Source organism: Loxodonta africana, chromosome 19, assembly GCF_030014295.1.
Source record: "Loxodonta africana isolate mLoxAfr1 chromosome 19, mLoxAfr1.hap2, whole genome shotgun sequence".
NCBI lineage: Eukaryota > Metazoa > Chordata > Mammalia > Proboscidea > Elephantidae > Loxodonta > Loxodonta africana.
This window is the reverse complement of record NC_087360.1, coordinates 49,937,586-50,081,764: the sequence shown is the minus strand read 5'-3', so window position 1 is coordinate 50,081,764 and position 144,179 is coordinate 49,937,586. Positions and strand designations below refer to the sequence as shown.

Genomic DNA, 144,179 nt, shown 5'->3' with positions numbered 1-144,179 from the left:
GCATCATATCAAAATAATAATACACCACGACCAAGTGGGATTCATACCAGGTATGCAATGATAGATCAACATTAGAAAATCAATCAACATAATCCACCATGTAAATAAAAGAATCACATGATCATCTCAGTCAACACAAAGTCCGACACCCATTCCTGACAAAAACTCTCAATAAAATAGGTGTAGAAGGGAAATTCCTTAACATAATAAAGGGCAACTATACAAAAGCAACAGCAAACAACATTCTTAACAGAGAGAGGCTGAAAATATTACCCTTGAGAACAGGAACAAAACAAGGATGCCCTATTTAACATTGTGGTGGAAGTCCTAGCTAGAGCAATAAGGCAAGAAAAAGAAAGAAGAGCATCCAAATCGGTAAGAAAGAAGTAAAATTGTCCCTATTCATGGATGATATACATAGAGAACCCAAAGGACTCCACAAGAAAACTACTGGAACTAATTCAGCAGAGCAGCAGGATACAAGATAAACATACGAAAATCCATTAGATTCCTATACACCAATAAAGTGAAATACAAAAAGGAAATCAGGAAAACAATACCATTTATAATAGCCCCCAACAAAAATAAAATACTTAGGAATAAATCTGACCAGGGATGTAAAAGACCTATACAAAGAAAACTACAAAGTACTACTGCTAGAAACCAAAAGAGACCTACATAAATGGAAAAACATACCATGCTCATGGATAGGTAGACTTAACATTGTGAAAATGTCAATTCTGCCCAAAGCAATCTATAAATACAGTGCATTTCCAATCCAAATACCAACAGCATTCTCTAAAGAGATGGAAAAACTAATCATTAACTTTATATGGAAAGGGAAGAGGCCCCAGATAAGGAAAGCAGTATTGAAGAAGAAAAATAAAGTAGGAGGGCTTGCACTACCTGACTATGGTAATCAGAACAGCCTGGTACTGGTATAATGACATTGACCAATGAAGCAGAATTGAGAACCCAGATGTAAATCTATCCACCTATGGTCGGTCACCTGATCTTCGACAAAGGCTCAAAACAAAGTTCATCAAATGTGAAAAGACAGTCTTTTTAACAGATGATGCTGGCAAAACTGGATGTCCATGTGCAAAAAAAATGAAACAGGACCCATATCTCACACCACACACAAAAACTAATTCAAAATAGATCAAAGACCTAAATATAAAACCAAAAACAATAAAGATCCTAGAAGAAAAAATATGGTCAACCCTAGAGGCCCTAATACAGGGCATAAACAGGATACTCCAGAAGATAAGCTAGATAACTGGGATAGTCTAAAAATTAAACAGCTGTGCTTATCAAAACTTCACCAAAAGAGGAAAGGGAGAACCTACAGACTGGGGAAAAAAAAACATGGCTATGACAAATCCAACAAATCTCTAATCTCTAAAATCTACAGGAAAATCCAATACCCCTATGACAAAAAGACAAACAATCCAATTAAAAATTGGGCAAAGGATATGAACAGACACTTCACCAAAGAAGACATTCAGGTGACTAACAGACACATGAGGAAATGCTGGCAATCACTAGCCATTAGAGAAATGTAGATCAATCTACAGTGAGATACCATCTCACCCGGACATCTTTGATTTTTTTTAAACTTTGAAGAGGCCTTTTGCAGTCTTGACTGATGCCTTCATGGATATTGGATGGATGTAGCACTTTGCATTTACTCACACTTGGTATAATTGGACAGGATTACAGGGTGTCATAAGTCACCTATGTGATATTTTTCTTCTTTTTCATCATATTTTGCTATAACATCTTAACATGACTCAAATGTGAAGTGCTGTTGTCATCGTTAGGTGCTGTAGAGTCCGTTCTGACTCATAGCAACCCTGTGTACAACAGAACGAAACAATGTCTGGTCCTGTGTCATCCTCACAATTTTTGCTATGTTCAGCCCATTGTTGCAGCCACTGTGTCAATCCATCTCGTTGAAAGTCATCTTCTTCTTAGCTGACCGTCCACTTTACCAAGCATGATGTCCTTCTCCAGGGACTGGTCCTTCCTGGTAACATGTCCAAAGTATGTGAAATGAAGTCTCATCATCCTTGCTTATAAGGAGCATTCTGGCTGTACTTCTTCCAAGACAGATTTGTTCATTTGTTCATTCTTCTGGCAGTCCATGGTATATTCAATATTCTTCACCAACACTGTAATTTAAATGCCTCAATTCTTCTTCAGACTTCCTTACTGTTGTCCAGCTAATAATGTAATATTCTAGGCTTTGTGCTTCTACTAAAAGTAGTTATAAACTAGTTTTGTAAAACTAATTTATAAAATACCTAAAACTGAGTTTCTCAAACCATGTGCTGAGAAACGTTACCTGAAATTATGTGGTAGTTTCAAAACATGTCTTCAGTATCTTTGACTCTCCTCCCATGACAAGATGGAATCTAATTCTTTTCCCTTGAATGTGGACTTGCCTTAGTGATTTGTATAGAATGTTATGGAAATAATGCTGCATGATTTTCGAGGCTAGGTTATAGAATAAAATACAGCTGCCATCTGGGTCTCTCTTGGGAAACCAGACACTGTGCTGTGAGGAAAAGCTTGTGAAGGTGGTCCAGCTGAGTCTTGGCTTGGGTCTCAACCAACAGCCCATGGTAACTGCCAGACATGTGAAAGCATGGGCCTTTAAATGATTCCAGCCTCAGTCAACGAACGTCTGACTGTAACTGCTTGAAAGACCCCAGGTGAGAACTGCCTAGCTAAACCCAGGCAAATACCAGGACTGTGAGGGATAATAATAATCATAATGATCATTGTTATTTTAAGCCATGTGTCTTTGTTTCCTAGTGCTGCTGTAACAGAAACACCACAAGTGGGCAGCTTTAAAGAACAGATATTTATTTTCTCACAGCTTAGAAGGCTAAGATTCTGAATTCAGGGCGCCAGATAAAGGTGGAGGCACTCTGTTGACTCTGGGGGCAGATCCTTTTCTCAGCTTCTGTGGCCTGGCATTCCTCGGTTTCTTGGTGATCATCACATGGCATGTGTCTTCCCCAGTACATGCTCTTTTGTGTGTAAGCTGTTCTTTCTACAACTCGGAGATGGTTAGGTTTAGGACATACCTCATTAACATAATAAAGAAAACTATTCCCAACCAAGGTTACATCTACGGGTACAGGGGTTTAGCAATTAGGATTACAGCACATATTTGGGAGGATACAATTCATAATACCATATATGTGTGGGGTATTTAAAAAAAATTTTTTTTTTTTCTTTTTGGCAGCAATGGGTAACAGGTACAGCTGGCAGTCAGTCCCCCCAAACAATTCCACGGTCAAATAGCTTCGGGAAATTTTGCATGCTGTTCAGCTCTTGGCATGTCATCAGGCATAATAAACATAACAAAGCTTCTGACAAGTCTTACAGTAAAGAAAGCCTGTGTGTCATTGTTTACCTATTACTTTCGGTGAGCCTCTGCACTCCTTTTTTTGTGAAAACAAAACTTAATATCTCAAAAAATCACAATGTCTCACAGAGCATATTGATGAACACTTGCAGAACCCGGGGGTGGCAGCCCAGAATATTAGACTAGCATAGAATAAAACTCAGTTTTACCTCGATGTTGCCCGAGAATCTACTTCTGAGCTAGAAGACTCTGTTTGCTCAAAGTGCCATATGAAGTTCACCTAAAGTAAACACTAACAGGCTGAAACAAAACTAGAGCAACGGTAAGGAGCACAGAATTGTAGGTGATAGTCACGTAGGGGCTGTGGAGAAGACACAACCGACTCTGAAATCAGGCTTTGATGAGAAGTGATACAGAGAAGTCTAACTGACTCAACTTATAATGTGGTACAAGCCATTTCCTCTTGTATGCAAACATAGTAAGCTCTGTCCCTTTTTCCCACTCAGAAATGGTGGGAAAAAAATGGCTCTGGAGAAATTTGTTTTATAAAATGAAGTTCTGAATGTGGTGGTGTGATTTTTTTTTTTTACCTGAGCCATACTAGCTGCAAACTCTCAGTCCTTGAGTCCTCTATTATTATACTGTTGGGAGATGCCATCTTCCCTCAGTCCGTGCTGATGCATCTCTTCTCCAGGCAGTGGTCCATTTCTGCCTAGTTTAAAAAGTGACAAATAACTGAGAGCACAGATTTGCAAGTGAAAAAAAAAAAAAAGCAATGAAAGTCAAGAGAAATGAGTTTATTCCTGCTTTAACATTAAGTGGTAGTAGGATATTTTTATGTGACCTCCCTGACCTCAGCTTTCTTTTTGGGAAAATAAGTGGGTTTAGCTAGAAGGACTGACAAGGATTCTTCCTACTTATTCTGCAGCTCAAATATCTGCTAAATTTAGCAGCATTTCTGAGAGTGTGTTGTGGGGACATGTGTGATTTTAATGGCATCAATCTTTCCCTCCCCTGGTTAGCTTCTCCCTCTCCCACACCTATTTCAAATTATCTTCTCACCCCACACACTATTAGTTAACTCTGCCTCCAATAATGTCCCTTCTACCTTTCACTAGTATTAAGTTCTAAATCCCTCTCCTCATTTCTTCATTAGCTCCAATCTCGTATCCACATAATTAGCCTCCAATCTTGTATCCACATCATTAACCATCACTAGAACTACTTTTACGTCTTTAGCATGTTACTCCTCTCTGAAAAACCAAATCAAACTCGTTGCCGTGGAGTCAATTCTGACTCCTAGCAACCCTATAGGACAGAGTACAACTGCCTCATATGGTTTCCAAGGAGTAGCTGGTGAATTTGAACTGCCAGCCTTTTGCTTAGCAGCCATAACTGTTAACCACTTTCTTACATGAAGCACCTGGACAGAAAGATTAAATGAAATCTTGCCATTGAAAATGCTGCCTTTCCCTGCCATCATCTCCCACATAAAGAGTGTCATTTAATCGGTTGTTCTATGATATTCAGGCTGCCTGTTCTTGATAGCAAGATTCTCAAGAGAACAATGTTCTACACTTGAGCAAAGAATACAGGAGAACTGAATTTTCATACTGATTGTTACTTGCTACGTGATCTTCCGTAAGGACTGTGGTACGATCTATGCTTATCCATGTGGCATCATGTAATAAATTAGCTGCTGACCTACTTTGCTCTATTTTTTACAAGACTTCACACATTAGGAGCTCAGGTGAATTTCTTTAAGGTAAAAAAAAAAAAAAACTAATGTCTGTTGTGTGTGTGTGTGTGTTTTGTGTTTTGTTTTTTATTGCCATCCCACTCTTGAGCAGTTAAAAATTATGCTGATATATAGAAGGTAATGAATAGTCACTTACAGAATGATGAATGAAACTGGGTAAGAGTCAGTGGGGTAGGGAGAGTGTCATTTTCTATTAATAAATAGATTTTATTAATAAATAGAATACTTGTTCACTTATTTAAGAAAAACCAGTTTAAAAAAATTCAACAAAATTTTCCTGTAGCTCCTGCTGTTCAGATTTGTCTTAGAATTTACCAGATCTCTTTTTCTTAGAAGATATATTTAAAGTTTTTAACTGTAAGTAAAATAAATCACGGTTTGTGGCAAATATCACCATGCTAAGTAGTATGAAATGAATTGTCTCCCCCCCAAAATATGCTGAAGTCCTAACCCTAGTACCTGTGAATGTGACCCTGTTTGGAAATAGGATCTTTGAAGATGTTACTGGTTAGGTTAACTTGAGGTCATACTGAAGTAGTGTGGGTCCTAATCTTATATGGCTGGTGCACTTTTGAAAGAGAAGAAAATACACAGAGACAGAGAGACAGGAAAGGACACTGTGTAATGCTGCAGCTGCAAGCCAAGGAATGTCTGGAGCTACCAGGAGCTAGGAGAGAGACATGGAAGTTTCTCCGCAACATTGTTATAATAAAAAGTTGCAACAAATTCCAAGAAAAGGACATTACAAAGGAGTATTAGGCAACAGTACAAATGCTACAGCCAGAATGCTCCTTAGAGCCTAGGATGGCGAGACTGGGTCTTACACACTTTGGACATGTTGTCAGGAGGGATTGGTCCCTGGAGAAGGACATCATGCTTGGCAGAGTACAGGGTCAGCGGAAAAGAGGAAGACCCTTGATAAGGTGGATTGACAGTGGCTGCAACAATGAGCTCAAGCGTAACAACGGTTGTAAGGATGGCTCAGGACTGGGTAGTGTTTCGTTCTGTTGTGCATAGGGTCACTATGAGTCAGAACCAACTTGACGGTACCTAACAACAACAACAAATGCTACAGAATTGTATCTATTAATGTAAAATGATTTTCACAATAAAATTTCAAATGAAAAGGGGTATTGTTAAACTTACCAATACCATGATCTCATTTTGGAAAAATAATATTGACATGTAGAAAATTTTTCTAATATACCCTGGGGTAATAACTTGTCTCTGTTTTGGGGAAATCAAGAGCTTTTAAATACATTTTTTTTCTTTTTTATTTGTTAGCACTTTCTGTTTTCCTACACTCAACATGAATTAACTTTATAATAATAATAAAGAAAACTTTCACAAGGAATATTTGGCCATATGTGCTAACGGTTAAGGATAGTGATGCCTTCTGAATAAGAAAAATTTTCACTGTGGAATAGAATTCAAGAGCATGATAAATGATGTACACACCATATGCAAAACATTGGCCCCTGGCAATATTAGGTATTCCAAAAATCAAAAAAAGAAAACAAAAACCCATTGCCATTGAGTCATTTACCATCTTTTATATCTTTGTAAATTTGATAGATAAAAAATATATGTTTATTTATATTCATATTTTACATTTGAATATTTCAACAATTTGGAATTAGTTTATTAGACACAAATTTGAAGTTTATGCTTTTCTTTTTCACATAGTCAATTAATAGACCTAATATCTGATATGAAATTATGACCTTATTATACACTGAATTCTTAGATATACTGTGGCCCATTTCCACACTTTATGTTCTGTTCCAATTATCTATTATTACTGTGCCAGTGCAAGACTTTTAGATATCATAATTTTATGAATTTTTACCAGATGTTAAAATCAATCATAAAATCATAAAAAAGACAATATTTAAAAATTTACACTTACTTATACTCACTTTAACACTGGTAGCATAGTGGTTAAGAGCAACGGCTACTAACCAAAATGGTGGCAGTTCAAATCCACCAGGCAGGCATTCCTTGGAAACCCTATGGGGTGGTCCTACTCTGTCCTTTACGATCGCTATGAGTTGGCATTGACCCAATGGCAATGGGTTTGTTCTTTTTTATTGGTATACTCACTTTGAGTCAGAATCGACTCGATGGCACTGGGTTTTTTTGGGTTATACTCGCTTTGGAAATACTGGTGCCATAGTGGTTAAGAGTTCGGCTGCTAATCAAAAGGTTAGCAGTTCGAATCCACCAAGTGCTCCTTGGAAACCCTATGGGGCAGTTCTACTCAGTCCTTTAGGGTTACTATGACTTGGAATCGACTAGATGGCAACAGGTCTGTTTTTTTTTTTTTTTTGGTATACTCATTTTGGAAATCCTGGTGACACAGTGTTTAAGAGTTCAGCTGCTAACAAAAGGTCGGCAGTTCGAATCCACCAGGCGCTCCCTGGAAACCCTATGGGGCAGTTCTACTCTGTCCTGTAGGGTTGCAATGAGTCAGAATCCAGCCAACAGCAACAGGTTTGTGTTTGTTTGTTTGTTTGTTTGTTTTATATACTCACTTTATTGAAGGGCTATTTACTGAAAGAAAAAAAAAGAGAAGAAACAGAACTGTGCTCTGGGACCCTTTACAAAGTTTCGACAGGTAAGCTGATGATATATTTCTCCGGATCTCTAGATCAGTAATTCGTCAGTAATTTATGAAGACCTGTTTACATCCACAGACTAGGTTTTGTCTGCAGACTAGTAGCCTTCCTAATCATGTCTTCTGATATAAATTTCCTTACTCCCTGCCATCCAGCTTTACTTCCTAGGAACAAGTATAAACAGTGTAGAACCCTCATGGAGCTCCTTGGTTTCTGTGGGTCATGTTTCATTATATTTATTCTGCTGCTCTGGCCTTGTTTACAAGGTATCACTGGGCGTCACTGTTTCTGATAAAGACCTTTCCTACAGTAATCATGTTCCAAGGTATGGGCACAACAGATATGGTATGCCAAGTGATACTGGGCAGTGATTCATTAGGAAGTGAGTATTTTACCCATTTGAGAGTGCTTATGCAAGTTTCTGTGGTCTTCATAGAGAAGATAGTTCAAAACAATGTTTGTCTGTGAACACTCCCATCTGCCACTTCTGTGTTATTTTTCCAAGTGTTTTTGTCCCAGAACTGTACCCTTTTCTCTCAAGAGCCCTGCCAACCTTGGTCATCTTTCTAAATGGAAGCTACTTTGTTCAGTTTTTTCCTAAACTCTCAGTTCAAAATGTCTCTGTGCTTCCTGTACCAGTGTGTAACCCCATCATTGCTCTCTTTTCCAGTCTTTCCATTTTTTCTTCCACAATGGCTGTCTTACTATTTACAAAACCTTCATCACCTTTAACATGACTTCACCTTGTTTTACCAATCATACGTAGGATAACAAGTACTTGAAACTTTTACTGAACAATGTTCATTATGCCACCTTCTAAGAATGATAGGCCTGGAATACTGTGTTGGGTTGTTCTAATTTTCCACAGCTATTTGCATACTTTACTCTTCTACATTTGTGCAAACACTTCTTTTCTTATGAAGTCAGGCAGCACTCTACATTTGCTTAACCCTTTCCTCTTAAATCACTCTCAGAAATGGATTCATTCTTGATCTGTTCATCACTCTGTAATTCTCCAGTTTTGAAACATAAAAAAGTAATAGCGTTTCTGATATTTTATTTATTTTATAAAATTAATAATGTTCATTCGAGAATTTTTTTAATTTTTATTGTGCTTTAAGTGAAAGTTTACAAATCAAATCAGTCTCTCACACAAAAACTTATATACACCTTGCTACATACTCCCAATTGCTTTCCACCTAATGAGACAGTCTGCTCCTTCCCTCCACTCTCTTTTCGTGTCCATTTTGCCAGCTTCTAACCCGCCTCTACCCTCATCCCATTGTCTAGTCCAGTCCCTGTCTGATGAGTTGTCTTCGAGAATGGTTCCTGTCCTGGGCCAACAGAAGGTTTGGGGACCATGACCACCGGGATTCCTCTAGTCTCAGTCAGACCATTAAGTCTGGTCTTTTTATGAGAATTTGGGGTTTGCGTCCCCCTGCCCTCCTGCTCCCTCAGGGATTCTCTGTTGTGTTCCCTGTCAGGGCAGTCATCGGTTGTGGCCAGGCACCCTCTAGTTCTTCTGGTCTCAGGCTGATGTAGTCTCTCGTTCATGTAGCCCTTTCTGCCTCTTGGGCTTGTAAATTACCTTGTGCCCTTGGTGTTCTTCATTCTCCTTTGCTCCAGGTGGCTTGAGACCAATTGATGCGTCTTAGATGGCTCCTTGCTAGCATTTAAGACCCCAGACGCCACTCTCCAAAATGGGATGCAGAATGTTTCCTTAATAACTTTTATTATGCCAGTTGACTTAGATGTCCCCTGAAACCATGGTCTCCAAACCCCTGCCCCAGCTATGCTGGCCTTTGAAGCATTCAGTTTATTTGGGAAACTGCTTTTGGTTTAGTCCAGTTGTGCTGACCTCCCCTGTATTGTGTGTTGTCTTTCCCGTCACCTAAAGTAGTTCTTATCTACTATCTAATTTGTGACTATTCCTCTCCCACCCTTCCTCCCTCCCCCATCTCGTAACCATCAAAGAATATTTTCTTCTCTGTTTAAACTATTTCTCGAGTTCTTATAATAGTGGCCTTGTACAATATTTGTCCTTTTGCAACTGACTAATTTCACTCAGCATAATGCCTTCCAGATTCCTCCATGTTATGAAATGTTTCACAGATTCATCACTGTTCTTTATCGATGTGTAGGATTCCATTGTGTGAATATACCATAATTTATTTATCCATTCATCTGTTGATGGGCACCTTGGTTGCTTCCATCTTTTGGTATTGTAAACAGTGCTGCAATGAACATGGGTGTGCATATATCTGTTCATGTAAAGGCTCTTATTTCTCTAGGATATATTCCAAGAGTGGGATTGCTGGATCGTATGGTAGTTCTATTTCTAGGTTTTTAAGGAAGTGCCAAATCGATTTTCAGAGCGGTTGTACCATTTTACATTCCCACCAGCAGTGTATAAGTGTTCCAGTCTCTGCACAACATCTCCAACATTTATTATTTTGTGTTTTTTGGATTAATGCCAGCCTTGTTGGAGTGAGATGGAATCTCATTGTAGTTTTGATGTGCATTTCTCTAAAGGCTAATGATCGTGAGCATTTCCTCATGTATCTTCTTTAGTGAAGTGTCTGTTCATACCTTTTGCCCATTTTTTTAATTGGGTTATATGTCCTTTTGTAGTTCAGTTTTTGCAGTATCATGTAGATTTTAGAGATCAGGCGCTGATCGAAAATGTCATAGCTAAAAACTTTTTCCCAGTCTGTAGGTAATCTTTTTATTCTTTTGATGAAGTCTTTGGATGAGCATAGGTGTTTGATTTTTAGGAGCTCCCAGTTATCTAGTTTTTCTTCTGCATTGTTAGTAATCTTTTGTATACTGTTTATGCATGTATTAGGGCTCCTAACGTTGTCCGTATTTTTTTTTCATGATCTTTAACGTTTTAGATTTTATATTTAGGTCTTTGATCCATTTTGAGCTCGTTTTTGTGCATGGTGTGAGGTATGGGTCTTGTTTCATTTTTTTTGCAGATGGATGTCCAGTTATGCCAGCACCATTTGTTAAAAAGACTGTCTTTTCCCCCATTTAACTGTTTTGGGGCCTTTGTCATCATTTGAGAAATTTTTAAGAATATTACCAGTAAGCTCATGATATTGGTAATGTCTATTTAGCCATAATTCTTTCTCTCCATAACCACACCCACAAGCATATACAAATGTACGTGTATACATATATATATACACACACACATTTTTTTTGTGTGTGTGTGTGTGTCTGAATGAAATGGTAACTAGAGTCTATTCTTACCCAACTTGCTTGGAATAAACTTGTGCTCTGGAAAAATGGCTATGTGGGTGAGTCTTAAAAGTTGTAATGCTGGGGTCCAAGCTGATTTGGACAATGAGAACTCAGTTTTAGCCATACTACCTCTAATAGTCTAAATGGAAGATCCCTTTAACTGCCTGTAGCTCTGGAGTAATTATCAGTGGTGAGGCTAGCAGCTGTATAGCAACTATACTACAGGATATCCAAGTTGTACTGCATTTGTGTATCTCCAAAGGATTTGGAGCATCTGGAAGTAGAAGGGCAAACTCCTTATGCTCACATTGCCATCTCATACAAGTGCTTTCTTGCATGGTTTTCTGTTTACAGGCAGCTCCTTTATATCTATAGCCGTTTAAGTGTGTTCTCTCTGTAAAGCTGTCTCCTCCTATTATATCCCCCAGTGCCGTTGAGTCGGATTTTCAAAACAATTTTGAGGAAAATGCATGCTTTCTAAATTGCTTTATATACCTCTCTGAAAATTATTTTAAGAAGTATATTGTTTATATTTTGAGACTTCAGAGAAATATTCCATTGCTTTACTTCTGCATACATTTTCACAGACTCCAAGTTTGTAATTGTATATATGTAAAAATGTATTTACTAAGCTTAAAAGCAAATAGCTTTCTTTCCTTGTGTCACACTATCTACTTACCACAGGTTGGAACTTGAAAGATATCTTTCTAGTTCTGGAGTTTTCTAATAGACATGTTGGCAGAACTGCCACTACAGATTTATGGATTCCACTCATCCAACATGTCCCTGGAATCTCTCACCTAACCGCTACCCATCATTATTAGCATATTACTTTGCTTTTAATTCACAGAGACAGTACTTACCATGATGTGTGTACTTCTTCACTTTCAATATATTTTTAAATATCCCTGTATCTGTAAACTTTCATAACCTGTCATCTAGTCTAACCCCTTTAACCCGCTTTCATAATCCCATCTCATTTAGTGCCCAATGAAAATTAGCTGTAACCCCCACTCTGGAATTTTCATCGCTTTTCCTGCTCTGTCCTGTAGAGTTGTTATGAGTTAGAATCAATTCGACAGCAATGGGTTTGTTTTTTAGGCAGACCATGGGTACAAGGATGTGGGTATAAATGTAAGAATCCTCTCTCCACTTCTGATTTATAACTGAGATTTCCCCGTGGGAGTTCAATTGTGAAATCAAAACATAATGAATCAAAACGGTTATATGAAAAGTAAACTTATAAACAGAATGCTTCCAAAGGCCAAGAACATGTGGCTGCTACTGGAGGTATGTGTGTGGAAAGGGCAGAAGGATGTAGGTCAGGAATGGAGCACAGAAAAAGTAGAATAATCACAGAGTTAAAAAGATGGGCCACCTCCGCCAAGCCACATCTGCTTGTTATGTGCGTCAGATTATGCCAGTATCCAATACAGTATATCTCTGCTCATTACCTGTTGTTGTTGTTGTTAGGTGCCATCGAGTCGGTTTCAACTCATAGTGACCCTATGTATCACAGAACAAAACACTGCCTAGTCCTGTGCCATCCTCACAATCGTTGTTATGCTTGAGCCCGTTGTTGCAGCCACTGTGTCAATCCAACTCGTTGAGGGTCTACCTTTCTTTCGCTGACCCTCTGCTTTACCGAGCATGATGAACCTCTCCAGGGACTGATCCTTCCTGACAACAAGTCCAAAGTCTCATTACCTGCTTTTAAATTTAGATATTATGTGATGAGATATAAGGCCACTTCCTGTTACTAATCTAAAGGACCTAATGCAATGTAGCATATCTAAAATATATACACAGCTAGTAATTCAGGGCCAGAGGGGTTACTGGCTGACTGTAAAATTAAAACCTAAGCAAGAAAGTAGAACCTTATATAAATATCATACCTGGAAGGTGATAACAAAATCTCTTGATTTTCTTTTGTAAAAATGTATTTACTAAGCTTAAAAGCAAAGAGCTTTCTTTCACTGTGTCACACTATCTACTTACCACAGGTGGGAGCTTAATAAGTTAGAATAGGAAACCCTAAGACTAAATTGATTTTGGTGTTTATAAGATTAACAGCTCCTTTTTCTCCTTTTCTTCTATGTCTCCCTGCTCATGACTTGTGGTTCATTTTCTCAGTGCCTTATCCACAATCATTGGCAGCAGTCAGAAGCTCTGTTTTTTAAGAGTGATCTCCCCCGTACTATTCATTAAATACACAAACACTTATTCAGTAACTACTACTTTCTAAGCAATAAACTGGGGTCTGATAGGTTTAATGGTGACTATTTTTTTTTTTTTTTTAATACATACCCTAAAGGAGATCTCAGTCTAGGGAAAGGAAGGTTTATCCTAATAATTTTGGAAAATATCTTGATCTTTAGTATTTATTTTTATATAAATTCTAAATTATGAAATCAAAACAATTATACAACATTTGCAAAAGTAACACATATCCATTACTTAAAAAATAAGAAATAAAAGGTGGAAAACACTAATCTTTCTACAACACACACACACACATAAACCTCTTTCTCTCTCTCTCTATATATATTTGGTGATAGTTGTTACTTTTTCTTCAAATAGGTTTTTGAAGGCTTTATTTAGAGTTGACCGTCTTGTGTATAGCTTTATTTTCTTGTTTTTACCTTAATACTATAAATATTTTCCATAATAGTAAAACCTAATATAAGGTAATATGAAATTATGGCTTAATATTTCATTGAGTAGATACACAGTAGTTTATATACCAATCTGTCTACTTCTGGATATTTAGTTTTAGTTTTATCATTTTATAAATATTGTAATTAACATCTTGATGCATAAATCTGATTTTATGTTTCAGATGATTTCCTTAGACTATATTCTCAGTGGTTGAATTATTTGTTTAAAATATAAGAAAATATTGATGCATATTGAAATCTTGAAGTTGACAATGACTAGACTGTCTTCTCTGGAAAGTTAGTTTCAAACTGTAAATTTCTACTTTTGTTGGTTATGTTACACTAAATAGAGCTAGGGCTTGATCACATACATTTTTCATCAAGTATAATGAATACAAGTATACAGTCTGTGTGTAGAGCAGAGAGAAGGAATGTGGTCAAACTTGTGAAAAAGCCTGAGTTCCTTAAACCCCACAACACATCCCTTAACGGTGTCACCGAGAAGCATTTACTCAGTGCTACACATCTATAGGTCATTTCTAGGTACTGGACAAACGAAGAAGATACTGCCTCAAGTCCTCAATGACCTTATAGGTTTTCTTTGAGTTGAAGGAATGGCACCTCTTCTGTCCATTCCAGAACCAAGTTTAAGAGCATAGCTGCTTAGAAAACAATGTTTTAATTAAATAAAAGTGTATATAAAGGTTCACATACTCAATGATCTCAGAATTTGTCACACATACTCAGAAAAGACCTACTGTCAGATATGTCAATGGTGTTTCTTCCCCAGGGTTGTGGTGAATATTGATACGTGCCAACATAAAACATCTGGCACATTCCAATCACTCAGTAAACATTTACTTTCTCTTTTTCCCTTGCAAAGTCCTTGCATTCCCCTGGCCTCAGTCTAGGGCCTGATAGGTGGTAACCAAATCATCATTTTTCTCCCAGTTCCAGGCTTTAGTGCTAACAACATTTGCTCTTCTTTCTGTATAGCATTATTTGAAATAATCAAACTGGAAAGAAGAAAGAATAATGAGAATTCCAGGCTGAAAAGAGATTTTTGTGAAGTTCTTTTGAGGAAAGTATAACCCTTCACATGTAAAATTCCTCTTTTCCCTTAGTGAGTGTCATACCTGGGAGTGAGCTGTTATGGTCCTGGGGATGAAACAGGATTATGAGGTCCTTTTGGTACTTCAGCAGTAACCCACCTTGGGCAGAGTTCAAGAGATGATCACTCATTCGTATAAATTGATGGTTCTAAGTAATTCTTTTTGAAAGTATTTCGAAGTCTTTGAAATCAATATTCAGAACACAAAGAAGGAAGATTATATTTATTTAATGAGAACCAGTCTGAGCCATAGGAAACTATTCACATCCTATGGTATAATTGAGTCCTTCTTTTCCTTCTCTCTCCCACTCCCAGTCTTTTGACCCATTCACTACCAAGAAGGAGAGACCAATTATCATAAATATAAGGTTTTTTGAGGCCCTGAACACCATCACCCCACATGGGTCTGTGTCTGTTTTTCCAAAAGTTTCCTTTTTGAGGTATGCACTTAAGGAGGCAAATAAGAAGAGTTGGGGTATCGTATAGTGCTACAGAAACTCTGCTCCAAGAAACTCTTTCCAAAGCACCAATATAAAGGCAGCATTCAAGACCAGATCCTCCCTGAAACAACTAGTCCACATTTTCATTCTCTGTCTCCAGCTTGACACTGTAGAGTGATTTCACTATCTCCTTGCCAGCATCCCTAAAGGATTTGCTCTTTCTGGCAATCATCTCCCTGTAAATTATAACCCCTCTGGAATGGAGCTAGGCTCCAGGCAACCCATGCGGGTTAATGCTACTACAAAGGATTCTTTCACAAGGTATACATGGCTGGCATCCAGGAAGTAACTCCCTGAACTTCAGGCCTCAGTTTTCCTCATTTGTAACTTGGTGTTAACCAGTTGCCATCCAGTTGACTCTGACTATGGCAACATCATATGTGTCACAGCAGAACTGTGCTCCATAGAGTTTTCATTGGCTGATTTTTCAGAAGTAGATTACCAGGACTTTCTTGTGCAGTGCCGCTGGATGGACTTAAACCACCAAACATTTGCTTACCAGTTGAGCACATTAACCATTTGCTCCACCAGGGACTCCAGCTCAGAGTTAATGATATCTAAATTACAATGTTTTTATAAGAACTAGTGACACTGTATGTAGGGTACTCAAAATGATATCAGGTATATATTTAGGGGAAGGGGATTTTCCCAATATCTCATAAATTACAATATATTGAAACACTGATTCAAAGCAGTTAGGTGCCATCAAGCAAGTTCTGACTCATAGCGACCCTATGAACAACAAAATGAAACACTGCCCAGTCCTCCGTCATTCTCACAATTATTGTTATGCTTGAGGCCACTGTTGCAGCCCCTGTATCAGTGCATCTCCCTGAGGGTCTTTCTCTTTTGCATTGACTCTCAACTTTACCAAGCATGATGTCCTGCTCCAGGGACAGGCACCTCCTGATAATATGTCCAAGTGTGTAGACAAAGTCTTGCTGTCCTGGCTTCTAAGGAGAATTCTGGCTGTACTTCTTCCAATACAGATTTGTTTGTTCTTCCAGCAGTAGATGGTATATTCAGCTCTTCACCAACACCATAATTCAAAGGCATCAATTCTTCTTTGGTCTTCTTTACTCATTGTCCAGCTTTCACATGCATAAAGGCAATTGAAAACACCATGGCTTAGATCAAGCACACTTTAGTCCTTAAAATGACTTCGCGCTTTTTAACACTTTAAAGAGGTCTTTTATAGAAGATTAGCCCAATGCAACATGTCCTTTGATTTCTTGACTACTGCTTCCATGGGCGTTGATTGTGAGTCCAAGTAAAATGAAATTCTTCACAACTTCAGTCTTTTCTCCATTTATCATGATGTGCTTATTGGTCCGGTTATGATGTGTGTGTGTGTGTGTGTTGAGGTATAATCCATACTGAAGGCTGTGGTCTTTGATCTTCATCAGTAAGTGCTTCAAGTCCCCTTCACTTTCAGCAAGCAAGTTTGTGTTGTCTGCATATCACAGGTTGTTAATGAGTCTTCCCCCAATCCTGATTCTGAGTTCTTCTTCACATAGTTCAGCTTCTCAAATTATTTGTTCAGCATACAGATTGAATAATTATCGTGAGAGGCTACAACCCTGACACACATTTTCCTGATTTTAAACCAGGCACTATCCCCTTGTTCTGTTCAAAAGACTGCCTATTGGTCTATGTACAAGTTCTGCATGAGCACAACTAAGTTATTTTGAATTCCCATTCTTCACAATGTTATTATAATTTGTTATGGTCCACACAGTCGAATGCCTTTGCATAGTCAGTAAAACACAGGTAAACATCATTCTGGTATTCTCTGCTTTCAGCCAGGATCCGTCTGACATCAGCAATGATATCCCTCATCCCATGTCCTCTTCTGAATCCAGCTTGAATTTCTGGCAATTCTCTGTCAATTTCACTGCTGCAGCCGCTGTTGAATGATCTTCAGCAAAATTTTACTTGTGTGTGATATTAATGGTATTATTTGGTAATTCCTGCATTCTGTTAGATCACCTTTCTTTGATATGCCCAAATGGGTTGCTTGAGGGATCTAGCTTGATTATTTTCACCTTTGGAGCTCTGACGTCCTGTCCCCAGATGGCTAGAGCTGTTATCAGGTATATCAGTTTAGGAGTCTATTCACTTTTCTTGTATGAATTCAGCTCAGGTGTCCAAGTAGCTGATCATCAAGTGTGTGGTACAAGCTCTGTCCTACAGTCTTAGAGGGGCAGGGCTGATTGGTGTAGGTACCAGTATCTGGTTGCAGCAGGGGGTCACACTCTGAATAAGGCAGGGAGCTGAGAATCATCCCCCACATGTCTCTGGGGAAAGTGGGTCCCTGTTGCCTAGAGCATACAGGTGGGTGGGTTCTGCAGATGGATCATGGGCACCCAATGTTTTTGGTTGTAAGGACTGGGAGGTACCAGTTATCCTTGGACCCCTGTCGTGGGTGGCTGGGTGACCTGAGTGGAGCTACCAGTCCTTAGGCTGGGTAGGCAAGGACCCTGTTTAATAGGCAAAGCAATGTCAAACATCAAACACCCAACTCTCCGCCACACAGCTAAGACAGTTGGAGTCTGCCAACAAGGGCCTATTCTCCCGAAATAGGCCCACACAGGTCCATGCAGAGGAGAAAGGTACTCAAAGTCCACGGACTGTTTATGCCTGGACAGGAGCCACTTCTGTCCTGAGCTCCCCTGGTTAGTGGAGGTGGCAAATTTTCTTTTCCCCCAGTTGCAAATTTATTCCTTCTCCAAGGCCGGGAGGATGGCTCTAGGCACTCAACAGGGCCTGTCTCAGGCCCTGGGGAATTCAGCCACTGAAGCTGGCTTGGTCGGGCGGGGGGGGGGGGCACAGTAAAATATACGCAAGTACTTAGCTTTTGCCGAGAGTGCCATTCTTCTCTGGTTGCGGAGGTGTGAGTAGGCTCTGTGGCTGGCTCTCTCTCCCTGAGGAAACTGCACCCGAACGCTAGTACCACCCCACCACTGCTGCTCTTGGAAATGAAATGGTACCTGAGGGCTCCCAGCAATTCAGGTCCGGCAACTCCTTTTCTCTTCTAAACTGTCTCTTCCTCCCCTTGCCCCTCAGTTCATTTTCTAAGCTTACCTTTGATGCTCAGGGCTTTTAGCTTGTCATAAATATGCTCATTTCACCTGTTTTTTTTTTTTGGTCTTTGTTATAAAAAGGGCTCTCCAGAAGCGTCTGTCTATTCCGCCATCTTGGCTCCACCTCCTGGATCACCTTTCTTTGAAATAGGCACAAATATGGATCTTTTCCAGTAGGTTGGCCAGGTAGCTGTCATATCTGCATCCAATTAGATTTTATCCTGTTCTATTTTTTTTTTTAGTAACTTATTTTATTTTATTTTATTGTTGACAATATACACAGCAAAATCATACACTAATTCAAGTTTCTACATGTACAATTCAATGACATTGATTACATTCTTCAAGTTATGCAATCATTCTTGCCCTCTGCTTCTTTGCTCCTCCCCCATTACATAAACTCACTGTTCCCTAAGGTTCGGAGTTGCTGTTGTCAAGTTGATCCCATATAGATAGATACTAAAAAAGCATAATGCTCGAATCAGACATTCTTTACTAATTAAGCTAAACTATTCTTTGTTTGGTTTTAAGAAGACATTAGGGGATATCTTTGGTTTAAGGTTTAAATATTATCTTAGGGAAATAGTTTTTTCAGGAATTCATCCAGCCTCCACGGCTCCAGAAAATCTAGAGTCCATTAATAATTTGAAATCCTGTTCTGCATTTTCCTCCACTTGATCAGTATTCTTCCATAGAATCTTTGATCAAAATGTTCAGTAATGGTAGCCAGTCGCTGTCTAGTTCTTCTGGTCTCAAGGCAAAGGAGGAAGTTGTTCATAAAGGCAATTAGCCACACATTCCATTTTATCCCCCTATTCCTGATTCTCCTGCCTCTGTTGTTCCAGGAGAATTGTTGTTAGGTACCATTAGGTCAGTTCTGACTCATAGCGACCCTATAAGACACGGTAGAACTGCCCCATACGGTTTCCAAAGATCAGCTGGTGGATTGAAACTGCTGAACTTTTGGTTAGCAGCCAAGCTCTTAATCACAGAATAGAGGCCAATTATTGTGCCCTTGATGGCTGCTTGCAAGCTTTTAAGGCCCCAAACTCTATGCAACAAACTATGAGTTAGAACGGTAGCACTAAATAGGCCAATTAACTGGGAAGTCCCATGAAACTGATGCCATGACCCTAAATCTACAAACCAAGGAACGAAATCCCAAGAGGCGCTTTGTTGTGCATAACCAGCCTCAGCAGCTGCTCTTTTTCACTGTTGTTGTTGTAAATATAATCTATCACACAACACTTGCCAATTCAACTTTAACCAGTATACGACTTATTAAGAGGAGCCCTGGTGGCACAGTGGTTAAGTGCTTGGCTGCTAACCTAAAGGTTGGCAGTTTGAACCGAACAGATGCTCCTTGGGAGAAAGATGTGGCAGTCTGCTTCCATAAAGATTATAGCCTTGAAGTCCCTGTGGGACTGTTCTTTTCTGTCCTGTATGACATCGGCTCGTGGTCAATGGGTTTGGTACAACTTATTGACATCAGTTACAATTAATCAGCTGTCCAACCTTTACCCTGAATCAATGAGATTTTTCCATCACTGTAAACTGAAACTCAGGGCTCTATAAGCAATAACATCCCCTTTCCCCCTCCCTCCTGTCCTTGGTAATCACTAATAAATTTTGATACCTGTACATTTGCCTGCTTTTGTCTTTTCATATAAATAAGGTCATAAAATGTTTGTCATTTTGTGATTGACTTATTTCTTTCAGCATAATGTCTTCAAGCTCCATATTGTAGCATGTTTATCAAGACTTCATTTCTCTTACTGGCTCAGCAGTATTCCATTGTATGTATGTACCACATTTTGTTTATCCGCTCATCCGTTAATCGTCATTTAGGTTGTTCCCACGTTGGGCAATTGTGAGTAGTGCTACAACCAACACTGGGGTATGGATATTGGTTTGACTCTTTGCATTCAATTCTTTTGGGTATACAGGTTTCCTCTACTATCTGAAAGTACAGAGTTCCTCTGAAACCTTTCTTAAGCTCCGTAAAGGGGCAATTACCATTAATTTATATGGGAAAAATTTTTGAGCATTCCCAGACTCAAAATAAATGGAGATGAAGCACAAATGCTCACAGATACAGTTCAAAAATATAGCAGCTTGATGCTGAGATGCTTAGTGTAGTTCCTGGGGAAGGCACTGACATCACTTGCGATGCTCAGGGTACACACTGCCTCTTTAACCGCTCACTGTAAAACAACCTTTGAATGCTATTTCTGCTTTTCACCTTTTTTCATAAAAGCAAAAATCTTTAGATTTCTTTTGATTAGTACTAAAGTAGGTCTTTCCTAAAAGCAGAGTGACAGAACGAACTTTTGAAAAGCTGGGATACCTGCATACCTAGGAGTAGAATTTTTGTATCTTCCTCTGTTTTTAATATGAGGCTTGAAAATGGATTATGTTCTTAGGATCTGCTCTTCAGGTAACCTTTAATTAAGAAAGGTTTGTGTAGAATACAGAATAAAATAAACCTTTTACAACTATGTTGCAGCAGTCGACAGGGAACTGCCAGAAATTCAAGCTAGATACCGAAGAGGACGTGGAATAAGGGACATCATTGCTAACCTCAGATGGATCTTAGCTGAAAGTAGAGAATACTAGCACGATGCTTACCTGTATTTTATTGACTATGCAAAGGCGCTCAACTGTATGGATCATAAGAAATTATGTATAACATTGCTAAGAACAGGAATTCTAGAACACTTAATTGTGCTCTTGGGGAAGCTGTACACAGACCAAGAGGCAGTTGTTCAGATGGAACAAGGGACACCGCCTGGTTTAAAATCAGGCAAGTTGTGTGTCAGGGTTGTATCCTTTCACCATACTTATTCAATCTGTGTGCTGAACAAACAATCCGAAAAGCTGAACTACATGAAGAAGAACACAGCATCAGGTTTGGAGGAAGACTCAACATCCTGCGATGTGCAGATGACACAACCTTGCTTGCTGAAAATGAAGAGAATTTGAAGCACGTACTGATGAAGACCAAAGACTACAGACTTCAGTGTGTATTACACCTTAACATAAAGAAAACAAAAATCCTCACAACTGGATCAATAAGCAAAATCATGATAAACAGAAAAAAGTTTGAAGTTGTCAAAGATTTTGTTTTACTCGGACCCATAATCAACACCCATGGAAGCAGCAGTCAAGAAATCAAGTGACATATTTTGTTGGGCAAATCTACTGCAAAAAACCTCTTTAAGTGTTAAAAAGCAAAGATGCCATCTTGAGGACTAAGCCATGGTATTTTCCATCGCCTCATATGTATGTGAAAGCTGGACAATGAATAAAGAAGACGGAGGAAGAATTAATGCATTTGAATTATGGTGTTGGCAAAGAATACTGAATACACCACGGACTGCCAGAAGAGTGAACAAATCTGTCTTGGAAGAAGTACAGCCTGAATGCTCCTTGGAAGCGAGGATAATGAGACATTGTCTCATGTACTTTGGACATGTTATCGGGAAAAACCAGTCCCTGGAGAAGGACATAAAGCTTGGTAAAGTAGAGGTTCAGCAAAAAAAAAGGAAGACCCTCAATGGGATGGATTTACAGTGGCTGCCAACAATGGACTCAAACATATTAATGATTTCAAAGACGGCACAGGACCAGGCACTGTTTCCTTCTGTTGTAGATAAGGTTACTATGAGCCAGAATTGACTAAAGGGCACCTAAAAACAACATCATTTGACCCGTACAAACTCCACTTGAGAGGTGTGCTCAAAGATAGTGTTATGTGGTTTGGGAACTTAATTTTATCTGTAACTAAAACTTAAGGGAAAGTTATTTTCCCAGTGTAATATGGTAATTAAGTGGCATAGTGAGGATTTTAACTCACATTTTCTAACTCAAGATTCCATAAACTTTTTCAAGATTCCACAGACTCCTAAACTACTGCAATCATCAAAACTTTGTGAGAATTAAAGATCATGTTTTTAAAGCATTAACCAAGATTCTGGCACTTAGTAATTATTCAAAAATTAGCTAGAATGATGACTATTATTATATTAGAAGAAAGATTTTTTTTTTAGTCTGCTGCTGAATTAATTGCTCCAAAATTCAAATCTGATTTTACACTGTTCCACAGTTGCCCTTACAGCGCTGGCACCCTGTAATACTATTCATTAATCTGAAATACTACTCTCTCTCTATATGTGTGTGTGTGCATACATATATATGAATATATACATACATATGAATGCATATATATGTATATAAACAAACCCATTGCCAACAAGTCCATTTCACCTCATGGCAACCCAATGTGTTACAGAGCAGAACTGCTCCATAGGATTTTCTTGACTGTAATCTTTATGGGAACAGATTGCCATGTATTTCTTCCATGCCATTGCTGGGTGTGTATGAACTGCCAAGCTTTAGATTAGTAGTGGAGCAAAACCATTTGCCCCATCCAGGGACTATATAAAACTCCATTGCCACTTAGTTGATTCTGACTCATAGCGACCCTATAGGACAGAGTGGAACTACCCCATAGGGTTTCCAAGGAGTGGCTTGTGGATTCAAACTGCCAGTCTTTTGGTTAGCAGCCAAACACTTAACCACTGTACCACCAGGTCCCCAGGGACTATATATATACATGTATGTATGTATATATGTATACACATATACGTATACGTGTATGTATATGTATATACGTATATACATATATATATTAATATATATATTCCTAAGTGTGTATTTAATATATATGTGTGTGTGTGTATTTACATATCCAAAATATACACCTGTAAAACCAAAAAACCAAGCCCACTGCCATCAAGTCTATGCTGACTCATAGCGACCGCATAGGGTTTCCAACGCTGTAAATCTCTGTGGAAGCAGACTACTGCATCTTTCTCCTGAGGAACTGCTGCTGGTTTAGAACCACCGACCTTTCAGTTAGCAGTCAATCGATTTAACCACCGCACCACCAGGGCTCCTCAAGTATATACCTATAGGATACTGTTAATAAATATATTAATATGTTTTATGACATGTGTTGAGTGCTAGTTTATGCTTATTCACATTCTACTGCAGTATTCTAATTTGACTCTTATGTATGTTATTCACTCATGTATCTTCTTTCCACTTATTTTGTGTTTTGGCAAAGTTTTGGCTAATAGTGAATGATAAAAGATGAAAATGACAATGCTGTATCTATCACAAAGAAACAGAGGGGGAAAATTAGCTGATTCAGCTTTTATGCTTAACTTAATGCGTCTTCAAGAAGGAAGAAGAAAATAAAACTTGTTTAGAGATTGATATAAATCCTTTGATATTATAAAGGATATTATAACCACAGGCTATGCAGTCTGACCAAATATAAGAATGCTAACTGGATAAAACTGGTCAAGGGCATACAGTGACTACAGGAGACTGAAGAGAACTAAAGAGCCCAGTTTAAAATGCCACATGCATCTCCATGTAGATTATCATTCCCCACTCCCAGTGCACTCCCCAGCTGAACAGGCACGTGTGTAATTTACTATACTCTTTAGAACCCATCAGTGGCACCTGTTCCCTCCAGGGTCAATGCCAAATGTACAACTTTGTTATACTTGGTAGCATCTATTCCCTTTCCTGCAGGTACTTTTGGCTCTAGCAATACCAAGATTTCACCAGCCATAAGTTAATGTGTTATAAGATATCCTCCTCTCATTCTCATAGCTAATTCCACATTGACCTCTTTGTTCCTGCCTCTTAGAAGCCTTCTCTGTCTTGTCAGGGGTAGGCCTCTGACCTCGCTGCATAAATCTATCATAGCACTAAATACAACGTATTGTGGTGATTACAGACAGTACCCACTTTGCACGATTCCATGGTAACTGTTCTTGCCTCTCTCCGTCACCAGACTGTAAGCATTTCAGAGGAAGTGCTTTTATTTTTTAATGATGATCCCAGTATCTAACAAATGTTGTTGTTGTTGTTGTTGTTAGGTGCCATCCTCATAATGACCCTATCTATTTACAACAGAACAAAGCACTGCAGGGTCCTGGGCTATCCTCACAATCGTTGCTATGTTTGAGCCCATTCTTGCAGCCACTGTGTCAATCCATTTCATTGAGGGTCTTCCTCTTTTTCGCTGGCCCTCTACTTTGGCCCTCTACTTTACCAAGCATAATGTCCTTCTCCAGGGACTGATCACTTCTGATAACATGCTCAAAGTATGTAAGGTGAAGTCTCACCATCTTTGCTTCTGAGGAGCATTCTCGTTGTAATTCTTCCAAGACAGATTTATTAATTCTTCTGGCAGTCCATGGTATAGGCAATATTCTTTGCCAACACCATAATTCAAAAGCTTCAATTCCCCTCTTCAGTTTTCCTTATTCATTGCCCAGCTTTCCCATGCCTATGAGCTGATTGAAAATATCATGGCTTGGGTCCGGCGCACCTTTGTACTCAAAGTGACATCTTTGCTTTTTAACACTTTAAAGAGGCCTTTTGCAGCAGTTTTGCCCAATGCTATTCGTCATTTGATTTCTTGACTGCTGCTTCCATGGGCGTTGATTGCAGATCCAAGTAAAACGAAATCACTGACAATTTCAATCTTTTCTCCATTTACCATGATGTTGCTTTTTCATCCAGTTGTGAGGATTTTTGTTTTCTTTAGGTTGAGGTGTAATCCATACTGAAGCCTGTAGTCTTTGATCTTCATCAGTAAGTGCTTCAAGTGTTCTTTGCTTTAAGCAAGCAAGGTTGTGCCATCTGCATATCACAGGTTGCTAATGAGTCTTCCTCCAATCCTGATTTCATTTTCTTCTCCATATTGTCCAGTTTCTCAGATTATTTGCTCAGCACACAGATTGAGTAAGTATGGTGAAAAGATACAACCCTGATGCACACCATTCCTGGTTTTAATTCATGCAGTATTCCCTTGTTTTGGTCAAATGACAGCCTCTTGGTCAATGTACAGGTTCTGCATGAGTACAATTAAGTGTTCTGGGATTCCCATTTTTCATAATGTTGTCCATGATTTGTTATGATCCACACAGTCAAATGCCTTTGTATAGTCAATAAAACACAAGTAATCATCTTTCTGGTATTCTCTGCTTTCGGCCAAGGTCTATCTGACATCAGTAGTGCTATCCCCTGTTCCATGTTCTCTTCTGAATCTGGCTTGAATTTCTGGCAGTTCCCAGAAGTTTGTATTGAAAGCATATTTAACTAATAAAAAACAAATATAATTAATAATAAGTGGATTATTTTTCTTGTTCCTTTTCCCTGGAAAAGACAAAGTAGCAGGCCATGGGTTCAAGAGAGAAGAGAATTGTAGATTTCCAATCCCGATGGTTAAAAATGCTCAAAACCTAGATTTAAAAATTCCTTGTGGCTGTTAGTTTATACCTTTATGGTCACTTAGAGAAATCCTTTTTCACTATAATCACTGTATCATGAGAATATGCTCCAGGACAGTAAATTGATGCATAATTTTTAAGCACCAGGAATGATTTTGTGGTGATAACTTGCCAGTGCTCACTCAGGGTTATTTCTATCCCACAGGAATTATATAGATACATATATATGTGTGTGTGTGCGTGTATATATATGTATATAAATACACTATATGTCTGTGTGTGTAAGGTGTTGTGTGTATACATATACACATACAACAGAAGTAAGACTAGGTGGATAAGTTAGCTATGTAGGTGGGAAGCACTAGATTATGTGATTAGGAGCTCAGAAGGCAATCCAAAACCACCCATTGCTGTCGAGTTGAATTCTGACTAATAGTGACCCTAAAGAACAAACTAAAACTGCCCCATAGGGTTTCCAAGGCTGCAAATGTGGAGCAGCTGGTGGATTCGAAGCACAGACCTTTGAGTAGCAGTAGAGTGGTTAACCAGAAGACAATGCCCAGTTCAAATTCCAGCTCTGCCAGTTACAATTAAAGTAACATTGGGCAAGCTACTTAATCTTCTTAATCTATAAAATGAGGACAAATGAGTCTTAGTATTTATAATCTTTTTCTTTTTAAACCCCAATTTTTCTATCTTCAAAACAGGAATAAAATGGCATTTATCACAGAAGTGTAATAAGGATTAATAAGATAATAAGCATAAAAGAGTAAAAAAAAAAAAAAAAGAGTAGCATACCTGGAACTTAGTAGACAGTTCAATTAATATCAACTGTTTTATTAGTCAGGGTGATTTGTTGGACGTGGCCAACTTTGTCTCACTACTGCCAGTGACAGCGCCTCAACTTCCACTGGAAATTTCATCCTTTAGTTGTTAAAGGCTTTTTCCCCTCCTGGTTGTCATTTATGATACAAATACCCCTGGGGATGTTAACAACCTGGCACTTGTATTGTGATACAGTCTTACTTCAGGATAGTTCAGCCTCTCTGAGAGCACAGCTGGGTGAGAATAGAACACAAGATAATTAGAACAGAGAAGTTTACATAATAATTGGATTAGATTAGAAATTGCTCCACTGAACCACATGTATATGTGAGGGAAGACTAGTACTCTCAATCATTTTCTGCCAATATAGCAACAACAACAAAAAATACACACACGTATAAATATGTATATATGTGTGTATGTATATATATATATATATATATATATTTTTTTAAGTGTAAGTATTTAAATATACATATATTACTTGGTTAATCTATACTGTGTGACTGGCACATTTATCAAGATACATCAAAGTAGTTACCTCATTGAGGCTCATCAGACTATATTAAAATATTGGAAATGTACTATTTTTGTGTGGGGAGTATGGAGGAAAGGGAGAGGGAGACAATGTTTTATGGTGAAGAAATCTTAGAGCCACAAGGTAGCCAGAACTTCCGCCTGCTGTGCCATTCCTGCAGGACCACAGCTTCTAGGTTGTGCAACACCTTTAATAAACACTTCCTTAAAGCAGATACAAGAATGAACCCAGGAATTTCACACTGCCTTGCTTGAGAAGAGGCAAGGACAGACCAAGCAGCACAAGTTTGAGCAGGTAGGACAGGTACTACACTCCTGGGATCACCCAGCATGCTGCAAGGGCTTCTTCTGATGACCACTTTCCTCCTTTCTCCAGTTCCAGGTGGGTGTTCAGCTCCTTTTCAGATTCCCTTAAGCACGTTAGTGAGCTGCTTGCTTTTCATCTCTTCCCAGTAGTTTTATTTTGTAGATGATTTTAATGTGCAGGGCTGCGCTGATTGGGCTTTTTTTAACCGATTTTACTGACCAGGTGGGGCTGATTTAAATCTGTTGCCTTGGGGATTGTGACTGATAAAACGGCTCAATGTAGAGGAGAGGCAAAGAAAGGCCTTCAACCCATATTTACATGTGTGTTCGGATAATATATAGGAATAAGAGGGGAAGTTTTCATATAGCATAATTCAAACAACTAAGGTCACTTCGAGTTAAAAAGTGGAATTAGTCAAAATCCACTTTGTCATTTATAGAGCAGTAAAGATGTAGCTGATTTGACTGGTTCTTGGTGTGTGAAAGGGTCTCAAGAAATACTTGCTATCATTATTTGGTCCAGTTTGGCTGGTTCTGTTGCCTTTTGAGTGAACATTTTTACATTTAATGCTTTCATTACTGATGATAATTGACGTGACTAATCACAAATACACAGTTGACTAATTGTTTTGATACTCCTTAACCAAAAATAATTCTGCTATTAAGATAAATTTGCTAATGGACTTCCTCTTTGCTTTTATACCAAATAAGATTTCAAGAGCACAGGAATACTACTTCCTAAAAATAAACCATGCCTAGCGTGTCTCTCCATTTCTGGGAAACTCTCAAACTAGCTTTAGATTAAGTTAATGTATTTCCTCTGCTTATTTCTGTTTCTACAGTTTATTTATGTCAGCACATTGGCTACACTGATTGGGAATCCTTCCAGGGGCCCGGATTTTTCCCTGCCTCTGGTTTCTGATTTGTTTTCCAAACTTATGAACATTTTATTTGATATCTTTTTGAAACAAATTTAATAGAAACATTTTTCTATATCCTCCGGAAATGCTGTCAGCAAGGATTCTGAGGGACTTCTCTTTTAGTTTAAACGTAAGAATTGCTTGAGCACTTTGTCCAAAAGCTTAAATATTAAGCTGGATCCATTAACAGAATCACATGGTTAACACTGGTGTCCACCCATGTTACAACTTCTTCTGTGAAATTAAGCACACACTCCAACTGATTCTGCTCCTTATGACTGTGCAGTCAAAATATGGAACTAAAAAAAAAAACAAAACAACGCTGCCTTTGAGTCGATTGTGACTCAAAGCGACCTTGTAGGACAGAGTAGAACTGCCCCATAGGGTTTTCAAGGAGTGACTGGTGGATTCAAAATGCAGACCTATTTGTTAGCAGCTGAGTTCTTAACAACTGCACCACCAGGGCTCCAGAATGGTACTAAGAGCCCCTGAAAGAATGACATCCCCCTGAGTACTTGATGAGGAATGGAGGTTCTGAAGTTGCTCTTGTGAGAAGGGTGGGACAGACTGAAAGCTGCCCTCTCCCTTACTCTACATCTTATATTTTCAAGGATGACTCCTTGGACCCCGAAGCACCCCTGTTATTATTCCCATTTGGATTTATTTCCCTGCCAGAATGTAAAACGTAGTTTTCCTTTTTCCCCTTTTTTATTTTTTGCATCATCAAAACAAGAAATGTGTATCCCTCTGATCATGACTTTAACCCAGCTGCCATATACTTGAAATGAAAAACCGATATAGAATAAGGCCAGCTGTTTGTAATGAGCTTCACAATCCCCTGAGAAAAGTGACCCATGAGATTTCATTATAGGAAAATAAAAACAAAAGCAAATTTTTATAAAGCATGTAAGAGGTGCTGGGGGTGAGGAGGTAAGTGCCCTGACAAAAAGAGAAAGGTCTTCATTATATTCCAGAAGAATAATATTCAGAGAGTACAGTGCTTTCACACATTATTTCCTTTCAAGTTAACAGCTCTTTCTCACCTTCATAAGGTGACTAGAATACTCAAAACAATAAATGCAATTTCACATTAATAGCCATAAGAATAGGCTTAATTAGGATGTGTTTTCATCTTCAATGTTTGTGCTCACTTTTAATTCATGAAGTCTAAAATTACAAGAGAGTTTGAGGGGGCTTGTAGAGAATCTAAGCACATAAGTCAATGTCATTGCATAAACGCTGATTCAAGGCTTAAGGTCATGTCTTCTTAGGAAAGAAATTGCTTTAAACAATTTTAAACTGATATAAACAAAAAATAAACCGTCAATATTATGTGCCAATGTTCTAAACTCCAAAATGGACCCAGACTGTTTTAAAAAAACAAATTAGCAATCCATATTTATGTCTTGTTAATGAGCTTTGGCTTCTCTAAAACTAATGAACAGTAAAAATAATTATCTAACCCAAATGAAAATAATAGTGTTCTTTTTCTTGATCCTGTTTTGCTGGTCAAAACTAATCCAACATGTGAGTTCTGTGGGAGATCTTGTGAGGGAGAGAGAGCAAGTATTAAAATGAATTAGAGGAAACATATTGTGTTACAACTTGGATTTGTGTAATCCCTGGATGGCAGTTAGTTGTGTTTGTTCCATAGGCTTCTAAATAATTAACCTAATGTTATTCAGCTGTGAGGAGGCTAAACTGCCATAAGACTTAAGGATGAATGAACTAAACAATATTTAGGTCTGTAATTTGTTATATCTCAGATCACGTTGTTTCAGGGGCCTTCTCGATTTCAGAAAAAATTTTAAAAAATAGAAAAAATAAGGGCTGGGGAAATTCTATCTGTTTTCTTTACAAAATGTAATGTGTTGCAAGAGTTTGGGAAGAGCTAGAAGTCTGTTCACATCAAACTGAAGAGAGTGGAAATCAGCATGTATGTCAGAGAAAACTTGTGTTGGCTGGGTTGGTCTATTCCCTTCCCATCATTTCTGAATAGAGAGTGTGTGTGTTATCAGTTTCAGCTTTTATAAAAAGAATCAGTTGGGCAGTTATTGTTTTATGACTTGAAGGCATCTTGGACTAATATTTTCTGTCAACACGTGCATTATGAAAATGTGATTTTGAAAAAGCATTTTTAAAAGAGTTGCTCTGGCTGTAACACTGTTAGATGTATGAGTTCATGAACTCCATACTTAATGGGACTAATTGTGTTGATTGGACACAAAACACCAGGAAGCGTGTTGGTGCCCTATGGTATGTTTGTTTTGTGTCATGGGACTATGGGAGGCAATAGGGAATTAAGTCCGTGTATCAGTTAATTTTTGGCAAGAGTAATTCTTACCTCTTGTCTTATTTTTTTGAAATAATTATGATGATTATCATAGTTTTAACTCAATGAAAAAATAATTTAATGTATCATTAAGTTTTTAAGCTTCCGAGTTTTTTATAACTAAAGTTATTAATCTTCTTTACCAAAAACAAGTTAAATAGAAGTAAAAGATGCCTAGTGATTACCTCAGTGACGAGAGATGTGAGTAACTGAGCAACCTTTTAGTTTAGTTCTTGAGATGTAACTATAGAATTGTTGTTGTCATTGCTGTTGAGTTGGCTCCGCCTCATGGTGACAGTATGTCTAGTGGAACGAAATATCACTCCAGACCGTACAGTAATGAGCCTCATTTAACACAACTGACTAGACCTGAACTATTCAAATGACTGTTACCCCTTCAGAGAGCTTACAGGGGATTTTGCATTTGTTTTCCTAATTGTAGTCTAATTGAATTCGCCTTACCAAAACCAGTTTTCACCAAATTGATTCCAACTCATAGCCACCCAATGTATGTCAGAATAAAACTGCTCCACAGGGTTTTCAGTGGCAGATTTTTCAGAAGTAGATTGAAAGGCCTTTCTTCCAAGGTGCCTCTGGGTGGACTCGAACCTCCAATCTTCCAGTTAGCGGTCAGGTGTGTTAACCGTTTGTACCACCCAGGCACTCCTGAATTGGCTCTCGAGACTATTTAATCTTCCCCTTCTTTTTCACAATTAGCCCAAATCAAACCAAAAATAGTTTTAGTATTGATACTATGGCTTTAAGTGTTTTTGAAATGCTTCTTTAACAGTAAATCTCAAGCGACTGAAAGAAAAGCTGTTTCATGACTTTACCACTTCATTTTTGATCCAGAGAGTTATTAGCCAATTTAATCACTTTTCTATTATTCAAAGTTATATGTAAATGGCTTTTGACTGGTGAGATGAATTAAAGCCATCCTAAAACAATAAAAATTTGACATGACTAGGCAGTTTTGCAAGTTTCTGCTTTAGTTCCTGAAGAAAATTAAAAAAATATTTTGTTCTCTGGAACATCACCGGGATAAGTGTACTGTCTTCCAAGATCACTGACTAATAATACTCAATTGAGTGCCTTAGTTAAGTTTGTTAAAAAGTCAACCACAGTAACATAAATTTATATTACCGTGTAATTTAGGTTTGAGTGTTTTCATGAGCTAGGACTGCATTTAGAGACCCTCCAGACTTTCCAAAGTCACCATGTTAGTGAGTTGTTGGGCTGGGCCACACTTGGCTCTCTGGTTTCTACTCTAGTCTACCACCTTCAGCAGCCAAAAACAGATCAGTTGACTTTCCCCTGGCACTACTCTGCAGAGCAGGGACTAGGTCACTTGGACAAATAAGCAAGGAAATTTTAAAAAACCCAGTGTTAGCTTTGAGAGAATTTTGAATATTTCTCTAAAATAATTACTAGAAACCATGCTGAGATGAGAATTCACAATTCAGATAAAAGGTCAGATTAAATAACCTTCTGTTTCCCTTTCAATATGACTATAGGCTCAGAAAAGTTCCTTCCAGGCCAGAGATGCTGTCCTATTTGTCTACTACCATAACGTTCATTTTTTAATGTACTTCATATGCAAACATAAAGATTTATCCTTATTGATAATGCCAGCTCATTCTATGGGCCTGTTTTTGGACCTTTTATTCCTGTGTCCTAGTTGCTGTCACTAGTGTAGAACATTACTATTGCCAAGTCAAAGAACACTTCATTAGACTCAGAGAGGGCACACATTAGTTATTTCACTTTTATAACACTGTTGTGTTTCAGCTCGATTATTCTGAGACTGACTAGCTTCTCAGATGAGTAGTTTGGCTTTTGCTTTCTTTCTCTCTTTCCTTATACTACTTGCTACTTCCTTCGTTAAGCACCCATGGCAAGGAATCCAAGACAACAGAGAAAAATGGAAAAAAATTAAAGAAATATTTTCACCAAATAGAGAAACACTTGTTTAGTGGGTAAGTATTCGAAGATACAGGTTAAAGTGAACATTTGGGAGAAATTGTGGGTTTTCTGGTTTTGTTGATCTCTTCTAGTGTCTGTGTTTTAATAACTCTCTGACATAACTCACTTATGGTCTGGTGTGTGGCATCATTCATACCTAATATCATAAGGATAGCCATTACTGACTGACCTACTTCAGCACTACCTACCTAAGTTTCCTTTTTTTGTTTTTTTCCTTCAGTAAGTGCTTTAAAAGATCTCCCAGGGGTAAAGATGTATGAAGTGGTTTATCCCCGAAGACTTCACCCACTACATAAAAGAGAGGCAGAAAATATTGAAGAGCCAGAACAACAGGTACAACTTTTATCAAACAATCATGATTTGAAATATATATTTATCTTTAATGCATCAAAAGGACTTTGTGAAGTTTTAAGCTATTAAGGTGTTATTAAATAATAATAATGACTATATTTGTGTTTCTTTTTTAATCTTCACTATAACCCAAAGTTTTATTATCCTTATTTTGTAAATTAAGGATACCAGAGGTGAAATAAAGTGTCCAAGTTCACACAGATAGGAAAATTTAATATTTTGTGACAATTTATCACTTATTCTGTGTACTTCCAAAAAATTGGATAAAACCGGAACCAAACCCATTACCATCAAGTTGACTCTGACACATAGCAACAACCTACTTTATCCACACATATACACACGCACAAAACTATGACATTAAAACAGAAGTAACACATTGTGGGAGCACCATATTGTGGATGGATGTATGCATATATGCATATTAAATTAGGGTGAACAACTGTAACTGAACATGAGGTTCATCTTTGTCTTTTCTAAATAGGCAGCTATTAAAGTTCGTATAATTCTTACCAGTTAGTGAAGCAGCACATCCTCCTCGGACAACATTTACTCAACAAACAAGAAAGATAAAACAAGATGATTCGTTCGACAGCAATTTTCTAATTACATGCACTCTGGAGTCTTCTGCAGGAAAATACACTTAAATGGGACATAAACAATGACTTACAGAAACATTCGAAATTGCGTTTTCTCTAGAGCACATATTCCTCCTCTGGACAAGGCTCATCACAGATTGTTCTTCTGAAGCAGAAAAATTTATGCCAGCAGAACCTGTAGTAAACCCTGTTGTCCAAAATAATTACCTTTCAACAAAAATGTTTCCCCTGAATTCAAATGGGACCCATATGCACTGAATTCCCCTTCAGTAGAATTTCTTCAAATGCTTTCTCAAGGTCTCTTAGAAATGCCAGATACCTTTTTTTCCACTTAAAATTTTGAAGAAAATTCAAATCCAGGTGAAACGTGAAAAAATTCAGTTGTGGAAAAAAATCACAGGTATAAAGAGATTTTTTTCACAACTGTAAAAATAAATGTAAGCTTTTGAACAATTTGGATGAAGGACTATAGTTACTGGCACATGCTAGGTGCTCAATATTAAGTTTTGAAATGATTGAATAGATGGATGTGGCTGACATAATGTGCTTGATATTTATTGTAAATACTTTATCTAGCTGATTACTAGGTTAAATGGCTCTTCGAAGTAAACATATAGATCTGAATTCAGAGGACTTGTTTGTGTTCTTGTCTTACTTTTGTCGATTCTCCTTGTGTAAATGTAGGCACACATCAACTTTACATTCTTTTTCTTAAAGTGAAAGTAATAATAGTAACTCTTACTTTATATGGCTATTTTGAGATAATGTATTTAAAGCATGAGGCAGGAAGCAAACTTGAACCCCCTGTTCAATATTTATGTTATGATGCTGTCTTAAATAACTGATCATACTCAGTTCTTACGGCCAGCTTTCAAGGCTCTCTGTGGCTTCTTGCTTCAGTTTATTGAGGCTTTTTTTTGTTTGTTTTTTCTGTTTCTCGACAAAATCCCTTTCTGAGCCAGCCTTGATATTTTCAAGGCCTTTCTGAATAAAATATTTGTACCTCCATGCCCTTGCTCAAGGATTTCTTGCTACTTAAAATGTTCTTTCTATGTTTAAGTCCAGTGCATCTTATGTTCTCTGGGAAGCCAGCACTGAATACTTGTGTGTATACTAATAGATTCCTTCCCTGAAGTTGTGATTTAGTGATGGCCGGTGTTACACCATTTAACTCTTTATTTTTTACATATTAAATTCATATCTATAGTGCTAGTGTGTGTGTTTGTGTGTGTGTATGAGAGTGTATCTGGTTTGAAACTTCTCAGGTCAATTAAAAAAAAAAAGTTTTCTATGTTTGTGACATGTCCCTGACTCTTCATTCACCCTTATCTCCAAACTTCTGCCCTGGAAGATAGAAAGTATTCAATAAATACTTGTTGATCCAGGGGAATCCTTGCAAAGAACATCAATTTTATCTTTGAAAGAAAATAAAAATATTACATAAAATTGCCAAGAAATTCGAAGGAAATTTGGCCTAAATGATTTGAATGCTTTAGTGAGAATTTCATCTGGCAAATTGTATTTATTTTTATTTTTGTAATTTTAACTAGTGCATTTCCAAGTTCTTTCCTCTACACTTTAGCAATTTTAGGGCATAGTGAATACAACGGGATGAGCATGGAATGCTTCCACACTGTCTGGCAAACACACATAACTCTACTATGTTTACCTCCTAGTATACAGGTGACAATGTTCTCAGGTGTTGGGTGATATCTTTGAAGTACTTCACAGCAAGTATGTGGTTGATCCGTTAACAATAAGTTCTGACTAAAGAAACATTCCAAAAGAATTAATCTGATTTTCCCAGCTAGTGTTCTCCATGCCCTGATATCTCAGAATCTCATCTCCTTTCTCTAGTCACTGATCTCTAATTTCCATTCCTGTAGGGTGGCCAAGTTTAAAAAATAAAAATACAAGATGCCAAGTTAAATTTGAATTTCAAATAAATCACAAATAGGTTTTCATCATGTCTCAAATATTGGATGGGGCATATTATGCCACCAGGGTTTCCTATACTAAAAAAGTATTCATGCTTTAGCTGAAAGTCAAATGTAACTGAATGTCCTGTATTTTATATGGCAGCCATATCCATGTGGCTTTTTTATGTGCTGATAAACACCAGAAACAAACTCTAGTAGTTTCTTCATGATTCCAGCTCTTGTACTACCTGCAAATATGAGTCTTAAGTAACTGTATGGCTGATATTTTGATCCTGCCCCATCAGAGGTACTGGGTTCTGCCATATCACTCTTGTCTTACAAGCATAGACTGTAGAAGCTGTGACATCCTGTCTGCCCTGCAGCAGGCACATTGCTTCCACTGATGTAGAATCTTTCCTTTTTGCTAGGCACAGCTTATGACTAATAAAAACACTTCTACAGGTACAAGCCATGTCCTTGGGTGTTACCTTTGTGTCGAGACTATTGATCTGCCTTGTGCAAAGACTTAATTAGCAATTACTTGAAAAATTCAGAGTTCATAATACAGCTGACCACCTGCATGACAAGAGGACTTCTATATCCCGTAGATGCTAGCTACCTGGGTCTCACTTAGGTTAATCACTCCTCCAAGCAGTTATTATACAGTTGTGCCCTCTAGCTCTTACTGTTCAACTGTGCCCTCTAGTGGACCAGAGAAATGTGCCGCTGACATTGCCTGTCAGCTCTGCTGAGGATATGGACTTGTCTTTTCTCACTTCATCACACATGGTCACCTAGGTTAAGATTTGAATTGGAATGAAATAACCCTTCCTAACAATATTTTGGAGGAGGACTAAATACCAGGGTAGAACCTTGAATTTTTATTCATGATTGTAATTTATTGGGGCGTAGTGAATACAATGCGATGAGCACAGAATGCTTCCACACTGTCTGGCAAACACACATAACTCTACCATGTTTACCTCTTAGTATCCAGGTGACGATGTTCTCAGGTGTTGTGTGATACCTTTGAAGTACTTATAATGGTAACTGAATAAGCATTTATGGAATAAATTAATATTTATTATTAATGAATGAATAGATTAATGAATAAATAAACTAATATGACTCTAGTACATTTCTAAGGCTGTACCTGTAAGAATATATATTCAATTAACAGTTAATCAAGATCCCTGGTGTTTAAAACTTACATTCCAAAGGTAGTCACTATTCTTCACAGAATTTATCCTCTAGATTGTATACTTTCTTAGAGGCCAAAATCATCTTGGCATTGGCTTCTGTTATAAGATAGAATATCAGGCACCACAATACCTCCCCTACGTTGGCAACAATTCCAAACCATTAGCTAGGTTTACCAGGGTTTCTAAAGGCCTCAGGTTTACTGTATGTTATGGCATCTGTTATATTGCTAGAATTAAGAACTTCCCTGGGAATTCTAGGGCTTCCCTTGTTGTTTACTACCTGCCATGGACATCATCTTAAAGTTACAAATTTGCTCCCATCCCAGGACCGTCATGGCTGTGGCCTTCCCATTCCACCCACTAAACCCGATTCACAGCATTTTTCCTGGGGAAAATTTTTATTTATATGCCCCTGACTGTGGGTGGTACAAATGGTTTGCTCTTAATTACTAATGGAAAGGTTGGCAGTTCAAACCCACTCAACAGTGCCATGAAAGTGTAGGGCCTTGTGATCTGCTTCCATAAAGACTGCAACCATGAAAACCTTATGGAGCTCAGTTCTGTAACAGATGGGGTCACCATGAGTCAGAATCAACTCAAAGTCAATGGGTTTTGTTTTCGTATTTTTTTTTTGTGACCAACTAATCTTACTCAATGGTCCCAAATTCATTTGCTTCTAGTGAAAGCCATCGTGGGTGCTCTCCAAACTAAGGTGCACCTTTCCTCTCTCCTGACTCAGAGTTCAGGACTCTGACAGCACACAAATAGGACATACAGGTATCCCCTGCTTTTTGAAAGTTCACTTTATGCCACTTGACCTGTTTTTGCTAACTAAGAGAAATCTGGAGAGGATTTTCACTTTTATGAAAAAGGTGGAAAGCAGGAATAGTACTCAGTGTTTGTTTTGCAGCAGCTGTTAAAGGGGCGGTGCGCACCCTGAGCCCCAAGAGTGGCGTCTCCTTCACCTTGGGCCTCAAGGCCTTCTGTAGCTCCCTGAGGGTGGGGAAAGGTAGCAAAGAGGGTCTCCAGCCAGCCCTTCCCATCCAGGTAACCCCTTCCTTTTTCTACGGCGCACTCCTTTCCTGTTTCGCTTCTTTTGTCTACCGCCTCTCTCCAGGCTCCCAGCAGGCGTGATCTGCAGTCCCCAGCCTTCCAGACAGCCTGGGCAAGCAAGCCAGGGCTGGTCTCTGCCCCCTAACCCTAGGAGAGGGAGCCTGTGGCAGGGACACCCTGGAGGCAAGGCCAATCGCTTCCCACACCCCAGCATCTGCCATCTGCCACCTGTCAGCCTCTCTCTGAGGGCCTCTATCCCAGGCCTCAGTAAGGGTGGGTGGGGGAAAGGCAGGAGAAGCTAACTCAACCCCTCCTTCCTGGTGGCGTAGTGGTTAAGAGCTATGGCTGCTAACCAAAAGGTTGGCAGTTCAAATCCACCAGGCACTCCTAGGAAACCCTATGGGGCACTTCTGCTCTATCCTGTAGGGTTGCTATGAGTCAGAATAGACTTGACAGCGATGGGTTTTTGTTTTTTTTTCCCCTTGGCTTCTTACAGTTGCCTCATGGCCTCTGTCCTCACTTTGCCCCTTCTCTGCCTATATCCAGGGCCATACCTTGGCCATGGGGAGTGTCTCCCAGTCCCTCTGGGAAGGTTGAGATATTGAACTCTTGGACACAGGAGCTGGGGAGGGCGGTGCAGAGATTGGGGGTTGGTAGCCCTAACTCTGAAAGGGGGTGGTACTCGGGGCCTGTGTCCCGGTTAGGGAAAGTCTCTGTCCTGGGCAAGTTCCTTTCCCAGGAATTACACTCAGCATTTCATTATCAAGCCTCCATGTGAGCATCTGTGCTTTATCTTGATTTGTTTATCATATCATTCCTGCTTTTACGTTAATGTTATTTTAGATTTTATGTGTTATTTGGTATGATTTCATAGGCTATTTTTTCGGTCTGGGAATGTTCAAATTTTTTTCCCATGAATCGATGGTAGTTGCTTCTCCAGTTTATGCCATTTTGGCTTAGGAGAGGTTTCATAAGAACACTGTACTTTCAGATAGTAGGGGAAACCTATACTTATCAGCAGACATTGTTTTCTATCCTGGACATCTACATCCCATCACCCAGTACACCCTCTCATAGAGGCTCTGTTTTTCTTCCTTGTTGTTTCCTTTTATCCATAATCTCTGTACCAGTGTCTTCTAAAACTCCAAAATTCAAAAACATTTATCCTTGTCTAAAGCAACCTCCAAATAATGCTTTAGGTGAAGATTCACTACAAAACCATTGCTGACAGGAAACAGATATCTGGAAAGCTCCTCTGGATAGAAGACCAGATCTAGTATCTTCTTAATACCTTCAATTTGGCCTTTCTTAAATTTGAACAATAAGTGATTGTGATCATTCCCCATGACTTTTATTTTTAACTCCTTTTTTTTTTTTTCTTTCAGCTCCTGTTATCTATGTGAATGATCTTAATACCATTAGACTTTCCTCATCTGGGCCCACATTATGGGATATTTATAGTCTGATATTTTTGACACCAGTGTACACCTCCAATAACTAATGATTAAAAGGAAATAAATGGGCCATGATAATTGACCTTGGGTGTGGCCAAATCCCTGTGCAATACCTCTGATCTGATGGCCAAATAGGGAAAAGAGAAAGAAAAATTGGCCTTAAATGCAACACAGCAGAGGAAACAGAATTCAGTTCATAGCAAGTGGCTCTTGACTACTTTTGGTCTACCGTATTTAATTCTCTTTAATAACAATTTCTGTCACTTCTCAGTGAATTTTTGGCTATTAAATGTTAATTACTCCTAATAGCCCTATCTTTTAGATCGAAGTCAGAACTCACTATACAAAGACATCTTTAAAATAATTCTGTATAACCTCTTCTGTCTCCTCTCGTACATAATAATCTAGAATTAAGACTACAGTTTTGCTTTTCTACATGGTTCACTTGAGGGAATATTTTCTCTTCCTGAACACCTAAAACTATGTTTTTTTCCTCACCACATTTGCGTATACATTCCTGTTCTTTTGCTCATATTCTGAGCTCCACTTTGCCTTAAGAAGACCTCAAGATCAAAATCATCTGTGGTGGCAATGGACATCTCTGGACCTCTATGTATGTTATTCCTTCTTCTCAGATAACTTCTCCTCTCTGTTTGACCTGGCTAATTCATATCTCAGCTTAAATGTCACTTCCTCAAGGAAGCCTTCCCTGACTTTAAGAGGTTTGACATCCTACATTGCTTTCGTACATATATCTCCTATCATACAAAATAAAACTCACTGTATTGTAAGTCTTTCCACAAGATTATCGACACCTTTAAATTATGGTATTGGTGAAGAATATTGAATATACCATGGACTGCCAAAAGAATGAACAAATTTCTCTTGGAAGAAATATAGCCAGAATGCTCCTTAAAAGCAAGGATGGCCAGGCTATGTCTCACATACTTTGGACATGTTATCAGGAAGGATCAGTCCCCAGAGAAGGATATCCTGCTTTGTAAAGTAGAGGGTCAGCGAAAAAAAGGAAGATCCTCAACGAGATGGACTGACACAGTGGCTTCAACAATGGGCTCAAGCATAACAATGATTGTGAGGATGGTGCAGGACTGGGCAATGTTTTGTTCTTTGTATAGTGTAGCTATCTATGAGTTGGAACCGACTCTACAGCACCTAACAATAACAACAACAGCAATTAGCTACCCGAAAGCAGGACTCATTTTTTCTTGCTTGGAGTTGACTTTCCGGCCCTAAACACAGTGTTTTGCACATGACCAGGACCCAAAAAACATTTGTAGAATGCATGAATGAATGGATGGATGGATGATGGATGGGTTTCAGATAATTTGTCTATTTAATTGGCAAAGTTTTTTGATCTGTGAAAAGAGGCAGAGGTTGACATTTGGTTTTATATAGGCTACTGCTCAGGAAAAGCAGACATTGCTTGCTAATGATTACTTGTGTGCGTGTTTTTAGTTACCAATAAATGTTTGTACATTTTTACAGGAAAAATTTGAAACTGAATTGAAGTATAAAATGACAGTTAATGGAAAAATGGTGGTGCTTTATTTGAAAAAAAACAAGTAAGTGTCTTTATTTTTGATAGTATCCTCATCAACAGCAAGTTAACAAGTGGAAAATGGGCTAACTGGGTCTGTTACTGCTTATGGCTCTCACAGACCTTAGCTAATCAGCTTTTGCTCTCAACTAGCCCAAGGGGTTCAGTGAATATTGTTTCTACTGAACTAGTAGAAACACCCTGGTAATGTTCCCATGCTCCTAGTAATAAAACATGATAATTAGTTGCAAACAGACACAAAATTTATCCAACTTTATAAAACATCAGATAAAAACTTTTCAGAGAAATTCGCTATAATTTTTAATTCTTTCCCTATAATATTGTGTTTTATTCCTCGAACACTGAAAGATTAGATAGTAAAATCATTTGCTACTAGAAAAGAATAAGAAATATGTAAGTTAAATAAAACACGAGGACCAAAGTACAAATTAGTGGTAAAATCAGAATTGGACTCTACTGACTTCAATACCAGTACTCTTTCTATTCTACTATCTACTAGCCTCCCTCCCCATTTTTCTCATATATGACATTGTCCTCTCATTATTCATTGTCCTCATTTAGTGTATTACACGTAGTTTGTCTTAGTTATCTAGTGCTGCTATAACAGAAATACCAGAAGTGGGTGGCTTGGAGAAACAGAATTTTATTTTCTCACAGTTAAGGAGGCTAGAAGTCCGAATTCAGGGCACTGGTTCTAGTGGAAGGCTTTCTCTCTCTGTCACCTCTGGTGGAAGATCCTTATCTCTTTTGAGCTTCAGCTCCTGGGCTATTTTCATGTGGCTTGGCATCTGTCCTCCCCATCTTTGCTTGCTGCTCTGTGCCTACCCAGCTTGGTTTATATCTCAGTGGTGATTGGCTTAAGATACACCCTACATTGATAGGACCTCAGTAACATAAAAAAGAAAACCCTATTCCCAAATAGGATTATATCCACAAGTATAAGAATAAGGAATTACAACACATATTTATGGGTGACACAATTCAATCCATAACATTCCACCCTTTGGCCCCCCAAAATACATGTCCTTTCTATATAAAAAACACATTCACCCCATCACATCATCCCAAAATCTTAAATCAACTCAACATCTAAAATCTCATCTTCTGAATCATCCAAATCAAATATGGGTGAGACTTTAGGTGTATTCCATCCTGGGTCAAAATTCCTCTTCATCTGTGAACCTTTGAAATCTAGAATACAAGTTATCTACAATGGTTGAAAAGGCACAGGGTAGACATTTCCATTACAAATGGGAAGAATTGAAGGGAAGGAAGGGATGAAGGGCACCATGCAAGTCCAAAACCCAGCAGCATGATTTACATTAGCTCTCAAGGCTTGAAAGTAGTCCTCTGTTCTTTGGGACCCATCTGGGCAATGGCCCTGCCCTTCAGACTCCGGGTGTTGGCCACGCCTCCTGGATTCTGGCTGGAGGCCACTTGGCCCTGGGCTTCAGCTCCACCCTCCATGCCCACTAGGGTGACAATTCCGCTCCCTTGGCTTTGGGCAATCTCATTCTCCTAGTTCATCAGCGTGGCGACCTTATCCTCTCAGCTCTCGCAGGCCCAGGTTATCTGTCCCTTGGGCATGGCAGCCCTGCCCCCTTAGTTTTGGCAGCAGCCTCATTCCCCTGCACTTATGAACAGCAGCCTCACACTTCTGAACCACAAGTATACGGGTACAGAATTACAACATATTTTGGGGTGACACAATCCAATCTATAGCATAGTTCCTGCTGAATCCAACATTGCTTTTCAATTTTTAGTGCCACTGCTCTCACCTAGACCTTGATCAGCCTATATTTCAAAATCAGTTTTTCCTAATTCTGTGCTTTCAATCTCTTTTAATCTCTAGTTCGTTCCATAAAGGACAGCAAGATTTTTTCCCCAAATATACAACTACTTGTAGTAAAAAATCACAACTGACTGGAGTTTGGAAAAAGTGTGGAAGTATAGTGGCAAGAGTATAGGCTTTGGATCCAGGCAGACTTAAATTTGATTCTCTGCTTCTTGAATTACATAGCCTCATTTTAGAAACAGGGAGAATGATATTTCTCCTATGATGGTTGAAAAAATTCAATTAAATGACGCATGTAACGTATCTGAGTAACAGTGCCCGGTATGGAAATGGTATTAAATATAAATTATTTACTTCTCTTTTAAAAACACATTCAAACTCCTAATTTCTGGTGGGTAATTGAAATAATTTTCAGAAGTTCAGTGAAAATGCTAGAAGGACCCTAACTACCAAATTCAAGTCAAGTTCCAGTAAACTTTCTTCTGCCACAGTTGTTAATGGTCACTGGTAATTAAAAACGACTGGGTGCAAAATGCAGTTATTCTAAACTAATGAGGAACATTGCCTATTTCACTCACTTTTATTGACTTAGTTCTCTGCGCCACATCTTTCTCAAGCCTCTCCTCAACAAGTATGCATTATGCATAGTTCTATGAGGGAAGGAAATGCTGTTTCATACTACTCAGGAATGTCCCTGCCTCTCTCAATCTTTCCATTTTAAGCACACTTTTCATGCTTGCACCTGTCTTGAAAGGTAAGGAGGAAGAGCTCAGGTGTTAAAACTTTCATGCATATCCAGTGAAAGCTTATGCTTTGATTACTGGACTTTGTAATTAGCAGGAGTAACTATGACTTGTTTTTTTTTTTCCTCCAGGGATCTCCTCGCACCAGGCTACATGGAAACACATTACAATTCCACTGGAAAGGAGATTACCACCAGCCCACAGATAATGGTATAGGAGTCTCCTAGATTTATTGCTAATTGGGGTGCGACTCATAGAACCAAAGGCAGTATCATTGCCAGCCATCGAATTTATACCCCTGGTGCTCTTTTCAGCGATAGTAATTACTAATCAGTCCTCCAAGTTTTTTGCAGTTTCCACCAGAACAAAGGCATTCCTTAACAGATGTGGTAACCCTCTCCAGCTTTCAAGAGCTGCCTGTTGGAGGACGAGTAGAAGGAGCTTGTTGTTAGAGGAATGAAGAGTTAAACACATCAGGTGTTCTAGTCAATGCCCATCACCTGTCTGAATTATGTGGTTTCTCAAACTGAAGAATAGTACCTCAGTGATAGAATTGTAGAATTCCATTCTTTCTTTCAAAAAAATTCCACTTTTGACTCTATTTGTGTGTTTGTTTTGGAGCCTCTCTTTGCTCAGACTGAGCAGATACCAGGGTACAGCAGTGACAGGGGTAGTATATCATTACCTTCCTTCCTGAACTCCGTTCTCTACTAGAAGCCCTTCAAAAATTGCCTTCTATGACAGTGATACAAAGGTTTACATGAGCCAACTCCCCTTCCATCCCAAAGTAGAAAGGTGTCCTTGAATGAATACCTATATGAAAAAGTACTAGGATGGGCATTCAGCTCCCAGTGGAGGTAGGGAAAGTTTTGCTGACCTAGTGACTTTGGTAGAACTCTTTGGATAAAACAAGACATAAAAACACAGTCTAAATTATCAGAACACTGGAAAGAGCTTGTAGGATTTTTTAAAGATAAATTTCAATGAGCAGTTAGACAATAATAAGAATAAATGTCTGATGTTTGGGGGCTCAAGGTTTAAATTCATACATGTAAGTTTGTTTCTTCCAAACAGTATTTACCTCTGCTGTCCTACTTCAGCAACACCCACATTTTATTAGTATTTTCTGGCGTTTTGAGATCATTGACTAAAAGTTAAAGTTTTTACCATAAAAAAGCTTTTTAAACAAATTTCTCAGTTGACTGTTGTCTAGTAGAAAATGGTTTAAAAGTGTTAAAGAGCCTGTTTCAATATTTCAAATTCAAACTTAGTAGTTTTAACACACATGTACTTGCCTTTACTAATCTCTTTTCGCTTTTAATTAGGATGACTGTTATTATCAAGGGCACATCATTAATGAAAAAGTTTCCGATGCTAGCATCAGCACATGTAGGGGTCTAAGGTAAGACTTTCTGGATGTTTTATATTTACCTGTGATTGTGGTGTGCTTCTTTTCTAAACCCAAAGAATCAAAAATATAATTCATTTTTTCTATAGTTGAGTATGAATCTGAAATCCTTGAAATTTTTGAAATTTGAAAGATAAAGAATTTCTCTTGATAGTGTTTTTCATTTGCTTGTTTTTAAATATAGGTTTTCATTGTAATATTGGAGTCAGAATATTTAGAGATTTGGAGCTCCTTTTCTCCATCTTTCCTTACCATAAACTTTCTCTCTAGCTTGTCTTATCCAAGCTTATGACATCCATTTCTTTCTGTATGTAAATGACTCCCCATGCGTCTGTATGTTAGATGTCTCTTCTGACACCCAGACTTGATTATCTAATTTTCTTTTTCCTTACCTCCAGTTGGATATCTTAAATAAATCTTAGTCTCAATATGTCCCAAGTCAAACTAATTATTTTCTCCCAAATCTATTTTCCCAAAGTTGCTTACCTCAGTGATAAATGTGATCAAACAACCACTTGTCCAATCTGGAAATCTAGGTTCCTTGATGACTTCTTGCCTCTCAACTACCCATTTTCAATAATTATCAAGCCCAGTCGATAATATTGGAGTTCCTGGGTGGTGCAGATGGTTAAATGCTGAGCTACTATTTGAAAGGTTGGTGGTTTGAACCCACTCAGAGGTGCCTTGGAAGAAACGCCTGGTAATCAGCTTCTAGAACGTCACTGCCTTGAAAACCCTACACATATGGGTTTCCATGAGTTGGAATCAACTTGAAGGCAATTAGTTTAGTTTTTGTTTTTTATTGATAATATCGTCTAAATATTTCCTGAGATTTTTCACTACATTCTGTCTCTACTGCCACATTATGTTCCAAATCACCATGATCATTTATGTGGATGACTGCAATAAATGACCTAATTCATCTCCCTACATTCACTATTGTTGTCTTCTAATTTTATGTACATTTCATCCAGTGTCCTTAATATATGTTCCTGGTGGTCTTTGTACATTTTTTTTTGTAGCCAACTATCTATGAATGATGGTATATTTCTGTGATTATTTGATACACATCCATCTTCCTCGTTTGAACATAAGTTCCATGACAGAAGATACCATGACTCTCTTTAACTATTTGCCCTTAGTCCAAGGCTTAATAAATAATGGGTACACCGTAAATATTGTTTGAATGAATCTTTGCTCAGGGCCTCAGCAGAGACAATTGGGAATAAACTGATAATATTCATTGATCACATGCTTTACGGGTTATTTCCTTCAGTCCTTACAACCATCTTATTAGGTAGGTATTATCATTCCCATTTTACAGATGGAGAAACTGAGGCTATGTGAGTTTAAGAAATTTTCCCATGGTATCTAAGGTAATAAGTGATAGACCCAGGATCTGAATCCTCACCTATATGACTCCAAAGCCTCTGTCATTTCCAGTGCACGTTTAGAGCAGACATGGCGTGAAAATTGGAAGAACATTGGACTGAGAGTGAGGAAATGTCTAATGTCAGCACTGGCATGGGTTGCTCTATGGCATTGCAGAAGCCACTTCTCCCCAAAAGGTCCCATTTCTTCATAAAGAAAATAATTGCAGATATTCTCTAAGAGTAACTTCAGCTGTAATGTTTCACTGTAGTTTATTGCCTCTAGTTTATGAGCCTGAACTCTTTTGGGGATTGATTAGGATTTCATAAGGTCTCTTTCTGGAATAAGTCTATAAACGCTAAATCAGGAACATTTTGTTAAGAAGGCTGGATTCTTACGTTTTTCAGAGGCTACTTCAGTCAGGGAGATCAAAGGTACTTCATTGAACCTTTAAGCCCCACAAATCAGGATGGACAAGGGCATGCACTCTTCAAGCATGACCCTGAAGAAAAGAAGGCTAACAGCACCTGTGGGTTGGATGATGTGGTATGGGCACATGGATCTCGGAAGAATGCAGTCCCACCTGCCACCAGGCTAGTTGTATGTATGATTATTTTTTCTTTGCTATGTCTGTTATGTATTCTGCCCTGGTTGCCCTTAGCAGCTGCAGTTTTCTTAAACTTTATGGAAATTTTTTAAATTAATAGGACATAGAGATAACAATCATAAAACCTTTTGTTAAAATGATAATTTATTTAAAAATACTTAAGGCTCAAATATAATGATCAGCAATGTGCAGGGTTAAAAAGAAGTATAATACCTGCCCTCAAGACACAGGTGGCTTTCACAATACTTTCTGTAACCTACAACAAACCACAGAGATGTAAAGTACTATTATCATTTTGAGATAAAATATCCTACTGTTTTGAACTCATTCAACACATTCCTCTTAAAGTACTATCATAGGGGCTGAGGTATAGCAATGAACAAAACGGACATAGTATTTGCCCACAAGAACTTAGAATATCCTTTCATGTATGGAATGCTGCTTCCAGCTATAGAAGAAAAATACGATTTTGTTTTCAAAACTTTGAAGTGTATATCAAAATATTTTTGTCATAATTATTTTCACTTCCCTCACGATCCACTTCAAATCCAGTCATCTCCTGTAAATGTTCTTAGAATCCGTAAGCACTGGGTGGTATTGATTTAAATGAAAAGTCTGGTAGGTTCAATTTGCTGTGGGTTTAAATTCTACTGGTGATACTGAGAACCCAGAAGAGCCACTCCTAGTTGTAGTCTTTATATGTTCCCATGAATGTTCACCTCATGGTTCTCTTTATGTTAACTCCTGGGCCCTCTGTTGCAATTCTTCTGTAACTGTGTGGAAATAGCCTTGTTTTCGTGATGTCGTATTATTGTGGTTTGCCTCCTGTTTCACTAGGGCTACTCCTTCTCAGTTTGTTTTCCTTTTGCTGGTATTCCACCTCTGGCTGACAACAAAGCTCAGTCCTGGCCCCTTTCTTTGCTTTATGTACACATTCCTCCTAAGTAGTCTCATCTTGCTCTATACCTTTTTGAAATAGGTGTTGTTGTTGTTAGTTGTTGTCAGGTTGGATCTGACCATTGGCAACCCTATGTGCAACAGAACAAAATGTTGCCTGGTCCTATGCTATTAGTTCTGTATCAGGTAATATTGTGTTGTGACCCGTAGGGTTCCTACTCTGGGAGCTCTGCTGAAACCTGGGCACCGTGGATGATCGTGCTCGTGTTTAAAGTACTGGTGTCATAGCTTCTTCCAGCTTCATAGCGACACGCAAATCACCACAGTATGACAAATTGACAGACCGGAGGTACTATGTACTAATGTTGTTGTTAGCTACCATCATGTCAGCCCAACTCATGGGTTTTTACTGGCTGATTTTTTTGAAGTAGAGAGCCAGGCCTTTCTTCCTAGTTTGTCCAGTCTGGAGGTTCCACTGAAACCTGCTCAACATAATAGCAAAACACAAGCCTCCACCGACAAACAAATGGTGGCTGTGCTTGATGTGCATTGGACAGGAATTGAACCCAGGTCTCTAGCATGAAAGGTGAGAATTTAACTACTGAACCACCACTGCCCCCTTTGTACTAACAAACAAAAAAAACAAACCCTTTGCCTTCAAGTCCATTCTGACCTATAGGACAGAGTAGCACTCTGGATTTCCAAGGCTGTGAGAAGCAGACTGCCACATCTTTCTCCTGTGGAGTTGTGTTGTGATCCATAGTGGGTTCGAACCAGTGACCTTTCAGTTAGCAGCTGAGCACTTAACCACTGAACCACCAGGGGTCCTCTTGTACTTATACCTGTTGCCATCAAGTTGATTCCAACTCATAGTGACCCTATAGGACAGAGTAGAACTGCCCCATAGGGCTTCTAAGGAGCACCTGATGGATTTGAACTGCTTACTTTTTGGTTAGCAGCTGTAGCTCTTAACCACTACACCACCAGTGTTTCCCTTTTGTACTTATAACCTATTAAATATTATTATTAAATGTTGTTGTTGTTCTTAGTTACTGCTAAGTCAATTTGGACTCATATTATTATTCAAATAGATACTATGTATTACTTGGAGTCCCTGGGTGGTAAAAATGGTTAACAGCCTTGGCTGCCAACCAAAAGGTTGATGGTTCATGTTCACCCAGAGACACCTCAGAAAAAGTACCAAATGTATACCCCTAGCCTTGGTCTCTCCTTTGAAGCCCAGCTGTTATAATTGATTACCTACTTGATGTATCCAATTGAATGTCTAATACGACGAACTTGTGTGCCGTCTAGTAGATGCCAACTAATAGTCATCCTATATGATAGAGTAGAACTGCCCCATAGGGTTTTCCAGGCCGTAATCTTCTTTTTTTTTCCAAATAACAAGTATTGTATTTGGAGTGTTGTTATTCAAATAAGCAAAGATGTTATTCATGTTTAATCATATGAATAGTTTCAGGGTTATAGATACATATACACACAAAGGCAGGTGAAATACAAGTCAGCAAAAGACTGAAAATATTTTATACCCAGGTTTGGGCATCCCATATGGCGACTGAGGTACAATCATTATATGCTAAATTATAAACAGAGTCTACAAGGCCTTAAAATTCAATACCAGTTTCATTTCCCATATTACCTAGAATTTTCAGGTAGCAGTAAAGCATTAAATTAGGAATTAAAAAAAAAATAATAAACTGGCTAAAGTTTATGCAGCAACTGGATTCTAATGGCCATAGGTCTTGTCCTCAGTCTCTCATGAATATGGATGGAATTTCAAGCAACAGAAAGATGGAACTTTCTCCTCTTATTGGTAGACAGGCTCCTGAGAGCTCCAGCTTAAGTCTGTGGCCCACCACTTAAAAGATAGTTATTCTGATGACGTATTGATCTGTTGTCAGTCTCCAATTAAATATAGCAAAAATTTTCAGTCATGGGATATAAGAACCCCTCCTCTCCCTTCCCTTCCCCTATCCACCTCAACTAACCTTCATGTATTAGGTTGCAACCTTCAGTCTGAAGGCACTTCACAGACAGCTTGTAGCCTAGAAGTGAAGTGGATTTTGCCTTTAAGTAGATTGCACATACATAGAACTCCACTGGTTTGTATTTCTGTGCTATTTGGTAGCTCTAGCAGTTATTCCTTGTTACCCTTGGTGGTGGTGGTGGTTGTTAGCTGCTGTTGAAACGATAACCAACTCATGGTGGCCCCATGCACTACAGGTTGTGATCTGTAGGGTTTTTGTTGGCTGGCTAATTTTTCAGAAGTAGATTGTCAGGCCTTTCATCCCCAGGCTGTAGTCTTTAATGGAGCAGATTGCCTGGTCTTTTCTTCCACGGAGAGGCTGGTGGCTCGAACTGCTGATCTTTTGGTTAGCAGCCGAGTGCTTAACCATTGCACCACCAGGGTTCCTTATCACAAACTTAAAATAGTCAGAATAGAGCTACTGAATTTTTTTTTTTTTTGCTTTAAATTTTTTTTTTTTCTTCTTTATTGTACTTTAGATGAAGGTTTATAGCACAAACTATAGATGGGGGTTTACAGCACAAACTAACTTCTCATTAAACACTTACTACACGTATTGTTTTATAACATTGATTAACAACCCCATGACAGGTCAACACTCTCCCTTCTCCACCTTGGTTCCTTATGACCAGCTTTGCTGTCCCCTCCTGCCTTCTAGTCCTTGTTCCTGGGCTGTTGTGCCCCTTTAGTCTCGTTTTGTTTTATTGGCCTAATCTTTGGCTGAAGGGTGAACCTCAGGAGTGACTTCATTACTGAGCTAAAAGGATGTCCGGGGGCCATACTCTCAGGGTTTCTCTAGTCTCTGTCAGGCCAGTAAGTCTGGTTTCTGTGTGTGTGTGTGTGTGTGTGTGTGTGTGTGTGTGTGAGTCTACATTTTTCTCCAAGTCTGTCCTGGACCCTCTGTTGTGATCCCTGTCAGAACAGTCAGTGGTGGTAGTCGGGCACAATCTCATTGTACTGGACTCAGTCTGGTGGATGCCGTGGTAGTTGTGGTCTGTTAGTCCTTTGCACTAATCTTTGCCGTGTATCTTCAGATTTCTTCATTCTCTCTTGTTACCGAAGGGGTAAGGCCAGTGAAGAATCTTAGATGGCCACACACAGGTTTTTAAGACCCCAGACACAACTCATTAAATTAGAATGTAGAGCATTTTCTTTATAAACTAAGTTATGCCAGTTGAGCTAGATGTTCCCCAAGACCGTGATCCCCACAGCCCTCAGCCCAGCAATTAGGTGCCTCAGGGAGTTTGGTTATGTCTATGGGGCTTCCATGACCTTGCCTTGTACAAGTTTTGTGCCGGCTTCTGCAGTATTGTGTACTGTCTTACCCTTCACCAAAGTTACTACTTACCTATTGTCTTATTTAGTGTTTTCCCATCCCCACCCCTCCCCTCCCTGGTAACCATCAACAATTGTTTCTTTTTGTATGTAAACCTTTTCATGAGTTTTTACAGTAATGATCTCATACAATATTTGTCCTTTTGTGATTGACTTATTTCACTCAGCATAATGCCGTCCAGATTCATCCATGTTTTGAGATCCTTCGCAGATTCATCATTGTTCTTTATCGTTAAATGATATTCCATTATGTGTATATGTGTGTGTGTGTGTATGCTGCATTCATCTATTGATGGACATCTAGGTTGTTTCAATCTTTTTTCTATTGTGAACAATACTACAGTGAACATGGGTGTGCATATGTCTATTTGTGTGAGAGCTCTTATTTCTCTGGAATATATTCCTAAGAGTGGAATTGCTGGATCATATGTTTTTTTTATGGTATTCTAGCTTTCTAGGGAAGCGCCATATCATTTTCCAAAATGGTTGCATTATTTTGCATTCCCACCAGCAGCGCATAAGAGATTCAGTCTCCCTGCAGTCTCTCCAACATTTATTATTTTCTGTTTTTTTGATTTGTGCCAGTAATGCTGGGGTGAGATGGTATCTCATTGTTTTGATTTGCATTTCTCTAATTGCTAGTGATTACAAGCATTTCCTCATGAGTCTGTTAGATGCTTTCATGTCTTCTATGGTGAAGCATCTGTTCATTTCCTTTGCCCATTTTTTAAATGAATTATTTGTCTTTTTGTTGTAGAGGTACTGATTTTCCTGTAGATTTTAGAGATTAGACCTTTGTCTGATTTCTAGTAGCCAATTTTTTTTTTTTTTCCCCTCTCTGTAAGTTCTTTTTTTACTCTTTTGGTGAAGTCTTTTGATGAGCATAAGTGTTTAATTTTTAGAAGATCCCAGTTATCTCGTTTATCTTCTGGAGTTTGTGTGTCGTTGGTTATAGTTTGTATCCTATTATTGCCATTTATTAGGTGTCTAGTGTTGATACTATTTTTTCTTCTATGAACTTTATAGTTTTTGGCTTTATATTTTGGTCCTTGATCCATTTTGAAATCGTTTTTGTGTATGGTGTGAGGTATGGGTCCTGTTTCATTTTTTTGCAGGTGGACATCCAGTTTTGCCAGCACCATTTGTTAAAAAGACCATTTTTCCCCATTTGATGGGCTTTGGGCCCTTGTCAAAGATCAGGTGACCACAGGTGAATGGATTTACATCTGGATTCTCAATTTCTGTTCCATTGGTCAATGTATCTGTCATGGTACCAGTACCAGGCTGTTTTGACTACTGTAGCTATATAGTAGGTTCTGAGGTCAGGTAGCTCGAGTCCTCCTATTTTGTTCTTCCTCTTTAATAGTGCTTTACTTATTTGAGGCCTCTTCCCTTTCCATATACAGTTAATAATTAGTTTTTCCACCTTTTTAAAGAATGTTTTTGGTACTTGGATTGGGATTGCATTGGATTTGTAAATTGCTTTGGGTAGAATTGTCATTTTCACAATGTTGAGTCTCCCTATCCATGAGCATGGTATGTTTTTCCATTTATGTAGATCTCTTTTGGTTTCTTGCAGTAGTGTTTTGTAGCTTTCCTTGTATAGGTCTTTTATATCACTGGTTAGATTTATTCTTAAGTATTTTATTTTTGGGGGGCTGTTATAAATGCTGTTGCTTTCCTGATTTCCTTTTCATCATTGTCTTCATTACTGTATAGGAATCCAACTGATTTTTGTATGTCTGTCTTGTATTATGCTACTCTGCTGAATCTTTTTATTAATTCCAATAGTTTTCTTGTGGAGTCTTTGGGGTTTTTTACATAGAGTATCACATCATCGGCAAATACGGACAGTTTTACTTGTTCGTTACCAATTTGGATGCCTTTTATTTCTTTTTCTTAACCTATTGCTCTAGCTAGGACTTCCAGAACAATATTAAATAGGAATGGTGATAAAGGGCATCCTTGTCTTTTTCCTAGAACTACTGAATTCTAAACACCAAACGAAAACCATTTTCCCCTCATTCTCCCCCATCTCTGTTAACAATACCTTTATTTGCTCATGCCCAAATGTAGAAGTTGTACTTAATTTCTTTCCTTCATCTCTTCTTATATGGTGTTGTTGTTGTTAGGTGCCATTCGGTCAGTTTCAACTCATAGTGACCCTATGTACAACAGAAGGCAACACTGCCCTATCCTGTGCTATCATCACAGTCATTGCTATGTTTGAGCCCGTTGTGCAGCTATTGTCAATTCATCTCGTTGAGGGTCTTCCTCTTTTTCACTGACCCTCTACTTTACCAAGCATGATGTCCTTCTCCAGCTACTGGTCCCTTCTCACTTCTAAGGAGCACTCTGGCTGTGCTTCTTCCAAGACAAATTTATTCATTCTTTCGGCAGCCCATGGTATATTCAATATTCTTCGCTAACCCCAAAATGCAAAGACATCAATTCTTCCTCAGTCTTCCTTATTCATTGTCCAGCTTTTGCATAGAAAATACCATGGCTTCGGTCAGGTACACCTTAGTCCTCAAAGTGACATCTTTGCTGACTTAGTCATCTAGTGCTGCTATAACAGAAATACCACAAATGGATGACTTTAACAAAGAGAAATTTATTTCTTTACAGTAAAGTAGGCTAAAAGTCCAGATTCAGGGCATCACTCCAGGGGAACACATTCTCTCTCTGTTGGCCTTCTCATCAATCTTCCCCTGGACTAGGAAGTTTTCCATGCAGGGATCCTGGGTCCAAAGGACTTTTTCTGCTACTGGCATTGCTTTCTTAGTGGTATGAGGTTTCCACTCTCTGCTCACTTCCCTTTCCTTTTTGTCTCTTAAGAGATAAAAGGTGGTGCAGGCCATACCCCAGGGAAACTCCCTTTACATTGGATCAGGGATATGACCTGGGTGGGGGTGTTACAATCCCACCTTAATCCTCTTTCACATGAAATTACAATCACAAAATGGAGGACAACCAGACTATACTGGGAATCATGGCCTAACCAAGTTGACATATATTTTTGGAGGACACAATTTAATCCATGACATTTTCTTTTTAACACTTTACAGAGGTCTTTTGCAGCATATTTAACCAACACAATATGTCATTTAATTTCTTGACTGCTGCTTCCATGGGCATTGATTGTGGGTCCAAATGAAATAAAATCTTTGACAACTTCAACATTTTCTTTGTTTGTCATGATGTTGCTTATTGGTCTAATTGTGAGGGTTTTTGTTTTCCTTATGTTGAGGTGTAATCCATACTGAAGGCTGTGGTCTTTGATCTTCATCAGTAAGTGCTTCAAGTCCTCTTCACTTTCAACAAGCAAGGTTGTGTTATCTGCACATCACAGGTTGTTAAGGAATCTTCCACCAATCTTGATGCCACATTTTTTTTTATTGTGCTTTAAGTGAAAGTTTACAATTCAAGTCAGTTTCTTATACAAAAACATATACACACATTGTTATGTGACCTAGTTTCTCTCCCAATAATGTGACCGCACACTCGTTCTCTCCACAGTGTATTTCCTGTGTCCATTCAGCCATCTTCTGTACCCCTCTGCCTTCTCATCTCACCTCTGGACAGGAGCTGCCCACTTAGTCTCATGTGTCTACTTGAGCTAAGAAGCACACTCCTCACCGGTATCATTTTATGTCCAGTCTAATCTTTGACTGAAGAGTTGGCTTCGGGAATGGTTTTAGCTTTGGGCTAACAGAGAGTCCAGAAGCCATGTCCTCTGGGGTCCCCCCAGTTTCAGTCAGACCATTAAGTCTGGTATTTTAACTAGAATTTAATTTCTGCACCCCACTTTTCTCCTGCTCTGTCAGGGACTCTCTGATGTGTTTGTTCCCTGTCAGGGCAGTCATGGGTGGTAGCTGGGCACCATCTAGTTCTTCCAGTCTCAGGCTGACAAAGTCTCTGGTTTATGTGTCCCTTTCTGTCTCTTGGACTCGTATTTTCCTTGTGTCTTTGGTGTTCTTCATTCTTCTTTGCTCCAGTTGGCTTAGGAACAATTGATGCGTCTTAGATGGCCACTTGCTAGCTTTTAAGACCTCAGATGCCACTCACCAAAGTGGGTTGCAGAGTGTTTTCTTAATAAACTTTGTTATGGCAATTGACCAAGATGTCCCCTGAAACCATGGTTCCCAGACCCCTGCCCCTGCTTCTCTGTCCCATGACAATCTCTTCTTTTGTTATAGGTTAATTTAGTTGTTCTATCTCTGTTTGTGTTAGTTTAGGTAGGTAGTGTGTTTCTAGAAATTGGTTCATTTCCTGTAGGATTTCAAATTTTTTGTAGTGCAGTTTTTCTTAGTATTCTGTTATGATTCTTTTAATTTCAGTTGAGTCTGTTGTGATATCCCCCAACTCACTTCTTACTTGGTTTATTTGCTTCCTTTCCTGTTTTTCTTTTGTCGGTTTGGCCAATAGTTTATCAATTTTGTTGATCTTTTCAAAGAACCAGCTTTTGGTTTTGTTAACTGTTTCAATTGTTTTTCTATTCTCTAGTTCATTTAATTCTTCTCTAATTTTTATTTTCTGCTTTCTTCTGGTGCTGAGGGCTCTTTTTCTGTTTGTTCAAATTGTAGGGTGAATTCTTTGATTTTGTTGCTTTTCTTCTTTTTGGATGTGTGCATTTATTGCTATAAATTAACTTCTGAGTACTGCTTTTGCCTTGTCCCACAGGTTCTGATAGGATGTGTTTTCATTCTCATTCAATTCAATGAATTTCTTTATTCCGTCCTTAATTTATTCTAAAACCTAGTAGTTTTTGAGCAAGGTATTGTTCAGTTCCCATGTGTTTGATTTATTTCCTTACTTTTTCTGTTATTGATTTCTGCTTTTATGGCTTTATGGCCAGAAAAGTTGCTTTGTAATATTTCAATGTTTTTAATTCTGTTAAGGCTTGCTTTATGTCCTAATCTGTGGTCTGTTCTGGAGAATGTTCCATGTGCATTGAAAAGAAAGTATACTTGGCTGCTGTTGGGTGGGGTGTTCTGTATATGTCTGTGAGGTCAAGTTAGTTGATTGTGGCATTTAGATCTTTCGTGTCTTTATTGAGCCATTTCAAGATGTTCTGTCCTTCACCAAAAGTGATGTGTTGAAGTATCCTACTATTATTGTGGAGCTGCTTATCTCTCTTTTCAATGCTGTAAGAGTTTGTTTTATGTACTTTGGAGCTCTGTTGTTGGGTGCATAAATATTTATTATGGTTATGTCCTCCTGGTGTATTAACCCTTTAATTATTATACAGTTTCCTTCCTTATCCTTTGTGGTGGATTTTACTTCAAAGTCAGAAATTAATATTGCCACTCCTGCTCTTTTTTGATTTTTGTTTGCTTGATAAGTTTTCTTCCATCCTTTGAGTTTTAATTTGTTTGTGTCTTTAAGTCTAACGTGTGTCTCTTGTAGACGGATGGTGTTTTTTTATACATTCTGCCACTCTCTGTCATTTTATTGGTGCATTTAGTCCATTTACATTCAGCATTTTTATTGATAGGTATGAGTTTAGTGCTGTCATTTTAATGTCTTTTTATTGTGTGTTATTGTTCACAGTTTCTTTGTTCCACTTAATTTTCTATGCTGAGTTGTTTTTCCTTATATATTTTTTTCTCCTCTTTTTCACTGGTGTTGCTTTTGTATTTGCTGATTATGTTTTTCTTGTTTTTTATTTTGTTGAGTAGGATTTTTAGTTTCCTTTGGGATTACCTTGATATTTACCCCAATTTACTAAGTTTAAACTAATTTTTTTTCTGTTATATCACCTTGAGTTCCTCTCCGTATGAAAGATCTATGACTACATTTTTTAGTACCTCTTTTTTTTTTTTTTAATGTTGTCATCTTTTCATAATGATGCTTCTTTTTCCCTGTTTTGAGCATTTTAGCTTTGATTTATTTTTGTGATTTCCCTATCTGGGTTGATATATGGTGGTTCTGTCCTATGTTCTCATCTTGGGTTTTTATATGATGTTATTGATTTTCTGAAAACCCTGGTGGCTTAGTGGTTAAGTACTACAGCTGTTAACCAAGTGGGTTGCTCTGAGTTGGAAATGACTGGATGGCAGTGGGTTTTTTGGTTTATTGATCTTCTAACTGGAGGACTCCCTTTAGTATTTCTTGTAATTTTGGTTTGGTTTCTGCAAATTCCCTAAACTTCTGTTTATCTGGAAATGTCCTAATTTTGCCATCATATTTGAGAGACAGTTTTGCTGGATATATAACTCTTGGCTGGCAATTTTTTTTTCCTTCAAGGCTTTGTGTATGTCATCCCATTGCCTTCTTGCCTGCATGGTTTCTGCTGAGTAGTCTGAGCTTAGTCTTATTGAATCTTCTTTGTGCTGACTTTTCATTTATCCCTAGCCACTCTTAAAATTCTCCCTTTATCTTTGGTTAGTTTGATTATAACATGTCTTGGTGAATTTTTGGGGGGGATCTACCTTGCATGGGGTTCAATAAGCATGTTGAATAGATATCTTCTTATCTTTCACAGTATCAGTGAAGTTTTCTGCCAGCAAATCTTCAACAGTTCTCTCTGTATTTTCAGTTATGCCCCTCTGTTCTGGTACTCAGTTACATGTATTCCTCTTGATGGAGTCCCACATAATTCTTATAGTTTCTTCATTTTTAAAAAAATTATTTTATCTGATTTTTCCTCAAATATGTTGGTGTCAAGTGCTTTATCTGCAGTCTTACTACTTCTGACTTCTATTGCCTCAATTCTGCTCCTATGACTTTCTATTGAATTGTCGAATTCTGAAATTTTATTGTTAATCTTCTGGATTTGTGTTTGCTGTCTCTCTATGGATTCTTTCAGCCTATTAAATTTTTCATTATGCTCTTCTCTAAAAGGCCATCTGTTGCTTTGTCTGTGTGCTTATCGGCTTGTTCTGCATTGTGCCTGATCTCCTTCCTGATCTCTTGAAGAGTTCTGTATATTAATCTTTTGTATTCTACCTCTTGTAATTCCAGGAAGTTATCTTCATCAGGAAGATTTCTTGATTCTCTTTTTTGGGGAGCTTGCTGAAGCCATCATGGTCTCCCTCTTTATGTGATTGATATTGACGTTTATCTCCAAGCCATCTATAAATTATTGTATTTATTTATTTTATGTTTGCTTACTGTGTCCTAGCTTCTTGTTTTATTTAGTTTTGATATACCCAAATAGGCTGCTCGAGTAAGTTAGTTTGATTATTGGTGTCTTTGAAGCTCTAATGCCCTGTCACCAGGTGGTTAGAGCTGTTACTAGGTATGTGAACCCAGGAGTCCATTTACTTTTCTTGTATAGTTCAGCTCAAGTGTTCAGGTAATCGGTCACCAAGTGCGTGGTGCAGTCCTAGATGAGCAGGGGTGATTGGCGTAGGCGCAGGTTTCTGGCTGCAGTAGGGGGTCATGCGCCGAGCAAGGCAGGGGGCTGACAAATGCGCCTGAGTGTCTGTGAAGAAAACATGTCCATGTTCCCTAGAGTGCATAGGTGGTAGGTTTTGCAGCCAGACTGTGGGCACCCAGTACTATTCTGTTGGCTGTAAAGACTGGGAGGTACCATTTTCCTTGGACCCCTGCCACAGGTGGCTAGGTGACTTGGGTGGAGCCACCAGTCCTCAGGCCTCTGAAGTGGGATGGCAAGGACCCTGCTTAATAGGCAGAGTGGTGTCAAATGTCACGAACTTGCCTCTCCACTGTATAGCTGAAACAGTTGAAGTTAGAACCTCAGGTATATACCCTCTTGTACTTTGCTAATGAGGGCTTATGCTTTTGAAATGGGCCACACAAGTCTATGCAGGGGTGAAGAGTTTTTCAAAGCCTATGAACCCCTTATGTTTGTGCCTAGGCAAAGGAGCTGTTTCTGAACTGAGTTCCCAGTTAAGGGGAGCCGGCGGATTATTTTTTTCCTGTTTGTTAATTTTTTTCCTCTCCAAGCCTGGGAGGATCGCTCAGGGCACATGACAGGTCCTACTTCCAGCCAAGGGGATGTGGCACTCTCTGAAGCCAGCTCAGACCCTGTGCAGAGAGGGAAGGGGGCAGGTAAGTGAGAGAGAGGTTTTTCCCAAAGGAATGTTTTTTGTTCCATGCAGTAGGTTAGACACATGTACTTATCTTTTGCTGAGTGTCACTTTTCGCTGATTCTGGAGGTGTGAGTAGACTCTGCCACCTCACGTCAAAAATGCATCTTGAACGCCACTGCTTGTCACTGCTGGTCCCAGCTGATTCTAGCCTACAGGGTGCTAGCTCCTGTCAGGTCAGGTCTGGCAACTTCTTGCTGATTCTGAATCATCTCTCCCTCCCCCTACCACTCAGTCTGATTCCTGAACTTTGCCTTTGATGTTTAGGGCTCCTAGATTGTCATAGTTAATCAATTCACTTGTTTTTTCAGGTCTTTGTTGTAAGAGGGACCACAGGAAGCATCTGACTACTTCACCATCTTGGCCCCACCTCCCCACATTATTCTCCATGTAGTCCAGCTTCTCAGATTATAAGTACGATGAAAGGATACAACCCTGACAACAACTTTTCTGATTTTAAACCATTTGGTATCCCCTTGTTCTGTTCAAATGACTGCATCTTGGTCAATGTACAGGTTTTGCATGAGTACAATTAAGTGTTCAGGGATTACCATTCTTTGCTATGCGATTCATAATTTGTTATGATCCACACAGTTAAACGCCTTTGCATAGTCAGTAAAACATAAGTAAACATCTTTCTGCTGTTCTCTGCTTTCAGCCAAGATCTGTTTGACACCAGCAATGCTATTCTTCATTCCATGTCATCTTCTGAATCTGGCTTGAATTTCTGGCAGTTCCATGTCAATGTTCTGCTGCAATCATTTTTTGAATTATCTTCAGCAAAATTTTACTTTTTGTGATATTAATGATATTGTGTGATAATTTCCACATTCTATTGGATCATCTTTCTTTGGCATTAGAACCAATATGGATCTCTTCCAGTCAGTTGGCCAGGTAGCTGTCTTCCAAATTCTTGGCATAGACAAGTGAGCACTTTCAGCATTGCATCCATTTGTTGAAACATCTCGATGGGTATTCTGCCAGTTCCTGGAGCCTTGTTTTTCACCAATGCCTTCAGTGTAGCATGGACTTCTTCCTTAAAATATCCTTGGTCCTTGTTCATATGTTACCTCCTGAAATGTTTGAATGTTGATGAATTCTTTTTGGGGCAATGAGTCTGTGTTTTCCTTCCATCTTCTTTTGATGCTTCATGAGCCTTTCAATATTTTGCCTATAGAATCCTTCAGAATTCCTACTAGATGTTTGAATTTTTTTTCAGTTCTTTCAGCTTGAGAAATACCAAATGTGTTCTTCCCTTTTCATTTTTTAACTTCAGATCTTTGTACATTTCATTATAATACTTTACTTTTTCTTCTCCAGCTGCCGTTTGAAATCTTCTGTTCATCTCTTTTACATCATCATTTTTTCCATTTTCCTTAGCTATTCTATATTCAAGAGCAAATTTCAGAGTCTCTTGTGACATCCACTTTGATCTTTTCTTTCTTTCCTGTCTTTTTAATGACCTTTTGCTTTCTTCATGCATATGTCCTTGAAGTCATCACACCACTTGTCTTCAGTCATTAGTGTTCAATGTATCAAATATATTCTTTAGATGGTCTCTAAATTCAGGTGGGATATATCCAAACTTGGCTCTTGGATCCTTGTTTAAATTTTCTTCAGCTTGAACTTGTGTAAGAGCGATTGATGGTCTGTTTCATCGTTGGCCCCTGGCCTTGTTCTGGCTAATGATATTGAGCTTTCCATTGTCTCTTTCCCCAGATGTAGTCGATTTGATTTCTGTATATCACACCTGACAAGGGCAACGTGTATAGTTGCCATTTATGTTGTTGTAGAAGATATTTCAAGTGAATAAGTTGTTTTTCCTTTCAGAATTCTATCATGGGATCTCTGGGTGTCATTTTTATCACCAAGGTCAACTACTATATTTTCCAATGATTTATCTGTCTTCTTTGTTGCCAGCTTTCACATTCCAATCACCAGTAATTACCAGTGTATCTTGATTGCATGTTTGATCAATTTCAGACCGCAGAAGTTGGCAAAAGTTTTCAATTTCTTCATCTTTGACCTTAGTGATTGGTGCATAAATTTGAATAATGGTCTTTATTAACTGGTCTTCTTTGTATGCGTATGGATATTATACTCTATCACTGACAGCATTGTACTTCAGGATAGATCTTGCAATGTTCTTTTTGATGATAAATGTGATGCCATTTCTCTTCAATTTGTCATTTCCTGCATAGTAGACCATATGATTGTCCAATTCAGCTCACAAATGCTTAGGATATCAGTCTTTATGCATTCCATTTCATTTTTGACAACTTCCAATTTTCCTGGATTCGTACTTCGTACATTTCACATTCTGATTATTAATGGGTGTTTGCAGCTGTTTCTTCTCATTTTGAGTCATGCCACATAAGCAGATGAAGGTTGCGAATGCTAAACTTCATTCATGTCTCTAAGAATGACTCTGTTTTGAGGGCACTCTTCCCCAGTTGTATTCTGAGTGTTTTCCAACCCGAATGGCTCATCTTCCAGCCTTAGAGCAGACAGTGTTCTACTGCTACTCATAAGGTTTTCACTGGCCATTTTTTTTTAGAAGTAGATCACTGGGCCCTTCTTCCTAGTCTGTCTTAATCTCGTAGTTCCACTGAAACCTGTCCACCATGGGTTACCCTGATGATATTTGAAATACTGGTGGGATATCTTTCAGCATCACAACAACATGCAAGCCACCACAGTATGACAAACTACAGGCTAGTGGTGGCCTTATATGGTATCCATCATATATTCCACATACATTCTAGATCTTTTTCTTTGCTAATTCCTCTGGACTACCACAGGGCGCCATCCATCTCACAATAACCATGGCAACAGCCGCTGTCTGACCTTCTCACTCACATTCCTCCCTTGCCACAGAATAGAATCCACTCTCCACACAATTAGTAAAGTTATTTTTTATTGTAAATACCATGTCATTTTTCTGCTGAAAAGCCTCTAATGGCTTCCTGTTGCTTTTAGGACAAAGTTCAAATACCTGACCATGAGTTATAAATCTCTCTACGGTTAGGGTCCTGCCTAATCTCCTCTAATTTCTCCTCACCCACTGCTCACCACCCTTATTGTGTTCCAACAAACACTAACTTTTTCCCCTGTGCTTCAAACATGCCAATATCAGTTCACCTTAGAGTCTTTTTGATATATATGTATATATATATATATATATATATATATATTTTTTTTTTTTTGCTGAAATTATCTTCCAAATTGTCTTCCTACTTCTGGCTGTTCATTGTCATTAATATGTCTGCTTAAGGGCCAACTCTTTAGAGAAGTTGTTCTTAACCATCTATTCTGAAATGACAACATAGTCACTCAATATCACATCACCCCATTTGATCCTCTGCAGAGCACTTATTACTATCTGCTATTTCTATATTTCTGTGTCTGTTGTGAGCTCCATAAGCACACGGACATATTTATTTCATTGCTGTATCCTTAGTGCCCAGAAGAGTGTGGGTGCATAGTAAGTATAATCAATATTTTGTTTCTAAGGAGAGTGTGTATGTGTTGTGGAAAAGGGGGTAAGTATGCATTTCCAAAGGTAATACTTGAAATTGTATCTTCAGTAATTTGTTTTTGTTAATGGAAGAGTTTAACCTGATAAGAGATAAACACTTCCAGAAATGCAACATAATAAACTTTGATATTTTATTATTTAGTATGAATTATAAAATAAATAAGTAGCCATCTGCTACTTTTTCATAGGACAAGGCAATATAATTTTTTTTTTTTTTAAGAAAGAAAAACATTTAAAAACATTAGAGTGCATGAAAGAAATTCAGGGCTCTCCAGGGAGAAAAGAACAGACTAAGCACCTTGGGGCTCTGGCATTGCACTATTGTAAAGGAGGTTATGTTCACTAGGATGGGAATAAAAAAGCTACTAAAAGGACAATGGAAGAATGCTGAAGTCATAGGCTTTCTATTTCTTGGCAGGATGGCAAGGAAAGTACACTGTTCAGAAAATCTCAAGACTTTGGTGTTAGCTCCAACTCTCCTGTGAATTAGTTGTGAAACCATCTAAACTCTGGTCAAATAAAGCAGTCAGACTAGAATATTACTGATGTCCCTCCTAGATCTAACATCCTTAGTCTTGCCTGCACATAATCCTAGCTGTTGAGTTGGAGTTAAACTGGTATATTGCCATCCTTTACTCCAAGATATCAGTCAACCTCTTATAAAATTATACATTTCAAATGAACAGATGATTCTTGCAGAGAAAGATGTTGTCTTAGTAATTTTCCTTCTTATATTTCAGAAACTGAATGATCAGAAGATTGAGAAAAATAAGAAATATATAGAATATTATTTGGTCCTGGATAATAGTGAGGTAAATATATATTAGATAAATGGGTCTTTTAAAACCTCCTTCTATGTAAATTTACTTATTATGTGAGATACTAAATGTTCTGAATCAGCTTTGAAAAATCATGAATTTGAGCTACAGTTACAAATTGTTCTGAACCTATGAAATTTGACGTTTATTATTAAACCGATATTATTTCTCCTTTTCAGATATTTGCACCTGGTATGAAATGCATAAATTGAAATTTTTGGCACGAGGATGCTCTTTTCTTATTGTCTTAAGACTCCAAACTTAGTTTCTAATTAAATCCCTTTGTCACCTCCTATCAAATAGTTTAATCATTTGTAAATTAGAATTTATGCTCATCAGAGAGCAGTAAATATGAAAGACTGAATTAAATCTTCTGAAAAGTTCAAATCTCTGGTAATATTCACTGTTTTTCTCCTTTTACAAGAATATATGTTCATATATTGGATTTTCTAAAAGCAAGGTCCACATGTGTGATCCCAAAAAGAAAAAAAAAAACTTATGCTATAAAAATATGAACAAATTTATCACTTCAAGTCCTAAAACTTTGCCTTCTTTATTATACTGCATTCAGTTAGTGCTCATTTAAAAACAAACAAAAGAAAACTACTCCTTGCATAATTCTGCACAGCTTAAGTAACCATGGTGTGTAACAGGAAATATGTTTGGAATAACTCCTCAAAGCCTTACATTGAGCTAGTACTTTAAAAAATAAAACATTTCTGCCCAAAATGCTTGAATATAGTTAGAGAAATAAGGAAGCAATTGGTTTCTAACTTATTACTGTTAATTTTTGTATCTGAACCTTAAAAATAACCACTGATAAGTAATATATATCAAGGTTGGCTTTTACACTTTCCAGTTAATTTCTATTAATTCTTTTATTTTTATCTTGGTTGTCTTTTAGTTTAAAAAGTACAATAAAAATCCAGAGGAAATAAGAAAGAGAGTTTTTGAGATGGCGAATTATGTCAACATGGTATGATATGTTTTATTAAATATAATTTTTTTGTTTTTATAATTTTTAGTGTGCTTTAAGTGAAAGTTTACAAATCAAGTCAGTGTCTCACACAAAAACTTATATACACCTTGCTACATACTCCCAATTGCTCTCCACCTAATGAGACAGCCCACTCTCTCCCTCCCCTCTCTCTTTTCCTGTCCATTTCACCAGCTTCCAACCCCCTCTACCCTCTCCTCTCCCCTCCAGGCAGGAGATGCCAACATAGCCTCAAGTGTCCACCTGATCCAAGAAGCTCACTCCTCATCAGCATCCCTCTCCAACCTATTGTCTAGTCCAATCCCTGTCTGAAGGGTTCGCTTCGGGAATGTTTCCTGTCTTGGGCCAACAGAGGGTCTGGGGACCATGACCACTGGGGTCCTTCTAGTCTTAGTCAGACCATTAAGTCTGGTCTTTTTACAAGAATTTGGGGTCTGCATCCTGCTGCTGTCCTGCTCCCTCAGGGGTTCTCTGTTGTGTTCCCTGTCAGGGCAGTCATGGGTTGTAGCCGGGACCATCTAGCTCTTCTGGTCTCAGGCTGATGTAGTCTCTGGTTTATGTGGCCCTTTCTGTCTCTTGGGCTCATAATTACTTTGTATTCTTGGTGTTCATTCTCTTTTTGATCCAAGTGGGTTGAGACCAATTGATGCATCTTTGATGGCCACTCGCTAGCGTTTAAGACCCCAGACGCCTCTCTCCAAGGTGGGATGCAGAACGTTTTCTTAATAGATTTTATTATGCCACTGGACTCAGATGTCCCCTGAAACCATGGTCTCCAAACCCCCACCCCTGCTACGCTGGCCTTCAAAGCATTCAGTTTATTCAGGAAACTTCTTTGCTTTTGGTTTAGTCCACTTTTGCTGACCTAGCCTGTATTGTGTGTTATCTTTCCCGTCACCTAAAGTACTTCTTATCTACTATGTAATTAGTGAGTACCCCCTCCCACCCTCTCTCCCTCCCCCCCTCGTAACCATCAAAGAATATTTTCTTCTCTGTTTAAACTATTTCTTGAGTTCTTATAATAGTGATCTCATACAATATTTGTCCTTTTGCAACTGACTAATTTCACTCAGCATAATGCCTTCCAGATTCCTCCATGTTATGAAATGTTTCACAGATTCCTCACTGTTCTTTATGGATGAGTAATATTCCATTGTGTACGCTGGATCATATGGTAATTCTCTTTCTAGCTTTTTAAGGAAGCGCCAAATCAATTTCCAAAATGGTCGTACCATTTTACATCCCCACCAGCAGTGTATAAGTGTTAAATATAATTTTTTTAAATAATTTTTTCTATTGTTGAGAATATACACAGCAAAAATATACACCAATTCAAGTTCCTATATGTACAATTCAGTGACATTGATTACATGCTTTGAGTTATGCAACCATTCTCTCCCTCCTTTTCTGAGTTGTTCCTATTTAATCTTTCGAGTTGATACTGTCAGTTTAATCCCATATAGATAGATCTTCAAAGAGCATAATGCTCAAGGCAGACATTCTTACTAGTTAAGCTAAACTTTGGTTTTAAGAAGACTTTAGGGAATATTTTTGGTTTAAAGATTATCTTAGTCTGGATTCCATGAGAAATTCAAATTAAGTTCTGCATTTTCTCCTTTTTGATTAGGATTCTTCTGTAGAATATTTGGTCAAAATGTTCAGTAAGAGCAGCTGGAAACCCTCCAGTTCTGCTCTCGTGGCAAAGGAGGCAGTTGTTCTTAGAGGCAATTAGCTACACATTCCATTGTCTCCTCCTATTCCTAACTCTTCCTCCTCTGTTGCTCCAGGCTAATAGAGACCAATTGCTGTGCCTTGAATGGCTACTTGAAAGCTTTTAAAACTCCAGCCACTATGCAGTGAACTAGTAGACAGAACAGAAGCACTAAACACATTATTAGGCCAACCAATTAGCTGGGATGACCCATGAAACCACAACCCTCAATCTCCAAACCAAGGAACCAAATTCCCTGAGGTATCTGGTTGTTACCTAAGCAACCTTAGAAGGTACTCTTTTATTAAATATAATTTTAAGCAATTTTCCAGCAGATGTTATTGAGCTTCTCTATGAATGAAGCAGGGGAGCAAAGCTCAGACCCTGAGACTAGTTCATAAGTGGTGATCACTACTTCAGTGAATATTAATATTACATAATAGAGAATTTTCTCACCTACTTGCCACTTCACACACTATTCTCAGGTCCATAAAGTTATAAAAGCTGTTTTTTTAGTGCGATGTTTTGTTTTGTTTTATTCTATTTTCCTAAAGCTCAGTAAGATAATTCTGAAAAACAAATCCCAGTAGAAAGTTGATAGGAAGAAAAAAACAGAAAAAAGAAAAAAACAGACTACAATGACCTCTAGCATCTTTCATTTGCATTATCTCATTTAGTACCCAGGACAAACCTGAGAAAGATATTGTTAAACATAATTTGCAGCTAAAGAACTACATCCTGGGAAGCAAAGTAACTTGTCTAAGATCTGTCAGGTTTCAAAGCCCATTTGGATTGTAAAACTGTTGATGGTGTATTCCTTAAACATAATTTTATCATCTAATTTTCAAAATCTTTAGAAAAGATTATTAGATCCCTCCAATAAAATCTTAATTGTTAATTTCTTATTAGTTGAGTACATAGTTGGCATGCATTGTTTGAAATAGTTGAGTTATTCTGTGGTATCCTGCAAATTCTCTAAGAATGTAAAAAAAATGAGGGTAGATTGAATGACCAAAATCATATCTCTTCTTCTCACCACAAAGATTATATCAATTCTTTTTAAGAAACTCTAAGAATTGGTAATATTTGAATACCTACTTTGTGCCCGGTACTTTTCTAGGTTATGGGGGTAAAGTGAGAACAAAACTGGCAAATATATGATCCTTCAAGGAGTTTACATTCATGTTCAAGGATAAAAACATAAACAAATAGATAATAAAATAGCATGTCATAGAGTAATATGTACTATAAAGAAAAAAGTAAAGTAGGGTAAAAAAGAGAGATTCATCATGGGTGCCAAGTTATATAGGAAAGAGCTCTCTGATAAGGTGTCATTTGAGTAGAGACCTGAAGAAAAGAATCATCATATCTGGATGGAAAAGTATGTGAGGCAGAACGGAGTGTCACAGCAAAGGCACTGAGGGTGGGGCCTTGTTCATCATGTTTGAGGTACAGCAAAAAGGCCAATGTGGCTGAAATGAAGTGAGCCAGGGCGAGGGTAGGGAGAGATGACATCTGAGAAATAGTAGTAGCCAGACTATGAAGAACTTTGTGGTCCTGTGTAAGAACTTTGTTACTCTGCACGTGATGGGAAGACATTGGAGAGCCTGGGCTGGGTTTGATATAATCAGACGTATGTTCTTAAAGCATTACTTTGAGCCTTAAGCTGAAAGGAAACTGAAGGAAAGCAAGAGCAGAAGCAAGAAAACTAGCAGGAGAATCATGCCATAATTTAGGGCAAGAAATGATGATGGCTTGGTCAAAAACCATAATAATGAGTTCGTTGAGAATAGCTGAGCTCTAGACAGAGTCAGCAGTGTTTAGGGGGTAAGGATGGGAAGTTAAGAAAAAAAGGACTCAAAATTTGTATTAAGGACTCTGGCCTGAGGAATTTCAAGAATGAGAAGAATGGGATAGGAGCCTGACTGGGGAGAAAGTTTGGACCTTCTGTTTTGGATACATTAATTTTGAGATATCATTTAAACATCCTAGTGGAAATGCTGAGTAGTTACCTGCATATACAAAATTGGAGTTCTAGGGTGAGTCCTGGAAGGAGATATAAACGTGTAAGTCTTCAGCTTATTTAAATGATAGAAGACAGAGGTCAACAAACTATAGGCTGTGAACAAAATCCAGCCTGCTGCCTTTGTAAAGTGAATTTATTTAAACACAGCCATGCCTATTTGTTTACATACTGTCTCTGACTGCTTTCCTACTACAGTGACTGAGGTGAGTAGTTGTGACGGAGAATGTATGTCCTACAAAGTCTAAAATATTTACTATCTGGCCCTATACAGACAAAATTTGCCTATCCTTGGTTTATGATCGCCAAGGGTATGGAGCTAGATAAATGGAATAGAGACGTAAGCACTGAGCCCTGGAGTACTTCTTTGATTATAAGTTAGAGCAGAGGAGAAACTGCCAAAGAAGCCAAGAAGGGGTAGATGGTGAGGTAGGTGGAAATCAGGAGACAGTACTATTGTAGAAGCTGCTTGAAACAAAAATCTATCAAGTGGAACCCAAAAACCAAGTGGAGGGAATGGCAAATGACATTAAAGCTGCTGAGGACTGAGAGTTGATCACTCAGTAGAAGCTACTGACCACTTTGACAAACCCAGTTTCGTGGAATTTAAGAGTACAAGGATGATTAGAAGGAACTCAAGAGAGAATGAGATAAGAGCAATTAGATACAGAAGATACTTTCAAGATGTTTTGGTATTAAGGGGAGCAGAGAAATGACACACAAGTTAGAGGGGGAAGTGACATTAAAAGAAGTGGGTATTTTTTCCCTAAATTGGGACAAATGATAGTTCCTTTTTATGGAAATGGGAATGATTTGATGGAAGGCTACTGAAGGATAGTGCCGGAAAGAGAGGAGTTTCTGGAGTAACATCCTTAATTAGGGGAGAGACATGGGACCTAATTTGGCCTTAGGCTGACTGGCCATTCATGGATATAATAAAGAAGGGGAGGCACAGGTGTCTGGACAGGGATAGGTAAGGGGGAAGAGGTGGTTATGGGATGGGAGCTTGAAGAATTTCTCTTCGGATTGTTTGCATACTGTTAATGAATTTGGAGGCAAGGGCATCTGCTGAAAGTGAGGATATAAAAGAGTTAGAATTTCTAATAGAAAGGAGCAAGTGTGAAAAATTGTGCAGAAGCCTTTGAGACTGAGTGGATTTTGAAAATGCAGCAGGTTTGCTGGGAAGCGGTAAGGACCACTTGATGTTAGAAGCCATGGCTTTAAACTGAAGCAGTCAGCACAGTTGTGTTTTCCCCATCTGTCTTCAGAGGCATGGTAGAGGAGCAAAGTAAGGGAGAATTGGTTTTAAGTAAGGTTGGGTGTTTGTCAGATGAGTGAAATAAAGCCAGGAAGAAACAAGGAAGTTGGGGTAATAATCAAGGAAAGGATTATAATCTGGCAGGATTTTTTCTTCACTTTTGATAATAGTTGCTTTCTTCAATTCTTTTATTGTTTTGCAAACTACTCTTTCTTAAAAAATTTCTTCAGGTTTCTCAGCAGAAAAGTGCTTCATGAGAAGGCCTGTCACTGCAGTTTTATAAATCATACTAGCATTTATCTTAATCACAAGCTTTAACTCTTTATTTCTGAGGTTTGTCCCCTTTCTTTTGCAATTTATTTGTCTCAGTACTGGTTTAAGAATTAGAGCCTTACTTATCTTTTTGTTTGTTTAATAATTTTTTTTATTGTACTTCAAATGAAGGTTTACAGAACAAATTAGCTTCTCATTAAATAATTAGTACACATATTGTTTTGTGGCATTGATTACAAACACCACAACCTGTCAACACTCTTCCTTCTCAGCTTTGGGTTTCCTATTACCAGCTTTCCTGTCCCCTCCTGCTTTCTAGTCCTTGCTGCTGGGCTGGTGTGCCCCTTTAGTCTCGTTTTGTTTTATGGGCATATTTAATCTTTGGCTGAAGGGTGAACCTCGGGAGTGACTTCATTACTGAGCTAAAATGTTGTCATGGGGCCATACTCTTGGGGTTTCTCCAGCCTCTGTCAGGTCAGTAAGTCTGGTCTTTTTTATGAGTTAGAATTTTGTTCTACATTTTTCTCCAGTTCTGTCTGGGACCCTCTATTGTGATCCCTGTCAGAGCAGCGAGTGGTGGTAGCTGGCACCATCTAGTCGTGCTGGACTCAGTCTGGTGGAGGCTGTCATAGTTGTGGTCCATTAGTCCTTTGGATTAATTTTTCCCTTGTGTCTTTGGTTTTCTTCATTCTCCCTTGCTCTGGATGGGGTGTGACCATTGGAGTATCTTAGATGTCCACTCACAGGCTTTTAAGACCCCAGATGCTGTTCACCAAACTAGAATGTAGAACATTTTCTTTATGAACTGTGTTATGTGAATTGATCCAGATGTTCCTGGGGACCATGGTCCCCACAGCTCTCAGCCCAGTAATTCCGTCCCTCAGGGAGTTTGGATGTGTCTATGGAGCTTCTGTGACCTTGCCTTGTACAAGTTGTGCTGGCTTCCCCAGTATTGTGTACTGTCTTACCTTGTAGAGCCTTACTTACTGTGATTCACAGATGTAGGACTTTTCCACGTAGTGTGGAACTTCTTTAATGCCCAAACCAGCGCTGAGCCAAGTTTGCTAATTCTGAAATATTAGGACTTTGAGAACATTCATAAGCATATGAGTAAATGTACTTAAAAGAAGCCATAGTAATAATGAGCTATTAACACAAAATTATAATTTCTTGATGTTGCAAGAAAGAGAAGTTTGTTTCAATAGAGCCTTTTCTCCAAAAAAGGAGTTTAAAACATGAAACCTGTAAGGGTATCTGCACTGCCTTGGAATGGGGATGGTAGTGTTTGTAAACAGAGATGATAACTTCTGTTTCACAAGAATGTTTGGAAAGAAGGTATTCACAATGCTGTTATAAATAAGTTTGAAAACAAAAAGAACATTGTAAATATTAAAATATAATGTCATCATTGTAAAGTGTTTCTTTGTCATTTGTCTCTCTGGACAGCTTTATAAAAAACTCAATACTCATGTGGCCTTAGTTGGTATGGAAATCTGGACAGATGAAGATAAGATAAAGATAACCCCAAATGCAAGCTTCACCCTGGAAAATTTTTCTAAATGGAGGGGGAGTGTCCTCCTAAGAAGAAAGCGCCATGATATTGCTCAGCTAATCACGTATGTATAGATTTTCTCCTTTGCACACTACATGGTATTCATCATTGAAGCTTTTCAAAGACTCGGTAAAAAGAAGTATCTGAAAATACAGGGTAAGAGGAAAGGGTTTGCACAAAAATGATTAAAGGCTTAAAAAATACTCATTTGTATCTTATGTTGAATATGCTCTTACTTATGATCCAAATGTATTTTTAAGAACCAAAAAAACCCCAAACCCATTGCTATCGAGTCAATTCCAACCCATGATGATCCTATAGGATACAGTAGAACTGCCACATAGAGTTTCCAAGGGGCTCCTAGTGGATTCAAACTGTCAACCTATTGGTTAGCGCTTAACCACTACACCCATCAGGGTTTCCTTTTTTTTAACTTGTCTTTCCTTTCTGTATATCCAATAAAAACTGACAAGCTCTTTATATATCATTGGACAATTATTGGCTTCTCAGACTTTTAAGAGAAGCCGATAATTGTCCAATGGTATATAAAGAAAAATTTATATAAAGAGCTTGTCAGTTTTTATTGGATATGGAGAAAAGAAAGACAAGTTTAGATAATAGCAAAAGGGATTTACATTCAGCTTTTAAAAAGAACTCCTGGGCTTTGAGCTCCATTCTGGAGAAAATTCTAGGATAGAAAAAAAAAAAAAAAAAAAGAATATTCTAATCCCACATCTCCACTGTTATGGATTAAAGAATGTTACCCCTAATATGTATTGGAATCCTAACTCCTGTGGTTGTAATCCTGTTTAAAAATAAAATTTTCTTTATTATATTACTGAGACCCTATTAGTGTAGAGTATTTCCTAAACCTAATCCCTTCTGATTTATACAAAGAGGAGATTACACTCAGAGACTCACAGACATGGGGAAAGACAGATGTTATCTGACAACAGAGGCAGATAAATCTACAAGACCAGGAACTCCTAGAATTGCTGGCTACTAGAAGCTGGAATAAACAAAGAAGGACCTTCCCCTTAGAGCCAAACCCTGAATGCAGACTTCTAAACTCCTGAACTGTGGAATAATACATTTCTGTTCCTTAAATACAGCCATGCTATATTTCTGTTACAGCAGAAGTAGGAAACTAGGACATCTATCATCGTGCTGAAAGGACCAACTTAAAAAAAAAAAATCGAGGGAAATAAATCTAATGGCTATAATTACACAAGACTGCTGAGCATCAAAATTCTGTTGGATGCTTTGCAGTGGGAATCAGATAGAAGGAAGCAGAGAGTGACTTGAGGTTACCTGAAAGTTCCTCTTCCTAAGACAGCAGATGGTGTCATGGGATATAAGTGGACTATGTCCTTTCATAATTAATATTTCTGTACTTGTTATAATATTGCTGCATAACATCTCAGCACAAAACTTACTGGCTTAAAAGAATTCTTCTTTATGTATATGTCTGGTGTGTAGGCTGGTATGCTGGAATAGTTTAGGCTGGTTGGTCATCTTTCTCTTGCTATACGGGCTTTCATGTGGCTAACTTGGCCTTCCTTCAACATGGCAATCTTGAGGAAGTTGGTGGCTAGTTTCTCCCAGAATAAACATTCCAACAGGGTCAGAAGAAAGCTTCAGGGCTCCTTATGACCTAAGCTCTGAAGTCACAAAGTGTCACTTCTGGTATATTCTGTCGGTCAAGATTAAGTCAAATGGCCAACCCAGATTCAATGGGAAGGCATTACACAGAACATGAATACTGCAAGGCAGGCTCCTTGGAGGTCATCTTTGGAAAATAGCTGCCACATTGCTTAATTTGGAGAGTTGAGTTCTAGACTGAAGCACATACCATGTGAAAGAGCTCATTCTTTGTGTAAAGGTTTATGGATTTTCCAAGATCTCATAACCAGTAAGTAGTAAGAGACTTGAACTCTTACTAGACTGGCTGCAGGGACTATGCTGAAATCTTGTTTTACTCCCGTACTGTAGAGAAACAGGGTAGAAAGAAAAATTACAGAAAGGGCGATAGAAGTATAGGTAAATAATGGCAGTCCAATATCAGTAACAGATTTCTTGAATAGGGCAAAATAAAACAGGGTAAAAACACTATTTAAAGATATAATAGAAGGAAATATCTGTCTTTCCATTTGTAATTTGAAAGTCTTACCATTTACTAGACAAATTAACAAAAGATAACCTATAACTGTAGGAATGTTAAAGTCTAAATATGCTCTACCTACTAAGAGGAACCGAAGTAGAAAATGTCTGGAAGGGGGAAGATTTTATTTTTTACAAATGAGCAATATTTCTGTACTGGTTATCTATGGCTACGTAACATCTCGGCTACGTAACATCTCAGCACAAGAAGTACTGGCTTAAAATAAGTCTGGTAGTGAGAATTGAAACCACACAAATGTGTAATTAAGTATAAACAAGTTTACAATATAGTTTCAAAGGAGAATACAAGTATTGTAAATCTTTAACATATGTATAATCTAAAGTATAATTTCAAAAAAATCTGAAATGTCAGATTAAATAAAGGAATAAAACTGCAGAAAATGAAAGGTGGGAGGAAGTTCTCTAACTTCCTGTTTTGCATGACAGAGTCAGTACTCTCCATTCTTGATATTGGTAAGTGGGAAAATATAGGTTAAATTTTTTACACAAACGAATTTAATGGAGGAAGTAAAAAATCAATGCATGCTTTGCAAATTTCTAGAAACAAACAGGAACCAGGATCTTGTAAAGATAACAAAAGAACAAAAAGAAAGTGAAGAGCATAGAACCATTACAAATTACAGAGAAACAAAATGAAACAAAACCAAAAAAACATTAAAATTACTAGGGACCAGACATAACATCTATGTAAATAAAGGCAAATGGTTCAAATCCCTCTTCAGTGGGACAAATATTTCAATATCATAAGTCTTTAACAATACAGATACTTTCACAATGGGTCCAAATTCAAAATCTCACTGAAGCTGAAACAGCATTAAATAAAAATAAATGGATATAAAAATATATAAGGTAAATATATAAATGAGAACAAAGCATGTGTGGCAATACTAATATGAAAATAAGGGGAAAAAATTATTGGGAGAAACATTTTTTTCTTGATAAGGAATTAATTTCACATTTAAAAATATAATAATTAATAGTGAGAGGTAAAAACATTAAAATACACCCAGGTACTTGGATTTTGGGTGATTTGAGAACCATTTTATAGAAAAAAAAAATGCCTCATGCAAATTCAAAAATTGAAGGAAAAATTTAAGAGTGAGGGTTCACAATGTGAGTTTCTCTGCTAACCATTTAGACTCCTGGAAGAATTGTCCATAGAAAATATAGCTTAGAATCATAAGTTGTTATATCAACTTATTTCTTTATTGCAGGGCAAAAGAACTTTCTGGAACGACTGTGGGCCTTGCTTTCATGTCTACAATGTGCTCTCCTTATCATTCTGTTGGCATTGTTCAGGTTTGTTTGAAGATGAACTGTTGGTTTTACAGTTCATGATGTCTACTTTCTTTAAAATAAGAAATCCAAAATAAGAAATTTTCAACTTTGGTTCCTCTTATGATCATGAAAAGGAGCCCTGATGGTACAGTGGTTAAAGTGATCAGTTGCTAACCGGAAGGTCAGTGGTTTGAAACCACCAATAGCCCTGCTGGAGAAAGATGTGGCAGTCTGCTTCCATAGAGATTTACAGCCTTGGAAACTCTATGGGGTCGCTATGAGTTGGAATCAGGAGGATGGCAATGGGTTTTGTATGATCATGAATGTAATATAAATGATTATGGACAGACACCCAAGATTTAGAGACCAAATTAAACTCATACATACTTAGCAACTACTATAATATGCTATGATTGTACAAAGAGTTTGGAAAAGGAAAAAAGAATGAAGCGAGTCCGAGAAGTTGGTGAAGAGATGACAGGGACAGTTCTATCTTATCTGATCTTTGAAGGAAGAACATGGCTCATGCAGGCTGTAGGACATATTGTTGTTATTCTTAGGTGCTATCCAGTTGGTTCTGACTCATAGTGACCCTATAGGACAGAGTAGAACTGCCCCATAGGATTTCCAAGGAGCAGCTGGTGGATTCGAACTGCCAACCTTTTGGTGAGCAGCCGTAGCTCTTAACCACTACCACGAGGGCTCCTGCAGGAAATATTAGATGGTGAGAATGCCTGAGCAAAAGTGTGAAGATGATGAGTGCTGACGTGTAGGGAGCCTGACTTGACTTGGAGTAGAGGTGAAAATTTCCTTCCAATCATTTGGAATGATGAGTAGGGTGCCTTATATAACTGGATTCAGGTAGGCAGGTCAAAGAATATTTTTGAGTGGTGTTCTTGGTGTGCCAAGGGTATAAAAACAGAAGGAAAAAAAAATGGCTCCATTACCTAATCTCCAATACACTTGGAGAACTGACCATATGGTATCTATAGAAAAATTTTAAATCTTAGGGTAGAGTTCCTTGATAAAAGTAGCTGGAAGAAGAGTTTGTATGAGATATGAAAGGGAAAGGGTGAAATGTGTGTTGTTGTTGTTAGGTGCTGTCGAGTCAGTTCCGACTCATAGCGACCCTGTGCACAACAGAATGAAACACTGCCCGGTCCTACAACATTCTTACAATCGTTGTTATGCTTGAGCTCATTGTTGCAGCCACTGGGTCAATCCATCTCATTGAGGATCTTCCTCTTTTCCGCTGACCCTGTACTCTGCCAAGTTATATGTCCTTCTCCAGGGACTGATCCCTCCTGACAACATGTCCAAAGTATGTAAGACTCAGTCTCGCCATCCTGGCCTCTAAGGAGCATTCTGGCCACACTTCTTCCAAGACAGATTTGTTCGTTCTTTTGGCAGCCCATGGTATATTCAATATTCTTCGCTCACATGCATATGATGCGATTGAAAATATGAAAAAAAAATTTTTTTTTTTTTTTGGGTCAGGTGCACTTTAGCCTTCAGGGTGACATCTTTGATCTTCGACACTTTGAAGAGGTCCTTTGCAGCAGATTGACCCAGTGTGATGCGTCTTTTGATTTCTTGACTGCTGCTTCCATGGCTGTTGATTGTGGATCCAAGTAAAATGAAATCCTTGACAACTTCAATTTTTTCTTGGTTCATCATGATGTTGCTCATTGGTCCAGTTGTGATGATTTTTGTTTTCTTTATGTTGAGGTGCAATCCATACTGAAGGCTGTGGTCTTTGATCTTCATTATAAGTGCTTCAAGTCCTCTTCACTTTCAGCAAGAAAGGCTGTATCACCTGCATAACACAGGTTGTTAATGAGTCTTCCTCCAACCTGATGCTGTTTTTCTTCATATAGTCCAGCTTCTCGTATTATTTGTTCAGCATACAGATTAAATAGGTATGGTGAAAGGATACAACCCTGATGCACACCTTCCCTGACTTTAAACCAATCAGTATCCCCTTGTTCTGTCCAAAAAACTGCCTCTTGATCTATGTAAAGGTTCCTCATGAGCACAATTAAGTGTTCTGGAATTCCCATTCTTTGCAATGTTATCCATAGTTTGTTATGATCCACACAGTCGAATGCCTTTGCATAGTCAATAAGACACAGGTAAACATCCTTCTGGTATTCTCTGCTTTCAGCCAGGATCCATCTGACATCAGCAATGATATCCCTAGTTCCACGTCCTCTTCTGAAGCTGGCCTGAATTTCTGGCAGTTCCCTGTCGATATACTGCTGCAGCCGTTTTTGAATGATCTTCAGCAAAATTTTGCTTGTGTGTGATATTAATGATATTGTTCTATAATTTCCACATTCGGTTGGATCACCTTTCTTGGGAATAGGCATAAATATGGATCTCTTCCAGTCAGTTGGCCAGGAAGCTGTCTTCCATATTTCTTGGCATAGATGAGTGAGCACCTCCAGGGATGCATCTGTTTGTTGGTACATCTCAATTGATATTCCATCAATTCCTGGAGCCTTATTTTTCACCAGTGCCTTCAGAGCAGCTTGGACTTCTTCCTTCGGTACCATCGGTTCCTGATCAGATGCCACCTCTTGAAATGGTTGGATATTGACTAATTCTTTTTGGTATAATGACTCTGTGTAGTCCTTCCATCTTCTTTTGATGCTTCTTGCATCATTTAATATTTTCCCCAGGGAATCCTTCACTATTGCAACTTGAGGCTTGAATTTTTTCTTCAATTCTTTCAGCTTGAGAAATGCCAAGTGTGTTCTTCCCTTTTGGTTTTCCATCTCCAGCTCTTTGCACATGTCATTATAATACTTTACTTTGTCTTCTTGAGAGGCCCTTTGAAATCTTCTGTTCAGTTCTTTTACTTCATCAATTCTTCCTTTTGCTTTAGCTGCTCGATGCTCAAGAGCAAGTTTCAGAGTCTCCTCTGACATCCATCTCGGTTTTTCCTTTCTTTCCTGTCTTTTCAGTGATCTCTTGCTTTGTTTATGTATGATGTCCTTCCACAACTCGTCTGGTCTTCGGTCACTAGTGTTCAATGCGTCAAATCTATTATTCACATGGTCTCTAAATTCAGGTGGGATATACTCAAGGTCATATGTGTAATGTGTAGTGTGAAATGTGTAGGAATATTCAAAAAAGAAAGGAGGTGTCTCAAGCTTTTCCACAGATGGAGGAATCATGCTTGTCTGGAAGTAGGGATGAGAGGGATGAGACCAGTTTGCAAAAAAAGTTTAGTAAATTTAAAGCAATGTATTGTAAGCAGTTTTTAGTGAGAATGGAAGAGAACTTAATCAAGGTACCAAAAAAAAAAAAAAAAAAAAACCCAGTGCCATCAAGTCGATTCTGACTCATAGTGTAGTGGCTAAGACTCATAGTGTAGTGGCTAAGTGCTACAGCTGCTAACCAAAGGTTCGGCAGTTCGAATCCACCAGACGCTCCTTGGAAACTCTATGGGGCAGTTCTACTCTGTCCTATAGGGTCGCTATGAGTCGCCATGACTTAATCAAGGTAAACCCAGCCCAGTGCCCTCGGGTAATCAAGGTAGATGGTAGTATTTCACGTTTTTAGTGTATGGAGAATTGAGATTAGGGAAGAGGACTCAATAATTCTATCATGAAGTAAACACATGACAGATTATGATATATGGACAATGAGAAACCTGCTTGAATTATTTAATGCCTTTATACATGTGTATTTTTAAAGTCAGGATTATTGAGAGATAATTTATGTACAGTAAAATTTATCTTTTTAGTGTACAGTTCTTCTATCAGTCTTTAGAAGTATTTATAGTCATACAACCACCATCTCTATCAAGACATAGAATATTTTTATTGCCCTGAAAATTTCCCCTGTGCCATTGTATAGTCAACTCCTTCTTCCACCCCACCCCCTGGGAACCATGGGTCTGTTTTCTGTCCCTAAAGAATGCTGCATAAATGGGATCATACAGCAGATAGTTTTATGAATCTGGCTTTTTTACTTAGCGTAATGATTTAAGACTTATTCATGTTCCGTATGTTGGTATTATGATGTCTTGCTACTTTTTATCAGATTGAGGAGGAAAGTTCTGTTCCTAGCTTGCTGAGATTTTTTTATCATGAATGAACATTAAAGTTTTTCAGTATTTTTTTCTAAAAATCTAATGAGATCATATAGTTTCTTCTGTTTTAGTCTGTTGACATAGTGAATTTCAACTGTTAAATCAATCTTGCATTGCCGGAATAAACACAACATGGCCATAATGTATTATCTTGTCTACATATTGCTTGATTGAATTTGCTAATTTATCTTGAGGATTTTTTCACCTATACTCATGAATGATATTAATTGGTAGTTTTCTTTTCCTGTAGTGTATTTTTTTAGGGTTTGATAGGATAACGCTGGACACAAAAAATGAATTAGGATATGTTCCCAACTCTTAAATTTTCTGTAATATTCCTAAAATATTTTATACAATTCATCAGTAAAACCATCTGAGCCTGGGGTTTTCTTTGTGGGAAGAATTTTAACTACAAATTCAATGTTTACAATAGATACAGGGCTGTTCGGGTTATTAATCCCTACTTGAGTTAGCCTTGGTAGCTTGAGTCTTTTAGGAAATTTTTCTATTTCATTTAAATTGGCATGAATTTGTTGATATTCCTTTATTATCCTTTTAATATCTGTATAATTTGTAGTGGTGCTTCCTCTCCCATTCATGGTATCAGTAATATGTGTGTGTATGTGTGTGCACGCATGTGTTTATGCTCAGTCTGGCTAGGAGTTTATCAATTTTATTGATCTCTAAGAAAAAGATTTTGGTTTTATCGATACTGTTTATGGTTTTCCTGTTCTCAATTTAATTATTTCAAACCTATAAGTTATTGCTTTATGTATTTTGAAGCCGTGTTGTTAGGTATACACAGATAGGGCTCCTGTTTCTTCTTAGGAAATTGACCCCTTTATCATGATGTCCTGTCCTTTATCCCTTAAATATTGTTTATTCTGAAGTTTACTTTTTCTGATATTAATCTTGAATGTTTTGTAGTTAATATTTGCACGATACAAACTTTTCCTTACTTTTATTTTCAACGTGCGCAGGTCTTTACTTTTAAAGGTTTCTGGAAGACAGTATATACTTGGGTGTTTGTTTCTTTCTTTGTCTAACCCAATGACCTCTGTATTTTATACATTGTGTTTGGACCATTTATATCTGCAGAGTTGCTATGAGTCAGAATCAACTTGACAGCAACAGATTTTTTTTTTTTTAATCTAGTATAATTATTGATATTATTGGAGAAAATCTTCCATCTTGCTAGTTGTTTTGTAATAGCTCCATCTATTCTTCATTTTCTTTTTGTCTTCTTTTGGTTCAATTGAGTATTATCTAATAATATAATTTTATCTCCACTATTTGCTGTTGTCTTAGTCCTTTATTTATTTATTTTTTAGGGGTTACCCTAGGGTTATCATATCTATCTTTAATTGCCAGTTTGTCTTGAAGTAATGTTATACTGCTGAATATGTAGTATAAAGACTTTACAAGAACATACCTCCAATTATATTCTCTCATCCTCTGTGCTACTGGAAACCCTGGTTGCATAGTGGTTAAGCGCTGTGGCTGCCAACCAAAAGGTCGGCAGTTTGAATCCACCAGGTGCTCCTTGGAAACTCTATGGGGCAGTTCTACTCTGTCCTATAGGGTCGCTGTGAGTCGGAATAGACTTGATGGCAATGGGCTTGGTTTGGTTTTTTTGTATCTCTCCTTGTAAGAACCTGTCTTTCCTCAGATTTCAGGCTGTTTTGATGCTCTACGACCTTAGTTTACTGATGTATTCAAGGAAAGTTATGTTTTTTTGCTTGTTTTTATTTTATTTCATTATCTTTGTTGTTAGGCTAAGAATAATTATCTTTCCACCTTTCCACATTCAAGGTAGAAATGGAACCAATATATTTTTATCGGCTATTTTATGAATCTGGATTTGTGATAGGCTTCATGATATGAACAGAAGAGGTAAAAAAAAAGTGTATTTTCCATGCAGAGAGTTTACCATAAAATTTGAAGAGAAATTAGGATACATAAGGCAATAGTTACTAACATATGATGGCATATAGCTTAGTGCTACATTGTAGAATTGGAAACTGCAGTACTAGCCCAGGAGAGAGGCTTGTCAATGAAGATTAATGTCGGTAGTAAAAGTTTTATTAAGATGAACCTCAAAGGGTGGGTGGGACTTAGAAAGGGAGAGGAAAGAATGGAGTCACTTCAGAGAAGGAAACCATTTAAGTTATGAAAATCATTTTTTAAAGAAAGATAGCCTAAGCTTGAAGGAACTATAATCTGGAAAGTCTCTATTTAAACACATTTCCATTCACCTTTTGGGAACTCCATATTGGTATATAGCATGGTTTGTGAAGTTCATCTCAGCAGGATAAAACAATGCAATAATTTCCCACTCTGTTGTTGTTGTTAGGTGCCATCGAGTCAGTTCCAACTCCTAGTGACCCTATGTACAACAGATCGAAACACTGCCCAGTCCTGCACCACCCTCACAATCATTGCTGTATTTGAGCCCATTGCCGAGACCACCGTGTCAATCCATCTCATTGAGGGTCTTCCTCTTTTATGCTGACCATTTATTTTACCAATCATGATGCCATTCTCCAGGACTGGTTCCTCCTTATAACATGTCCGAAGCATATGAGACAAACTTCTGCCATCCTTGCTTCTAATGAGCATTCTGACTGTACTTCTTACAACTCAGATTTCTGTGTTCTGGCAGTCCGTGATATATTCAGTATTCTTTGCCCAAAACAATAACTTAAAAGCATCAATTCTTTGGTCTTCCTCATTCATAGTCCAGCTTTCATGTGCATATAAGGCACTAAAAACACCATGGCTTGTGTCAGGCACACCTTAGTTCTTAAAGTGACATCTTTGCTTTTTAACACTTCAAAAAGATCTTTTGCAGCAGATTTGCCCAATGCAATGCATCGTTTAATTTCTTGACTGCTACTTCCACGGGTGTTGATTATAGATCCAAGTAAAATGAAATCCTTGAGAACTTCGATCTTTTCTCTGATTATCATGATCTGGCTTATCGGTCCAATTGTGAGGATTTTTTTTCTTTTTGTTGAGGTGTAATCCATAGTGAAGGCTGTAGCCTTTGATTTTCATCAGTAAGTGCTTCAAGTCCTCTTTCAGCAAGCAACGTTGTGTCATCTACATATCGAAGGTTGTTGATGAATCTTCTTCCAATCCTGATGTCCAGTTCTTCTTCATACACTCTAACTTCTCAGATTATTTGCTCAGCACACAGATTGAATAAGTGTGGTGAAAGGATACAACCCTGACACACACCTTTCCTGACTTTAAACCACGAAGTATCCCCTTGTTCTATTCAAACAATTGCCGCTTGGTCTAAGTACAGGTTCCCCATGAGCACAATTACGTGTTCTGGAATTCCCATTATTCAAAGTGTTATCTATAATTTGTTATGATCTGTACAGTCTAATGCCTTTGCATAGTCAATAAGACACAGGTAAACATCTTTCTGGTATTCTCTGCTTTTAGCTATGATCCATCTGATATCAGCTATTGATATCCCTCATTCCATATCCTCTCTTGAATCTGGCTTGAATTTCTGGCAGTTCCCTGTTGATGTACTGCTGTAATTGCTTTTGAATGATCTTCAGCAAAAGTTTACTTGTGTGTAGACATTAATGATATCATTCAATAATTTCCACATTCTGTTAGATCTCCTTTCTTTGGAATGGGTACAAACATGGATCTCTTCCAGTCGGTGAGCCAGTTAGCTGCCTTCCAAATTTCTTGGCATAGATGAGTAAGAGCTTCCAGTGCTGTATCCTTTGTTGAAACATCTTAGTTGGTGTTATGTCAATTCTTGGAGCCTTGTTTTTTGCCAATGCCTTCAGTGCAGGTTCGACCTCTTCCTTGAGTACCATCGATTCTTGATCATATGCTACCTCCTGAAATGGTTGAACATTGATCAATTCTTTTTGGTACAGTGACTTTGTGTATTCCTTCCATCTTCTGATGCTTCCTAAGTCTTTTAATATTTTCCCCGTAGAATCCTGCAGTAGGCTTGAATTTTTTCTTCAGTTCTTTCAGCTTGAGAAATGCTGAGCATGTTCTTCCCTTTTGGCTTTATACCTACAGATCTTTGCATATTTTATTGTAATACTTTGTCTTTTTGAGGCAGTCTTTGAAATCTGTTCATCTCTTTTACTTCATCTTTTCTTCCTTTTGCTTTAGCTACTCAATGTTCAAGAGCAACTTTCAGAGTCCCTTCTGACATCCATTTTGGTCTTTTCATTCTTCTCTGACATTTTAATGACCTTTTGCTTTCTTCATGTATGATGTCCTTGATGTCATTCCACAAGTTGTCTGGTCTTAGGTCATTAGTGTTCAGTGCATCAAATCCATTCTTGAAATTGTCTCTAAATTCAGGTGGGATATACTCAAGTTTGAACTTTGGCTTCCATGGACTTGTTTTCATTTTCTTCAACTTCAGCTTGCATGTGAGCAATTGATGGTCCATTCCACAGTCTGCCCCTGGCCTTGTTCTGATGGACAACATGGAGCTTTTCCATTGTCTCTTTCCACTGATATGGTCAATTTGATTCCCTATGTATTTCATCTGGCAAGGTCCATGTGTATAGTTACCAGTATATTGTTGAAAAAAGGTGTTTGCAATGAAGAAGTCATTGGTCTTGCAAAATTCTATCATGCAATCTCAGGCATCTTTTCTATCACCAAGGCTGTATTTTCTAACTACCAAGCCTTCTTTGTTTCCAACTTTTGCATTCCAATCGTAGTAATTATCAGTGCATCTTGATTGCACATTTGATCGATTTCAGACCACAGAAGTTGGTAAAGATCTTCAATTTCTTCATCTTTGACGTTAGTGCTTGGTGCATAAATTTGAATAATAGTCTTATTAACTGGTCTTCTTTGTAGGTGTATGGATATTACGCTCTATCACTGACAGCACTGTACTTCAGGACAGATATTGAAATGTTCTTTTTGACAATGAACGCAACACCATTCCTCTTCAATTGATCATTTTTGGCGTAGTAGACCATGTGATTTTCTGATTCAAAATGGCCAATACCAATCTGTTTCAGTTCATTAAAGCCTAGGTTTCTATCTTTATTCATTCCATTTTATTTTTGATGACTCCCACATTTTCCTAGATTCATACTTCATACATTCCACTTTTCAATTATTCATGGATGTTAGCAGCTGTTTCTTGTCATTTTGAGTCATGCCACATCAGCAAATGAAGGTCCCGAAAGGTCGACTCCATCCACATCATTAAGGTTCACTCTACTTTGAGGAGGCAGCTCTTCCCTACTCGTATTTTGAGCGCCTTCCAACCTGAGGAGCTGTTCTTCTAGCACTATATCAGATAACATTCTGCTGCTATTCATAAGGTTTTCACTAGCCAATTTTTTCAGAAGTAGACTGCCAGGCCCTTCACCCTACTCTGTCTTAGTCTGGAAGTTCAGCTGAAGCCTGTCCACCAAGGTTGACCCTACTGGTGTTTGAAATACTGGCAGGAAAGCTTCCAGTATCAAAGCAACATGCAAGCCACCACAGTATAACAAACTGACAGACACGTGGTGGATTTTCCACCTTACACCGTTGTTTTTGTTTGCCTCTTTTACACTGTTCCTCATATTTGGTTCTTTGAAATGCAACAATATAAGGGAGTTGGGTGCCTGTGGGTAGGGATTACCAGCAGGCTCCTGTTTCCCTACTAGGATATTATATCCAGCAGCAATTCTCTGGTATTGTTTTGTTGCTCCTGAATAACTTGGAGCTGACAGCCATTCAGTTCTTAATCTAAGCACCTCTAATCAGAAAAGTCTGGTGATGGCATTGCCTATTGGCTGGGCTTCATTTTGTGGGACAAGTCTGGATTGTCTCGTATTGATGGTAATAGAATTCAGAAAGATAGCAATGGTGTTAAAGTGCTAGGTTAACAAATAATTTTAGGTCCTTATTAGCCAAACACATGAAAGACCCGCAATTAATTTAGAAGGTATTGAAAGCCAAGCCAAGGGAGCTAGATGAGTTAAAAATAAATTGTATTCCTTATTGTTGAAGGAAGTCTACAATTATCTCTCAAGGGAAGCATTCAGAACAACTCCCTTATTATAGAAACCACTCACCAGAGCAAAGGGCAGGCTATATATGCTGTCATGAGTATTTAATACCAAAGATATATTTGTATATGTGTGTGTGTGTGAGAGAAAGAAAAACACAGAGAGAGATGAATGGTGGGTGGGTAGAGTGAGAAGTCTAAAGTTAAAATCAGTCTCTCTACTTCAGTTAACAATAGAAAAAATATTTAATTATGAAAAATATTTCTACCCTGAGTGATAATTCAGTTTTCAAGACAGATCATCTCTTTCCCCATGCTCATCCTTAGGATCACAGTGATAACCTGCTTAGAGTTGCTGGGACAATGGCCCATGAAATGGGCCATAACTTTGGAATGTTTCATGACTCCTATGTTTGCAAGTGCCCTTCTCCAATATGTGTGATGGACAAAGCACTGAGGTGAGGCTTTCTGGGAACATACTGTTTATCTGTGGTTTTGCTCTGTTCTGGGCTATATTACTCTTGATGTTGCCTTTAGCAACATGGCCATATTTGTAAATTATTGGATATACAAGAACTGGTTTCAGAAAATCATTTTTCAAGTTTCCAATGAATTCAAAGTGGATGATTGAAGGCAGAGGGTTCCAGGAGAAAAATCTAATTAAAGGGGAAACCTCTCACAAGAAGAGAAAAAAAAAATTTTTTTAAGAAGAGAAGAGAGAGTCTAATAAAAAGAATTTACATATTCCTGCCTTGTCTTAGGCAAAATTACCAAGGAATTTTATCTTTAAAAATCGCACAATCCCTTTAATGTATTAATTTCCTGTTTTCTATCCAGCTTCCCCAGTCCCCTTCAAGCTAGGGTTATTTTCTCATTCACTTCTACAAAATGGAATATGGTGGCATACCAGTTATGTATCTTATATTATTTCTCCAAGATGTTACTGCATTTTCAAACCTCATCTTTACCTGTGGAATAAAGACATTCCATTAAAAGGTATTACTCTGAAGAAAAGTGAATTTTTAGACATGTAAATAAATATGATTTTACTACCTTTGGGACTTCTAGGACTTCACAACCAAAGTGACCTGAAATTGAATGAGATAATATGGAGAAGTCAGAAACAATTTTATTTTTTTTAAAACTAAACAGCAGCCTAGATGCTACAATTTGAGATAGGACCATATTTGTTCATTAAGTTGGAGGTGTTTGTGTCTACCCAGTTGGGTTAAATCACTTACACAAATGAGCTCATGATTGAACAGTTGGTCAATGGATTGGGTTTGGCCCTTTTGGAAGGTTGTGGGTGTAATCATATGCAATGTCTATGATATTGCTGCATACTTTCTGAGCATGACTGTATTCCTTTTTTCTTTTCTTATCTTCACAGCTTCTATATACCCACAGAGTTCAGTTCCTGCAGCCGGGTCAGCTATGACAAGTTCTTTGAAGATAGATTATCAAATTGCCTCTCTAATGCTCCATTGCCTACAGATATCATCTCAACCCCAATCTGTGGGAACCATTTGGTAGAAATGGGAGAGGACTGTGATTGTGGAACTCCTGAGGTACTACTAAGAACTTTACAAAATGACCTAGTATGTTTCAAGAAGATAAGAAAATTGCTAATAGATAAACTATGGAAGAGTGTCTGTCACAGTATGAAATTTCAGGCTTCTTATAATTTTGGACATGTTCATTTGCAAATTTTTGTGCAGTCAGTCCTTCTGATAACAAACTGTGCATTAATTAATAACTAACCAGCCAACCAACCAACAAACAGATCAACTAGCCAGTTATTCTCAAATTGGTTCCGACTGGTGGCGACCCCACGTGTGTCGGAGTAGAACACTGCTCCATAGTGTTTTCACACTGTTTAAACCAAAAAACCAAACCCACTGCCGTCGAGTCTATTCCAACTCATAGCGACCCTATAGGACAGAGTAGAACTGCCCCATAGAGTTCCCAAGGAGCACGTGGTGGATTCAAACTGCTGACATCTTGGTTAGCAGCCATAACACTTAACCACTACGCCACCAGGTTTTCCTCACACTGCTTAATAGACCTTAATTTCCTTCTCAAGTTTCCTTCCTCATACCATTTTTTAAATACCATTTACCAACTTGTGCTTTGTATCCTTATTCCTCCCTTTCTTGCCGAATATACTTCGAGTTTCTGATCTGACTAGCACTTACTGAGGAGCTAATTTAGGCACTGCACTGTGATAGCACTCAGAGAGTGTAAATAACTTGACCAAAGTCACGTAGCTGGTAAATAGAGGAGTCAAGATTTCATTTCAGGTACATCTGTTTCCAGAATCCCATATCACCTTGCACAGGGACCTGCTAAACTTCTTAATGCTTCTGAGCTCAGACGTTATTACCAGTAGAAGTGCCTGGCCAACCAGCCCCTATTCACACAGTAGCAAGGGTTTGACTCCATCATGTTAACGCCTAAAATGAATAATATGCCAAGCCCTCAGGGGCCCAGCTCTTCAATAACTGGAAAAATGCAACTTACAAATTTCTTCACTCTATGACAAAGAGTAATCTTTCTGAGACACCTTTTATATTTGAAGTAAGGGCAAGAGTTTTAAACCTAAAAAGTTGTAACTCTCAGTGTAGCACCCCTCTGTGGAAATTTGGACAGCGGCAGAGGAAAGTTTCTGAGGTAGGAGTTTCCCCAATACCTTGTGCAGGTAACTGATTTCTGAAAAGTGAAGCTAGGAGACCCAACTCTGCTTTAAGTAGAATTGAATTAAATGTCAAAGGCAGATAAAGAACTGTATCTCCAGATTTTCAGCATATGCTCTGGAGATGGAATTTGCTACTGATGAATTAACTATGTTCTGTAACTATTTAGATGAATTTCCTACAATTTTTTTTTTAATTTGACCAAAAACAATAGGTTATTTTCAATATTCCAGTGGAAGGCTGAGGGAACTAGAAAAGATATACATGTTTAAAAAAAGAAAAAAAGATGTAAGTAGAATTCAGATCAACAATAAGCCCCACACTGTTCCAATGTTGCTGAAAATCACCATTTGTGTGAAGAATACATTATGAATTGTGTTGACCAAAAAGCAATTCAGCTTTTGTATTTGTTTTTGGTATTTCTTAGGAATGCACCAACATTTGCTGTGATGCTAAAACATGTAAAATCAAAGCACGCTTTCAGTGTGCATCAGGAGAATGCTGCAAAAGATGCCAAGTAAGATTATTCCTTTATAGCATTTTTATAATTATGATTGCTTTTTGTTTTTCCTGTATTATTATCTCAGAGACTATGTCAAATGAAATCGCAAAGCCGTATTTTTCTTTCTCTAAAATAATTCCACCTACTATTTATCAAGCCCTCACTGAGTTCTTTACATACATGACTTAGTGAATCCTGTAATGGCTTTTGAGGTAAGTATGATCGTGTTTTGATTTTGAGGAAATGGAGGCTCAGAGCAGAAAATGTGCAACATAATATTCCCACTAAATGGCAGGCCCCAAATCTGACTGACTCCAAAGCCAATTTTAGTTGCTTCTACATGCTTGCTGCTTCCACTGATGCCCCGTGGCTGTCTTAGACCACATCTCATAATACAGATTACATATACCTTCCACAGTGCGTTGGGTAGCAGAGCTTTTATTTCAGATAGTGTGGGGGTACCACTCTCTTCAACCTTCAAATTCGCTTTAGAGTGAAATTCTTAGAAATAAGACATAAAATGAGGGTGCCATTGTCACTTTCTCTGTGGAGCTTTTTGGACTTTCCCCTCAAGATAGAGTTTAGCATTTCACTTTCTATTATTGCCTGTCATTCTCCTATATTGTTATCCTTTGTTTATGGGCTTGACTCCTGAGGGCAGGAGACTGTTTGATTCATCTTCATCTAGTACAGGATTTAATACATTTTAAATTCTCAATAACTGAAGAATGAAAGTGTAGATGAAATATGGGAGATGTTTGGGATAATATATGTATTTTTTTAATGTAAGAGGAAGAGGAAAGAAATAAAGGAGGCCAAAAGGAAGCAAAATTTGAGAACTTAAGTAGTACTCCACAAGTGTTTACTAAGTGCTACTTGCTAGGGATTATGGGAGATAGAAAAAAAAATCAGTCTTTGAACTGAAAGAACTTACTGTTTCCCTAAGACAATGATATACGCACATGAAAATATAATGTGAGATTAGATACCCAGATAAATACTGTAATGATGCATTCCATTTGTATAGTAATTTCCCCATATTCTCAATTCATTTTCACAATAGCCTGGTAAAGTAGATATTAGATGAGGAAGTGGATTTTCAGGGTGATTGAATCAATTTTCTAAGGTTACACACCTAGTTGATGTCAGAGCCAAGATTCAAATCCGTATCTTCTAAATCCAAATTCATAGTTCTTTCCTATGCCACATGTAGAAAATAGGAGCAGCAATTTACATTGAAGAATTTTCATGGAAAATGAACGTTTCAGCTGGCCTGGAATATATAAATAGACCTATAAGGAGACAGAATGGGAAAGGATTTCCAAATGAGTAGACAGAGGGAAGGAGAAAAAAAAAAAAAAAAGCAAACAGAAGCAAGGTTTGTGTGACAGCTAGTAAGACAGCTAGTCTGACTGGAGCAGTGAGGGTTGAACTTGGAGGTTCTCAGGCTCCAAATGAAATTTTGGTGTGAAGATATTGAGAGGTTTTTGATGCAACGAGAGCGTGCCTGCTCACCTAAGCTGGGTAAAAATGTGCTTCCAGTGTCCCCTCAGGCCTTCTTAAATTTGTGTATATGGTAGAATTTGTTTTACTAAAGTTTATCTGAGGAAATTAAGAGCAAGATCTGCAGTAAACAGTTAATACATCAAATGAATATTTGGTTATTTCTCCCTCATGATAAATCATTCAATAGGAAGATGTGGGTTGAAATGAAATACCTGAAAATACAAGAAAAGGAATTAAGGATTAAGAAAGTTGATGCCTGGGAAAGTCTCTGAGAATGCTGATCTGGGGCTTTGTAAGCTTATCTCACTTAATACCGAAGATTCACTTTGACAATAAACCTCTGAAGTTGCAGATTAAAGTCTCCTTGTAAATCCTGACAAAGAAGCGTTTAACTATGGGGAGAAATAACTTCCTTCTTTGGATCGAAGATGTTGCTTCATTTGTATTTTTCTACTTTATATTTCTATAGTGTTTGTACTACGAATTCAGAAATATTGATTGCTTGAAGGCTTAGGGCATTGGCCAAAGTCAATTAAAAAAAAAAAAAAGTTGACCCGGAGCCATTGCCAACTCATGGTGAACCCATGTACTGCAGAGCAGAAGTGAGCTCCCCAGAGATTTCTTGGCTGTAATCTTTACAGAAGCAGATCACCAGGCCTTTCTTCCACAGTGCTACTGGATGAGTTCAAACCTCCAACCTTTCCATTAGTAGCTGAGAGCAAATTGTTTGTGCCACCCAGGGACCTTGGCTAAAGGTAATAGAAGTATATAATGGGAGATGGCTTTAACTTATACAGTACAAATGTAAACTGGACTAGAATGAGGCCTCTAAGTACCTTATCAAAACAAGGCCAAATGGATATTATTATTTATGTTCAATTGAGGTATTAGAGTAAATCAGGTGGAAAACTGCCTTCTCTCCACTGTTGTTTTCCTACAGTTTAAAGCAGCTGGTACTGTCTGCAGACCAGCAAAAGATGAGTGTGACCTGCCCGAAATGTGTGATGGTAAATCTGGTAGTTGCCCTGATGACAGATTCCGAGTCAATGGATTCCCTTGCCAGAACGGGAAGGGCTACTGCTTGATGGGAATGTGTCCTACGCTACAGGAGCAGTGTACCGGGATGTGGGGACCAGGTAAGAACACAAACTCCAGCATTGCTGGCATTCCTGCCTCCTCCTATGAGCCTCAAAAAAGAAAAAAAAAATCATATCATTCCAGGTGACTGTTTAATCATGGCTGAAGGACCATTCTGTTCCATTCGTCCTAGAAATGTGCCACTGCTTAAACTCGTAAATAAGTGCATGCAATGACTTAAGGTTGGTTTTAGGTTGCTAGATTTAGTAAATAAAAATACAAGTTAAATTTTAATTTCAGATTAATAACAACTATTTTTTAGTTTAAGTATGTCCCATGCATTATTTGGTACATGTTGTTGTTGTGTGCTGTCAAGTCAGTTTTGCCTCATAAGAACCCTATAGGACAGAGTAGAACTACCCTGTAGGATTTCTGAGGCTGTAATCTTTACAGGAGCAGACCCCCAGGCCTTTTCTTCACAAACTGCTGTAACCATTGTGCCACCAAGCTTCTGTATGGGGTATACTTGCACTAAAAAAAAAAAAAAATTGTTTATCTGAAATTCAAATCTAATGTGGTGCCCAGTATTTTCTCAGGCAGCCCTAACAAGGTCCCTCTCTCAGAAATAAAACCTTGGAAGTTTGTGGTGTGGAAGGAGGGTGAAGACTGGGATGGGCAGGGATCAAGGAAAGGGGAATGGGGTAGAAAGGACAAAGAAGGACTCTGGTAATACAGAAGGAGGGAGGAATCATTTTATCCCTAGTACCAAAAAAAAAAAAAAAAATTTTTTTTTACCAAAATTCTGAGGTCATATTCTCTGATAACAACCTAAAATAAAATTAATAAAAAATTTAATAAAACATAATTTAAAAAAAATCTCCAGTTACCTTAAATAGGAATTTAATTGTGCCAAATAACTTGATTAAAAAGGTAATTTTAAAAATCAATTACTTGGGCTTCCTGGATATGATGAGTATTATGTACTTGTATTTAATTATACTCTTTCCTGCCATGCTTTCAGATTCTTACTGAAATGGTTGAGGGAAGATTTTTTTTTTTGAAATAGGGGAAAATCTGCATTATCTCAAAAATGTTTGAAGAGGATTTTCACATGCCAGAAAGTTTGTGTAATTCCCGTAAATTTACATAAGAAAAATTTTAGGAAAGCAACAGCCAATCACTGATTCACAATATGCACAGAAAAATAATAATTCACCTGGGAAATAAACGGACAAGACCCAAGAAAAATTCCTCAGTATAGCCCTCTGGGTCAGTCAAGAGTGGGCTGAGACATCATTTGTAGAGCAAAGCTTGATACATTAGTGCGTCAAGAAATGTACTGACATGCTGGAATCTGACCTCAGCAGCTTGTTTACACTTCATATAGAGGGACAAGCTAAATTAAAGGTGGAAACGGAGATGACTTTTTTGGTTAGAGATGCCATTCTTCCTTACAGAACTCCAGTCTGTGGCAAAACCTGGGGAAAGAAAATCTTTAGCACAGAGATGAAGCTCTATGCTATAATTGTGAGCATCTCCTTTATTATCTGTTTATAAATCACTGCAATAAATTTTAACAATTACCTTCTTCTTTTGTCTGGCCCTGTTTAATATCTGTCTCCTCTACAAGTCTGTAAAGATCCACGTACAGGGACATTTTCTGCCTTGCTTACAGTAGTATCACCAGTGTCTCCTGGTACAGAGGTTGGCATTTAGTAAATGTTCAAAATCTATTGAATTAATATTCAACATATTCATTGGAATGGGAAATACCTTTTAAATCATACGTTTAAAGGCAGTTCTTATAAAGACTTGAGAAATAGATTTGCCTAAATAAAATGCAATTTTTTTCAAAAAAAAATCACAAGTTTATCTTAAATTAACTTTCAAATTTTGAAAAGTCTGGTAACACAAGGAACGACAACAAAGTCACTGTCTTTAACATCACATCATTCCTACAAATCAATAAAAATTAGGGATCTCCAGTATTGAAAATGGGGCCCAGGGCATGAACAGACTATTCATCATTAAGAAATAATTAAAAATACCCAATGAACATCAAAGTCCTTTGAATGCACTAGCAATGTAGGAAATGCAAATTCAAACAAGTTACTCATTCACACTTGTTAAATTTGTGATTTGCTACAACTGATAATGTTGAATGTCAGGAAGGGTGTGACAAGTCACCTAGTTTTACATTAGCACAATCTTTTCAGAGGGAATTTGGGAAAATGCATGCACAACCTAAAAAAAAAAAAAAAATAAGAAAGAATTTTCTTTGATATGCAGGAGTATTTTAGTTATCAAGTTTTCTGCCAGCATTTTTTATATCCACGTAAGTTTATTTTAAATGTTGCTGATATAAGAAATGTGCAGCACTTAATTTACAAATAATTCTAACAACACGTACAACTCTTGTAGCTGTAACTTTCATATAGCCAGTTGCTTCTCAAAGAATGTCTTCGTTGGTTGTTCCAACATGAATGATAGTTGATGTTTTCATATATGCTAACAAGTAAGATGAAAGGAAAAAAACAAAAGATGTATGTCACAGCTCCATTCATCAATGACATGAGCAACTTCTTTACTCAACTGGAAAATAATTTTTAATAATTTGTTTTATTTTGTTGTTATCAAAAATATACACAGCAGAACATATGTGATTATGGAGTATTGAAAACCATCTCAAAGCCCAAGAGTAGGGATTAGTCAAACAGATTATAGTGTATCCATCCAGTGGAATTCGTGCAACTGTGATGTAGAATGTTTAATGCTTTGGGGAATGGAAAAGACGTATTGTAAACTGAGAGAAAGTTAGCACTGCAGTATCAGGTGTGCCAATGATACTTTCTTCGATATTAGAAGCAGTAACTGAATTTTGGGCTTAGAAATATGCATTTTTTCCAGTGTTGATATTTTATTACTATAATGAGGAAGCAATAAATGTTACTAATACACAAAATAATCAAAAAGATATGTTAATAAAAATCATATCATCTTGAGCATTCAAATGTGAAATTCATTTAAAATAGTTTAAGTGAGTTAACTATAATAGCTTAAGTGAATTAATAATATAATAATTATGTAACTATTGATAATATGAATTATAGTAGATTAAGTGAATGATAATAGTTGAATTTGTTTTTTTTTTTAACCAATGCAATATGTTCGTAGGGTTTTGCTTATTTTTTACCAAAGCTGGTTTTTGTTTGTTTTTTAAGACTGAATTTTAATTCTTAAAAGGAGTTTTCTGCTTATCTTTAGGGGGACAGCCTAGCACAGAAGAAGGGGCATAGGTCTTAGACTCAGAACTATGAAGTATGATTTTTCATTTCTCTGTGTCTTACTCAATATGATCCTCAGTTCCTTGATAAAATGGGAATAATAATAAGAATGGCTAAGGTTTACTGACCTTACTAGTGACCAGATATTGTTCTCCATGCTTCACATATATTAAGGCATTTAATCTTCACAACAACTGTATGAGGTAGGTGCCATTATATATTCTCATTTTACAGAGGACAAACCAGGCACAAAGAAGTCACTTGCCCAAGGTCACACAGCTACTCAGTCTTACTTGAAGGCTGAACTCTTCACTGCTATAATCTATTGCCCATCTGATGGGGCTCTGAGAAGAATTACCATACATGTGAAATTAAATAAAACACATATGTGGTGCTTATGTATGCCTGGCACATAGTAGGAGCTTGATTAATCATAGCTGGTAGTTGTCACAATAGCACATACCAGCAAGATAACATTTGAATTTTTGCATGTGGGCTGTTAACATGACTGAAGTTTTCTTGGCTAAGTCTTAGTTTTTAGATGAATGTTTAGCCTTCAGTAAATCATCTAAATATTTGTATAGCCAGCATCCAATAGCAGAATATTTAAAAGACTGTTTTTAATCCCAAGTATCTCTTTGATAAAATTATTATCAGCCTATATTTCTGTTAACGGTCGATGAAATTATGCTAAAGTAGTGCTTTTCATGCCGGTGTTATATTTTATTAGTCCTTTGCAGCATCGAATTTCATCTTTTTTTTTTTTTTTTTTCCGAATATACCCCTGTTAACTGTCCCAGGAACCGAGGTTGCAGATAAGTCATGTTACAGCAGGAATGAAGGTGGGTCAAAGTACGGGTACTGTCGCAAAGTGGATGACACACTCATTCCCTGTAAAGCAAAGTAAGTGCCCTTGTTTGAATCTCCCTGCTCCACAAACCAGGGCAGAGACACAATGCCAGCCACAAATTCTAATTTCTTCCATATAAAGGGAAAGTGAATGTGGACATCCTTCTTTTGAGAACTATGTATTCAGTGACTATTATGTACCATATTGTGGGCTACGGGCTGGGAATAAAAAAAATAAATTATGTCTCCCTTCAAGTCCTTTATGGTGGGGGATTCAGATGGCACTATGTATAGTCTTTGTCAAGTGGCAGGAATGTTTGAGATGGAACATGCCACAAAAATTGGGCCTGGTTGGAAATTTGTCCATGGATTTTCCAGTATACTTTAGGTATTTTCAATCTAGTGTTTCTCATCATGATTCTAGGGGTAGTAGTTGTTGTGTGCTGTCAAGGCGATTCCAACCTATAGTTACCCTATATAAAAAAAAAAAAAAAAAAAATGACAGAGTAAAACTGCCCCATAGAGTTTCCTAGACTGTAATCTTTACGGGAGCAAATGGCCAAGTCTCTTCTCCCAGGGAGTTGCTGGGTAGCTTCCAACCGCCCACCTTTCAATTAGCAGCCCAGTGCTTTAACCATTGCGGGGCTCCTTGATTCTAAGGGTAGAAATATTGGTCTACTCAGAGGAAAAACCAATGCAGTGCTTGTACAGATTTATTTGAACTTGCCATGGAATCAAGAAAAAAAGGAAACGGTAGAGAATGGAATGATAGTCCATCTGAAGAGTTGATACTGCACTAGGTATCCTGTGACAAAATGATAGAATATCATTCCAGATGAATTTAAGAATATTTTATAAGTTTTTTTATTTTAATGTGACTTTTAAAATGAAAATTATAGTGAATTAAACACTTTATACCTGCCACAAATTTTATACACACAAAGTAATTTATAACAAGAGGTTGAACATATCAGAATTTCCTAAAGTTTTTCTATTGAACACTAATTTGATGAGTGTTAGACATTTCTCAAAAATTACATTTTGGACATAGGATCATCTCTGGGGAAATCTGGGCCTAAAGGATAATCATATCCTGTGGTCTCTTCAGAAAATTAGGGAAGATTCAAAGGGAGAAAAAAGTTTATATAAAAGGCAATATGTAGCTTGAGAGATGGTCAGTGGGAAAAGGAAATAAGGTAGCTCTGTCTTCACACACACACACACACACACACACATACGTATGTGTGCACACACACTCATACACTATTCTCCTGTATACCTGCTTATATGAGCACTGGATAATTTCTACTACTAGAAGCAGAACGTGCCTCATTCTCCCAACGGTTGCCCTTCTAGTCATTTCCTAATAGTCATCAATGTGTGCCTTTCTCCATTCCTCAATCATATTTTCTACCACCACCAGCAGTCATAAGAATATGATTCCATCACTTTCAGAAAAATTTTCCACAGCCCTGCTTTGAATTTGCATATAGAAATTTACTCCAGTTTCATTGGTTTTGATTTTATTCCTTTGGCAGTTATTGGGTGGCCTTTGCTAAGCAGGTTCGTCTGTATCTACAAGACAACAGCCTTTTCAGTAACTTCACAGGATGTCTTGAGTGTCAACCAAGGTTCAGTTTTATATTGCTTACAGTTGAAAATTGAGGATTATATCTTTTAGTATTATTCTTACTAAAAGTCACCAAAAACAGGTCACTTTAGCAGAAACAAGATAGAAGCTTATTTTTGAGATGCCTTTATAATCTTGGAAACCCTGCTGGCGTCATGGTTAAGAGTTTGGCTGCTAATGAAATGGTTGGCAGTTTGAATCCACCAGGTGCTCCTTGGAAACCCCATGGAGCAGTTCTACCCTGTTCTGTAGGATCGCTATGAGTCCAAATCAACTTGATGGCAGCGGGTTTAGTTTTGGGGTTTATGATGTTAGGAATCCACCTTCCTCATATCTTCCAGCTCCATCATACATATGACCTCCACTCCCAGGTGTTTTTCTTGGTCTGTGATAGCTTCTCTACTCTAGCTATTACATTCTAGTCAGCAAAAAATAGAAAGAGCTGAGAATGGGACATATCCTGTTAAACTTACTAAAGAATTTGCTATTAAGATTCTGCTTTCCTTCTCATTGGCTAGAAACTAGACAGTTGGCCAGAATTAGGTGTACTGGAATTTGGGAAATGTGTTTTTTGAGCAACGCTATGCCCTGCTAATATACAGGGATTCTATTCCTGAGAAAGAAGGGGAAAACGCATATAAAAGACAACTAGCAGTCTCTGTTGCAGAGAAAAATACCATTAATTAAACATTAATAGTCATAACAGGGTTTTTGTTTTTAGTCATAACAGATTTTCATTTATGTAAAACTGTATCTTAGGTCCTAGAATTTCAATATAACAAACTTTGACTTTTCCTCAGTGATGCCATATGTGGGAAGTTGTTCTGTCGAGGTGGGTCAGATAATTTGCCCTGGAAAGGACGCATAGTAACTTTTCTGACATGTAAAACATTTGATCCTGAAGACACCACTCAAGAAATAGGCATGGTGGCCAATGGAACTAAATGTGGAAACAAGAAGGTAAGTTTAAATTGTGGTTTTCATGCAAAATATTTTTTAATGATTCTTAGTTATTCACTAGTTGCTGTGCTTTCCAATTACTGGGTTTGCCATGTCTTGATACAGCAGGTAGAGGTTTGAATTTGTAGCACTATGAGAGCATTAAGTGGTGGACAGCCTGGTAAATAATAAGAATAAGCACCATCATTAATATTCTGGATCAAACAGTATGGTGGAGTTTGAAAACTGACTCATATAGACACAATTTGAAGATGAGTTTGATTGTCATGCTGATAGCACATAGCTGCATATGTTTTGCTTTCCTAGCTAGACCTGGAAACCCACCGAATGTCCCAGGATGTGGGATATCTGGGCTTCAGTTGACAGGTTTGTACATCCGTTGACAGTATAACAATCTCATAATCTCAGGCACAAAAGCTACTTAGCCAGTGTCAACACGTTAGCTTTGATAATAAGGAGGACCAACCATCTCTCATCGTACATTATAAACTCACCGTTGAGTAGATTCCGACTCATAGCGACCCTATAGGACAGAATAGAACTGCCCCACAGGGTTTCGAAGGAACGTTAGTGGATTTGAACTGCCAACCTTTTGGTTAGCAGCCAAGCTCTTAACCACTGTGCCACCAGAGCCCCTAGGACATTATAGTTACCTTATTTATTGCGTTAAGATATCTATACCACCCAAGAGCTGCCCTGACTCTCCATTGTGCTAAAGCCAATCTTGAAAATGTTATTTTACTTACTTAACCTGTTTTGGCTATTTAGATGTACATTTATTAACTGATGAAATGAACTTTGTGGTTCAGTGTAGGCATTGCTCATAAATCATTTTAGGAAGCAATTATGGAAAGTATAATTTAATTCAGTACATATTTGTTAACTGTCTAATTGTAAAAAACAACCTGGTAGGTTGTACAGATAAAGAAGTAAATGGAGTTGCCGTGGTCTTACAGCACCGCTCTTCTTTACCCCTATGATTCCAGGTGGGTAAGACAGAATTAAAGGCAAGAAGTTTCACATTAAGTAGGAGAAGCCTTTAATTGGATTTGCCAGTTTCCAGATACTAATTTTCTCATGTTTTCTAATGGTGAAGCTTTCAAAGACAAGGCATTTGGCTCCCCTTTTCTGTCTCTTCTGATGAGTGTTACAGTACTTGGGCATATATCTCCCTGGGACTTTAAGGAGAGAAGAAATGCTTGGACTAAGGAGTCCCCTGACATTAACAACCAGTCTTATTATTATTGTTGTTTGTCTTTTGACTTGTGTAGTTATTACTTATGAAATACAGAATGGATTGGAGATTTTTTTTTATAGGAAGACATTTAGGTAGCTTTTATCAATCCTCTTGATTTGGCGTAACTAAAAGCAACACCATGAGCTCTAGGATCCACATGCAATTCTCTTCCCCTGTCCCCTCCACACAGGTACACAATAAAGAAGACCATGGGTCTTTAGACCCACCCTCCCGTGATAAGTACATGCCTGAGGATTCTTTAACCAGCATCTGTTAGACTCTTAACATTATCTCAACTTTCTCACCTACAGCAGAGATGTTTCAATCTCAAGGCCTGTATATCCTTATTCAAGTCGTTGGTGTAAAACATTACTTCTACCAGCCACTCGATTTCCCTTTTTGTTTCACAATTGCTAATTCTCTTTATTTCTCTCTTAATTATTATCACAAATATATCATTCAATTTTGATTTTACAATATTTCTTAAGATCCTGTCACCCTGTAATACCAGTGTACATGCTGTATCAGTTAGGATGCTTTAGGCTACAGAGGAACAGAAAATTAGTAAAATTGTCTTAAACAGTTAGGACATTCATTATTTCACATAAACAAAAGTTCAAAGGCAGGAGAATTGTGGACCCTGTATGATTAATTCAGTAGTACAATGACATCATCAAAGACCCAGCTTCCTTTTATCTTTGCCTTCTGCCTTCTCAGAGTGCTGACATGTCCACTCAGGCTGGCTCCCCTGATGGTCCAGGATTGCTGCCCCATTTCCAAGTCACAGATGCGATAGTAATGGCAGGGGCAGAAGGAAAGGTTTCCTTGCACACCTTTTCTGAAGAGCGAAGAGCTTTTCCCCACAATCACCCTCCAGCAGACTTGGCATTACGTTTTATTGCCTAAAATTTATATCACCTGTCCATTCCTGAACTTATACCTGTCAAGGGAAAGGAAATTATTATGATTGGCTGAGGTTCACTTAAATTCATCCCTAAAGCTAGGAAAGGCCTGAGGCACTCCTGGGGCATGTGAGTGTTCAGTATATGAATAAAGCCAGGTATCCTTGACATACAACACTGTCTGCCATGTATGTTAAACAAATTGTCTTATTATATATTTGAATCTTTAATGTCAAAATTTTTCAAACTTCTTTTTGATGGTAGAATATTTTGTCCAAATGAAATGATATGGGGATGCCTAAATATATTTTTTTAAAAAAAAGCAGAGTTGCTTTGTGTAAAGTGGGGTATAGGAAGGGCACCAAATTCCCAAGCCTGTGGCTCCCTCTTTGTGTTGCATGGAGCATAGTTTTCAAAAAAACTCTAACACTATTCATTTAGGCATGTATTCATTCATTTCTTTAATATTTGCTAATATGTCTACTATGTGGAGCTCTGGTGGTGCAGTGATTAAAGCGCTGGGATGTTAACCAAAAGGTCAGCAATTCAAACATACCAGCTGCTCCCTGGGAGAAAAATGTGACAGTCAGCTTCCGTAAAGATTTATAGCCTTGGAAACCCTATAAGGCCATTCTACAGTGTCCTGTAGGGTCACTACGAGTCAGAATCAACTCAAAAGCAGTATGTTTGGTTTTTATCTATTATGTGCTTAGCACTACGTTATTAAACTTATTAAATTTTAGTGCGCAAAAGTTGGTAGCTACTCAACAAATGATAGTCACTCTGGTAATAATAAATAGGACAATAACAATATTTTTTATACTCACATAAATTTATAATTAATTTGAATTTCACATGATGTAATATTAGCATATAGTTTCTGTGATATTTTTGTTTGGAATAGTCAGCTGGTGTTATGTGCAGTGCTTAGTTCTGTGCTAAAATATCAGTCTTAAGAGTTGGACTGAAGCTGTGCATTAAGGGAACGATGCATGAGGAATGAAGTGAAGGAAGAAAGTCTTCTTTAAAGAGGACTTCCTATGCATTTTATTATAAAAAAATATTTAGATCTCATCTTCCTTTTTTAAAAGAATCCTCTGATTTCCCTAAGAAAAAGGTAAGTTTGATAGCAAAAGTCTTAAATCATAGTATATGAGGATAAATTCTTAAGAAACCAACAATTTGCAGAGGTGAAGCCATTGGACACTAATGTCAACCTTCTGTTTTTCACATCACTTTCAGGTTTGCATTAATGCAGAATGTATGGATATTGAGAAAGCCTACAAATCAACCAACTGCTCATCTAAATGCAAAGGACATGCTGTATGTTTTTAAAATATGATTCCCCAAGCTTTCTGAGTCTTAATTCTAAGTCAGTTGTGATGAGGCTAAAGCCATCTTTTCAACATTAAATGATTAGAATTAAGCTTGTTCACACTTCAGGGGTATAGTTCAATGAGAAATTTCTTCTAAAAATCCATTACTGAAATTCCTATTATTGAGTCATACATACATTATGTAAATAGATGAAATGAGACCTAGCAGGGATTATTCCTCTTCCATCCTTATGGATAAATAAGCCCTTGGGCTGTGGTAGATCTGGTGGGAAAACTAACAGGACCCGTTGCTCCTCTAGGTGTGTGACCATGAGCTGCAGTGTCAGTGTAAAGAAGGGTGGGCCCCGCCCAACTGCGATGACTCCACAGTGGTCTTCCGTAAGTCTAGTCTGAGGAACCTGCGCTCCTCTTCTGTGTTTTTATAAGATTTCATTGCCTCTCTTCTCTCTTCCTGGAATCCTTATCATGTAAATCTACATTGTAAGCATGATAGTATTTTTTAAAGTCTCTTTAACAACTTCTTAATCACATATATTCCACACCCTTATGGTTTTGGAAACCCTGGTGGTAGTGGTCAAGAGCTACAGCTGCTAACCAAAAGGTTGGTAGTTCGAATCCACCAGGTGCTCCTTGAAAACTCTATGGGGCAGTTCTACTCTGTCCTTGTAGGGTCACTATGAGTTGGAATAGACTCGACAGCAACAGTTATTATTTTTTTTTATGGTTTCACTTTCCATACTAAAAGATTTCCTAAAATTTCATGTTTATCTTATGTTAATTTCCCAAATTTTCTTGTTTCACGATTCTTTTCCTTTTTCATAGCAGCCTCTACTAAATTTACAGATACAATATCCTCAACTCTCTGAGAATATCAATTAGATCATTTTATTTTTAGGTTCAATTCTTATCTCTGAATTATCTCTATTTCTTCGGAGTCTGATTGTTCTGTTTGTTTACCCTGCCTCTTTTATTTCATTGTGCTGGGTTTGTTGTTATCATAGTTTGTTTTGCTTTATTTATTTTTTTCCAGTGTCAGGATACACTGATCCTTAGTTGAATGAGGGATTAACTTGACCTAAATTAGCTCACATGGGTTTTCTTTGCATCTTTGTATGCTTGTTGTACCTGCAGACAGCTCTCCTGATGGGAAATCTCACTCTGAGCTCTGTATTATTAAGTAGGCAAGGTGGGAAGGCCAGTAGGGTGAGAAGCAGCCAGAGTGGGGACTCTCACTTCTATTCTTCAAGGTGAGAAGTACTTTTTCTTGAATAGAGAGCTCTTTATTGTATTTCCCTTCTGAGAAAACTGCTTTCCCTCAGTACTTTCTCCTCGATTCTTCCTCTCTACCTAGGCAAGTATGTATCAGGAGATTGTTTCTGTTCTCCTTCAAAGGCCCATGCAAGCCCCCCTCCTTGAGAGAGCAGTTCTTGGGGAGCCTGTATGGAGTCCCTGGGTACTGCAAATGGTTAATATGCTTGGCTGGTAACTGAAAGGTTAGAAGTTCAGTCCACCCAAAAGCACCTGAGAAGAAAGGCCTGGCAATCTACTTCTAAAAAATCAGTCACTGAAAGCCCAGTGGAGCACAGGTCTATTCTGACACACATGGGGTCACAGCAACTAGTAACCAGTCCTAATTTACTTTGATTCTTTTTTTTCTGAAAGAATTTTTTTTCTAATATTTCCATATATTATCTATAATCTTTTTTTTTTTTTTTTTTTGAGTGCCTTCCAACCTGGGGGGCTTATCTTCTAGCACTATATTGGACAATGTTCCGCTGCTATTCATAAGGTTTTCACTGGCTAATGCTTTTCAGAAGTAGACTGCCGGGTCCTTCTTCCTAGTCTGTCTTAGTCTGGAAGCTCAGCTGAAACCTGTCCTCCATGGGTGACCCTGCTGATATCTGAATACCAGTAGCATAGCTTCCCAGCATCATAGCAACACGCAAGCCCCCACAGTATGAAAAACCACTTTTGTATCGTGGTGTTGGCAAAGAATATTGAATATACCGTGGACTGCCAAAAGAATGAACAAATCTGTCTTAGAAGAAGTAAAACCAGTATGCTACTTAGAAGCAAGAATGGCGAGACTGCGTCTTACATACTTTGGACATGTTGTCAGGAGGGATCAGTCCCTGGAGAAGGACATCATGCTTAGCAGAGTACAGGATCAGCAGAAAAGAGGAAGACCCTCAACGAGGTGGATTGACCCAGTGGCTGCAACGATGAGCTCAAGCATAACAGCAATTGTGGGGTTGGCTCAGGACCAGGCAGTGTTTCGTTCTGTTGTGCATAGGGTCACTATGAGTTGGAACCAACTCAACGGCACCTAACAACAACATAATCTTTTTATAGTATCCATTTTTTTTTTAAATTTTTTCTTAATTACTTGTCATTCAAGATGGTAAGGTCTATTCTGACGTGCACTGTTAGAGTATTTCTTGAAAATCTTTACTTGGAGGACCCAAACCCATTGCCGTCGAGTCGATGCCAACTCAAAGCGACCCTATAGACAGCATAGAACTGCCCCATAGAGTTTCCAAGGAGCGCCTGGTAGACTCGAACTGCTGACCTTTTGGTTAGCAGCTGTAGCACTTAACCACCACACCACCAGGGTTTCCACTTGGAGGACAGGCGATGATAATTTACATCATATTACATCAGATTTATATCTGTAGGGGACCAAGGAGGCAGCTAGAGTGGTTCACAATACAAACAGAGAAGGTTTTCTCTGAATAACTTGTTCATTTGTTGAAACACCATCATGCAGTGATTAAATTTTACCCATCAAGTTTTCTTCTTTATGATGGTGAGTTTGATTGCAGTTTCTGGGCTACTTCTTCTGATCCACTTATCAAAAAATAAAAAATAAAAAAGCCTCTGTTCAACAAGAAAGTGCCCTGTCACCAAAAGGAAGGACACCAGGGGATGATTGTTGTTAGTTGTTGTCGAGTCAATCCCGAATCGTAACAATCCTATGTACAACAGAAGGAAAGACTGTCCGGTCCTATACCATCCTTACAATCCTATGTTTGAGCCCACTGTTGCAGCCGCTGTGTCAGTCCATCTCGTTGAGGGTTTTCTTTTGCTGACCGTCTACTTTACCAAGCATGATGACCTCCTCCAGCACTGATCCCTCCTGATAACATGTCCCAAGTATGTGAGATGATGTCTCAACATCCTTGCTTCTAATGAGCATTCTGGCTGTACTTTTCCCAAGACATATTTGTTTGTTCTTCTGGCAGTCCATGGTGTATTCAGTATTCTTTGCCAACACCATAATTCAAAGGCATCAATTCTTCTTCGGTCTTCCTTATTCATTGTCCTGTTTTCTCATGTGTATGAAGTGATTGAAAACACCATGGTTTGGGTCAGGCACACCTTAGTCCTTAAAGTGACATCTTTGCTTTTTTTTGTTTGTTCGTTTGTTTTTAAGTGACATGACAGCTTTCACAAAGTCAGGGATTCTAAATTTAAATTTCAATGGGAAAAATTGATCTGTTTTCATTGAATCCTAACTGAAATTTATTTTTTTCAACTATGAGAACATAAGGCAAAAAACTGCAGGGGTATTAGCAATGCCTGTGACTTCATCAGCAATAGAAATTACAAATATTTTTATATCACATAAGGTTTATTGCACATATCTTCAAATAAAATATATGCTTATCACTAGTTTGAAACTATGGCAGTTACTAATCCACTGCTGGATCTGATTATTTAAGGGCTTAATTAAAAAAAAAAAAAAGCATATATTTTACTATGTCACAAAATGCTTAATATTTTGATAGCTGTGGTTTTTTATTCTAATATAGTTACCAAAACCAAACCAAACCCACTGCTGTCAGTCAGGTTGATTCCAACTCATAGCGACCCTACAGTAGACCTGCCCCACAGGGTTCAAAGGCTGTAAATCTTTACTGAAGTTGACTGCCCCATCTTTCTCCTGCAGAGCAGTTGATGGGTTCCAATCACCGACCTTTCAGTTGGCAGCCCAGTGCTTAACCACTGTGCCGCCAAGGCTCCTTCCAATACAGTTAGCTTCCTTTTTACTCCTCCCCATTCTATTAATGGATTTAGAAACGTTCAAACTAGACCATAAAACAAACCGTGATGCACTAAAAGGTCGAAATAATACAAAATATGTTCTCTAACCACAGTGGAATGAAATTAGGAATCAATTACAGAAAGATCAGGAACAAGAGAAGGATTCTGTTTTCACCACTACTATTCAACATTCAGACAAAGTAGATTAGTGTTAAAAGCCCTGGTAGTGCAACAGTTAAACATTTGTCTGCTAACCAAAAGATTGGTGGTTTGAACCCACCCAGCATCTCCACAGGAGAAAGATCTGGAGTTCTGCTCCTGAAAAGATGACAATTTAGAAAACCCTATGGGGCAGTTCTACTTTGTCACGAGAGGTCACTATGAGTCAAAGTCAACTTGATGGCACCTAACAACACGATAGCATGTGTGTTCGGGGTGGGAGAGGGTGTTGTTGCTTTTTTTCATAGGTTTATTTCCCTAAACAATGTATGTTGATTTTTTTCCTGTTTTTGAACTTTATGTAAAAGGAGTTATTTAGTAGGCACCAGTGGGTCACATGATTTTTTTCTCCATATCATATAAAACGAACATCAGAAGAGCACCAGATTGTGTCTCTGTCAATTCTCTTACATCTCAGCTACTTTTCTTCTACAAGCAGGAATATAACGTCAAGACTTTAGTTTCTTTTTCTTTGTTTCTTTCAACACTGCATTTTAAAAATGTTTCACTCCTGCTCTACCATCCTCCTCCCCCATATGTTCTTCCCATGCCCAGACCCTGGGTTTTCCAATGATTGCAGACATCATGTCTTCAGAGGATTCTCAGCAATATAATGCTTTATATATTTCATATTAAATGCCACATATTTATTTTTCCTATCTAAATATTATCGCAATAAACATGATCGAAATACATTTTCATCATTTGTAGTGAAAGACCTTCCAGAGAATGCATGCTTATTGGGGGAAGAGTAGATGGAACTTGTGCTAAATAAAAAAATAATATCTACTGTGATGGATAGATGTAAATTTCTTATACCCCTGACTAGGCCCCTGTCCTCTTTGCTGCAGACTTCTCCATCGTGGTTGGGGTGCTGTTCCCACTGGCAGTCATATTGGTGGTGGTGGTTGTAGTAATCCGGCACCAAAGCCTCAGAGGAAAGCAGAAGAAAGTTCAAAGGTAAGCCTTTATCTTGCTTCAGAGACTTTTTTGGCCCCTATTTAAGTATGACCCAACTTCTCAAATTTAATTTTGGTTCACTCCAATATTCAGAAACATGTGCAGATGCTTTTCTTTCTTGGACCAGCGGCTGGGACTCCCTTTTACTGGGAAATCCTTTGCAGGAAGATATGTGTCATTTTCCTTCTGTTAGTCACTGTATTTATAATTAACAACAGTAACAATAGCTCCCATTACTAAAGATACTTGTTTTTAGAATACAATATTTAACATTCCTTGATCACTAAGTGTAAGACAAGCACTATGCTAAGCCCTTTCACATAAATTGTCTCATTTAGTTTTCACAACTTCTTAAGGTAGTTATTATTTTTATTTTTTATGTATAAAAAGGTGTTATGTTTATATATAAGTAGAAATATATGTTTAATCTTTACAACGGTCTTACAAGGTAAGGTACCTTACATTTTTCCTGATGTGGAAATAGAAGCTCAGTGGAGTTAATGACTAATTACAAGTCTTACAGTGTACATCATGGAAACTTGATCTGTACCTACATCCGTTCATCTTAGGAACATGGTCTTGACACTATAGTATCTCTCTAGCACTTTTAAAAACTGATTGTTTCACCCACAATGGGTTTTGAAATAAATACTGAACAAATAAAAATCATTAATTAAAACTGGATACCATTATTATTAAGAATCAGGTCTTTGAAGAGAATAAAAAAAAATCATTGGTAGTAATTATAAATTATAGGACAAGAAGGAAGCTAATAGAGAACTAGAAGTGGAGTAATTTCATAGGGGGCAGATAAAAACCTAGTCATTAACCAAGGATGACACAATGGACAAAGGAAGATGATACATGTCACTTGTTTCCCCATCTCGCTGAAGGAACTGTTAAACCAATTTGCATGAAATGTTTTCACTCTTAGGCCACTGTCCAGCACTGGAGCCAGACCACACAAACAGAAGAGGAAACCCCAGATGGTAGAAGCTGTTCAGCCCCTGGAGGTGGACTATAATTTGTATTGTTTGTCGTGGGTCCAAGTTTGTGATCCTGTCATTTCTACCCTGCAGTGTTTTAGAAATCCATCCTGGCATTTACTATATAGCAATGACTGTAGGCTCTGTAACTACAAAGTTGCAGGCCCTCCTCCTTTGCCCTTTATTAAATGCAAAAGAGAGCACCTCTTAACGTGAGGCTACTTTGCAGGAGTTCATGAAATGCAAAGAGAGTAAAGAGCACAAGAAGAAGCAGATGCCAAATGTCCCTCTCTGATTCTGGGTTGATCTCTGTATTTCTTTCGCAGTTTCCTTATAGAAACAACAATGAATATATTAACCTTTAGTTCTCTGGTTGTGTCCTATAAGTTTAGAGATATTAGCTAAAGTTGGTTAAGGATAACAAAGTGGGTAATGATGTTTTGGATGGAAACTTACCATTCCTTGATAATTCTTGGTAAGTACACCCCAAAAAGGCAGCGGCTGACTCGTGATGATTTCCAGTCTGGTCTCTTGGGTTCACCTTAGGTCTTTGTGTCCATGCATTGAAAGTATTGCTTATTTGGAAGCTATACTTAGGAAAAGTATGCTTTCATTTAAAAACATTGTTTCCTTTTTAGATGAGCCAGATGAAGCTCCACATGTCTGACCTGCCAGTAGAAGGCAATGAGCCTCCAGCTTCTTTTGTGAGTGTAGCAATTTCTCTGAAAATGTCACCCCAGTCCAACCTCTAGGAAATTTTAGTGACAGACAAAGCCCTCTGTGCCCAGTTGTTTCTTCAGAAGAATGTTGAAATCGGTGTGAATATTAATATAACATAGATGCTCCGGCAAAACTTTTTGAAACGGTAAAATGTGAGAATGTATGACTGTCTTTTATCCTCCTGAGTTCCTCTAAACCTGAATACCCAGCCAGGAAACTAATAACTCATTACAGGCAGAGAATTACTAACCTGCTTCGTAGCTACCATCGTGTGTCCCTTGTGATATGAATTATTTCTGAATTGTATGTGTGTAGCTAAATTAAAGCACTCAAACTTCCAGGTTTAGAGTATGTTCATAGATAGGGTCGTAAGTTCTCCATTTCTGAAAATGATTTAATCTCTTTCATTAACCCCATCCTTGCATTAAAAATCTTTATCTTTTTATTAGCTACTAACAAAGCCGAATTTTCCACCACCACCAATTCCTACATGTGTATCATCTTCTTTCCTTGTAAGTATCCGATGGTCAGAGTGATTTTTTTTTTCTTTCGAATGCCTCTTTTCTGCATATGTGTACCCAATGAGAATGGTGCCTCAAAATCCATGGGTTCTTTATCAGGATATGTGCTCCCTGGGCTAACCAGAGGTATTATAGCACATTTGTCTTAGGGATATCTGAGAAAATTAGGCCTATTTACTGTCTATACATTATTGTGGGTATCAATCCTTTATTATGAAGAACAGAACTACTGTTAAAAAAATGATAAGAAATGATAGTTTTGCTGTGTGAGGTGAATTGTCTCCTTCAAAGGGTCATGTCTAGACAATTATTTTGGGGGACTTTAAATTTTACTATATAAATGATACTTTTCTTTCTTATTATCCTAGAATAAATCCTATCTTTGTTACAGTTTCCTGCAGGAGGTAGGGAATAAAAATTAAACCACATACAGGCAAACCTGGAATAAAAGTCACGTACTCATGAAGTAAAACTAGAAGTTATTCTCTCTGCAAGTCGCTACTGAGTATGTTTGCTTTTGTTTGGTATGCTACTCTGTTCTGAGTAAATGAGAAAGAACTAAAATTTAAATTCATTTATTTTTTTCAAGAAATTTTTATATTTTTTGTGAGATAACAACCCGTGTACACACGAAGCACTTAATTACCCAGTTATTATTTATGGCAAAATGAGCACCCTAACAATAAGAAAATGTTAAGGGGAAAATTATTGGAGTCAGAATGGTTAAAGTGGAAAGAAGTTCCACTAACTGAGTAGTTGGAATTTGAACTGGACTTTGAAGGTAGAGCAGAATTTAAATGGGTGAGGAGGAAGTGAGGAGTGATTTCACATAAGGAAATACATATAAGCTAGTATGATAGTATGATAAAGGAGCCCTGGTGGCACCATGGTTAAGAGCTCAGCTGCTAACCAAAAGGTTGGCAGTTCAAGTCCACCAGCCACTCCTTGAAAACCCAATGGGGCAGTTTCTACTCTGTCCTATAAGGTCACTATGAATTGGAATCAACTCAACAGCAGTGTTTTTTTTTTTTTTTTTTTATGATAAAAGCCTAGCATTTCTAATGTCCCAGCCTTATTTTTATCCCTAATACAGTATAAAGGCACAAAAGTACTTCCCTCTACTGTTTTCAAGGATAAGCCAATATCTGCATAAGGTAAGAGATCCATAGCCAAACCAGTTGAATCTTATAGTACTTCTAGTTTCAAGGAGAGAAGTTCCAACCATGCCTTCTAAACTAAAGTCACTAAAAACAGTATCTATATTATTCTGTGGTGGGTGCTGACGTGAATGTCTTTATTCTAAGTTGGACCAAAAACCAAAAGGAGGAAGATGGAAGGGTCTTAGCTAGACAGCTCTGATGACCCAAGTATTCTTCATTTTCTCAGAAATCTTCCCAATGGGATGGTGGGAATGAAGGAGATCTCCCACAGCATAATCATCTAGTATCTCATAACTCACTATTACTCACTCTCTCCATTTTGTTCTAATTAGTTAGGTGATGTTTTGATCCCAGTGTGGTGTATTTCTCACCTTCTTCCCTACCTTTTCATGCTTTCACTCCTTCACAGTTGATATATGAAAAACCCAGTGCCGTCGATAACCTATATAATAGGATATGTGACTACAAGGAATTAATTTTAATTTCTAATACTTTATAATTACATAATTCAATATATCTAAATTATTAGGAAAAGTTGATTATTTAATAGTTTTGTTTTTTCAGGGCTCAAATCCAAAAGTCTGAAGCAACATCTAAGCAAGAATTGGTGAATAAATGATCAACTTAGAAGTCTGGACAATCTGAATTGAAGAGAAATATACTCTCTTTGATGCCCAAGGAGTTAACATTTCTTGATTCATGTTATATCTGAAGAGATTAGAAAAGATTTTTCAGGAGAGACATACCCTTGAGAATCTTTCTATGAATTTAAGATTTCTGTTCTCCATACTCTTGGGCAGGACGATGACTTTGAAGAAGCAGCTATGGAGCTGAAATCTCTAAATCACTAATTGTCCACTCCAATCTTTTTTTTTTTTTTTTTTTAACTATGATTCTGACAAATATTTTTTCAAATATTTGAACTCCTTGATTTTCTCATTTTGGTAGAAATTAATCAACTCTCTACTGAAACACAAACCAAAAAAAAAAAAAAACACAGGGAACTAGATGAAGTAGGAAAAAAACTGCAAGTTTATCATTAAATGAGTAGCAGCATCCTGATTGTTTTAATCACTAGCTTATCAAATTAGAACCTTCAGTTTAGAAGAAAATGATGTAAGCATTATCTGTTTTATATAAAATGTCTCCTTCTGACATTATTTTGTAATAATGTCCTTATTAACTAAAAAAAATGTTCTATTATAGATATTTATATAACTTGATTACTGGAAGGTTAGAGTAAACTTCTTTTTCTATATAAAGAAAATTTTATTTAAATAAATTAATATTATAAATGAGAGGTTGCGAACTGCTGACCTGTAGGTCCTGTCTGGGCTGCAGATGTATTTCATTTGGCCTAAATGATGTTGACCACATAGTATTTTTAAATGTTTTGAATTTATTGCCAATATTTAAAAATTGGGAGTTCTTACATAAACTTTCAGATTCCCAGCTTTTTAAAAGTAATCAGATTGTCTGCAACACTGGAACCACATTGTCTAATAGCAACAATCAGCTTAGTTGAGTGGTGGTAGAGCAAGCAATGTTGGTTGCCTGCCAGATAACCCCTTCTTCCTTGCTTCTCAGAACTCTTACTATGTTCAAGTACAAATCCCTATTACTCTCAGACAATCATAATAATCTCATTTCCCTTACCAATTGTTGCTTTGGAAGTAAGCATAATACCTCTGTCCTGTCAGTGAAATGAGAGAGGAGGCATGTTGGAGAATTTCTGGAGAAGATTCCCATGTCCTTTCTTCTGGATATTAGCACCTGGACATCGTGTCTGATGATGTTGCACCCATGTTGTAATTATGAATATGAGGACAAGATGATATCTTGAATTAGAGCAGAAAGATGAAAAGAATAAAACCTAGTCAGTCCTTTAATGATGTCATTGAACTGCCAGATTAACGAATGGTGGAGTCACCCCACACTTTGTTGAGACTTCTTGTTATGTGATCAATAAAGTTTCCTCATTGTTTAAGCCGTTTTGAGTTGGGTTTTCTCTTACTGGTATCCGATGAAGTAGCTGCCCCCATTATCAGGTCACATGCTTTCCACTTCATTGTCACAGCCATATTTTTTCTTTACTCAGCCTGCTTCACTCATTTATATCACTTACCTGGCCCCTACAGGTCTTTCTCTCATGGGGGGATTTACCCACAAGAAGTTTATTTGCCCTTGTAGTGTGAAATTCCAGATTTACTCTGGCCTCAGAAATGAAGCTCGATTTTCATTAAGCCCAGAGTGCAACTATAAAATCACCCTCGCTGTAGTAGCTTTTCTTTCCATGTGGGACTGTGTTCAAAAGCACCTCAAAAAGTGTTGCTTCATCTGCAGTGTGAGTTTCTAGAAGACCCTGCACTCACTAAGAAATAAATCACTATTTCCTGTAAGGCCAAAATCTACTGTGACCAACCTATGAGTCTTTGCCGTATTTATTTGTTTGTTATTTATTTGTTTACTTCCTATCCTTGGCAATAGATACACCTCATTCTTTTTAATATTGATGAAATGGAAATCTTGAACCTATGAGTCCTCATATAGCTACCTACCATGCAACAGGGTAGAAATAAACCATATTTCTCAGAGAGTGACATCTAATACATCCTCGTAGGCTCCCGAGTTAGGGCACTAGATCACTGCATGATGTGGAATCAGTTTACCAAAAAGCAATTTAGCCTTTTAGTTTAGTTTCTGAGCCTCGCCCGGACTGCCTTTAACCTGGATTGTCTAAGGGCCCTGCCAGGTAACCAGTCTTTACCTACATTGGTTGAGGTGTTCTGCTCAGTCTGGCCTTTACCCTGATTGGCTGGAAAGCCCCACCCAGGAACTCACTCATACATGGATTGGCTGGAGGGATGCACCTGGTGACTGATAAAAACCGCTAGAACACTGAGGCTCACCTAGGGCCTTCTGATTGACAAGAGTCAGAAGAGAAGCACCTACTTTGGACATGGAGGCCCTGCACTATGGAAGCCAAGACTGGGCGAAGCCGCAGTGGCGACAGAGGTAGTAGTGGCAACGGTACCGGAAGAGGCAGAGACAACGAACAAACGCAGATAATGGCAGCGCAAGGTAAATACTGAACCCTGGCAGAGAGCTGTGAGGAGTGGCTGCCCACAATTCCTGTTTGAATGTTTCCTGATGGGTGAGAAAGAACATCCTTTTTCGGGAAGGGTAAGTGGGTCCCCTTGAAATATCGAGGTGCTATACTGGAACCCCTCTGGAACCTCACCATATGAATATCTTTGTTTCTGTTTATATCCTCAGTTTATATGCTTCTCTGTTATAATAAAGTTAGTATTGCAGATACGGTGTTTCTGTGAGTTCCCTCAGGTTGTTGCAGTGAAGTATGGAACCCAATAAAGAAAGAGTGCTGTGGGGAGAACTGCTGGTGTCAGAAATGGTGGAGAAGTTGGAGAACGGTGTACACTTGACCTCAGCCTCATAGGTATCAGCTTTGTCCTGATTCTTACCTTACTAGTTATCGTTTCAGTTGGTGTCCAAGAACCAAGAAAGTTCACGTATTATAGTCCCTGATGTAAAGTCATTATAGGGTCCTTCAGGAGATAGATAGAATAGGGTCTTTGAAGATGTTATCAGTTAACATGAAGTCATACTGAGTAGGGTGGGTACTAATGCAATTTAAGTGATGTCCTTGTAAAGGACAAGAGATAGAGAGATATACAGGTAAAAGGGGCATGTGAGAATGAAGCTACATTGCTATAAGCCAAGGAATGCCTGGGACTACCAAAAGCTATGAGAGACAGGAAAGGATCTTCACCTAGGGCCTTCAGAGACAACATGGCTGTACCATCACTATGAATATTTTAGATTTCCTGTTTTCAAATCAGTTACTGACATTCTCAGCAAGAGCCATGTGCTTTTTTTTTTTTTTGCCTTACAAAACATCTGAGTAAATTCAAAGTTGAAATTTCCTCAGGTGGGAATAATTATTTAAGGAAGTTCAGAAATTTATCTATGTGCAAAACAAGGTGGTGTCTCAATAATTTTTGAGGAAGATCTCAGCCACTGAACTGTGAAAATTGTTACATTTTCTCCTAGAGAAGGTTCCTGATCGCAGGCCAAATATTATGACCCAGAGAATAGCACTTTTTCCAATCTGTATCACTAAACTGGCCTTTTAAGCTTGTTAACTACTGTGAAATAGATCTCTGAGATTTGCATGTCTTTTGGGACATGCTGTAAATATAATTTAGTGGAGTCTTCAGGAGCATATTCTGGGAAGACACTCCTTTACTCCTGCATGCCAATGAGAGAGCAGAGCAGATCCACAGGACAGCTGACATCTTAGATGGAAACAAAGGAAAAGTAAGAGAAAACTTAGTAGAAATATGAAGAGGAGCAAATAAGAAAGAGAAAAATAAAGTTACAGCACGGGAGGGTAAACAGCACACAAGGATGAAAGCAGAGTCCTGGCTCTACCAATAACTGGCTTTTTATTCATATGCAAATAATTTAAATTTTGTGAGCATAATTTAATCTCCTCATTATAAAATGGAGTTAATAATACATGACTTTCCACTTTCCAAAGATGACTTACTAAGAAACATGTAAAGGCAGTATGGAAATATGAAGAGCAAAAGAGAAGAAGGAGATGCCTGTGGTCTAGAAACGTAGATACTCTGCCTCCATGAGTGATGTATCCACAGGATGACTCGGTTCACTTAGTTAGTCAGTGGTGACACCTTCTCTGTGTAGTAGACTAGTATACAGTGTCACACATTGGGGCAGGAAGTAGAATTTGGGGAAAGTTTTGTTATTATTTGTACATATTTCATTGGCAAGCCTTTACTCCTCTTGGTGTCTTTTATCCCCCCTCTGACGTGCTTTTAGAGTTTGTCCCCATATCCCTATTGAGTTTCCTCCTCTTATGTTGTCTAAATCTCAGCCAAGATTTCTGGGCTAAAAGGTCAAAAGCTGTACCAGACTGTGCAATCACCCTGAATTTATATTTCTGGGAAATCAGCAAGCACTGATTTCACAAAGCTATTAGGAAAAAAAAAAAAATGAAATCACAACAATTTGTCAATTTGATGACCTTTTTTAAAAATCAGGATATCAGAGGGCAAGAGCAAAAGTTTGCATTTATAGAGTGTATTATGATTTATACAAGTTTGTATGCGTGTGCATGTGTGTATGATTTTATTTAAATTTTACAACAATCTCATGTGAAATAAGAATCATTATTTTCAATGTATGGAGGAGAAAACCAAGATAAAGACAAAGAATATGATTTTTGTCTAGGTCACACAGGTAGTAAGTTTTTTGTAATGGGAACCTATACACAATATTCTGAATCCAAGTTGCCAGCTCCATCCATGCCACCACACTGCCTACAGAAAAAAACCATTTTGCAATAGAAAGGCATATTTAATGATATAATACTAATTACTGAAGATCGGTAGAATCTTTTTTATCTCCAGCTATAATTTGTTTTACACATTGTTTCCAGTGAAAATTAATCTGATTTCGCAGCCAAACCATATGCCCCATTAACTGTATAAAGTTCTCATTTGCAATTTCCCACTAGGGATAGAAAGGGTAACCTCTTCCTCTTTTGTCCAGGGACTCACAGCCCAGCTCCAAAGACTGATGTAAATAAATATAAAAATAAAATAATGGCAAAAAATAGAGATAACCCAAGTACAAGGGAACATGGAGAAAATGTTTATCAGGATAGTGGATGAGAAATTTCTCGGAGAAGATGCCGTTTATAACTTACATGATAGTTATTCAGGCAGAGAAAAAGGACAAGGGCATTCTAAGGAGATAACGGGGTTAAACGAGCATATATGAAGTCATGATTCCAGAAAGGGTATGGCTTGTTCAGGAAACTGCAAGCAGTTCATAAAGGATAGACTGAACCAAAGCTTTTTATTGGCTTGTTTTTAATGAGCCTTTTTTTATATTTATGTATACTACTTTGATTAAGCATACACACACACTTGTGCATACACAAATTGAGGAGGTTTAGAAAACATAACGCAAAAGAAAAATAGTTAAGAGAATTAGAAAGCAAGAAAGTAATAGGAATAATGAGGACACGGATCTGATAAGCTCATTGAAATATAAAACATACGGCCGGTCTTAGTTATCTAGTGCTGCTAGAAATACCACAAGTAGATGACTTTAACAAAGAAAAATTTATTCTCTGAGTCTAGGAGGCTAGAAGTCCAAGTTCAGGGTGCCAGCCTCAGGGGAAGGCTTTCTCTCTCTGTCGGCTCTGGAGGAAGGTCCTTGTCATCAATCTTCTCTTGGTCTAGGAGTTTCTCAGGCGCACAGGGACCCTGGGTCCAGAGAATGATGTGCTCTGCTCCCGGTGCTGCTGTCTTGGTGGTATGAGGTCTCCCTGTCTCTCTGTTGGCTTCTATCTTTTATTTCTCAAAAGAGATTAGTTCACTCAAGACAAAATCCAGTCTTGTAGATTGAGTCCTGCTTCATTAACATAACTGCCACTAATCCCATCTCATCAGCATCATAGAGATAGGATTTACAACACATAGGAAAATCACTTCAGACGACAAAACGGGAGACAATCACACAATACTGGGAATCATAGTCTAGCCAAATTGATACACGTATTTTGGTGGGACACAATTCAGTCCATGGCAAAGCCCTACACGTTGGGTAAGCGTGAGCTCCAAGTTTTAATCCAAACTTTATAAAAGCAAAAAAATAAATAAATAAACAAGATTGATAGGAGATTCACAATGCCCATAAAGTAAAAACAAACAAATAACTACCAATAAGGGTTAAGGGGAATAAAAGCCTATGTAAATAAAAAATTGGCATATAAATAAAAATTGATGGATCATGAGGAGCACAGTTCTTCCCACACCTTTAGCTTCTACAAGATTGGTTTGTGTCTGGTAGCTCTTCAGTACTTCATAAAACACCCTTGACTCTTGCCCTGGCCAGAACTCAGGTCACACCCAGCCAGAAATGAAGGGAGCAAGGCATAGGCTCCAATTAGAGCAATTGCCACATTTCACAAGTATCTATTAGCATCACACAGTAAAATGGAGTAATTTCTAATTGAGCTATATATCACAAATTAAGAAACGAAGCAATAGCACCTTCTTAGACTAGAATCTCGTATCATCACTAAATAAGGAAAACAGATAACCTCACTTTTTTTAGAGTACAGCATTTTACAAATATGTACATCAGAGCATATTTAAATATGCCATTGAATGGATTTAATGTTGGAAAACATAATGGCTTTATACCGAGTGACACCAGTTCCATTTGGTATCACTGCACAACCATTAGTTATAAATGCTTCTTTTTATCTCAATTGATTATATGAGAACCTGAATCTATATTTTTTCTCCTTATAGGATAGTTCCTAGGCTTATTCCTTGGTAATTAAAACATGTGTAGAATAGTACAACCTTTACTCTCTTACCCTTGTAATGACTTTATTTGGATCAGTTCTGCTTGGAGTAAAGTAAAAGAAATAAAAGCAAACAACATGTAATTTTCTTCATTTGCTAAAAGTCAACATTGAAAGTGTTCTTCATGTAATAATGGTTCTTGACCAAAGAGGCACATTGAAATCATCAGTGCAACACTGAAAAAATTCAGGCCTCCGTTTATACCAGCGGGACCTGACGATGGGGGGAGAGACCCAGACATCGGTATTTTTATAAGTTCTAGAGGTGATTCTAATGTGTACTCTTATTTAAGAACCAAAAATCAGCAGCTATATCTCAGCCATCATTTGCTTTCATCAGTCAACCTCTTAACCTTTACTAAAGGGATTAATTACATACCATCAAAACAAAACAAACAAACCGAAAGCAAACCCACAGCTGGCCAGTGGATTCTGACTCAGTGACCCTATAGGAAAGTATTGAACTGCACCATAGGGTTTCCAAGGCCGTAATTTTTATGGAAGCAGACTGCCACATGTTTCTCCTGAGGAGTGGCTGCTGGGTTCAAACTGCCCATCTTTCAGTTAGCAGCCAGGTGTTTAACCACTGTGCCACCAGGGCTCCTACATATCACCAGTTGTTCATTTTTCATGCAAATTAGCATTGGGAGTAGCAAAAGTAATCTGATTACACAAAATTTTAAAAATAATTACGTTTGTCAGTAATTTCAACTTCTTATCCAAAACATTGTAATGAAATCCTCAGCACAGAATATTTTATTGATGGCATTACTAAAACCACTGTGCTTTAACTGAGTAAGAGGAAACCAAAGTGAAGAATTAGAAACAAAGGCTACAAAAATCCTCAGAAATCACCTTGTAAATGATTAAAAACAGACAGTGTTTAGACTTGAGACTATCATTTTCTCTCTGGATAATTGTAAAAATAATTTATATAAAAAAATCAAGCCCAAAAAAGAACATAGATGCAACTGCAGCAGAATCCAAAGCATTTGGGAATAATCTGATCAGCCTCAGCACACCCTCCTGGCTCGTTCATTCGTTTGTGGTTCATTCCCATGACAAAAAGAAAAGACAGAGCCTTTTGAGCTGATCAAGTTTCCAGACACCTTTTGTTTTGCTGCAATTGGAGATAATGGCGAAAGTACAATTTATATTTGAGTTCTCTAATTTCAGATCAGGAATCTCCCACACTGACACAGAGGACCTCAAGTAATCCTTCCATCAACAGTTTGTGGGATTTAGCACAAACGCATCCCAGCATTAAAGCCATATGAGCTGTTTGGTTTAGAGTTCTTTTTTCTTCTTAAAACACAAAATGGAGAAGCAAAGTGAAAGAAAAGAAGCTATGCTGATTCAACTCGGTTTTACACTGAAACAAATTTTGAGGGGACTTTTAAATGATCTAGTTCTTAGTGAATTTAATGATAAGAGAAAACATGTCTATTTTGCTCTCTTTCTCTGAATGGATATATATATAAATGATTTGATGTAAATAAATCATTGATATGGCACAGCTCCTTTTTCTCCAGTCCCAGAAGAACTAAGAAAACTAGATGAAGCCCTGAGAAGTATGGAAGTGAGACTGGGTTCGTTTTGGCTAGGAACAGGAGGCAGCTGAGCAAGTCTGTGAGTATGTGAGCCAGTAAAGGAGGCAGAGAATGTATCATTGTGCTGCTCTGGCTGATTGTCAACTTTTCCTTGGAACATACAGTGCTGTCTGTATACCTGTAGCAACTGGGAGAAGTCCTGGAGGATGTAAGAATCAAATCAGGGTGATAGAGAAGCCCTAAGCTGTGTGAAGCTGGGGAGATGAGACTAACTGATCCAAGGCAGCTCTGATAACAGTAACTCATCCCCACCCCCTCTAAACCCAAAGGGGAGTAACATCTAAGGAGTTTATCTTCTAATGTTGCTTCTCTGGAAGCAAATGGCAATGACCTGGCCTGGTAACTGTCTATGGGTGGAAAGTGGCTGACTGGTTTCCTGGTGCCTGAAGTTCTCCTGCCTAGAATTCACTCACTCCGCACTCTTTAAGCTTTCCCAAGTAAGATCTGAGACCTGACCTTCTCCATATGCATTTCTTGATAGAATAAGCAATAGCTTCAGTAAAAATGAGGTAGCTGGCTAAAATAACAAGACACTTAAGGAACATAAGCATGTCAAGAGAAAAACAATGTATTGGTTTACAGATTCCAACATAAGCAGACATTGGAATAAAAGGGCAAAAAAAAAAAAAAAAAAAGGAAGAAATGTATTAACAAACAGAATATACTCAGAAAATGAAGAACAAGAAAACATAAACAGAAATCAAGGAAAAATATTAGGTATGAAGAACATAGTAATTGAAATAAAATAGATGAAATAAATAGTGGAATGGAGAGAATTGAGGAAGAGATTAGTAAATTGGAAAAACCAGAGGAAAAATTTTAGAAGGAATTAAAAAAAAAAAAAAAAACAAAGAAATAAAAATGTGTAAAAGAAAAGCCAAAAACTATGGAAGGCATTAAAAATAAGAAATGCTAAAATTCAAATAATAGGAATACCATAAAAGAGAAATCTCAAAAAAAAAAAAGATAAGCACACAAATAATGGAGATAAATTTTCCAGAATTAAGAAAAAGAGCTCACGTGAAAGCTGGACAATGAATAAAGAAGACCAAAGAAGAATTGATGCCTTTTGAATTATGGTGTTGGCGAACAATATTAAATATACCATGGACTGCCAGAAGAATGAAAAAACTTGTCTTGGAAGAAGTATAGCCAGAACGCTCCTTAGAAGTGACAATGATAGGACTTCGTCTTACCAGTCCCTTGAGAAGAATATCATGCTTGGCAAAGTAGATGGTCAGTGAAAGTATTAGACCCTCAACGAGATGGATTCACTCAGTGGCTGCGACAATGGGCACAAACATATCAATGGTTATGAGAATGGCGCAAGACTGGGCAGTGTTTTGTTCTGTTGCGCTTAGAGTTGCTATGAGTCAAAACCAACTGGAGAGCAGCTAGCAACAACAAAAATGAGAAAAACTATAGAGGGCCAATGAAGAGGGAAAGAGATAAAATAAAATAAAAATTTAAAAACCTCACCCGTGGGAGGCGGGGCCAAGATGGCGGACTAGGTGGACGCTACCGCGGATCCCTCTTGCAACAAAGACTCAGAAAAACAAGTGAATCGATCACATACATAACAATCTACGAACTCTGAACAACAAACACAGATTTAGAGACGGAGAACGAACAAAGACGGGGAGACAGCGATTGTTTTCAGAGCCAGGAGCCAGCGTACCAGTCAGGTGACCTTCGGAGCCCGATTTGGGGCAGATCCCGGGGGGCAGACGGCACAGACAAGGGGCCCAGCCCTAGCCCCCGAACTCATCCCGGGAGGGAGCCCAGCCGGTTCGCGTGGGCGGTGTGGCGGCGCAACCGGTGGGAGAAGTCCCCGGGAGGCAGTGACTGGTCTTGGAGCGGGGAGAGCACCGTCCCAGCCGGGGAGCCATCCCACCGGGATTTTGGCGGGTGCGGGCGGAGCGTGAGCGCGGGGCCCAGCTCCATCCCCCTGAATTGACCCCGGGACGGTCCCACCCAGTTCGCGCAGGCAGCATGGCGGTGCAGCCTGTGGGAGAAGTCCCTGGGAGGCAGTGGCTGGTCTTGGAGCGGGGAGAGTGGCGTCCCAGCCGGGACGCGCAGTCGCGGCGTAGGCACGGGGAGCTGCTCCACTTCCCTGAGCTGACCCCGGGGGGGGAGCCCACATGGTTCGCGGGGGCCGCGTGTGACGCGGCTGGTGGGATGGGGAGTCCCCGGGAGGCAGCGAATGATTTTGGAGTCAGGAGTGCACTGTCCCAGTAGGGGAGCCTTAACCTTGGGGGTGGGGCTGACAGCGGAGGATCTGACTGTGACTCCAGCGGGCCAGACCCCCCGGGGGCAATCTCCACACAGCCAGTACATATAGGTGATGCCCCTGTGGAAATCTCAGATATAATAGTCATTCCAAGTAAGACAAGCAACTCTGGCTCTATTCTGAGCTGCTACTCTCCTAGCTCTCTGATCCCTCCCCCACCCTCCCCAGGCGGATCCATTAACATCTGAATAGCATGAGCCAGAGGGAGAACTCTGATAGGGACCTGACTGCATTTTTTTTTTAGCGGATTTTCTGGAAAAACTAGCTTCCCAGTGATGGCTCGGAGACAGCAGTCCATATCAAACCACATAAAGAAGCAGACCATGACAGCTTCTCCAACCCCCCAAACAAAAGAATCAAAATCTTTCCCAAATGAAGATACAATCCTGGAATTATCAGATACGGAATATAAAAAAATAATTTACAGAATGCTTAAAGACATCACAAATGAAATTAGGCTAACTGCAGAAAAAGCCAAGGAACACACTGATAAAACTGTTGAAGAACTCAAAAAGATTATTCAAGAACATAGTGGAAAAATTAATAAGTTGCAAGAATCCATAGAGAGACAGCATGTAGAAATCCAAAAGATTAACAATAAAATTACAGAATTAGACAACGCAATAGGAAGTCAGAGGAGCAGACTCGAGCAATTAGAATGTAGACTGGGACATCTGCAGGACCAGGGAATTAACACCAACATAGCTGAAAAAAAATCAGATAAAAGAATTAAAAAAAATGAAGAAACCCTAAGAATCATGTGGGACTCTATCAAGAAGGATAACTTGCGAGTGATTGGAGTCCCAGAACAGGGAGGGGGGACAGAAAACACAGAGAAAATAGTTGAAGAACTCCTGACACAAAACTTCCCTGACATCATGAAAGACGAAAGGATATCTATCCAAGATGCTCATCGAACCCCAATTAAGATTGATCCAAAAAGAAAAACACCAAGACATATTATCATCAAACTTGGCAAAACCAAAGATAAACAGAAAATTTTAAAAGCAGCCAGGGAGAAAAGAAAGGTTTCCTTCAAGGGAGAATCAATAAGAATAAGTTCAGACTACTCAGCAGAAACCATGCAGGCAAGAAGGGAATGGGACGACATATACAGAGCACTGAAGGAGAAAAACTGCCCACCAAGGATCATATATCCAGCAAAACTCTCTCTGAAATATGAAGGCGAAATTAAGATATTTACAGACAAACACAAGTTTAGAGAATTTGCAAAAACCAAACCAAGGCTACAAGAAATGCTAAAGGAGATTGTTTGGTCAGATGACCAATAATATCAGGTACCAGCACAATACAAGGTCACAAAACAGAACGTCCTGATATCAACTCAAATAGGGAAAGCACAAAAACAAACAAATTAAGATTAATTCTAATAAATAAATAATACACATAACAGGGAATCATGGAAGTCAATAGGTAAAAGATCACAATAATCAAAAAGAGGGACTAAATACAGGAGGCACTGAACTGCCAGATGGAGAGTGATACAAGGCGATATAGAACGATACAAGTTAGGTTTTTACTTAGAAAAATAGGAGTAAATAATAAGGTAACCACAAAAAGGAATATCAACTCCATAACTCAAGATAAAAGCCAAGAAAAACATAACGACTCAACTAACATAAAGTCAAACATTATGAAAATGAGTATCTCACAATTTACTAAGAAAAACGCCTCAGCACAAAAAAGTATGTGGAAAAATGAAATGGCCAACAACACACATGAAAAGGCATCAAAATGACAGCACTAAAAACTTATTTATCTATAATTACGCTGAATGTAAATGGACTAAATAGCACCAATAAAGAGACAGAGAGTCACAGACTGGATAAAGAAACACGATCCATCTATATGCTGCCTACAAGAGACACACCTTAGACTTAGAGACACAAACAAACTAAAACTCAAAGGATGGAAAAAAATATATCAAGCAAACAATAAGCAAAAAAGAAGAGGAGTAGCAATATTAATTTCTGACAAAATAGACTTTAGATTTAAATCCACCACAAAGGATAAAGAAGGACACTATATAATGATAAAAGGGACAATTGATCAGGAAGACATAACCATATTAAATATTTATGCACCCAATGACAGGGCTGCAAGATACATAAATCAAATTTGAACAGAATTGAAAAGTGAGATAGACACCTCCACAATTATACTAGGAGACTTCAACACACCACTTTCGGAGAAGGACAGGACATCCAGTAAGAAGCTCAATAGAGACACGGAAGACCTACTTACAACAATCAGCCAACTTGACCTCATCGACTTATACAGAACTCTCCACCCAACTGCTGCAAAGTATACTTTTTTTTCTAGCGCACATGGAACATTCTCTAGAATAGACCACATATTAGGTCATAAAACAAACCTTTGCAGAGTCCAAAACATCGAAATATTACAAAGCATCTTCTCAGACCACAAGGCAATGAAACTAGAAATCAATAACAGAAAAACTAGGGAAAAGAAATCAAATACTTGGAAACTGAACAATACCCTCCTGAAAAAAGACTGGGTTATAGAAGACATCAAGGAGGGAATAAGGAAATTCATAGAATGCAACGAGAATGAAAATACTTCCTATCAAAACCTCTGGGACACAGCAAAAGCGGTGCTCAGAGGCCAATTTATATCAATAAATGCACACATACAACAAGAAGAAAGAGCCAAAATCAGAGAACTGTCCCTACAACTTGAACAAATAGAAAGTGAGCAACAAAGGAATCCATCAGGCACCAGAAGAAAACAAATAATAAAAATTAGAGCTGAACTAAATGAATTAGAGGACAGAAAAACAATTGAAAGAATTAACAAAGCCAAAAGTTGGTTCCTTGAAAAAATTAACAAAATTGATAAACCATTGGCTAGACTGACTAAAGAAATACAGGAAAGGAAACAAATAACCCGAATAAGAAACGAGAAGGACCACATCACAACAGAGCCAAATGAAATTAAAAGAATCATTTCAGATTATTATGAAAAATTGTACTCTAACAAATTTGAAAACCTAGAAAAAATGGATGAATTCCTGGGAAAACACTACCTACCTAAACTAACACATTCAGAAGTAGAACAACTAAATAGACCCATAACAAAAAAAAGAGATTGAAACGGTAATCAAAAAGCTTCCAACAAAAAAAAGTCCTGGCCCGGACGGCTTCACTGCAGAGTTCTACCAAACCTTCAGAGAAGACTTAACACCACTCCTACTGAAGGTATTTTAAAGCATAGAAAAAGGCGGAATACTACCCAACTCATTCTATGAAGCTACCATCTCCCTGATACCAAAACCAGGTAAAGACATTACAAAAAAAGAAAATTATAGACCTATATCCCTCATGAACATAGATGCAAAAATCCTCAACAAAATTCTAGCCAATAGAATTCAACAACACATCAAAAAAATAATTCACCCTGATCAAGTGGGATTTATACCAGGTATGCAAGGCTGGTTTAATATCAGAAAAACCATTAATGTAATCCATCACATAAATAAAACAAAAGATAAAAACCACATGATCTTATCAATTGATGCAGAAAAGGCATTTGACAAAGTTCAACACCCATTTATGATAAAAACTCTTACCAAAATAGGAATTGAAGGAAAATTCCTCAACATAATAAAGGGCATCTATACAAAGCCAACAGCCAATATCACTCTAAATGGAGAGAACCTGAAAGCATTTCCCTTGAAAACAGGAACCAGACAAGGATGCCCTTTATCACCGCTCTTATTCAACATCTTACTTGAAGTCCCAGCCAGGGCAATTAGGCTAGACAAAGAAATAAAGCGCATCCAGATTGGCAAGGAGGAAGTACAGCTATCACTATTTGCAGATGACATGATCGTATACACAGAAAACCCTAAGGAATCCTCCAGAAAACTACTGAAACTAATAGAAGAGTTTGGCAGAGTCTCAGGTTATAAAATAAACATACAAAAATCACTTGGATTCCTCTACATCAACAAAAAGAACACCGAAGAGGAAATCACCAAATCAATACCATTCACAGTAGCCCCCAAGAAGATAAAATACTTAGGAATAAATCTTACCAAGGATGTAAAAGACCTAGACAAAGAAAACTACAAAGCTCTACTACAAGAAATTCAAAAGGACATACTTAAGTGGAAAAACATACCCTGCTCATGGATAGGAAGACTTAACATAGTAAAAATGTCTATTCTACCAAAAGCCATCTATACATATAACGCACTTCCAATCCAAATTCCAATGTCATATTTTAAGGGGATAGAGAAACAAATCACCAATTTCATATGGATGGGTAAGATCCCTCGGATAAGCAAAGCATTACTGAAAAAGAAGAAGAAAGTGGGAGGCCTCACTCTACCTGATTTCAGAACCTATTATACAGCCACAGTAGTCAAAACAGCCTGGTACTGGTACAACAACAGGCACATAGACCAATGGAACAGAATTGAGAATCCAGATATAAATCCATCCATGTATGAGCAACTGATATTTGACAAAGGACCAGTGTCAGTTAATTGGGGAAAAGATAGTCTTTTTAACAAATGGTGCTGGCATAACTGGATATCCATTTGCAAAAAAATGAAACAGGACCCATACCTCACACCATGCACAAAAACTAACTCCAAGTGGATCAAAGACCTAAACATAAAGACTAAAACAATAAAGATCATGGAAGAAAAAATAGGGACAACCCTAGGAGCCCTAATACAGGGCATAAACAGAATACAAAACATTACCAAAAATGATGAAGAGAAACCAGATAACTGGGAGCTCCTAAAAATCAAACACCTATGCTCATCTAAAGACTTCACCAAAAGAGTAAAAAGACCACCTACAGACTGGGAAAGAATTTACAGCTATGACATCTCCGACCAGCGCCTGATCTCTAAAATCTACATGATTCTGTCAAAACTCAACCACAAAAAGACAAACAACCCAATCAAAAAGTGGGCAAAGGATATGAACACACATTTCACTAAAGAAGATATTCAGGCAGCCAACAGATACATTAGAAAATGCTCCCGATCATTAGCCATTAGAGAAATGCAAATTGAAACTACGATGAGATTCCATCTCACTCCAACGAGGCTGGCATTAATCCAAAAAACACAAAATAATAAATGTTGGAGAGGCTGCGGAGAGATTGGAACTCTCATACACTGCTGGTGGGAATGTAAAATGGTACAACCACTTTGGAAATCCATCTGGCGTTATCTTAAACAGTTAGAAATAGAACTACCATACAACCCAGAAATCCCACTCCTTGGAATATACCCTAGAGATACAAGAGCCTTCACACAAACAGATATATGCACACCCATGTTTATTGCAGCTCTGTTTACAATAGCAAAAAGCTGGAAGCAACCAAGGTGTCTGTCAACGGATGAATGGGTAAATAAATTATGGTATATTCACACAATGGAATACTACGCATCGATAAAGAACAGTGACGAATCTCTGAAACATTTCATAACATGGAGGAATCTGGAGGGCATGCTGAGTGAAATTAGTCAGAGGCAAAAGGACAAATATTGTATAAGACCACTATTATAAGATCTTCAGAAATACTAAAAACGGAGAAGAACACATACTTTTGTGGTTACGAAGGGGGGAGGGAGGGAGGGAGAGGGTTTTTTATTGATCAATCAGTAGATAAGAACTGCTTTGGGTGAAGGGAAAGACAACTCTCAATACATGGTAGGTCAGCCCAATTGGACTGGACTAAAAGCAAAGAGCTTTCCGGGATAAAATGAATGCTTCAAAGGTCAGCGGAGCAGGGGCGGGGGTCTGGGGAACATGGTTTAAGGGGACTTCTAAGTCAATTGGCAAAATAATTCTATTATGAAAACATTCTGCATCCCACTTTGAAATGTGGCGTCTGGGGTCTTAAATGCTAACAAGCGGGCATCTAAGATGCATCAATTGGTCTCAACCCACCTGGAGCAAAGGAAAATGAAGAACACCATGGTCACACAACAACTAAGAACCCAAGAGACAGAAAGGGCCACATGAACCAGCGACCTACATCATCCTGAGACCAGAAGAACTAGTTGGTGCCCGACCAAAATGGATGACTGCCCTGTCAGGGAGCACAACAGAGAACTCCTGAGGGAGCAGGAGATCAGTGGGATGCAAACCCCAAATTCTCATAAAAAGACCATACTTAATGGTCTGACTGTGACTAGAGGAATCCCAGTGGCAATGCTCCCCAGACCTTCCATTGGCACAGGACAGGAACCATCCCCAAAGACAACTCATCAGACATGAAAGGGACTGGTCAGCAGCGGGGAGAGAGATGCTGATGAAGAGTGAGCTAATTAAATCAGGTGGACACTTGAGAGTGTGTGGGCAACTCTTGACTGGAGGGGGGATGGGAAGATAGAGAGGGAAGCTGGCAAAATTGTCACGAAACGAGAGACTGAAAGGGCTGACTCAATAGGGGGAGAGCAAGTGGGAGAAGGGAGTAAGATGTATGTAAACTTACATGTGACAGACTGATTGGATTTGTAAATGTTCACCTGAAGCTTAATAAAAGTTAATTAAAAAAAAAAAAAACCTCACCCGTAAGAACATTATGGCAAATTTAGGAATATTGAAAACAAACAGAAAATTCTATAAGAATTTAAGAAATAGCACATTGCATTAAAAAAACAAATAAAAGTTTGAACCTGAATGACCCCAAATTTAAGAAGCAATAATGAATTCCAGAAAAAAGTACAATAGAGTGTTTAAAGTATTGGATGAAAAGAACTTAGAATTTATGATTTTATATCCAATCAAACTTTCTTTCAAATATAAGGACTTTATTAAAAAATATTCCCAGGCATCTAGGGCTGCATAAATCCAGCTATACAAAGATTCACTTGAGAAGTCTTTTGGATAAGTTAATAAATAAATTTCAGAATATATTGCAAGAAATATATAAAGCCAAGATGATCAAATACTTTGGTAAAATTTTATGTATCGTAAAACAAAATAGTTCTAACCAAATAAAAGTAAAAAATATATAATTACCTTGATTGGAAGTCTAGATCAGTTCTATCCAATAGAACTTTCTCTAATGAAGGAAATATTCTATCTCACTGTGCAATATGGTAGCAATTAGTCACATGACTAGTGAGCACTTGAAATATAGTTTTTATGACTGAGGTAATGATTTTCACATTTTATTTAATTTTAGTTTTAGTAGCTACATATAGCTAGTGGCTACTATAGTAGACAGTATAAAAGGTCTAGATAATATCAATATGAGATATGAGAACATAGCCAATCCTTGTCTTCTTTGGAGGAGAAATAGTAACCTTTTAAAATACAAGAAAGAATTTTTTTTTAATAAAAAAGTGAGACAAAGCATATCAATAATAAATAGAAAATACTGTTGCCAGTGAATCAATTCCAATTCATGGCAACCTCATGTGCTACAAAGTAGAACTTCTTCATAGGGTTTTCTTGGCTGTAATTTTAATGGAAGCAGATCACTGGGCTTTTCTTTCCCAGTACTGCTGGGTGAGTTTGAACCTCTAACCCTGACGTTAGTAGTCAAGTGCAAACCATTTGCATTGCCTAGAGACCTAATAGAAATAAACTCAACTTAGAAGTTATGAGGCAAATACTGACAGACTGGAAATAAATATAGATATGTTGTTTACAAGTGACATATCAAAAATTTAACTGCATACAAAGACTGAAGGTGAAGGGAAGGAAAAGAAACATCAGGCAAATGTAAGTAAAAATAAGCTAGTGTAGTTATTTAATCACCAGATAATATACACTTTATGGGAAAAAACATTATTAGGGATGGAGAAGCTAAAGTGCAGAGAGAATTACTGCATAATTTAAAAAAAAAACACTGTACAAGGAAAAATAGCATTTGAACATGTACAGTAAAACTTGTGAAAGCTGGAACCTTTGTAAGGTGGAAACATTTCAGAGAAGGAAAACTTAAATATTTTCCACTAAAACAAGTGATAGTAATGTCTAGGATCCAAAAAAAAAAAGTCACAAAAGGCTCTATACTGAATGATTCCATTTATATAACATTCTTTTTATTTTTTTAATTTTTATTGTGCTTTAAATGAACGTTTATAAATCAAGCCAGTCTCTCATACAAAAATTTATATACTCCTAGTTGCTCTCCCCCTAATGAGACAGCACACTCCTTCTCTTCATCCTCTATTTTCATGTCCATTCAGCCAGCTTCTGACCTCTGCTGCCTTCTCATCTCCCCTCCAGGCAGGAGCTGCCCACATAGTCTCATGTATCTACTTGACCCAAAAACTCACTCCTCACCAGTATATAACATTCTTGAATGACAAGATTATGAAAATGGAGGACAGATTAGGGAGGAGTGGACAGGAGAAAAGGGAGTGTGGCTGTAAAAGGGCAACACTAGTGATCTTTGTGGTGATGGAAATGTTCTGTATCTTTTCTGTAGCAATGCCAATATCCCGGTTGTGATACTGTACTACCGTTTTGTAAGATGTTACCTATGGGAGAAGATGGATAAAAGGTACAGATTTACCTGTGTTATGTTTACAATTGCATGTGAATGTACAATTACATTAATAATAAAAACATAATTAAATAAAACCAGCAGTAGAAAAGTGGTAAGTCAAAGATGGAAAACTTGGAAGACCTGAAAAAACTAGGCAGTTCCATCAAGTTTCAGCTCTCACAGGTTTTACTGTACAAACTTAATAAATTGACAGACCCATCAGGAAAAACTGATAAATCTGCCCTCATTGTGAGACATTTCAACATCTCCCTCTTGATTATAGGTAGGTCAGATAGACAAAAAATCAGCAAGAAAATACAGGTAATCCAAGCAATTATCAAGCTAAACCTACTGTACTTATGTGGAATTCTGCACCTAACAAATAATAGAATACACAGTTTCGCAAACTTAAATGGAATACTATGATAATGTATTTTCTATCAGACTGTAACAAAAGGAGGTAGGACCAAGATGGTGGAGTAGTCAGGCACTTCTGGTGAACCCTCTTACAACAAGACCCAAAAAAACAAGTGAAACGATTACATTTATGACAAGCTAGGAGCCCTGAACATCAAAGGCAAAGATAGAAAACAGACTGAGCGGCAGGGGGAAGGAGAGATGGTTCAGAAATGAAGAGGAGATGCTGGACCTGAATTTCCGGGATCCCTCAGGCACCATTCCCAGGAGCGGCTGCAGCAGGCTGGTGGTAGCTTTCAGCTGCAGCTTCCCCAGGGAGAAACAGCCAGCTGCACAGCCTACTCACACCTCTGGAATTAGAGAAGAATGGCACTCTCAGTAAAAGCTAAGTAGTTGTGTATATTTTACTGTGCCCCAGCACTGAAGCTGGCTTCAGTGGCTGTCAATTTCCCTGGGCCTGAGATAGGTTCTGTTGCATGACCTGAGCCATTCTCCCAGCCTTGGAGAAGGAATAAATACACAATTGGGGAAAAGATAATCTGCCAGCTCCAATAACTTGGGGAGCTCAGGACAGAAGCAGCTCCTGTCCAGGCATAAATGGTCCGTGGACTATGAATACCTTTCCCCTCTGCATGAATCTGTGTGGGCCTATTTCAGGAGAATAGGTCCTTGTTGGTAGACTGCAACTGTTTCAGCTGTGTAGTGGAGAGGTGGGTGTTTGATGTTTGAAACCACTTTGCCTGTTAAACAGGGTCCTCACCTACCCACATCAGGGGCCTATGGACTGGTGGCTCCACTCAGGTCACCCAGCCACCTGTGACAGAGGTCCAAGGATAACTGGTACCTCCCAGTCCTTACAACCAAAAGCATTGGGTGCCCAAGGTCCATCTGCAGAACCCACCCACCTGTGCACTCTAGGGAACAGGGACGCGCTTTCCTCACAGACATGTGGGGGATGGTTGTCAGCCCCCTGCCTTGTTCAGAGTGTGACCCCCTGCTGCAACCAGATACCGGTTCCTACACCAATGACCCCTGCCCCTCTAAGACTGTAGGACAGAGACTGTACCACACACTTGATGACCAACTACCTGGACACTGCAGCTGAATCCATACAAGAAAAGTAAATGGACTCCTAGGTTCATATACTTGGTAACAGCTCTAGCCATCTGGTGACAGGATGTTAGAGCTTCAAAGGTGAAAATAATCAAGTGAGCTCACTCAAGTAATCTATTTGGACATATCAAAACAAAACAAAGCAAGAAGCCAGGATATAGCAAGAAACATAAAATAAACTAATATAATAACTTATAGATGGTACGGAGACAACAGTCAATATCAAATCACATAAACAGAAGATGGTCACTTCAACAAGCTCTCAAAACAAAGAATCCAAGGATCTTCTGGATGAAGGTGCCTTCCTGGAATTACTGGAGGCAGAATACAAAAGATTAATACACAGAAGTCTTCAAGACATCATGAGGGAGATGATCTGCAATATGCAGAACAAGCCAAGGAACACACAGATAAAACAGGTGAAGAAATTAAAAAGGTTATACAAGAACATAATGAAAAATTTAATAAGCTGCAAGAATCCATAGAGAGACAGCAATCAGAAATTCAGAAGATTAATAATGAAATTACAGAATTAGACAACTCAATAAAAAAAAACCTCAATAGAGTATAACAAAACCATCAACATATTTCCAATAATAGTTATAAACCATTTATTTCTGACAAACTTCAATTTTTTTAGAAGTTAATATCCTTACATATTTGGAAATTTTAAGATACATTTTTAATTAAGTCAAGGATTAATTAGCAACTTATAATATAAATTAGAAAGCAACTAAAAATAAATGGTAATAAAATAATTTCATGTCAAAACTTGTGTCATGCAGCAAATTAAAAAAGCAAATCCAAGGGAAATTTATAGCCGTAAACATTTATACTTGGAAATAACAAAGACTCAAAATTGAGTTAAATGTGTATCTTAATGTATTAGATAAAGAACAATAGAATGAACCAAAAGAAAGTAGTAGGAAAGGTTTTTGTAAAAATAGTAGTATAAATAAATAAATTATAAAACAAATACACTTTTTTAAAAGAAGTAAACTCTGATAAGATTTATCAAGAAAAGATGAGATAAACACCCATAAGCAATATTATAATTGAAAGCATAGATATTAAAGAGTTAATGAGAGTAGTATCCATTATTACATGCCAGTAACCTGAAAAACTGAAAATAAACACATATTTAGAAATTTATAGATGAACAGAACTAACTCAGCAGAAATCAAAAGGTTAAATTTATTTAAATAAGGCTCATATTTATTTGAAAATTGAAGCTTTTGTTAAAATTTTTCTCACAAAGAAAATACTAGGTATAGTTATTTTTACAGGCATGTTCTACCACAAAGATATCTGATTTACATAAAAATATTTTCAGAGAATAGGGAATATTCTTCACCTCATTCAACGAGGTTAGATTAACCCAGATAAAGTTCCAGACAAAGATGTTAAAATGTAAGAAAGGTTTTCAAAAATAAGTAAAACTGCAGGCCTTTGGCACTCATGAAGATTCAAAAATACTAACACATTTTTGGTGATATCTTAGATTAACCACCCCCAAATAACAGTTATAAAGTAAAGACAAAAAAAAAAAAAATTGAAGGCATAGAATATGACCAAAGGCAGGAAGAAACTAGAAGATATTAACTCTTTTTTTTTTTAATGATAATTTTTATTGAGGTTTAAGTGAACATTTACAAATCAAGTCAGTCTGTCACATATAAGCTTATATACACCTTACTCCATACTCCCACTTACTCTCCCCCTAATGAGTCAGCCCTTCCAGTCTCTCCTTTTGTGACAATTTTGCCAGTTTCTAACCCTCACTATCCTCCTATCTCCCCTCCAGACAGGAGATGCCAACATAGTCTCAAGTGTCCACCTGATACAAGTAGCTCACTCTTCATCATCATCTCTCTCCTGCCCATTGTCCAGACCCTTCCATGTCTGATGAGTTGTCTTCGGGAATGGTTCCTGTCCTGGGCCAACAGAAGGTTTGGGGACCATGACCACCAGGATTCCTCTAGTCTCAGTCAGACCATTAAGTCTGGTCTTTTTATGGGAATTTGGGGTCTGCATCCCACTGTTCTGCTCCCTCAGGGGTTCTCTGTTGTGCTCTCTGTTAGGGCAGTCATCGGTTGTGGCCAGGTACTATCTAGTTCTTCTGGTCTCAAGATGATGTAAGTCTCTGGTTCATGTGGCCCTTTCTGTCTCTTGGGCTCATACTTGTCGTGTGACCTTGGTGTTCTTCATTCTCCTTTGATCCAGGTGGATTGAGACCAATTGATGCATCTTAGATGGCCGCTTGTTAGCATTTAAGTCCCCGGACGCCACATTTCAAAGTGGGATGCAGAATGTTTTCATAATAAAATTATTTTGTCAATTGACTTAGACGTCCCCTTAAGCCATAGTCCCCAAGCCCCTGCCCTTGCTCCGCTGACCTTTGAAGCATTCACTTTATCCCGGAAACTTCTTTGCTTTTGGTCCAGTCCAGTTGAGCTGACCTTCCGTGTGTTGAGTATTGTCCTTCCCTTCACCTAAAGTAGTTCTCATCTACTAACTAATCAGTAAATAACCCTCTCCCACCCTCCCTCCCTCCCCCCCAGAAGATATTAACTCTTGAAATAAGAGAACCACACTCACTGGATGAGGAGCCCCTGGGTGGCACAAATGATTAAGTGCTCAACCACTATAGTAAGGCTGCTCATTTGAACCCAACCAGAGGCATCTTGGAAGAAAGGCCTGTAGGTCTGCTTCCTTGAAAACCCTATGGAGAAGTTCTACTCTGCACACGTGGGGCCTCCATGAGTTGGAATCAACTCCATGGCAACTAGTATTCACTAAATGAGATCCAGATTTATATGTTTTTTCTTTTAAACACACTCCCTAGTTTACTCAGCATACCCACTACCCACTGCCATCAAGTCGATTCCGACTCATAGCGACCCTATAGGGCAGAGTAGAACTGCCCGATAGAGTTTGCTAAAATTCAAGCAGAAAGCCTTGGCTTTGAGTTCAGGTGTCAGAGAACAGAACTTAGGGCTGCCGTGTTGAGTGTACAGAGACAGGGAACTCTCAGAAATGAAGGATATGCAAAATGTATCTAGAAACTCTCTTCAAATATTTGCATAATCCCTAAAATAAAGTTTGTTCAGGGATTTCTCCAAGATCTCAGCAAAAAACAACAGCTGAAAAGAAGAAGCAATTGAACAGACATTTCAGCTCCTGCCCAATTCATGGGAGAAAGTTAGGAACTTGAATCTTTTCAAGATAATTGTTGTTGTCAATTGCCCTCAAATTGATTCCAATTCATAATGACCCTATGTGAACTACTCTATAGGGTTTTCAAGGCTGTGACTTTTCAGGAGCAGATCACCAGACCCATCTTCCCAGGAGCCTCTGGGTGTGTTGGAACTGCCAACCTTTCAACTAGTGGTTGTGCATTTAGCCCTTTGTGCCACTAGGGAACTCCTTTTGCTTCAGACTTCCCACAAATTAACCCTAACAAATTCACTGCAAAAATATCAGTGTAAAAAATGTTAAATGTTTTAGGGTAGTTGGTTACACAGCAGTAGATAAATAAAACCATATATATGGATTCAATAAAACCATATAAAAAGCAAAGGAAGGAAATGATGAACACAGGATTGAAGATCATGGTTAATTTAGACTAGGAATGAAGGGTGATGAATGGGTTATGGTTAGATGTAGGTTATTGTCAAAGGCAGTACCTTTTGCTTTGGGTGGTGGGCTTTCAGGTCCTCATATATTATTGAAAATAAATAATAAATTAAACAGGTAAATAAAATTGGGCCATATATGGACTTACAAGACTGTGTTATGAATCAAGGGTTGTGATTAATCTAATTCTATTCAGATGATACCCAATAAGAAGAACTGATGACTATGGGTAACAACAGTATAGCAGATTCTCTAAGAGTTCAATTTTCAAGTATGATTAGGTTATAGTACTTTACCTAAGGCAATGGTCCCCAAGCTGTGGAAAATTCTACTGCCTCGAGCAGTTTTCTTTCTCCCACTCCCCCCAGGTTTGCATTAGAATCCTGTTTCCTTTACTTGGCATGTAATATTACATTATATTATATTATTATATTATATTAAAATCCTGGTGATGCATGAAGTTATATGTAAACCCCATTGCACCAGCATAATATGATTAAGAATGTTGCTGATGTAACTTTTGTGAACTTTCTACTTGTAAATCCCTTAAGAGTAAACTTTCCAAGAGGCTGAGCCAAGATGGCGGAATAGACAGACGCTTCCGGCAAGCCCTCTTTACAACAAAGATCTGAAAAAACAAGTGAAACGAATATATTTACGACAAGCTAGAGCTCTGAGCATCAAAGACAAGCTTAGAAAATGAACTGAGGGGCAGGGGGAGGAAGAGATGGTTCAGAAGTGAATTGTGGGGAGCCCCCCCCAAAAGAAAAAAATTTTTTTTTTTTTTTTCTCAGGCACCATTCCTGAGTGGCAGTGGTGGGCTGGTATTAGTGTTTGGCTGCAGTTTCCTCAGGGAGAAGCAGCCAGCCACACAGCCTACTTACAATGTTATTATGTAAAAGAAGACAACATTAAAACAACAAAGAAGGACTAAGAAATGTAGCCATAGATCTTCCATATGGAGGGGAAGACAAGGAGATACAAAGAAATGAATGTTAGGTTTAAATTTAGAAAAATAGGGGTAAGTAATAAGATAACCACAAAGGAGACAAACTATCCTACACATCTAAATAAAATACAAGAAAAAAAATAGAGATTCAGCAGAAACAAAAACAACAACAATGAATATGAGGAAAGGACAATAAATAATCTACTCAGCACATAAAGTGGGAAAAAGAAGCTGTCAACAGGACACAAAAAAAGACATCAAAATGATAGCACTAAATTCATACCTATCCATAATTACTCTGAATGTAAATGGACTAAAAGCACCAGTAAAGACACAGAGAGTGGCAGAATGGATTAAAAAACACCATCCACCTATATGCTGCCTACAAGACACACACCTTAGACTTAGAGACAAAAACAAACTAAAACTCAAAAGATGGAAAAAAATATATCAAGCAAACAACAATCAAAAAAGAAGGAGGGGCAATATTAATTTCTGACAAAATAGACTTTAAAGTTAAATCCATCATAAAGGATAAGGAAGGACACTATCTAATGATTAAAGAGACAAAATACCAAGAAGATATAACCATATTAAATATTTATGCACCCCATGACGGGACTGCAAGATACATAAAACAAACTCTATCAGCATTGAAAAATGAGATCGCTCCAAAATAATACTAGGAGACTTCAGCACACCACTTTTGGTGAAGGAAAGGACATCCAGAAAGAAGCTCAATAAAGACACGGGAGATCTAAATGCCACAATCAACCAATTGACCTCATAGACATATACAGAACTCTCCACCCAACAGCAATCAAGTATACTTTCTTTTCTAGTACACATGGAACATTCTCTAGAATAGACCACATAAAGCAAGCCTTAGCAGAATCCAAAACATTGGAATATTACAGAGCATCTTCTCTGACCATAAGGACATAAAAGTGGAAATCAATAACAGGAAAAGCAGGGAAAAGAAATCAAACACTTGGAAACTGAATAATACCCTGCCCAAAAAAGATTGAATTATAAAATACCTTAAGGATGGAATAAAGAAATTCAGAGAATCCAATGCGAATGAAAACACTTCCTATCAGAACCTTTGGGACACAGCGAAAGCAATGCTCAGAGGTCAACTGATATCAATAAAGGCACACAACCAAAAAGAAGGGTCAAAATCAAATAATTATCCCTACAACTTGAACAAATAGAAAGAGAGCAACAAAAGTAACCCTCAGGCACCAGAAGAAAACAAATAGTAAAAATTAGAGCAGAACTAAATGAATAGAAAACAGAAAAACAATTGAAAGAATAAGCAAGACCAAAACCTGGTTCTTTGAAAAAATCAACAAAATTGATAAGCCATTGGCCAAACTGACAAAAGAAAAACGGGTGAGGAAGCAAATAACCTGAATAAGAAATGAGATGGGCGATAGTACAACAGACCCAACTGAAATTAAAAGAATCATATCAGATTACTATGAAAAGTTGTACTCTAACAAATTTGAAAACCTAGAAGAAATGGATGAATTCCTAGAAACATACTACGTACCTAAACTAACACAAACAGAGGTAGAACAACTAAATAGACCCATAACAAAAGAAGAGATTGAAAAGGTAATCAAAAAACTCCCAATAATAAAAAAAAAAGCCCTGGCCAGGACGGCTTCAGCGCAGTTTTCTACCAAACTTTCAGAGAAGAGTTAACACCACTACTGCAAAGGTATTTCAGAGAATAGAAAAGGACAGACTATCCCAAACTCATTCTATGAGGCCACCATATCTCTGATACTAAAACCAGGTAAAGACACCACTAAAAAAGAAAATTACAGACCTGTATCCCTTGAATGTAAATGCAAAAATCCTCAACAAAATTCTAGCCAATAGAATTCAACAACATATCAAAAAAATAATTCACCATGACCAAGTGGGATTCATACCAGGTATGCAGGGATGGTTCAACATAAGAAAAACAATTAATGTAACCCATCATATAAATAAAAGGCAAGAAACACATGATTTTATCAATCGGTGCAGAAAAGGCATTTGACAAATTTCAACACCCACTCATGATAAAAACTCTCAGCAAAATAGAAACAGAAGGAAAATTCCTCAACATAATACAGGGTGTTTATACAAAGCCAATAGCCAACATCATCATAAATGGAGAGAGTCTGAAAGCAATCCCCTTGAGACTGGGAACCAGACAAGGATGCCCTTTATCACCACTCTTATTCAACATTGTGCTGGAGGTCCTAGCCAGAGCAATTAGTCTAGATAAAGAAATATAGTGCATCTAGACTGGCAATGAAGAAGTGAAAGTATCTCTATTTGCGGATGACATGATCTTATACACAGAAAACCCTAAGGGATCCTCAAGAAAATGACTGAAACTAATAGAAGAGTTCAGCAGAGCATCAGGATGCAGGATAAACACACAACCACTTTGGAAATTGATTTAGTGCTGCCTTAAATAGCTTTTTTTTTTTTAATAGCTAGAAATTTAACTACCATACGATCTAGCAATCTCACTCCTTGAAATATATCCTAGAGAAATAAGAGTCTTTACACAAACAGATATATGCACACCCATGTTCATTACAGCACTGTTCACAATACAAAAAAGATGGAAGCAACCAAGGTGCCCATCAACCAACGAAAGGATAAATAAATTATGGTATATGAAACATTTCATAACATGGAGGAACCTGGAAGGCATTATGCTGAGTGAAATTAGTCAGTTGCAAAAGGGCAAATATTGTATAAGACCACTATTATAAGAACTGGAGAAATAGTTTAAACAGAGAAGAAAATATTCTTTGATGACTACCAGAAGAGGGAGGCAGGGAAGGTGGGAGGCCGTATTCACTAATTAAATGGTAGATAAGAACTACTTTAGATGACAGAAAAGACAACACACAATACAGGGGAGGTTAGCACAACTGGACTAAATCAAAAGCAAAGAAATTTCCCGAATAAATTTAATGCTTTGAAGGCCAGTGTAGCATGGGCGGGGATTTGGGGACCATGGTTTCAGGGGATATCTGAGTCAATTGGCATAAAATCTATTAAGAAAACATTCTGAATCCCACTTTGGAGAGTGGTGTCTGGGGTCTGAAATGCTAGCAAGCAGCCATCTAAGATGCATCATTTGGTCTCAAACCACCTGGATCAAAGGCGAATGAAGAACACCAAGGACAATGTGATTATAAGCCCAAGAGACAGAAAGGGCCACATAGACCAGAGACTACGTTAGCCTGAGACCAGAAGGGCTAGATGGTGCCCGGCTACAACCGATGACTGCCCTGACAGGGAACACAACAGAGAACTCCTGAGGGTGCAGGAGAGCAGGGGGATGCAGACCTCAAATTCTTGTAAAAAGACCAGACTTAATGGTCTGACTAAGACTGGTAGGACCCTGGTGGTCATGGCCCCCAGACATTCTGTTCACCCAGGACAGGAACCATTCCCAAAGCCAACTCTTCAGACAGGGATCAGACTGGATAATGGGATGGAGAGGGATGCTGGTGAGGAGTGAACTTCTTGGATCAGGTGAACACTTGAGACTATGTTGGCGTCTCCTGCCTGGGGGAGAGATGAGAGGGTAGAAGGGGTTAGAAGCTGGTGAAATGGACAGGAAAAGAGAGAGTGGAGGGAGAAGGCAGGCTGTCTCATTAGGGGGAGAGCAATTGGGAGTATGTAGCAAGGGTATATAAATTGTTGTGTGAGAGACCGACCTATTTGTAAACTTTCACTTAAAGCACAATAAAAATTTAAAAAATAAATAAATAAATAACCTTTTCCCTTGCCCTCACCTAGCAGCCTTGGCAGCAGCAGTTCAGACTGCCTCCTTTCCTTGCACGATGAAAATAAACATGCTTTCTGCTCTCCCACCTCGGCCTCTTGTTTATTGTCCGGTATGAGTCACGCCCAGGAGAATCTGGGGTTTCTACTCAGTAACGTACCTGGCCAACTGACTGGAACAGCTCCATATTTGTGCTCATTCCACATAAAGGCATTCAAATGAAATGTGGAAATTATCTATCGATGTCATTAGCATCACATGGTAACAATTTTTTTTCTCTAGATAATTCATAAACAACTGCAGATGTACATTGACAGAGAAATGCCAGAAGTTCAAGCTGGATTCAGAAGAGGATGTGGAACAAGAAATATCATCGCTGTTGTCAGATGGATCTTGGCCAAGCAGAGACCACCAGAAGGATATTTACCTGTGTTTTATCAACTGCATGATGGCATTTGACTGGGTGGATTATAACAAATTATGGGTAACATTATGAAGAATGGGAATTCCAGAACACTTGTGCTAATGTAGAACCTGTACATGGATCAAGAGGCAGTCATTTGAACAGAATAAGGGGATACTGCATGGTTTAAAATCAGCAAAAGTGTGAGGCAGAGTTGTATCCTTTCACCTTACTTAATCTTATGCTGAACAAAGAATGCAAGAAGCTGAACTACATGAAGAAGAGCATGGCATTAAGATTAGGGGAAGACTCATTAACAACCTTCAATACGCAGATGACACAACCTTGGGTGCTAAAAATGAAGATGTATTGAAGTATTTACTGATGAATGTCAAAAATCACAGTCTTCAGTACGGATTGCACGTGACTGTGAAAAAAAAAAAGAAGAAAAGAAAATCCTCACAAATGAATCATAAACAACATCACAATAAATGAAGAATAAATTGAAGTCAATTATTTCATTCTGCTTGGATCAATGATCAATATCCATGGAAACAGCAGCCAAGGAATCAAATGACATATTGCACTGGGAAAACCTACTGCAAAATTCTTTATAGTTTTAAAAAGCAAAGATATCACTTTGACAACCAAGGTGCACCTGACCCAAGCCATGGCCTTTTTGATCCCCTCATAAGCATGCAAAAGCTGGACAATGCAAAAGGAAGACAGATGAGCTAATACATTCAAACTGTGGTGTTGTTGAAGAATACTGAATGGACTTCCAGGAGAATGAACAAATCAGCCTTAGAGAAAATACAGCCAGGATGCTCCTTAGAAGTGAAGCAGGCCAGACTTTGGCTCACTTACTTTGAACAATGTGATCATTAGGATTATGTGTCAAATTGGTTGGACCGTGATTCTCAATGGTTTGGCAGTTATGATGTAGTTTGGCAGTTGTATGATGACGTGATCACTCCCGTGATGAGATTTGATATAACATGATCACATCCATGATGTGATCTGCTGCTAGTAGCCAATCAGCTAAAAGGGAGTTTCCTTGAATGTGTGGCCTGCCTCGAATATAAGTGGACATTCTGGCAAGGCTCCTGGGCTTTTGCTTGTTCTGGATCCTATTGCTGGCTTCTGTTCATCTGACCTCCGGTTCTTGGGGACTTGAGGTAGCAGCTTACCTGCCGTCTTGCCTGATGATTTTGGTGTTTGTTGGTCTTGCGGCCTGTGAGCAAGAGCCCTGCTGTCTGCCCTGCTAGTCTTGGGTTGACCAGCCCCCGTGGCTATGTGATTCAGGAGAAGCCTCCAGCCTGACCCATAGATTTGGGATGTTTCTGCCTGTACAACTGCGAGAGCGACTTCCTTTATAAAATCTCTCTATAGAGATATTTATACACTTTTTACTGGCTTTACTTCTCTAGTGAACCCAGTCTAAGACATTTGGTACCTGGAGTAGTTCTAGCGAAACAAAATTTTAAGGATGAATTTTCTAAATTGGTCCTCAAGTCTGGTTAGTCTTAAAGATGTTGATGACTGCTTCCAGTAGAAAAGATGGCATTGCTAATCTATGGCATGAGGTGGCAATATGAATATGTAAAATTGCAGCACCAATAGATCAGGTATGGGTGAAAGATGAGGCTCTGGGTGCATGTATGTTTGATACCTTTCTACAATTTTGGCATAATGAGAAGTATAAGGACGTTGGTTGGTTGGTCCTACATTTGCTAAACAAAGTGCTGAAAGAAAGAGGTAAGCTCAGGGCTCCAGCCCCTGAGTCAAACCTCAAGTGCTGCATAAACTACCTTAAAATTTCCGCCTGTGCCTTGAAAGAAAGCCTTATTTCTTGTAGCAACAGAGCTGATATTGCTAAAAACCAAGTCTTTTTGTAAGTGAATTTCCACATGTGCCTTTAAAGAAAGCCTTATTTCTTGTAGTAACAGAGCTGATATTGCCAAAAACCAAGTCTTATCATAAGAGTGGCTGAATTACAACACCAACTCAATTCCCAACCTTGAGTTATGTCTGAAGTTAAAGTGAGGGCATTGGGTGGAAAGAAAGAATCCTGAAACCTAGGATGGGGACATATAGGCAGATAATCAGGAAGCTGGAGACACTGGATCCCTAAATTCCATTGAATCACTCCTGCCAACAGAACCAGCCCTCTCACTCCCATCTGAAGAGATTACTCCATCTTCATCTGCTAAACTACCTTCCCCAGTAAAACCATTAGCTCCTCCACCCCCATCTATTGAGATTATCTCAGCTGTGTCTAAAGAGTTTTTGTCTGACTCTTAACCTGAAACAGATGCCTTACAAGACAATACTGAATGTTCTCAAAACATCCCAACCACTGATTTTGGCTTCTGGACCTGTAAATAGACTTAAGTCCTAGCAAGCTCCAAAAGGCAAAGTACAAAGTGTGACACAGGAGGAGGTACACTGCACTCCAAAAGAACTGCTTGACTTTTCTAATGTGTACAAACTGAAAAATGCAGAATATGTGTAGGAATGGCTATTAAGTGTATGGGATAATGGTGCAAGGAACATAAAGATGGATCAGTCTGAGTTTATTGATATGGGCCCACCGAGCACAGATTCTTCATTCAATGTTTCACCTTGAGAAGTTAAGGAAGGATCTAATCGTTTATTTGGTTGGGTTGTTGAAGCATGGATTACACGGTAGTGTACATTAAAACAAGTTGAATTACCAAACCTGGCTTGGTATACTGTAGAAGAAGGTATTCAAAAGCTTAGGGAAATTGGCAGGCATGCTAGAGTGGATTTATCAGATTAGACCCACAGACCCACACATGGAGTGCTTCTGTGAGAGAATAAATTTCTCTAGTTACAGCCATCCTCTTGTGGTATTTTTGTTATAGCAGCACTACGTAACTAAGACAAACAGGACATTTCAGTTACTAGAAAAAAAAAATCATGGTCAGCAAAAATGAGGGAAACTCTCCATGAGACAAATTGACACAATATTCAAAATGGACTCAAAGGTACCAAAGATCATGAAGATGGCACAGGACTAGGCAAAGTTTCATTCTGTTATATATTAGATCACTATGAATTGTAGCCAACTCTACAGCTTCTAACTACAACAACAATCTTTCTGCCTTTCTCTTTCCTTTTTTTTTTTTAATTATTTTTCTCATCTTTTGCTCCATTGCTTTAGGGTATTTTTATTAGTCACAAATATTTTTCCAAGAAAAATGAATTACACATTTAACCTCCTTATATTGCATTTGAAGAATGATTTATAGGATTATTCAACAGATGGAACATGCTGGCAGAATTTATCTTTTTCCTGAAATTAATATTTATTTTATCAGAGATATTAGTGACCACTTAAAACATTCCAGGAACAAATCTAGATAAAATATACAAATTCAAAGTTCTATATACTTGTAACAATTTGCCACAGTGAAAGACTTTATAATAACAGCCAAAACCACATGGGCTTTGCAGTGACTCCTAGCAAAAAATTTTTTTCAAGAATGAAGATTTACAAATGCTGTATAAGACCACTATTATAAGATCTTGAGAAATAGTATAAACTGAGAAGAACACATACTTTTGTGGTTACGAGGTGGGGGAGGGAGGGAGGGTGGGAGAGGATTATTTACTGATTAGTTAGTAGTTAAGAACTACTTTAGGTGAAGGGAAGGACAATACTCAATACATGGAAGGTCAGCTCAACTGGACTGGACCAAAAGCAAAGAAGTTTCCGGGATAAAGTGAATGCTTTAAAGGTCAGCGGAGCAAGGGCAGGGGCTTGGGGACTATGGCTTAAGGGGACTTCTAAGTCGATGGGCAAAATAATTCCATTATGAAAACTTTCTGCATCCCACTTTGAAATGTGGCGTCTGGGGTCTTAAATGCTAACAAGCGGCCATCTAAGATGCATCAGTTGGTCTCAACCCACCTGGAGCAAAGGAGAATGAAGAATACCAAGGTCACACGACAACTATGAGCCCAAGAGACAGAAAGGGCCACATGAACCAGAGACTTACATCATCCTGAGACCAGAAGAACTAGATGGTGCCTGGCCACAACCGATGACTGCCCTGACAGAGAGCACAACAGAGAACCCCTGAGGGAGCAGGAGAACAGTGGGATGCAGACCCCAAATTCGCATAGAAAGACCAGACTTAATGGTCTGACTGAGACTAGAAGAATCCTGGCAGTCATGGTCCCCAAACCTTCTGTTGGCCCAGGACAGGAACCATCCCCGAAGACAACTCATCAGACATGGAAGGGACTGGACAATGGGCAGGAGAGAGATGCTGATGAAGAGTGAGCTAATTGTATCAGGTGGACACTTGAGACTATGTTGGCATCTCTTGTCTGGAGGGGAGATAGGAGGGTAGAGAGGGTTAGAAACTGGCAAAATTGTCACGAAAGGAGAGTCTGTAAGGAGGGAGCGGGCTGACTCATTAGGGGGAGAATAAGTGGGAGTATGGAGTAAGGTGTATATAAGCTTATATGTGACAGACTGACTTGATTTGTAATCTTTCACTTAAAGCACAATAAAAATTATTTAAAATAAAAAAAGAATGAAGATTTGTTGAGTTTATTTTTAAAACACAGCTCTTATTTATTGCATAAATAATTCTGTAGAAATAGCTGCTCGAAATTAAGAAACAAGCTTCTGACAGAAAAAATATTTTCTGTCAAGATATATATATATATT

The 144,179-nt window shown here is 38.2% G+C and overlaps 1 protein-coding gene across 1 annotated transcript; it reads left to right on the top strand.

Annotated features, from left to right (window-relative positions):
• The first annotated feature begins 27,358 nt into the window (after nucleotides 1–27,358).
• Nucleotides 27,359–109,304, top strand: ADAM28 (ADAM metallopeptidase domain 28). Its single transcript, XM_064271935.1, has 22 exons — nucleotides 27,359–27,410; nucleotides 32,790–32,902; nucleotides 40,654–40,730; nucleotides 43,396–43,474; nucleotides 44,590–44,666; nucleotides 46,451–46,643; nucleotides 63,265–63,336; nucleotides 64,247–64,318; nucleotides 71,051–71,220; nucleotides 74,552–74,636; nucleotides 85,052–85,182; nucleotides 86,115–86,292; nucleotides 87,845–87,934; nucleotides 90,366–90,561; nucleotides 94,587–94,689; nucleotides 97,066–97,225; nucleotides 100,607–100,687; nucleotides 101,001–101,079; nucleotides 105,816–105,924; nucleotides 106,859–106,937; nucleotides 107,549–107,614; nucleotides 109,245–109,304. The coding sequence occupies exons 1-22, from the start codon at nucleotides 27,359–27,361 to the stop codon at nucleotides 109,302–109,304; spliced, it is 2,322 nt and encodes a 773-aa protein (XP_064128005.1).
• Nucleotides 109,305–144,179: the final 34,875 nt, after the last annotated feature.

Coding starts and splice junctions, on each gene's coding strand:
- ADAM28 (XM_064271935.1), top strand. CDS start 27,359: ATGCTGCAAGGGCTTCTTCTGATGACCACTTTCCTCCTTTCTCCAGTT. Junction 44,667..46,450: donor AGCACATGTAGGGGTCTAAG/GTAAGACTTTCT, acceptor TACGTTTTTCAG/AGGCTACTTCAGTCAGGGAG. Junction 106,938..107,548: donor AAGCTGTTCAGCCCCTGGAG/GTGGACTATAAT, acceptor TTTCCTTTTTAG/ATGAGCCAGATGAAGCTCCA.